The following is a 144,179-nucleotide window of genomic DNA, read 5'->3' on the forward strand; positions in this document are numbered from 1 at the left end:
CGCCCTATTCGCTATAATTAATATAGAATATATTAACCTTAACGTTATTACGGTCTTGAACTCCGTATATGTAATTAACATATTATAATGATTAAATATTAATTAAATATTATAATGATGTAATATAGAATATGTACTATCTGCACCTATCCATGTAATAAATCACTGGACAGGTACACGACTAGAAATCGTGGACACGAGTCGCTATTCTAAGAATCGGCAACAACAACCGAAAACACGAACACATACAAACTGCACGTGCCGCTACATCAAAGGAGCCGCCACCACTTATAAGGGAGCCCGTGGGACAGCCTGGGCAGATGTATCATAGCCACGGAGACCTGAGCAACTTCTCGTCACACGCGCACACGCTATTGTACTATTACTATATTTTCTGCTGAATAAACATAATTCTATAGTTCAATTTGGTACTTGTTGATTTGTCTCTAAAGCTTACGGCTTTTGGAGCCTTTGAGATTACGCACACAACAATATATTTGTAGTGTTTGTTCCTGTGAGTCTTAATAAAAAAACGGAATTATGTCATTATGATATCTTCATTATTTCAGGAGATATTGCAATGGGTAAATCCTCACGGGACACCCTGTATATAGCGAATATATTTTTGTGAAAAGACGTTTCCGTCAATTTAAGAACCATGTACAAATCTTACATATTCTTATCATATAAAAATATTTTTATTATTATAAATTATAGTACAAGTAGCTAATAATAATACATTATATTTAACTATTTCAAATTATAATACATGTTTAAGTCAAATATAGTCTCAATAGAGTTTTGAAAAAACATATCGTTATTTTTAAATAATTAAAAATGTCATAAAAAATATTAATTATTATAATACAAGTATATGTCAGGTTTTAAAAATCACATTCTTAAGTATAGGTTAGGTTTTTAAAAAATCATATAATTATAAGAACCAGTTTTGACAAACATGTACCTACTAATTTAATTGGAACTTTTTTTTGTAATTGCTTCTTCAGTAGTTTTTAAACGGTTTAATATTTTTATTTTACAATACTATTTTATTTTATATATACCACAACATATATATTGCTTAAAAATTAATACTATTGGTTTCCAAACTTTCTTTTGCGGAAATATCTTTTGGCGGAAAAGGGAATCGTACCTTTTTCGTTTTTGGCGGAAAAGGGCTATACCTAAATCAGGGAACCGGTTTTTTGGCGGAAACGGGCGATGCCCGTCAAGGCGATAGCAGCTTAAAATTTGGACTTTGTGACCTAACCTAGTATGGAAATTAGTGGGAGGGGAAGCTGTACAAAAAGATGTCAAGATCCCTACATATACCGGATCCGGTCCACTAGTATATCTATCCCTTTATCTTTAAATTTAAAACATATTTTGGACAACTCTCCGACACTTAATAATAAATATGAATATAAAACGCTTGCCAAGTCAGAGATCGGCATATGAACATTCTTGATTTTTAATTTTTAGGAATTTATTATCTGTATGTTATATGTATGTATTTTATTACAATATGATTAAGCCAAAATTGTACTTTAAGGAAATAATTAATTGCAAATTATTTTATTGAGAAGATATTAGATTAGGTATAGTTGAATATAATTAGTTTGAATTTAAGAGGTATTAAAGTCATTTTGATTGGTTTATTTATAAAATTACCCATTTAATAAACTTGGTAACAAACAGTCTACCTACCGACTATGAGTATTTTCCTATGTCACACCCAAGCGGTATAATAATTTAATTCCAGAAAAACGTCGGTGTGAACACCCCCCCAAAAAAAATCATTTTCATTTTCATTTGGCGAGATAATTATCCGAAACCGGGGACGAGGTCTTGTTCGATTCACATTGGCTAGGAGAAGTGCTGCAGTGAAGATTTTCAGAACTTTATCTTTAATAGTTTAATAGTTAATTTACCAAAGAGCTCTAAAAAAAATTTGGATACATTTTATTGGGCGTTTTTTGATGTTTTTCAGCTTTAAAGCTTATTTGTAGTGAATAAACATTTGAAGATAAAGTTCTAAAAATCTTCACTGTTCTTCTCCTAGCTAATGTGAATCTAACAAGACCTCAAAAAACAAAATATGTTCAAAAGTTTTTGAAATCTACTTCGCTAAATGAAAATCTGGAGAAAAATAACTTTCCTAACCTTAACTGAAAAATTAAATAATTTTTGTTTAAAAAATTTTATTTCACATTTTGTATCTACTTGATAATTTTTTTAATGAGCTATCACAGTTTAAGAGAAAAGTTAAAAAAGTAGATATTTTGGGACTGTTTAAGTCCAAATCTTTGTGGATTCAAATCGTTATACCACTTTGGGTGTGATGTCGGATCTCTCTCATTAATATTTTCTATATTTAAGCTAGCGTAATTACCCACCTACTCATTATTGCTGAGTTACGTTTTTACTATTTTCCTCTATAACACAAATTCTTGAAGTTTTCGAAATTCAGACTTGATTAAATATCAAGGAAGTAAAAAATCAAATTTTTGATTATGATTCTACCTTGTTAAAATCACCGCTATTTACAGCTACAAACGTTCCGATGACAACGAACAATAACTCGTACGATAACTACAGATCTGCAGTAACAGAACCAGGGGCGTATTTGAGTTATAAAGCAGTGTGGCTAAATCCCTGTGAAAATTCCAAAAAATGAAATATGACAAGTTTTATTATTCATATAAAATACAACTTTTTTAGGAATTCCGGGGATAATATCAAATAATATAATAATAATAATAATAATATATTTATTCAGCCAAATCAATTAAAATTAAATAGTAACAATACATTAATAATAGGTAGCTGATACGTATACCAACTGAGCTATATGCTCGTATCTGGTATACGGAGTTCATGGATATCTCAATTTATAGTAAAGTACATATACAATTAAACAAAAACAAGAGAAGAAAAAATAAAAAATAAAAAAAATATACAATTTATACAAATTGCAAGAAATGTTAATTTATCTAGTAAGTGCCTGTACATTATTATACATCATCACATTTTTTTTTTAGTATCCATATTTTAATATTATATTACATTATGTAGATGAAAGTGATTCAGAGTTTGAAGAACTTAAAATAAATCGTTGTTTGTTTCCTGAAACTAGTCATCTTAATGGTAATTATATTACTTGAATTGTACAACAGTTGAGCTTAATTATTTATTATTATTTTATTATTTAGCTGAGCCTCGGGCTATGGATGTTGATGCTTATGACTATGGTAAATAAAAACTAATTCTATACATAACCTATACTGTTTTATAATTATTGTACATTTTATATATAGAGGTGTCTCACATTAGTGACTCTGAAGATGAAATTACTGACATACACAACCCGCCTGTACGCCCAAAGAACCATACAAACCCAGAATCTGAACCAGATCGTCAGTGGAGAGTCGATGACAAAGTTACCAATGCATTTATATTCAATCCTAAAAATGAATTAACAGGTATTAATCCAGACTTATTTGATTGCATGATTGATGGATCCCCACTTGATTTTTATAAGCTATTAAAATATCAATAACTGATTTTCGAAAGTCTTATCACTCAAAATATTGAACCAGAACCAAATAGCCAAATTACTACAATTAAACATAAGCTAATAAAAGCCTCAAAAAGTAGGTGCCATAAATGCTATAGCATAATAGTGAAAAAAAAAGGTAGACAACATTCACAGAAGTATTCCAAAAAAACTAGTACAAAATGCGAGGGTTGTGACAAATACTATTGTGAAGACTGTTTTTTTGAAGACCACAAAGTTGTACCAATATAATTTATTTGTTTATTTTTGTTTGTTATATTATAAAATAGTTCCATGATCCACCAAAGAGATGACAAAAGGTTTTATAGATCTACTCTTAAAATGAGAAAAAGTTATTTATTAAAATTTGTTTTATGTTATTGTTATAATTATTAATTATTACTATAAGGTTGTTCACCTAAGGAAAATGTTAATTCTTAAATTTTTTTTTATGAAATGAAAATGTTACTTTTTAAAATTATTTTTATCTTTTTGTTAAAATATTACTTATTATTCTTATAAGGTAGTTCACCTAAGAAAAATTTATTAATTTTTTTTATGTTATTGTTATAATTATTTATTATTACTATTAGGTTGTTCACCTAAAAAAAATGAAATTTATTAATTTTTTTTATGTTATTTGTATAATTACCTGTTTAACAAGAAAAATGTTTCTTTTTAAATTTTTTATCATGTTTTATGTAAACCTGTAACCTCAAGTTCCTAAAAAATTATATTCTATAATCAAATATCCTAAATTTAATGGAATGACAATATTATTACAATATTTTTATTTTGAGATTCCATTTGGTATCTCAGTTTGTTAGGAACAATCATCAATTTCTTTACATGTTACTCACCACCGCCACGAGACTCTATTAAGGGTCTCAACTAGAATTTGTCCAAAATTATTGTATATCAGTCATATAAGTGATACTGAACCCATATTTAAATTTTCAGCAAAATCCAATCATTTTTTTTTTCAAATCAAATTTGAGTTATCATATTAAAATACCATGGCGTCAGGGAGTAAACTAGTGAGACCCCAAAAAGGGTCTCATGGCGGTCAACCTGAATTAGATCGATCAGAGCGTCCTCAGTTCCTAAATTTTTTCTAAATCCGTATTGTCCATCAAATAATATTTTAAATCTTTCCAAGTATTATAATAGCTGATTTTTTATTACTTTTTCAAGGATTTTAGCTAGAATTCCTACTATTGAGATAGGTCTGTAATTGTTGAAATCGGTTTTATCTCCTTTTTTATGAATCGGTACGATTCTTGCTACTTTAAATTCGTCGGGTACTGTACCATTAGTAATGCTACAGTTTATTATATGTACAATAGGTAGTATTACATTATCGCCTATTTGTTTAAGAAACAGTGCTGTATAACCGTCAGGTCCAGGTGACGAGTTGTTATTTAGATTGTTTAGTATATTTATAATTACGGAACTACCAATGATATTTAATTTGAAGTTAGGGCTTGAGTTAGATGTATTGTTAGTATTTATTTCTAATGTATTTTGTGAGTTATTTATGCTATTAGTATTAGGGAAATTGTTTTCTACTAATCTGTTTCCGGTTGTTGCGAAATATGAGTTAACTATGTTTAAGTAGTCATTAGGCGTTGAAGTCGGATATTTAACCTCTATTATTTCATTAATAGGGAGCCCTGCAGATTTAGATTTTCTCCCTGTTAGTTCATTAATCACTTGCCATATTTCTCGTCCATTACCTTTAGACGATTCTATTTTATTGATATAATATTGTTCTTTAGCTTTCCGAATGAGTATTGTTAATTTATTTCTATATGCTCTGTAATAATTTAATAATTTGTGATTTGAAGAATCTTTTTTAATTTTCATGTTAAGTTTATCTCTATTTTTTATTGATGTCACAAGACCACTGGTCTAATATAGGTCAAATATGACATGTCAATGCAAAAAAACTTAAAAGGCTCTCTATTCGGTGGTGTTACCACAGTCCACAGTAATCTAGGGTAGATAACCGACCGTGGTCGTTACTCACTCCTGCAAATCCACCGATGGGTGTACACTGTGTACAGTGAGCGGATCGATGGCCAGTGGTCATTGCTGAAATGGCGTCTTCGATTGACGACGCCATCATGTCTGAAACTCTGAACCATAGACATATTATATAATATATGTTTATATATGTCTATGGGCTGAACCGATCAGGATTGGGTCGGTCGAAAAACATCTATATTATTATAACTCAATACGTGCTTCATATACCTACTTATAAGTATATAATCATATTTTTATTTTTATTTTATAGATAGCTCGTTTATTGCTGTAATATTGTAATATCACATTCAACTATGGATACCAAAATGTAAGTTTTTAACTGTATTTTGAAATTGAAAAATTATATTTATCATTTTAATACTGATAATTATCTAAGTACCTACATACCTAAGCATGTAATATTACTTATGAGTTACCTTTCACAAAATGTTTCACATTAAATATAAGTAATACTGTGTTTATTTCTCAAACAAATCGTCTGTGTTATAACTACATAGGAATCCTCATGTTTTATTAAAAAACAAAAATTGCACCTATGTCCAACGTGCCAAACTATGATCGTAGGCTACTGGTTTTAATAATGAGGTAAAAAAGAGTACTTGTAGTTAACTTTAATTTTTAAGATAACTTTTATTTAGTGATGATTTTTTCAATTAAATTGGTAAACAGACACCTTCTGAACTCATTTTCTGTAGACGTCCCTGGTGTTAACACTGTTAACTGTATTATATAATGTATGTTGTGCTTTATGATCCTATACTTACTATTATGCAAATTTGTATTGAATATTTAAATTTATTTATTTATAAATTAAAATTAGTTTATAAACTTACAATTTTTTAAAAAAATTTTTCTAGAAAAATAGAACTAGTGATTTATCACAAAGAACAATCAATAGTTCCATAAAATTTAAAGATTTCAAAAGAAGTAACTATAACCAGTGTAACCCATGTCAAAAATATAGAAAATACAATATTAAAGTTACAAAAATTACCGGGTAGAACTATATTACATTTAAATCATTTAATTAAGTCTGAGACAGTTTTTAAAGTTCCTAAATCTCCCAAACTTAAGACAAATAATATTAAAAAAAATATCATGAGACAAAAACTAAAACAAACATTTAATAATATTTTATTGGTAACAAAGAGTTCAGATAAAGACATTTTAAATAATCTAGAAAGTTCATTTAAAATATACCCAGTCTTGGAAAAAGAAAATGTACAAAAAACTAGGTCTCCCAAAAAGCTTTCAAAAAAAGTACAAAGTACAAAGTTCTTCTAAAACTAAATCAAGAAGTCTTAAAACTATAAAATTATCAGAAGAAGCATCAAATAATTGTTAAATGTTCACTTAAGGAGTTAAACTGACAGAAAAAGTGTCAAATAATAATAGTAATATTACCTCTAAGAAAGTGAAAACAATTTCAGATAAGACATATAAAAATAACATACAACTCAAAACCAATAAAATGAATAAAGATAATTATAAACTTATGGACTTATTAACTGATGGTCATATTAACATTGTTCCTGCATATTTTCCTTTAAATTTTATTGATGGTAGTGTTCCTAAGTATGATGATTTTTTAATGGGAATAAGTAAATCTTCTGAAAACAGAAGTAGTATTTTGGAAGCTTCTCAAAATGACACTGAAAAAAGATCTATAATAAATAAATCAGAGTTGAATTATAATGGTATTAAAAGAAAGGAATCTCCAAATGATTTGTCTGTGTGTGAACAACTAAAAAAACAGAAGGTGATGGTATAAACCAAATGATGGATACCACATACACTATACAAGAACACAATCAACCATTTCAAAATATGATAAGCTATTATTGTAAGAACTCTATAGAAAATATGCCTAAGCATGAAAATAACATAATGGAATGAGCATACTTCTACTACCAAATAATATAAAAAACTCATCAAATTTAAATTCTTATGAAAATGAAAATGGAATTAAAAGAATGAAATCTCAATATGAATTATCCTTATGTGAAAAACTAAGAATACAGAAAATATAAGGTGCTTAATGTTTCAATAAATAATTAATAAACATTTTTAAAGTTGTTTATTGGGACAACTATAATATTTATATTTCTTTACTTTATTAACATTTTAAAATTTTGAATTGTAATTAGAGCTTATATTTAAATCAACTTTTATTTCAAACTTACTTATCTATATTCTTTTACCTATACTAAAATACATTTTTATTTTTATTACTGACAATAGTTTATTAAAATATATCATTATATATGATATTACATCAATTAGGATATAGCTATTTGATTTGCTTAATTTTCTTATTGATAAAATAATAAATATATGATTTTAAAATAGTTATTATGTACTATAAATATGTAATTTATATTTTAGTTTTAAAATAAATAAACAAAATTGCGTTGTTAAAATGTTAAAATATTTTTATATATTTCATATTTAAAAACTTCTTATTTACATTTTTATATTCCTGTACTAAATTTATTTTTCTAATTAATAAAATAAATATTTCATTAATTAGGATACAGTTATTTGAATTTACTTAAATGTTTTTATCAATAAAACAATACATGTTTATAAATACTATTATTAATATTAACAAAAAAAGACAAAAAAAGAAATTTAAACTTTAAAGAATGTCATTACGAAGTATTAATAATATATTAATATCACTTTAAAAGCTATTATTACATTTCCAAATTATTTAAGATGTTGCTACATAGGCATTTTTTGTCTCTATCTTTAATAGCCGTCCCAAGGGAGGGGGAAATGGGGCAAGTTCCCTAGGGCGTCCTAAGTATTAAGAATTTAGGGGCCGTCATAAAATTAATAATAAAAAGAATAATTCGGTGTTTCTTTTTTAGATATTAACTTTTTATGCTGTAATATCGAAAATTAATATCAAATTGTTTATTATATATACCTTCAATAATATATAACTATCAATATCAATATTATCTGTGACTGACTGTGAATTATGATGACTATTATAAGTTTATTACCCTAAGATATATTATGTATAGGTGTTATTGATAATAAATACTAGTATTCAATTATAACTCGTTATCAATGATATTAATATTTTTTGTAAAAATAAATTGCGTTAGAGTAGTTTGATTGAATTCTGTAAATAAACATCACTTATTTACTAGTGCAAATTTACAATTTTGAATTTTCAATGTTGACTGTTGTCTCTTGTCTGTTGCACACACAGCAGCGCATAACGTATGATTTAGGCTTAGCTATTAACATTGCTATTAACATTGTACATCCGTGGCGTAATAATCATAATATTAGTTACGTTTTAGTAATTCATATTTAAGTTACTAGTTTTGTGTTTTATTTTACCTACAAATAGCCAAAAAGAGAACGAGTAGGGTGCAAAATAGAAAAATATCAAGAAAACAAAATTGCGAGAGAAGAATTAAAGAAAAAAATTGAAGTTTTTGATTTATCAAACATTTAGGTAAGAACATTATAAGTGTTTAAGCATTGACAGAGTTTTGATATTTTAATTTTCGAGTAAGGTAAGAGTATGTGAAACATCACAAATTAAAATATTTTGTTTGAAAATATCTGAACATCGCCAACGCTAATCTTGGTATTTTTCAATTAATTAATAAATCACTAATTAAGGATTTACAACTTTTTATTTTATACATACATTAGTAGATAAGACACTTTTAAAAATATTATTTTTAGTTTTTATATTACACGTACAGTTTTGTTAACATTTTTGTTGATTAATTCTTTTTCCATCTTTTTCTTCTGTTCTTTAAATGCTAAAGTATTTGCCTTCCTTTCTACTCTTCTTTCCTAAAAACAAAATAACCAGATAACATATATGTATATTTAAATATTTATTATTTTTAAACTTAATAAAGAGTCACACCTGTCTAAATTCCCTGAGTGCTTTTTTCCTTTTCAGTTTTTCTTCAGGCGTCTCATCTTTTGGCCTTATTGATAACATAGATAGAGCTGATATTACTGATCTAGAATCAGATTTTGGTGCATCTTTATTGTCCAAGGTTTTCAATGCATGAGCTGTAAGCCTCTGTTGTAATATTGGAACACCGGTTCTAGGATTTATTCGTATTTTCTGAATCTAAATTATATTTATTGAAATTGAATTATAAATATATATTTATTTTGTAAAGTTTTAACTATTACACAATGATAAATATTACATTTCAATGTATGTGTAAATGTAACACAAATGTAATACAGTAGTTTCGCTAATCCAGACAATCTATATTTCGTACTTTAATACTCATGTATAATGTATAAACTCGGAATACCCAGATTTAGATATTATCGTTTCGATTACATATTGTGATATTATTTTGTACAGTGGTGATTGTGATATTATTTTGTTCAATGGTGATTGTGTACACGTTTATTTTTTTCTCAGATTATTATAAAAACAACATAAAATTACAAAAAATAAAAATATATCACAGAGTTTTTAAGTGAGTTCATTCTTATTTCCTTTAAATTTGTATTGATACATACATTTATATATGCATATGTAATACATATACCATAATAATAATAATGAAAATGTGTAATGTAAAATTGTAAATCAATAAATTTTGAATTTGTATCAATATATAAGGTGTTTTTTGCTTATATTTATTAGTAAGTTTAAAAAAAGGTAATTCTGTTTAATCTAGATATAGTACGGTCCCATCTACTTCAGATAAGCGAGACTCTACTGTACTAAATAATTATAATAAATATTTGTTAAGACTTAAGCGTTCAACATACCGGTTGGTCCTTGATAAGAGCAGGACGGTTGTAAATATTAGAATATGTAGAAATTATGCTTTCACAATCCCATTTTTTTACATCTTGGTTATCAACTGGTAGTTTATAAGTAGGTTCTTCTTGATCAGAATCGCTGTCAAAAATTAAAGCAGCTGTTCTATCAGTAGGTATTTCATCCTAAAATACACAAGAATTTAAAAACTAAAATTTACTTTTACCAGAAATTTTGTATCATTTTACCCTTTTCATATTTAATTCAAATTCTTCAGCAGCTTTTTTCAACATATCAGAATCCATTGTCAATGTACCTTCAATTTCTTCAGTTTCTAATGCTCCAATATCTGCATCATCATATGCAGCAAACATCTAATGACAAAACACATTCATTTTCAATTTTAGTTATTGTCTTATTAAAAAGTGTCAATACTTGTTCAAATTGATCATCTATTAATTTTAAATTTTCATTTCGCCTTATAATAGAACTGGACATTGAGTAATCTGTGAAACGTGATTTGGTATCTTCATTGTTTAAGCTACCAATATCATCGTATGCCTCACTGTCATAATGATCACTTTCTTCATTTATGTCTTCTAGTTCATCGATATCGTCATCTGATCTGAAGTTCAATAATCATAGAATACATGTGTTTAATCTAAATATACTATTACGATAACTTACCCAGGTTGATTTGCCATGACCACAAAATCATCTTCCAATTCATTATCTGGATCTTCAAAATTAAAGTCATCGTCCATTGCAGCTACAATGTCTGGGTCCAAATCCAAACGCAAACCTATACCATTAAATGTATTATATAATTAACCTATTAATATTTATGATTTATTCAAAATATTACCAGATTGAGGAGCGGCTTTATTTAACAAGCCCACTTTTTCTTCAACTTCAGACTCAAACACTGAAGAGGGCAACATAACTTTAGGTTTTTCTTTCTTTATTATACAATGAAAAAAAATGTCAAGTTCATACATTATGTTTTTAATATAGAATAAAATACCTATTAAAAAATATTGTTTGTACCTTCTCATTATTATGGTTGGCAGGAGCAGGCAATAATATAAAATCATTGGATCGGCATTCTTTTAGATGTTGTAAATAATCATAATCATCATCAAAATATATCCCATATTTAGCTTCTTCATCTTTGCTTTTTTTCTAAAAAATAAAGCATTATATCTTATAAAACTGAAAAAAAACAGATTATTAATAAAGAAGCTTACTCCTTTTGATTGAGTAGGTTGTTGAGGCACCAAAACATTTTGAGGTGCTGTTTCATCAGTAACAAGCGGATCATGCTGACTTCTGTGTACCACGTGGAAAGTTACAGAATTTTTCTTTTCAATAAATTTTCTTTTGTTCTTTGGCTATTAAAATTTAAATAGTAAAATATAACTAATTATTCAATTTTATTTGTATTCTTATACATTCTTAGGTCATAACAAATACATAAATGATTTTTATTTTTTCTGGATTTAAAAATATTTTACTAAATAAAAGACTTAAATTACCTAAAAATATATTGTTACATTATTATTTATTGATTAACCTTAATTTATTCAAATACCTATATTTAGTAAAACATACTTAAATTATGGTTAATTTAATAAAACAGATTTAAATTGTTTCACCTGCCTAAAAGTCCACTATTTTTTTTCTTCAATTTTTAACACATTTTTTGTCAAAATTAACAACTTAGCTAATTTAATGGGATATTAATAATAATATTTCAATTTTAACACAGTGTATTAATATTGATAAATCATTATCACATAAAATAAATCATAATTCAATTCTGAGCTAACTAATTTCTAGTAAAAATAAACGACTAATAGTTAGGTAAGTATTAAAGCTAGAAATGCAAATTAACTTACCATTTTGATGTTCTAGTTACCACTTTCGTAGAGGATTTAAGATACTAAAATGTTTGGTGTAATGGTGTACCGCGCGTGTTCACAATTTAGTATTTACAAATTATTTGCAAAACAATGTAAATTATAAACTCACAAGCCACGATGTATAAATATTGTAGTTGGTGGTTTATCCTTTATTAAATTGAAGATTATTCTTTTTAGTATCAACAACCGTGAGCAGGACGTGAGCTGCAGTGATAAGCACAAGTTCAAAAAATGATAAGATTTATGTGATTACCACGGTTTTAGGAGATCTTCTAAGACCGTAGTCGTGGTCATCGTAGCTGGTATTGTTCTGTGGTATCAGTAGTGAGGCGATAAGTACTATTTATCAGTGAGCAGTGACTGATAAGGAGAAAAATCACAATTTAAAATTCGAAAAAGATAACTTTTTCAAAGTTTTAATGAGACTACTAAGAACTGAATACCAGCAAATATCATTTACAGGAATTGATACCAGACTGCAGAGACTGTCTTCGTCGCAGATACAAGGAAAATATTCCACGGAGCGGGCCCTACGACAGTGAAACCCCTCATTCCAACCGGAGGGTGAATAATCGTTACCGAGCGATGGAAGGTACGGTCATTGCTTGTCTATAATTCTTAGCGTTTTTTTATTTCCTCTCTCCTATCGTTTCGCGATCGATCGACCGCCATGTCGTTGAGAAACGTAGCCCGGAAGCTGCTGCTGTCGCGTTCACGAATCTTGGGTCCTGGTCTCGCTCCACTGCCGCAACAGCAGCCTCGCCGGTCCGTCGGCGCGTACGAGAACGACGGCAAGACGTACGTGTCCATGTTGAATAACAACAATATCCGGGAAGGCATCATGGTTTCCGCTTACAGCCAGTACGGTTTCCGGTTGAACAACGGATTCGTGGTGCTCGGGCCGGTCGTGTGCTTCGCCAACTCGATAATGGCCTGGCGCGTGGAAGACGATCGGGACGTGGGTGTCGACTCGCTGTCGATGCTGTTCCACCTGGAACCCGCTCCCTCCGTCATCGTGCTGGGCCTGGGCGACGGGCCGCAGCGGAACCGTCGCGACGATAATCACCGCAAGCTGCAGCTTGACCGGCGACAGTTGGACAGGGTGGTGTGGGCCGCAGCCCGGCAGTACGGGTGCACCGTCGAGGTGCTGCCCGTGGACGCGGCCCTGGCCACGTACAATTTCATCATCAGCGAGGGCCGGCACGCGGCCGGCTTGTTTATACCACCTCGGTTCATACCGGCAATGGACGACGACGCGACCACGGCCAACGCGCGCCACGTCCAACTGTACGGCTCGAGCGTACCGGTCACCGACGTGTGGGTGGACGCGGATGAGCGTACCGAGCTGATTAACTCAAACTACCGGGAGTTCGCCGAAGTGGTGGGCGCGCAGAACGCTGCTGACAACGAGATGCGGGCGAAATTGGCCGGGGACCGGAAGCCGGCCGAGGACCCGGAAAAGAAGATCCGGTGATCTGCAACGACCGCGTTGTACTATGCCGCCTTTGTTGTAGTCGACCGTTGTTAATTGCCCCATTTACCTGTAATTTCCAACGTTATTGTTCTTGTAAAAATATACATAATTTATTTGTTTGCCATTCTGCAACTATGTATGTATAGATCGGCAAACTTCGAAACAATGCGATGTTTTTATTTTTCTTTTATGTTAAGTTCCTACACGTCATAGGTACTACTTTTATGCATCGGGCCCCGATGATCGGGGTGGTAAGATCATTAACTCTACAATATGATCGAGGCATCAGGGTATTGAAGTGTGAAGACACCACTCAACATTATACTTAATTTTTGACATCACGCCTGCTTAATATGCATAATGCAATAGTATAGATTTTAAATATATTTTTCAAAAAGACACCATATGCTAGGTACAGTAGTGGTCTGACGACTTCAGGTGTCGTTGAGAGGAAGAGAATGAAGTGTACTTTTTGTAATGAGTTTGAAAACCGTCGAATGTGTTATAATTTGTTGTATTATTTTCAATTAAGCACTTTAAATTTCACTGGTAAACTATTACCTACTCTGAATTAAAATATTTATCTCATAGAATTATTTTAAGTGTTTAGAAAAAAAGTCGGTTTAACTAGAATATTTTCTAAGTCAAAATAATAAATCAAAAGGCTGACTGGCGCGAAGGTGCTCAAATTCGATTGGTCAAATCACATCTGAATAAGGGCTGTTTGGGGCTCTTCTTTATAGGCCTACCCTCTACTTCTCCTGCGTGCGTCTGTAATCTTCTCGGAAATGCTGTCCACGGCTTGAAAGTTGAAACGAGTGCGCATCCTGTGTGGCTGGCGGCTGCATTTCCGTTGAAATATATTATTATATTAATATGTATGTATGTATTCTCCGATATCTGCTGCTTAATTTTCTAAGCATTTTTATAATATTCGATTCTGTATAATATTGTGTTTCTATCTCTCACTGTCGTGCCCGAACCCACGCGTTATTACTTTATCACCTATATATTATGCCTAATGTTTATTCAGTTGTTATAATTCGTGAGATATTTACTCCTGACATCTGGGATGTTGATATTACAAAAAATGAGTACTTACTACAGCCTATAAGAGTTTTTTACGTAACATACCGCTTCCACCTCTGAAAGCCAAAGTTAATAGTTGTATGAATGTTATGTAAATTACATTATTAAGAAAGCGGGACTCCAGTCCATAGCAGTACCGAACATTTTATCATGGTAGTACAAATATACAATGTGTCAAAAGGTACCTATATAATATGTTCTTATCAATCGTAGGTACCTATAATCATTCAAATCTTTTTTTTTCAACTGATCTGTAAGTTATGAGGTGGTGAGATTTGTCGAGTGAACTAATGAATTGCAGTATTACACCATTTCATATTATAATATAACACATTTTTAGCATGATTTTCGTTGCTGTATATCATTGGATAGTATTTAATACCTGGATAATTATGAGTTATGAACTAATTATTTATTTATATCAGTGCATTTTGTAAGTGCTAATGAAAACTATGAAATAGCTTCATCAGTCTCGTTTTTATGTGATCGCAATTTGCATTCATCGAGGAAAATACATTTCCACAACAGTATGTCTGCATGTTGACTATAATATTAACAGTTATATAGCGGTAGTCTTTGATAAAGTGTTAGACCTATATATTTAATAGTAAGAGAGTAGGGAATGGAGTAGGTACTATATATACTATACAGAAACATTAGGTTTAGGATGCGGTGCCAGCCTGAGAGTGAAGGTGTATGAATGGATTTGTTTTGGTTAAAACTTAATAGTTTTTGCTATGTTGTACATTTCTAAGACGGAGACAACACATGCGGGAGTGGCGTCATCTTCTTTAAAATGCCATTCGGTAAAACAAATTCAAATTGAATAAGATAATTTTTCAGATTATTTGAGGCAGTGAGATCATTGTTGATGGAAGTTATCGCTTTGTATTCAGAGTATGCAGCTACTGATTTATTATAAGATTGGTTGGTTGGTCAGAAACGTTAATGTTGTATAGAATAAAGGTCCTCACACACTGCAGCGGTGGCGGTAAATTGTGCCCGGACTCATTTTACCGCCACCGCCACCACGTCTTGTGTGGGGACCTTTTTTTTTTTTTTTTATTTAGAAAAAGACAATCTATACACATAGTCTGTACAATAAGTCATTAAGATAACATCAGTGTGGGGACCTTTAAGGATAATATTTCGACTTAAGAAACATTGGCGGTTATAACTTATTGATATGCAAGAGTGTACAGCTCCATAGCGAATTTGAAAATTACATTCTGTGAGATAAGATAAGGTAATAACTAATAAGCAGGAGAAAAACATCTTTTAAACTCATACGGAAGGTCGTTGTGTCAAACACGATCAAAAGCATAATAAGAGGTGTCCAAAAATACACACGTACACAAAATTTTTTTCCAGGGAATATGACACTTACATCTTATACTATCTTGTGAACTTGAACACCTAAAGTCAAATGAGAAGTACGAAAGCACGGTTTTTCTATAATGATGGGTAATATACGTTTGAGAATTAACCTTTCAAGTATTTAAACAAAGAACGGTAAAAGACTAATTGGTCTATGCCCAATGGGATGACAGTAGATCAGGAAGTTTATTTGGCGTTGAGACATAAATTATAGTTGACAATTGCCAAATAAGTAGAAAATAAACTCAAATAATTAGATATTGACAAGGGTTGTATATACAGTGGTGTGGTAAAAATGTTCAAAGGCTAGTGTAATATTTCATCCACCGTGTAGTACCAATAACCCGATGAAAGATCATTCGCTGTTATATTTGTTACCACCTGTAGGAGTTATTACTAAAATACCATAGTTAATATTAAATTATCACCTATCGGCCATCACTTTCTGATAAACTCAGAGGCGAACGTGTTTCGAGCCGCGCTACTGTTTGTTTACTCATATGTGCTACCTAAAAATATCGAAAATCTAAATGCACCTCTAGGTACTTTATAGTTGTGCGACTACTGCGACTTCCCCGTATTTTTTTTATGAACATTAGAAAACTTAAAGAACGTTCTAGGTAAGTATACCATTTACAATAAATTCGGGCGCCGTGCTCAGAATTGTTTTCTGAAAACCAAATGCAATGATATAATGTTATTTTAAAATTAAGTGATTGGGTGCCAACTGAAGTACTGATAGGAATATCTTCTTGTTTATCTAGTTTATTATATTAGTACCTATTATTTATTGGTGAAAATGTGTTCTTTTTTTACTTTCATCACACTAAAACAATACTATGTATTAAAGTACATAAAATACAATTTGTTATAGACACAATATTACAACTATTTATTGTCGGAGTTTTATGGGGCAGCACAAATCCATTTCTGAAAGCTGCAACTAATAAAGTGAAAAGAAATAAGACATTTAATTTAATTTCTGAGGTCACTGATCATATAACCAATTGGCATGTGAGTACTCTATATGTATCATTATATAATACATTTATTAATAAAGTTCCTACATAATACAAATTTGAGGAAATTTAATCATGTTCTATTTTAGTATTTGATACCATTTCTTATCAACCAATGTGGTTCTCTATTGTTCTATTTCACTCTAAAATATTCAGGTAAAAAGAACAGATTACTTCTTGACATATTATCATACATTCATACTATTTAGTTAGTACAATGTGCAACTTAAAAATAAAATACCTATAAACTTCTTTTAGACATATCGTTGGCTGTTCCTATTGCAAATGGAGTTTCATTAGTGAGTACATCAATTGTAGGCACTTTGATTGGAGAAGAAAAGCCGAAATTGCGTAAGTTCATTAACACTTTAAATTTTAAAATCTTTCAAACAACATCACATAATATTGTGGCATACACTCATTCTATTAATTATGTTAAGTGCTCTACAATGTTAAACTAAAACAATTTTAATTGATTTATCAACTTTTAAAATGTATATAAATACATCAATTTCATAAACATTAATTGGGTATTTGGAAAAAAAGTTTTAAATACCAAAGTAATATTGGTTTATGATTAATTAATTAAATATTTGTGATGAACTGTTAAACATTTAAAATTTGTATTTTTTGTCCCTTATAGTAATAAAGATTTTATTTTCAGGAACAATGGTTGGAATACTATTTCTACTATTTGGTATTTTTTGTTTAATTATAGATAAGAAATTATGAACAACAATTTGTTATTTATTGTGATCTATTTTTTTTTAAGCATCGGCAAACTTGGTAGTTGGTACACATGGGCACATTACATTTTGTGTTTACAATTCTTTTTTATTCAAACAAATAATATAGGTACAATAAATAAATATATTTTTAAAAAATAAAAAATAAAACAAATAAATGTGACTAGGTGTACAACATTAAATATAGGAGTAAATATAAATTATATTATTATATGTGTAAGCTTTAACGAAACAAAACCATTTCAATACACAATAAGTAATAAATTATACAATAAATAAAAAGCATTTAAATAACTATTATATCAGTCTAAATAATTTGACTAAATAAAAATAAAAATAAAATAAATACATTCATTGGTACTAGTCTTTTTGTTGAAGTATTAATTTTGAATTTATCAACTGTTATTACTTCATTGTTACATAATGACTAAAAAGTTAAATCTACAAATACATGCGTACCTAAAATGTGTTTAATTTCAATTTTTAATTTTTGTTGAGTTACCTACTTTAGTGAATATACATAACTTAAAAATAAATAAAACTTCATTATATCAAAGAAAACTTCTCAATTGAGTTAATGGAAAACAAATATTGTCTTGTGCAATTTAATTATCAAAATACATTTTTCTAGACTTTAAAAAATTACATCAAAATATTAAAAACATTAATCGATTAATTTGCTAACCAAAAAATATAAATGACAAGTTCTGCTCAAATTTAAAATGGTTGGTAATATATATCATTAATTTACATAATAAAATTTCTTTTTTTTTTTTGGGGGGGGGGGAGGGTGGTGGTTATTTGTATATTATTAATATTTGTTTAACCTGGAAAACAATTACTTTTAGAAAATTAATATAGTATAATATAATTAAATTAATACCACGTCATCGGTAATTTTCTTTAATGGAATTTTGGGTTTAAATGTAAATAAGCAAATATTAGTTGAGAATAGCAGCTTTGTAGTGCTACAACTGTGAAAACAACTGCCTACTTCTATAATAACTTAATTTCAAAAATATTTCTGTTGCCTTGATGACTGGCAGCATTATAACTTAACACAGCACAGCGTTCAATATAAATATATATAATATTATCATTATCAATAACATTTTAAACATTGAGCCAGTATTTTTATTATTATTGAAATTAAAAAATGTTTGAAGTAGAAGTACTTAATTTATATAGGTACACATACATTTCATAATAAATATTAGAAAAACAACTTATTAAAAATAAATGTCTCACTTGATAAACAATAGATTTTAAGATTATTTTGATGAACACTAAGGAAATTAAATAGTTTCTAAGTGTGCTCTATTCCATACAAATTACAAATTCTCATTATTTAAATAAAATTACTAAGCCTTAAAATATTGTGGAAACTGGTTTAACTGATAATTTTGCTTCTTAACTTCTACTTATTTTTAATAAAACTCAAATCACATAAATGTGTATGAAAAATAAATAAATGCATTAGGAACATAATATATTAGTAGAAGTGTAGAACATTAATAAAAACTCAAATAATACACAATGGTATCTTTGAACTAAAGGTTATGGTGTAATATTATATTTTTGTGAGGTAAAATTATTAAAAAAGAGTTTACATTAGATTCCCATTTTCATACAATAATTAATTTTTTAAATTTAAAAATTTAAAACTAAATTATTTTCTTGATTTAAAAAATATTGTGTATCATTTGACTATACGTAAAACATTGTTATCAATGTTATTCATAAATGTATTCAAATAACAATGTTTTGTTTCCAATGTTTAAGATTTTGAGTTACCTATCTATTGATAATAAAATAATATAATATCTAAAATTTGAGCACTAAAAGTAATGTTACCCATAAGATCTAATAGAATTAGATTACATAAATTCTTTAGCTAGATTCATAATACTATAATTACCAACACATACAAATTATTTAGTTTGTATAAAATATGACAACAAGTTGTAACAAAGAATGGTTTTCTTAATTATTGTTTAATTTAGTTTAGTTACAAAATGGACTACCATATTAACTGTTTTCCCATAAGGCTATCACAAAAACAACATTCTAAATATAAAACTAAAAACTCAATATCTTAAGTACCTAATTAAAACATATAAAAGTTTCAGTTAAAATATTTTATATCAATCATACTCTACTACATACAACCAAATATGTGTGAGCTTTTTGTTCTTTATTTAGTTTTTGTAGTTTTTTATGCATCTACTTACAAAGTTATGTAAATATTTCATAATTTATATTTAAACTGAGTAGTAATACCAGAAAAATTTCAGTTATCTAGACATACTGTCATACTGAGTAAGTAATGGTATAGAGTTAAATATGAAGTAAATATCTATGTAGATACTATACTCTGTCTCAAAAGAAAATAATCGGCCGACCAAATTACGTCAGTGCTGCGCTTCTCCCACCAACTTCCCAGCGTAGCGTGATCACATGGTTCTTGACGCACCAGTTGCATCATTTCCAATGCACAATAAGTAATTATTCTCTTTTGTGACAAAGTATAGATACAATGAATATTATGTTGATCCAAGTACATTATAAAAAAACGTTTCAATTAATTTAACTTGAGTTAGACAATTGTATTTTTATTATTATTAAGGCACTTGGATATGCTGATTGAAAAGTTAATCAAATATACAACTATCTTACAGTAAAATATTGTATGGCATTATATGCTTTTAAATGATTACTTTTTATTATGACTGTTTATTTTAATTAATTACTTTTTATTATGTCTTTACTTTAGCATTAGATTAACATGTTACTTACCACTAAATAATTTAAATTTATAAACTGTTAGATTTATCTGCTTCTCTTTTGATTATTATTGGGTTCACTTTTCCTTTACATTCTTCTGAATGTGAATCACATTCTTCTTTATTTATCATCTTAGAACATTTATCACATTTATAAACACCAATTATTTTATGTCTTTTTGCCATATGACTTCTTAGTTTTAATTCATATACAAACTTCATGTTACAATACCCACATTCTATCTTATCCATTATATGCTTATCTTCAACATGAGCTAATGCTTTTTTGGTATTCTTGAAATCTATATTGCATAGAAGACAAATTGCTTGGTCTTTGTTTGGACTATAGACGTAGGATTTCATTCTATTCATCAAGCTGTCCTTTTTAAAATCTGGCAGTAGTGTTAAATCAATGGTATTTGATATGTGCTCGTAATTTTCTATCTGCTTGATTTCATTAACAAGATTTTTTTTCACAATTTGCCTTTTTACACCCAATTTAGTTTGTGATTTTTTCTCTTTATTTGGGTCTTCTTTATTAGTTGTTTCATTATTGTGTTCAGAATTCAAATGACATATAAGGCCAATATTATGACGAAATGTTTCACTACACATTGTACATGGATATTCTGGTTCAATTTCATCAACTAATATTTGTCGCAGAGATGGTAAAATATTATTTGTTGCAATAGTAGGTCTGGGTACCGATTTGAACATTATTGGTAATAATTCTGGTATTGAAGGGCGACGTAGGGGAATAGTTTTAGGAACAGGTTTAAGAACATTTACAGAAAATTGAGGTGGTACAACATCATTCTTTTTTGGTGGCCTGCCGCGTTTCTTTTTAACAACTGAGTGCTCAGATTCGAGGGTTTCAGCTGTTTTTCTTTTTTCTATAGTATTATTTGGTTTATTGGTACAACCTCCTATCCTTCCTTTAAACTTTCTGATGTGATTGAGTAAATCATTGTTAGTGGTAAATATTCGAGAGCATAGTTTACACGTTAAACTGACTTTTGTGGATAAACCTGAAGGATTCAATGAAGTAGAAGTAGTATTATTTATATGATTGTTTAATTCAACAATTTCCACATCTGAATTTTCTTCTATATCATTATCTAATTCAACAATTTCCACATCCGAGTTATCTACTATATCATCATCTAGTTCAACAATTTCCACGTCTGAATCTGAATTATCTAATATTTCAATTGTTTGATTATCATAATTTGGTTCATCAATAACTAATGTACCATCTGAACTATCTTCACTTTCCAGCTCAGCCATATTTCTAAACAATTATAAAATAGTTTAGGATGATTTCATTAGAGAAATTGGTGTATTAGTTAGGTACAAACTGACGCGAAAAAAATAATTTTTTTTATGAAATATTTAGGTATCTAACACATTTAGTTTGAATGGTTTAAACAAATGATTGGGTCTATAATTATTCTAATCATACATACCGACATGCATAATATTGATTAGATAAATAATAATCATGATTAAAACAAAGAAAAATGTACTTATTTTTATAATTAGATGCATGCATGCATGCAAAAAAAAAACATATATATATAGCTATACGTATATTGATGCAGAAATAAAATATCAATTGAAAACATGTACACTTTAATTTAACATGATGTTCTTAAAATAATTAATTTAAAGATAAGAAAAAAAAATTAAGTTTACTCAACCACAACAAGACATATCAACAAAATACAAAGTTATTTGACGATTAATATTTCCATTTCCGTAACACTATGTGTATATATATATATATATATATATATGTATATTTAATTTACATTTCAGCATTGAGATAAACTTGAATTCATAATTTTAAACTAAAACTGCTATTATAGTAAATGCCTACATTATATTATTTGTGCAGGTATGCCGAGCATTTTATCCGGCATTTAAATTATCGAGACTAGCCAAATACTCACTCGTTTTTGGTTTAATATTTTATTAAGTACACTATTGCCGTCGAATCATTCAAATTGAGTTAAAATAATTATAGGTAGTCTTATATTATAATTTAAAACTAAAATTTAAAAGCAGTTAAATGGTTCAAGACAATTTCCGAGGGCCAAACTGCGCGCGTTGGGCGCATCTGACACTAACCACTAAACAAGTAAGTACCCAATTGTTTCGAACTGACACACGGAAGGCATAAATAATTTATTGCACACATAATATAAATTAATAAATTACTAAATACTAAATAGTAGGTACTAGGTACTATAATAGTATCTAAAAATAAAATAAAATAATAGTACCAAGAAATATACAAAGCGAACACAAAATGTCTAAAAATGATATCAAACAAAGTACCTACTTTACAATGTTGTTCAGTTGTGGATCAATCGTATGTTTAAATTTGGCAACATCGCAAAGAATACTTTTTGAGGAAATTACGTTTTGCACATGAATAAAAACCAAAATATTTCCACAAACAGTTACCTTCGTCAACCGGTATTGCTGTCAAAATTTCCGAATGTATTTCTATTTTTGAAGTGGACATTTTTGTTTTATTATTATCAGTGGACAGCGATGGATTCCCATTCGGTGCATGGAGTAACATGGCAACCATTTTTGTTTTGTATTTATCGCGCCAAAACCGGAACTTATGATGAATGATAATAAACCCATTAGTAAATAGTAATTAGTCTGATTTTTGATCTTAACTCTAAAGTTGTTGTTCGAAGTTCATCCATCCGATCTATAGGCTAAATAAATTATTAAACGGAAATTCAATCTAATGTTGTACCCATCGTAAAAGTAAACCATCAGTCGTGACTCGTATATTAAGAATTTTGATTGTGATTTGTTATTGTAATTTTTAAAGCTCGGGTTTTACTTTTTAACCCGTGTACGACGAAAGATTTAAAGCAATCATCTCAATTGTTGAAGTTGTTTATTTTCCTAGTTTCCTATTATGAATGCACTCAAGTGAAAACACACACAGAAGTAAGTACTTACCCATTTCATTATCGATACCTAAGAATTAAGATGTGAAATTAGTAAATATTGAGCAACATGAACGATTTTTATAGTATGATTTATACTAAATACATGTATTTAGTCATGGCATGATTATTAAATACAACATAAGTTGGTCATTGGGTAATGTATATAGTCCCTGGTTAGGTTACTCCTATTTAAACTTTCTATTTTACTCTATAAGTTCAAATTAATGGTTTATATTAATGAAAATTGATATTTATTTTGTCTAAAAGAATTTAAATAATATATTTACATTCTACACATAGTTCTCAATGTTGAATGTTAATTGTAGTGAGATTAAAATTATAGCTGGGTTAGTTAAAAGATATTTAAAAAAGTTGTCTACTTTCCTAAAAAATCCTACAGTTTTAAGAAATAATAAGTTATTTGATGTTTTAGCTATAGCCTATAGGCTATTACCTATATAATATATTAAATAATTAATGTTTAACTGTTTTTTTCATCAATTAATTCATATATTACGTATCATTGTTGATTATTATTATCATCATTATTAAATGTTTAGTTTAAAGTAAATATATATAAGCTAATATTTAAAAATATTCATAACAAAGAAATAATAAAGTTGGATTCTAGTAGTTCTATTATCAATTTATATAATTTTGTACCTAATTTTCATTTACATAAATGAGTGTAAAATCTCTTATGTAGGTATATGTATATTAGAAATCTCTTTATGGAAAATATGTTTTTTTTGCATATACCTAGTCATTGGTTGTTATATTTTATTATCCTGAAATATTCTTTTGTTTTTTAACCTTTTTGGTATATCCATAGACCTAAAGTATAAGGTCTATGGGTACACATCATGCGGTAAGATTCAGCCACAGATACATGTATATTTATATATCTAAATGGCAGTATCAATGGTTGTGGCCAACGCTCACTGAAGCATTATTGTATTTTCCCAACAACCATAAGATAGTATTTTGTCAAGATAAATATGGTATATTTTTTGCCTGCTGACAATACATTATTTATTGAGATGTGTGGTCTGACTGAATCAGACTTAAGTCAGCCTGAGCTGACTCTTAAATGTGACATAGTGTAGTAACAAAAATTATTTTGTTGAACACTTAAGAAGATCTTCCCATTCATAGATAGTGAAACATTAATATGGAAGGCATATTTATTAATCAATTATACTTATCAATAATCATTGTGTGATGTCTGCTGATGAAAACACAAGTTGAAAAAATCGAGAACTATTGTTATAAAATATAATATGCCATACTTGATGGTGGAGTCGTGGAAGATTGTAAAAAACTTCTATACTATCCATATAGAACAGAACAGATGTCTATAGATGTATTATTACAATTTACACAAATTAGTTCATTTATATTTAAACGGTGTCTAAAATTTTATTAATTCAACAAGTCAGTGTAGGTATTCAACATATTATTGTATCGCTTATGTTATTGATCTTAAATTAGCATGCTATAAATCATATTTTTATATTCGAGTTATATAAATAAATCCTCTCTCATGAATAATATATCTTATGGGGTCCCTAAAAAATGCATTATATATCATATATATATTTTATACTTATAGGTCTATACAAATGTATAATATATTGGTCATATACAATTTAAGGTTATACAATGTGGATTGTATTATTATTCACCAAGATATATTATACAAAGTATCAACACTATTAAGTTGAGATATTATCACACAAGTAAGCTTTTGTGAAAGTAACAATAATTAAACATTCAAACATTAATTTTATGAAGGCATTTTCCAGTTATTCGAGCAAAATTAAATGCGTAACCTTGAGAAAAAATTTGAATTAAAAACATTGAACATATTGATTAACTATTTTCATTTCAATGTTTTTAATTAAAGTAAAGCCAGATGATATTTTAGAAATTAATAATCCTCATTTATTTATATTTTATACCTATTATAGTTAAAGTACCTAATCAAAAAAATAAACACTTTAATTATCTTTGTGCTTAATAGTATATGGTCAATAAAAAATTAATTTGTATTAGGTATACTTAAAACAATTTAGAACAATTTCAATTAAGTAATGTCAGGATTCTACAATAATTATTATACTTAATTAGCAATTTATTTGTAATTAAAAATGTACGCAACGTTAATTCTGTGTTAATATATTAAATATAAAATTAAATAATTATATATTCAATTTTATGTTTAGTTTATTAATATGTAGGATAGTTATATAATTTATAAAAATATGTAACTACCACAATTTCAACAAGGTTACAAATATTTATATAAGTTAAAGACTTAAAATGCCTTCACAAGAGTATAAAAATATTATGTTAACAATTTATTTAAGTTCGTTTAGTAACAATTTTAGTTTGTTCGAAGAAAAAAGTATAAAATTCATAAACTTTTTAATATTAAAAAAAGGGTGTGTATACATCTTGATTTGCCTTCTAGACATGTTGTGGATTGATTCATTCTATGATCTTTTAAGACATACAATATATCCTTTACTTGCTAAAACTCCTCTGCATTTAACATGAGTTAGGTATCTTATCATCCATTCAAGTTTAGGTATTTTTTGTTTTAGTTCAGTTTGGTTTCCAAAAACTTCAGCTAAGCACGATTGGGGTAAAATTTCTAAAAAAAAAAAAAACATCATTTAAAAACAAACAGGTAGGTATGTGATTTTTAAAAATGTATTGTCTTATAATTTGGTCTATTACCTACACAGATATTTGGAAATAGTATGATATTTTTTAAACAAATTAAAACCTAGTCACAACAAATAAAGTAAGATGAAGAGAAAAATACAATATTTCAGATTTTGAAAAATAATTAATTGAACTTTTTTAATGCCATCAAAGTATCCAACCTATTATAAAAATCTGCAAATACTACTGTTTTACCTATTTATTTAACATTACTATTTTATTTTATTTATCTACTTATTTTGTTTAATTCTCATGTTACTAAGTACATAAGACTTTTTCAATATTTCTAATCTTTAATCTACCATTGTAAACCTTTTCAGGCTAATGACCTCTGATGTCGAAGCCTTATTCTTAATAAAAAAAAAAAAAAAAATTAATTGAATAAAATTTAATTCTAACTTAATAAGTAAGAAAGAGGGGCTGGATTTTTATTACATTTTTGTCTTGTGTTATGACTATCATAGATTCATAAATGTTATTTAACATAGCATATTTTAAGTTTGTTTTTTATTTTAAATACTTATGCATGTCTATTTAATTATGTAGTTAATTTTTTATCTTGAATGATAAATTCAAAGAATGTTGCATATTTATTTGTGCACTAATGATTAAACATTTTTAGTGTAACCTAAAATTCTATAATAACCGGAATTCAAATGTTTCTTCTATATTATAATATCAGTAATAGTCAGTAAGTAATAAGTAATAACCAATAAGTGTATAATTTTATTTATAATAAACTGAATAAAAAACATTGGAAGTAGATGTAGTAGTCATACAGATCTTTAGTAAGATTTTTATTTATTTATTAAATAAAAAAAAAAATGTTAAACCCATTTCTTCTATTATAGTATAATTTTCATACTAAACTTTAAAAATACTAGTAACCAAAAAGTATTTGGAAATAATAAAATATTCCAGAAATACCAAAATAGTGTTTTAATGACCATAACTTTTAAGTATTTCTGTAATATTTCCATAACATGTTAATTTCATATACTCTATTTATACACACATTGAGTTAATAAAAGCATACTCAATTATGAAAATAAAAATTCAACACAATGTTGTAAAATATGTATAATATTAATATTTAGGTAAATTTTTTAAAATACCTTTTGAATCACTGTGTGTCAATAACTGTATTTCATTATCTTTAGTAAATTCTTGAAGGGCTTCTGGTACAACACAACAAGAGTTCAAATTAATTTGAACAATAGTTGGCTTAATCTGAGATCAATGCATTTAATTAATATTTAATATACAAAATAGAATACAATGAACTTACAATTGAGTTATTGTACAGAGAAATGAACAAATCTGTGTCAATGTCACTCACACCGATACGTGTGATTTTCTGTTTGTTAACATATCCTTCAAGTATGGACCATAGAGTTAATAAATCTGCTAACAAGGTATCTTTACCATGGTTAAATGCTAAAATCACAGAATCTACAACTTCTTCGTTCAATTCTTTAAAAACTAAAACAATAGATTAATTAATTCTATTAAACATAGTACACAATATTAAATAATAAATCGGTATCTTACGATTTTTTAAAGAATCTTCCAAAACATCCACCTCATTTGTTGTAAGAAAAACCTTGACACTTGTTTTCAGAGCTAAATCTTCTTCATTGTCATTATTGTAGCACTCATCACATTTTAAATGTACATTTTTTTCGTTTAATGCAAATGGTGATGGATACTTGGATAGACAAATGCTTAAACATTCAACTACCTAAAATCATGCAGAGTCACCAAATAAATATATCATATTATTCAGGTATCTACAAAATTCAAACTTAATAATTATTGTTACCTCTTCAGTTGCATTTTGACCAGCTTTTTGTGTCAATTCATTGGCATTCAACACATTTCCAGTATGAATATAAATTTTTGAAACAGTTTTTGGAATATCGTATGGCATTGTAAAATCACTGTTGATAGTATAGAACACAATTGCTATAATGTACGGGTAATGTAGTAAATATCGATTTTCTAAGCAAATTACCAACACGTTGAGACGGATATTTGAGCAAAACGTACGAATTTGTACCTAGGTCGTGCATGCACGCCACACACAATCGAAATAAAAAGGGAATGATTATTCAGACGTCCTAAATAGTAGTACAATTTCTGTTATCAATTCCAAGGTCATCCGCGGGAATACAACTGTTGTATGTACTTGCGCACACAATATCACATGGTCATTATTATTATTATTTTTTACACGCCAATCGCTCATTATTATAATACAATGCTACATATACATATTACATGCGGAAAACACGCAATTTCAAGCGGCAATTAAATATACCTAGTACCTCATAAGTAATAATAATACTACCGCCGCCGACGATAAGATTGGAGTACGAATAAACAATAAACGTCTACGAGTGGTTAGGTATCTAAGTTAAAACTTGTTACGTACCTAGTCGTTATCCGTGCTTGTGTTTATTTCACGCATAAAAATAATCACAAGTTTTTTATCGGAAGATTTATCGTCACCGTATCGCACGACCGGCATTCCGTTCACTATGCCTGTTGATTATATTGGATTTGCTTACGCCGCAACGGTAGCAGCCGGAGGCATCATCGGCTACGCAAAAGCAGGTATGACGCTTTCATTCAAAATAAATAGGTACCTATAAATTATATTATTCCTGAAACGAACACATTCTGGTATTACTGTGTGATATACATGGTTCAACTACCTAGATGGTGACTCACAGCTATAAAGATTAAAAAAACAATTTCAATTTTTTACCGTTGCAACATGTACATCTATACATTGTGCAAACAGATTTTTCTAGTTAAAGTTTTGAGTTATTCAATCTCTTCCAATTGTGTTAGATTATTTGAAAATAATAATTGATTTGATATTTTTGGTTTTAGCTAGTATTCCAAGTCTGTCTGCAGGATTGTTGTTTGGATCTCTTCTTGGGTATGGTGCGTATCAAACAACAAAAAATCCCAATAACTTGGCTCTTTCATTGGGTACAAGTGCAGTTTTAGGAGGAATAATGGGTGTCCGTTATCTTAATAGTGGAAAAGTCATGCCAGCTGGTATACTGGCAGCTTTAAGGTACATTTTTTAACTATTTTAATAATTTGTTATCACATTTAGTTCATTAAAATACATTATTATTTATTTATTTATTTATTTCAATTAATTTGTAAACACCTTTTTAGTAAGTGTAACAAAATATTACACATAATATGAAAGAAATTGATATCTGGATTCACTTCGTTTGAAATTCCCTTAACAATCAATTCTTGTATTCTGTTAGATTTTTAAAGAGGAATGTGTAAGAGATGTTAAAGTCTTGTGATTATCATTGTGTACCCAAAACTTCAACCCTTTAATAATATAAGTAGCATCAATCAATTCATTTATAAGATTGTAGGGAAATAAAAGGTTAATCTTTGTTCATCTGTTTTTAGGGGTATTAAGATGATAACGATTTAGCTTTTGATTTGAAATTAAACATTTATATTATAAAGCTATTAAAAGAATAACAAAAGTTTTGTGAAATAAATTACTTGGAGAAACTGTGTTAATTTTAAACTGGGGGGGGGGGGTATTTAGCTTTACTCAACGTGTAGATGACAAATAGATGAGGTACTTCAGATTCAGGGTCATGTTTGGATTTTTTTCTAGGAGGTGATAAGATCGAAACTATTTTGCATATTAGGAGGAAGGGTTATCACTTAGGATAATCTATGGATTTTATAATTATATCCACCAGTATAAGAAATATAACCAATGCTATCAGCAACAGTGTTACAACAACAGCTTTTTAAGATATCTGCTTCGATAGGTTAGGTTTCACCCTAGTTTGATATCTACTTGTGGATAAAAAATTTGTTTTGGTAAAAGTTCAAAAATGTAATATAAGGTTTCTTATAAGTTGTTCTTTTTAAAATTAAAAAATATTTTGTAGTTAAAAATTCATAAAACTTAAATATTAATTCTTTAGACCTGAAAATTTAAGATCTATATAGATTCCTCGTGAGTTTTGCTTACACAAATTAAAAACCTAAGTTATGCATAATACAGCCTTATTCATTTTTTTGTGTTGAAGTTATAATGCAATTTGATATTCCACACATTAATAATAATTTTTTTATTTTAATTCATAAAATATTCTTTCATTCACATTTACTCCATTATTGTATATATTGTAAATTAAAAATATAAATGATATATAAATTAAAAAAAAAAACATTCATACTTCAAAATTTCTCTTAAAATTGTTCGTTTATAATTTGACTATTGACTAGTGATCAATTTGGAAGACATCAAGACAAACATTAATATTTGTAGGCTGTTCAAGTCTTATGACAGTTTAATTTGGTTGTGTATACTTGATTATTTTGTAGAGATGTATATCATAATGATATCATAATAATATAAAATTATATATATTATCTAAAAATTAATAGAATAGCATATACTAATTAAATAGAGTTTGACTTTTTCTCATTCCAAGTTATTGTATAATATTATTATTTTATATTTGAAAATATACTATAAATGATTTTAATCAAAAAATAATTCTAGTAAATATGAAATGTTTATGCTTGAAAACGTCTATAAAAATAAAATAAGGTAGTTAAATCCTCGGTGAAATCTTAGTTTTAGACATTATTTTTTTATTATTTTAATTATTATATTCTAATTTTAATTTTACGTTCTGAGGTCACTAACACTCGGCAATTAATTATTTTTAGCATATTACTTAATCATTTTTATCAGACAAAATGATATATTTACCTAAATACCTATTAGATTAAAACAAATGACTAATAAGATACATATATACTTCCTGTTATTTTAAATGGTCCAATCTTATTAGTCTTCGAGAGTGCTAGTGAGATGATTTTATAAATTAAAAATGAATAGTCCAATAGTACCTTTTTTGAGCTGTATGGATACAAAATGATAGTAATATTGAAATGTTTTTTTAAAGTTTCTTCTAAAATAACATTTACTTAAAACCAAAAAAATAGTGGATTTAAGTATTTTAAAAAGATTATTTGAGAGTCACATAATTTTGCTGTTATTTGCTTATATAATTAAGTCATAGTATGGTTTAAGGTACTTGTAAAAATAGTATTGATGTCATATATTTGATTGAGAGCTTAGACTATAACACTATAAACAAATAGATGTAATTGCACTTATAATGATGTTATTGCTTAGTTATTATTTATTGTACTATATATGTCGTAGGCATATAGTCAAATCAGGCATTTTATCAAATGCCTAGGCATATAGTCAAAAAATTTAATGTTTATGCAATTTCACTATCCGCCTAGACATTTAGTTAAATGCCTAGTCATTTAATTAAATGACTAGGCATTTGACTAAATGCCTATTTCATGCCAGGCAAATAATAAAAAAACATTAGCTGTGTATTATTTATTAATATGAAAAACACGTAGATACTCGTATATGAAATAATATGTTTAATTTTGTGTTAATTATTATTTAGTATTGTTTTAAAAATGAAATCATAAATATATTCAGGTAATAACTAATTAGATGTGATAGACATAAATGATAGTACGAGTATTTTGTATAGCATATATAGTCAATATAGTCTATAGTACGAGTAGTGAGTACTATATATTCTTATTAAATAAAAATAAAAGTTCCATTGGTTTTTACCTTGGAAAATTAACGTGGGNTATTTTAAAACCAAAAACTAAAACCGAAAATATTATTTATGTTGTACCATATGAAAACTATTTTGAAAAAATCGAAGAAAGCCATAAAGCGACTGGTCATGGTGGAAGGGATAAAGTTGAGCAGAATTTAAAAAATAAATACAACATTCCTCGAATAGCAATCCAAATATTTATTAATTTGTGTACAACTTGTAACAAAAAAAAATCAAAACCTTGTAAAGGCGTCGTTATAAAACCAATATTATCGGCAGATTTTAATTCAAGAGGGCAAATTGACCTTATTGATTTCCAATCAACACCCGATGGAAATTTTAAATGGGTCATGAACTATCAGGATCACGCAACCAAATATTTATATCTTCGACCACTTACTTCAAAACGAGCCACCGAAGTTGCACACGAACTTTTAAAAATTTTTTTGGAACAAGGAGCACCTCAAATACTTCAGTCTGATAATGGGCGAGAATTTACAGCGAAAATAATTGAAGAATTGGCAGAATTGTGGCCTGAATGTAAAATAATACATGGGCGGCCACGGCACCCTCAGAGTCAGGGATCTGTAGAAAGATCAAATCAAGATGTTGAAAACATGTTACGAGCTTGGTAGGTAGGTCTTAGTTCTACAAACTTACCTGCCAAAATTATTCAAAAATTATCAAGTGAAGAAGATTTTGAAAATATTTTACAAGACAATTCAGAACATAATTTTGACTTATAATTTAGAACTAAATTTTTTGACTATATGCCTAGGCATTTGATAAAATGCCTGATTTGACTATATGCCTACGACATATATACTCATATGTATTTATGAGTCAGAAAGTATACCATAGCAATATAATATAGTTAAATAGTTTTATAAGTATAAAATATTTATTGGTATTTTCAATATAATTTTTTTAAATTTTAAATTGTGCCCTGACCAGTAAATCTAGTATCTTTCATACATTTCAGAGTGTGGGTTGATTTCTCTTAATACTTTTTAGCCTTTTTTACCGTTGAAATATACTAAATAATAGTACATTTTATTAACTCAATACAATAATTTTTTATTTCTTTAATCCAACAATTTTTATATGCACCTTTTTTGTTTAACTTATAAATATTTTTTAACTTATACAAATCGTATATGCTATACAAGTGTAATTATTTATTATTATCGTCTATTATTATTTAGTTTGGCCATGGTGATCAGATTGGGTGCTAGACAAGTTATTGTTTGGTCGGCAAAAAACGAATAGACAATCCTGGAGAAAACACTGAAGTACTACAACAACCATCACTATCACTTCAAAATGTTATACAAGAGCAAAATAATGAGCCAAAAGAATTACTAGAGGGTAATAATGCAAATGTTTGAAATTCATTGCATTTACCCTTAAGTTCCTACCTCCAGGATTGTGTATACAGCTCTTAGTCAAAACTCTGCTAAATATAAAATTAGAATAGTTTAAAATTAAATAATATCTTAATTGTAATTTTTATTGGTTTGGGTCATTTTTTTAATTATTTATGATAACTGCTTTATATAAATATTTTTTTTTTTAATGATTTGTATCAAAATAAAAAAAAAAAAAAAACTATAACACTTGTTTAACTTATTCATCATATATTTTTTGTATGTACATTCCTGTTACTTAAAATACTTAGACTAAACAACATCTTAATCAGTTAAAAATAAAATATCATAGGCAGAAAAGTTGTATTTGCCCACTCAATAATTACAAATAAAAATAAAAATAAACAAAAATAAATTTTGAATCACATAAATGTCGTAGTTTCGGAATCTTTTTCAGTCCAGTTTTATCCTAGAGTTGTCGAGGAACAATATTATTTGAATCGGATAAAAAAAGATTCCAAAACACGATAACGTAATACATAATGTTGTTATATAGTATCATATAGGTCGGCGTATCACAATAAAAAATATCTCTCAATCGAGAATGAGTATTATGTGGACAATGTGTGTGGTTTTCATAGAGATTTGTCTGTCGTTGAGTCACACCTCAACTAATAAATAATGATAAAAATAAAACAGAAAAACAGTACACATAATATGGTAGCAATAAATAATAATATCATATTCCGGTGTGTGTGTGTGTGATGTATATTGTTTGGCTGCGGTTATGATGTTGGCCCGCGCATTGGTCCACGACACAACTTTAAAGTTATGACTTATAAGTGGTTTTTATTAAAATTTTTTCAAAAAGAATTTATTTATAAAATGTAAATGTATAACGAGGCATAAATAATAATAATAATAATAATAATAATAATAATATTAATAATAGATTGATCTCACAGAGATTGTATATGGATTTTTTTTGTTTTTTTTTTTGTTTTTCTCTATATATAATATGTATATATATCGTAAAACTTGACGATAGGTACGTGTGGGCGGGTTGGCTGGCTGGCTGGCTGGTGGGACGGGAACGGGTAAACTGCAGACTGCATCTGAGCGTCGAGCATTGCGCGTTTGCACTTGATGACTCAGCCGAACTGTTGCAATTGCAGTTGTCGCGACGGGCCGCCGCCGTTGCACACGTACTTGACAGCTGCGCAACAGTTTTCGCGGATGTACGGGTTCGAACAGTGTCCCATGCCGTACCTAGTCAGGTAGTCGTAACAGGACACGGCTCCCAGCATGTCCATGGCTCCGGCTCGGTCCACGCACTCGTCAGCTGTGGGTAAAACGGCAAACGAAAAATTCGTGTTAACTATTTTCAGCTAATCATAGTACAAAGCAATTCTTAGGTGTATCACCAACTCTCGTTTACTCGAAAAGCTATCGACGTTTAGATTCCAAACTTTGGAACCATCCACTATTTTCGTCGTCTGGACAATTCTTTGAAAAATATATTCTGCTTTGGAATATAAAGTGAAAAATGTATGCTGTGCTTCAAAAAATATGCAACTTAAGTGGTAACGTTCAAAAATAGTGAAAATATGGTTTCTTAATGATTTCGAATTAGTGTATGTATACAGAATATTTTTCAAATTTCCATACATATTTTTCGAGGTAACAAGTGTTGTGTTACTATTAAAAGAATCACTTTGTATGTTTCCATTTATGTTTTTATAAGTAGATACCCTGACCGAGCCCTATTCATTATCTTTTAATATAAATTATTATTAATATATATTATGTATGATGAAGTAAAGTGAAGATAACGCAGGGCGATTTTACAATTTCATTCTCAGCTAGATCTTGAGGTTTATGTTATGATCTTGGGCTCATGTTAGTATTAAGTATTTTAATTTTTATTGCTCTGATCTGTACACCCCTAAAATGTTAAAAATATGTATTTTGTTCAAAGAAACATTTTAAATAATAATAAAAAAAAAGTAGGTATTTAGTACGATGTTAATAAGGTTTCTAAAAAAAAAATAATCTGCCTTCTAAAATTTCAATTCTCCACCTGTATTTGAATACCCAACCACCTCAACTCCCTGAGTCTGTACTACACTGATTATTTTATTTTCTCTCGAAAAAGAAAACAATTTCTCTATGTGCATAAATAGTATAGAAAACGTATTTTAAAGACTTGAAGTACCTTATTACTCCTTTGAATGACCCAAATAATTTTTTTCTAAACAAAATTGTAAGCAATGTACGATTGTCTCACGAAAACTGTGAAAGTTTACTATTAAGTTTTAAGTAGGCTCCTATGACTGACCTTTTATTATTTTTAGTAACTATTTATAAAAAATAAATTTATCTTTCAAATCTAAACAAAATTTAACTGGGCCGGTAATGGTTCTATAATCTTATGTAATCGCCCTGTTTGCTATACATTTTAGCGTTGTTATAATAATATAATATTAAATAATATATATTATATTATACTATTAGGTATATAATAAGTGCGTAGTATAATATTAAATTATACAACCTCGGTACCTATATTTAAAAATTATCTCCACTAAAATTCTAAAATTCTAGTACAAATCTTGCATTAGTCGATATCTNTATATATTATATTATACTATTAGGTATATAATAAGTGCGTAGTATAATATTAAATTATACACTAGCTGTTAATAATTAATGCGAGATTGTACGAGCTCCTGGTAATTGGTACACAGGTGGTTGATGGACGATGATCATAACTAATAAGTATATTAAGTAATAACAATAACATGGTCATCATCAAAGCGGTTAGCGTAAGTGCAAGAAGCGTGTGTTATTCGGTTACTTCACATGCAGTTGTTTATATTTAATTTCAGGCCCGGCTCAACGGGTAGGTGACATAGGCCCACGCCTAGGGTGGTGTTTTTCAGGAGTGGCATTTAAAAATATTTAACGTAGTATTTACATGTAAAAGGTGGTAAAACTTAAGTTTGCTTTGGTGTGTTAAATGTTTGAGACGGGCCTGTGTAATTTGCTCTGGTTATACGTTCGGTGTAATATTTCGTACAATTCGGAACGGTTAGCAACGGCATACGGTGACATTTTTTTCCCATTGCATATCATAATGTTAAATAGAAGCCTCGTTTCCTGGGTACCAATTTTTTTACGCCGTATAGTAAGTCATTAATTTTTTTCCTGTCATCGATAACCCGAGGGTTGGTCGACCGAGAAAACGATTGAGTCTATAATATAAGGACAAGAGAAAAATCAACGCCTCTAGGCTTGTGAAGTATTCATATTATAGTTGGCGAGTATTTATCATATTATGTTTACATATAGGCGTATAGCTTATCGGCATGGCGGCGGCGGTGGCTGCGGCGATAATGGTTGCCACCGTGCAAGCGGTTGTGTATGTATAGACGAGCAATGAGTAAAAATTTCGTTAAATGAGTAATGACAAAACGTGAACATTTGTTAGGTATACCTATACAACGGTCGGGCGTATAAATATAATATAGTCATTGCATAGAATCGTCCGTGAATCGCGCTACAAATACCTGTAAGGGGGTGGATCGATTCCGGTGTAAAGTGTACACCGAACTATAGGAATTATATGTCTCTCACATATCCGTCCGAACATGTTTTTGTAACGCGGAACCCGGACCACACCGCTGCATAATATATTATTGTAATAAATAATGATATACATTTATTATATACGTGTACTGCAGTGTACACATAGTGCAGTGTACGCGATGTTGCGTATGGGTATCCAATACGATGCACATGCGCATTATCACGACGTGCATACTTCGTGTACGTAGTTGTCGTCCGTGCAGCGTTCTGTTATAGTGTTATATTATCCTATATAATAATATATAGGTACTCGTGTGGGTACTCGTGTGTGATATATTATACACATTATAAAGATCACCGGCGTATAAAGACAGAGTGTGAAGTGGTTTCGTTCCAGCCAGTAAATTATTGTTATTATTATATTATATTTTGTCGTTGTTGTATACGCAATGATGATAAATAATAATAATAATAATAAAATGATGATGATAATGATGTGATCGAATGTGATATGTAGGCGGGTTCCCTCCCCCCGTATTTTGCAGCGCTTTCACGCAAAATCGATCACTTACCGTACGGGCCACCGCCGTTACTCTTGGACGACGACGACTGTGGTCGATCGACGGTTTTCAAATCTTGCGGCCCCGAATGGTAGTATTTGTTTTTAAGCAACGCGGCCAAAGGGTCTTCGTTTTTGTCGCCGCTACCTAGTGGCTGTTGTTTAATTTGGTGTTGTTGTTGTAGTTGTAGTTGTTGTTGTAGTAGTAATTGTTTGTATGTCGGTAATCGCGCGTCATGAGCGTCACCGTTAGTCGTGGTTATCTGTGGAGGTTGTTGGTAAGGGTTCGGAGCGTACAAGTTTTGCAGTCGGGGGTGCAGGTTGTTACTAGTACTGGTGGTGGTGGCAATAGTCTTTTGGGTTGTCCTCCAATAGTCATTCCACACTGACCTAAAACGCCGTCAAATTTCGTAATATTAAATTTTATATGTTTAGCGATCCCTATATATATTTGGTTCATTTCAGCTGTAAAATGAGGGAAGAGGAGTGACACAAAGGCTTGTACAACAATTATAATATAGTATATTAGTTCTGAAATTCATTTTGGATTTTATAATCTTAATATACTTCCTATTATATACATGTAACAGAGATAGGCAACTTAGATTTACTAGAGTGTCATTTTTTTATTTTAAAATCCAGTGAACCGGAGTATAGGAAGCTAAAAAAAATGTTTACTGACATTTTTTAAGCATTATAAATCACGTTAATAATGAAATAAAAACTACTTATTATAATATTTATGAATACATATTATTATACACCAAGTAATTTGTTTGTAAGTTGTAGACTTTTAGTTCAATAACAGAAACGAATTAATATAGCTACGTTATACGAACAGTGTAGTTTTAAATATAGTTAAACATTTCTCCGACTTTTTAATTTTTAATGTTAATTTTTGAACTTTTGTGTTAGTATTATATTTGAAAATGTAGCACTGACCAAATAAAAATGGTACGCATGCCGCCAGTTGCCCATCTCTGACATCTGACCTAAGACCATCTGACTATGTCCCATTCAGATTACCAATATAAAATAATATAAAATTGTATAAAAGTGAGTATATCTACTCGTTAGGACTACAATAAAAATATATAGATGTGATGATATTATTGGACGAGCCACTGTTGTGTATTTCCATTTCTATGTGTTAGCTCTATGGAAATATACTGTGGCACATCCTGTATATATTATATAATATGTGATAATATCGTGTATTTACAGTACACATACAAATAGGATACACAAAACATCCACAAACAACAAAACATGTACCAAACGCGCGTTTTCGACTGATTCTCAGTGGTGGTGGTATGAAAAGATTCTGATTTAACAGATAAATTTAATAATAATATAGGTTTATCCGAAAAACTACTAAGATTAGCTCGAAACCCCAATTTTGTAATTTCGCGTTCAATTAATATTTCAAGCTTATACATTTTGAATTAACCATCGTTTAAAATTATATTAATCGAAAAAACGTTGAAAAACCTTCGGATATAGTGAGTCCCGCCATCGTTCTGCTCAGAATCCAAAATCCACACATGTCACAATTGTACTTGATGATTTTTTACCATGGTATACTAATATACGCCGGATCGCTGTATTGTCGAAAACGCGCGTTTAATATGTAAACACCGCATATTATTAATTTACAAACATATTATACATATACATATATATCACAAGCGTGTGCGTAGTGCGTACCTCCCTGGGTACGTTGCGACGACAGTTAATATTATTATCGGTTAATAACTTAAAGTGATCGTCCCTTATGTGTTGCACCCGTACAGATAGAATCGTACGTTAGAATCAGTTAAATACTTTTGTAGTTTGTGATTTCAACAAACTTAATCTGTATTAGCTGATATTTTCTTTTATTAGCTGATAATACTGTTATAATAATTATTTTTAAATCAGCCCAAAATCAAAAAAAAAAAAAAAATATTAAGCTTTTCTTAAGAACCCGAGACAGCCAATCAAACGTAATGCACAATAAATATTTTATCGATTTAAACATCCAAGTACGAGACGTCCTGTATCTACTGTACAATGTACATACGTCGACATAATAAGTATTGTTACTGGGTATACTACAATAATAATATTATTGTCGTCGCTGCGATACCGGTACCAGTATATAAACACGCGCGAATAACGAACGATCTAAACCAGGGATGGGCTTACTTGCCCTCAGTTAAATAAGTTTGCCCACCCCTGATCTACCATCAGTATATGGTATATACCGCACACGCTGCCACTGATGGTCGTCGATCGTGCGTCTTTATAGGGTGATTTAAGGCGAACTATAATACACCACGACTGTCGCCGGAATCGTCGAACCGTGCGATTCTGTTTTTGATTTTACCTCTGTGTCGTGACGTTAGGAGTCAAATACTGCGGCCAGTCTTGAGTTGCTTCCCCTTCGTCTCCCGACCGGCGCAGGTAGGCCGGTGTGTTTTGCGAAAAGTCCGGTATTATGTTCTCGTGTTCCGTTATGCACTTGCCGTTGGTGCAATGCTACAAGTAACAACATATAGTGGCGACGATGAGTATAATTTGTTGATTGTAAGTTATCGAATGAAGTTTTGATTCGTCGACCAAAACTAATAACAGTGGCAATACTGTATGCGTTAAATACAATCGATCTGCACGCATATACACACTCCCCCTCCCCTCCTGCTCATACAATTGCCGACATGAATAGGTATAAACAATATATTATTATTCTGCAGACGCTGTCATTACAGTACTCACTTGTCCATCTCCGCAAGGTGATCCTTCGGCCGCGGGCCTGTACGCTACGCAGTAACCCGAACCGGCGTCAAAGCAGAACAGCTGAGCGCACACCCGATCATCTTTCTGTGGGGCGAGCAAATAAACGTTATTATTTTACTGTTTCAATACTATGCGCACGATGTTAACTCACGAAACAGGCGCTGGTCCCTCGGTCTTTTCTGCACTGGGCGTCCAGAGTCAACAGTTTTCCTGGCAACATCCTGGGTAGTGACTCGTCTTCGTGCGGCGAATTGAACAGACACGTAGCCGTGTCACCGCTACAGAAAATTAAATCATTTTTTTATTATTATAAAAATGTTTAGTTGACAGTCAGTATATATTATGTTCATTCGGTTCATGATCAGTATAGCCATAGTCAATGGGCACCTGTTTTCATCATCACTTCTAAATGACCCAGGGACATTTCCCGGAGCGTTAAAGTCGCTTTACCGCATATTGTTGTCTTTGGACTAACGTCCTATCGTATTATTATTTACTCGCACCTATGTAGTCCCATACACTATTAATTTATCGATTAGAATGTTGTACAAACTTTAAGAAATGATGGAAAGAAGACACGCTGCACGGCGACCACCGGAATCCTTTTTCCGTATGCCGCAGATCGCTCATTATGTATCCGTCTTCCCAGCGACATTTCTCCGCTCCCGGTCCACCCAGGTAGGTCGGCGGCGGCGAACCGTCGTGCACCGCACCCAACCTAAAACGAGACGAGCACACACACACGGTTATTAGTGGGGATCAAGACTTGTGCTCCACTGCTTAAAATGAAATCAGCAGCGATGTACAAGTCTTGACGCTCATCATCACTTGTAGATAGTGGCAATTGGACTTACAGGTGACCGACTTCGTGCGCCGCTACGATGATGCCCGAAAAGCCACCGGTGTCCTCGATGATCGCAACGCTATTGACTTTCTCGAGACGTTTGTTCACTACGCAAGCACCTCCCACGTACGCAAATCCTATACACATGAACACGGGATTAGCACATGCGATTGTTTTTTGAACAAAAAAATCGTTTCGTTTTTTTCCAATCAATACCCAAACGCAAATTAAGTGAAAAAAAAATATTATTACTAATATTAATAAGCAATTTCCACCCGCGGACAGGCAGTCCGCCGAAGTGCAACTATGTAACTGTTAATCCAACACACTCGAGTAGTCCAGTGGAAAGCGTGTAATGTTGTTAAATCGTTTTACCTTGTCTATAATATTAGGTACACCGGTCCAGAGCAGCTGATTAAGTTCAATATATTTATTTATATGCTGTGTATATATATTATATATAAACATGCATGCACTTATAAAATATTTGTTAGAAAAACGTACACAAATATATGTGTTTATGTTTGATTTTTATTATTCAGGAAACAAATCACCGTAAAGAAAGCTTTGCGTATACCATTATAGCTAACCAGTTTCGCACCAGTATTACCACATGTCACGCGCGTTTGCGTGCCCAGTGTATACGAGTGCTAGCGCGCGCTGTGTGTTTGTGTGTGTGTCATGAAATGCTCAAAAAACATTTTCTGCCGATAGTGTTTAAAAATAGACACGCGACAATTTGTATTATATATATATAAAACAGTGTAAAAGAAGATATAATGGTGACCTTAAATACATAATTTCCAGGTAATTTCAGAATTTCAGTGCCAGACAGTGAATGAATCAAGATTGTTGTAACCTTTGTTTGCCAAAAACAAATAAAATAATACAATGTTTAATTGTAAGTGCGATTTGTTTGATAGGGAAACGAAATGATATCTGGGGGCCGAACAAATTACAAGTGCACTGATATGTTTTGGATTTTCAGGGACATACCTGCGGTACCCCTGTTGCATGTATCGTGTGGGTATTGTCGCCTGCACATGTCTAATCTGAAAATGAAACAGTATATATGCTATTTAGTCCGTACTGCATTGTCATTTACGTCGCTCTGGGCTCAATAGCGCCTCTCTCGGTCCGCCAATGCGTGGTGGTTTAAACATATTTCGTATACATAATTATTATAACACATGACATTTTTATATTTTAATTATATAATATATAGTTATACATAGACTATAGTAAAGAGTATTAATTATCTACCATCTACACACATTAGAAGCTCCGTCGATTACCACAATAATAACATACTCTATATCCCCATCGTACCCAGAAGGATGTTTAGTATAAGTATTATAATATGTAATGCCGTTCGTAGGCCGACAATTTGCAATATGTACAAATTCTCCCGTATCACACTACCAAGCACTTTTCCCCTCTTATTTTTATTTACCACATACCAGCCGTTCCTTTTGTGCAACGGCCTCCTTTTCGACGTCTGCACATGTCGTACCTAAATGCATTGGTTGTCGGTTATAATGTCCCATATTATATAATATTATCACACAAATATCATTTTGCACGGTCTCGGAGTAAAAGTAATAAATCTATTTTTACTCGAGATATTAATGAAATATAAAAACTGATTTGTATTTAATGTTTTTTTTTTATGAATTTATAGACTATTCAGAACCAGCTTACTTGGTGACGGCTACGGCGATATCGTATACTGGCAGTCTTCGTTCTTTGAACAGGTATTTACCCATGTCTGTGAGTGCAGCCGCTGAATCAATGGCGTCTCTACCGACCCTATTCCTCTCCAAATATGGCGTAGCGTCTCTCGCCTAAAAATCGTATATTATGATGAATAGATTTTTTTATTATTTTTTTTTTTGCAGCAAACATGGCATCGGACAAGAAAAACGTTTACGAGTTCATGGTCAAAGCCAATAGACCGTTCAGTAGCAACGATGTGTTTTCAAATCTACTGCGACAGGGTGTCGGAAAGTCGGCTGTGGAAAAAGCTCTTGATCAGTTGGTAAAGGATAACAAGATATTCATGAAGTTGAATGGTAAGCAGAAGATTTACTGTGTAGTGCAACCGGACTCTACGGTGGAAGACCAAAACGAAATCCAGTCGATGGACGAGGAGTTGGTAAAAATTAACGACGCACTGCGTGAAGTCGAGCGCAAGTACAAAGAATCCGAAGTTGAAGTGAAAACGCTCCAGGGCACCTACAGCACCGAGGAAGCAAAACGCAGGGTGGCCGAATTGGAAAAAACCGTATCCGAACTAAAATCGCAATTGGATCAAATGTCGAAAACAAGTGGTAACGCAGTGTCGTTAAAGGATAGAGGACAAGTGAAGAAGGAATACGAAACGGTCACCAAAGAGTATAGGAAACGCAAACGCATGTGTACGGACATATTGGACTCGATCTTGGAGAACTGTCCGAAACCAAAGAAAGCCCTTTTCGAAGAAATCGGAATAGAAACCGACGAGAGCGTCGGCATGCCGGCACTGTGATCTTGACCGTCGTGTTAAAAATATTATTATTTTTTTTTATGTTTATTATACTTAAACTTTGTTTACCCGCGAAATTATGATGCCAGCAATGCTTATACGAATTTTCGGGCCCTTGAGTAGTCTGTACCTGAGGTCCACACCGTTCCAAAAGGACACAAAGTAACGTTTAATCTGTACGTTGTCTCCCCCGTGCAACCTGTATGCAAATCGCAAAATGTTTTTCTATTAAAATGTATGTCATAATTATTATTATTATTATTATTTTAATAAACTATAATATGTTAGTATATCGCTCAGTGTTAAATCGTATACAAATATTTATTATTATTATTATTATTATTATCATTATGGTAAGTCACGACGGTGCGTACCTGTAACCGTCATAGTCCACGATGACCATTATTTCCGGGTAAATGGCGTATGGCGCTTCCCGCTTGGCGATCGATCTTTTCCGCCTGCTCCTCGGCAACGCGTCTGGTTCCATTAGCGCTGTAAACGAAAGGATTTTGGAGTTGCCGCCAATAAAATACCATTATAAGTAATAATTGTTGAGGTACACCTGCACCGTGGTCCCGGGCGTCATCTTACCGTAATCTCCGGCAGTCCGGTCAGATTCGGGATTCCTCCTGTACACCACGTGTTTGTGATGCGCCACGAACTTTTGTGACTTCAGAGGGAAACCCTGGTTGGACACCTCGTTGTCGCCGTCTCGGAGCTCTTGGTCCATGAACATCTCGTCGTCGGGGGTCGAAGACTGTACGTGTCTTCTGTACACGGCTGGGACGGGCTTCACCACCAAATGATCTCCAATGGTACCCTCCTGAAAACCAACCGGATGTGAGATTAATACGAAAATCCCGATTTCTTTTTTTTCCAAAAACAGTCTACTATCGATCGATTGAACCCGAGTTACCGCAATCTGCAGTTAATTATTTATACATCGCAGTATATTAGTTTCGGCATCGGATACGATCATGTCCGCGGAAACCGGTTAGACAAATAGACTATAATTTAATATTATTTTCACGCGACAAACCGTAATATATTATGTTATTTAGATTCACGTATGTACGACGATACAATATATTGATTTATGCCGGAAACATGTATCGGGTGATATTTTTTTCCCGCCCACCTCGACAGCCTTACGATTCTGAGAAAGTCGCTTTGAGTCCCGAATCTCCAAAAAATAATAATTTAGTGCAATGGCATATTAGCGCGGACATCATACCCCTGCGACGACATCTTCTGCAGCTTTGAGCGTGTAAAAGAATACCTCTGTATACCTATACGACTAACCATAGACATCTAACGAATTTTACGTTTACCGAGCGGCCAGCTGTTCGATGAATGTGTATGCGTGGAACGTATATCATTATTATACTATCGACGAGTGCGGTGATATCAAATAGATTTACAGATATGAATATCATGTCTTAATATATAAAAAAAACCGGTGTTTATTTGACTCGGCGATTGTATAATTATTATAATGTGAAAGACTGTTCTGATTAACGTTGTACATCTCGACAAAATATTATATCGCAATAGAGAAATATTGAATTATAATTTCATAGGTTAAATCATATTAATAATAATGCAAATCTCGTGCGCGTCTCGTGTAAGTAAATAAAAATGTAAACGAATTAATAGTTAATATTATATTATGAATTCAAAATCAATACGACATGTTGTGTATAATAATGTACCTAAACGCGGTTTAAAAATTATAAAACCTCTTACATAGGTGTACACTGTACATGTTTTAATCAGACAATTTTATAGCGAATTAAAACATATCGATTCCCCATATTAACGAAGTTTCCTAGCTATAGTGGTTTTTGGCAAACTATATTATAATACATATTCAAAGTTCATTAAAATTAATATAAATTCGTATACACATTAAAAAAGACCATTCGATTTTATTGCGTTTATGTTAGCTCTAACGAAATAATGTTATAAGTAAATAACTTATTTAATATCTACTAAGCGTCTTAAAGTACGAGAATAATAAATTAATAATAATGACGTGTCTTATAAAGTCTGGCATTGCGATGCAATTAAACAACAATAGGTCGAGTTCTTAGAAAAATAAAATAATGATTTCTTTTCTGAATTAAATTTCATTGAACACAATATAACTTAAAGCGTGTGCGTGTATAGATTATTGTAGTCTCTATTAGGTTTTGAACGATGTCAATGGCACAAGGTAAAGTAAATAATAATACCTAATAATAATACGATGATGATTTAGGTTTCAATGCAGAATAGACACGTCCCGCAATATTCCACAGTTCAAAAGACAAACAAAAAACAAAAATGCATAACTAAACAACAAAAGTAAACTCGTTATTATATTCACCGTGTAAACGTTTTGTCGGTATCTACTTCTCAATACGGCTATAATGTAATTTTATTCAATGGCGGCTGGTCGTTACGATTTACATTGCAAGCTCGTCGTAAAATAATAACGGCAATAAAAATATAGAATATACTATACGTGCGACCAGTGGTAAGCGACGAAGACAGCCCGGCGGCAGAAGTGTTAAGAATAAAAAATAAAAGTTAATAAAATCGGGATAGACGACGGGTAGGGCTAGTATAATATTGTATGCTATTTTAATTGTTGGTAATGGAAGGAACGTAAAATAAACATTATTACACTCGCCGTGCCTATGGTTAGAAAAAACAAACACGGACGGACGCTAAACGTTCGTTCAAATGTTGAAACAAAAATTAATTTTTGAGTCGGAGCCAAGCAACGAAAAAAATGAATTCGAAACACAAAGACCATGGTCTTAGCGCTCTTAGCGTTGTGCACATAAGCACCTATAGCGTCCACAACACGTACAATAATAATAATAACTATGCATTATAGTAACTAGTGTCTAGTACTAACCTACCTACTTAACAAAAAATATAACTCTTCTACTAGTCTTTGTGATGGTATTTTTCAAGCTTTACACTTTAAATTATTCATATTGAAGTTAAATTTGTTTATGAATGTGTTTTAAGTTTTTATTGATGAGTATTTGACATACGAGTATAAAGATAAGTAGAGTAATTCATCTAATTCTAATTCTTAAGATCTAATTCTTAGATATTCACCACATATACACAGGGTTATAAAAATCATCATACTTAATAACCGTGATGATGAATGAAACAATTTGTTCATTAATAGAGAGTGTACCATGAATATTATGAATAATTAATAATATTATAAAAATATTTACTTGGAAACACTAAATAATGAACATCAGAGTAACGAGCGTTAGCCGTTAAGTATATAAATAACGATCGCCTATTGGCTACCATCATCGTATGACACAATACTACACATAATATTATATTATTATACAACGATATTGCCGACATTTCGCGTATATATTATTAGCAAATATATTATACGCGTTAGTGACGTACGCGTGGTTATAGGTATGTCCTCTAATAAGCCTTGCGCTGTATTTGGAATACAATAAAACATACGGATTATAATATGTTTAATGTAATAAGTCTATAAAGTATAAATTATAATATACATAATAAGTATTTTATGGTATAATAAGCGCCCGTGTCAGATATATGTCAGATATATATATATGGCCGGCGGCAGACCGTCTTATGGTAGTGAACACCGAAACACCCCTAATCCGAGTTTCGAGACCGAATATAATAATTAACGTTTATATTATTGTGATAATAATAAATGAAAGTTAATGTATAAAGCTGATGGCCCTTGTCGCCGAAAGTTCAGTAAAAAAAAAAAAAAAATGAAATGTCATCGTATATACGAATATACAATATAAAATATCTGATATGACCCCAAAAATGAAATTAATTTAGTTCCGTGTCTTCCGAAAAATTTTACGAAAAATGCACAAAAAACTCTTAGAACTTTTACTTTGTCGTATTATTAAGATAATATCGCCGAGGTGAGTAAACAATCGAAATATTATTTTTCTTATTGAAAAAACATTAATTGTGTATGAATAACCATCATATAATGTTGCGTAATATGTAAATTGTGGTTGTGGTTTGTTCAGCGCAGCATTAATAGTTAGGTATCCTTTACCAATATCACACTTTTCAAATCAGAGCTGCTGCCGAAAACTACTGAGATGAAGTTATATAGAAACCCGTAGTCTGCTATGGATCTGAAACTTGGACATTGTCAGAAGTAGATGCCAACAGGTTAAAGATATTCGAAAGAAAAATACTAAAAAAATTAAGCAAATTTTAGAAAACAAAAATATAGTGAAACACATAAAATCATCCAGGATTAGGTGGTTGGTCATGTAGCAACTAAAAATAATTGATGGAACTAAAAGACAAGGACGCGTCCAAGGAGTAGATGGATAGAAGAAGTAAAGAAATAACAGATGGATATATATAGAAATGAGAAATGTTACGTGATTAGTGGAGAACAGTTGTTTTGGAAGCTAAAGGCAACTATATGAACCGAAGAGCTTATGAGTAGAAGGAGTAGTCATTGAGGACGTAGAGATTCTTCAAATTGTCCAAGACATTTTTTCAAACAATACAGTAGGCATACATATACCATTTATTCACCAAATATATATTTTTTTTGCTTGAATATATCAGATGTATATTCGTTATTTTACGAAAAAACGCTCAATAATTAACAATAATACAAGCCATACAAGGTATCATTTGGGTTTTTTTCTTGGGACACATCGTTGACTGTGGTCATGATATTATTGTTTGTTTTGCCTGTTACCTATACATTTTAATACCTACCGTTGTCGTTCATCTACGGCACTCGGCCGATAAATAAACAGGCATCTCAGACGTTTAAGGACGAAAAAATAACCTAAATAAATATATTATCATCGTTTTATAAATTATGTGTCCCGCGGATATTCGGGTCCGGTAATTTTGACTAGTTTTTTTGAAACGACTCAATGGCGCATCGTTGATATTGACCGCGCGTGCTGTCTGTAGGTGTCTATACAATTTAATGGGTTCGCTGCAGGTGTTAACGAATTAAAACGCTTATGTTTTGTAAACAAATTGTTATCTGATGAAAATTACAAGATATTTAAATGTATTATTGCCTAATAGGCACAACCATAACTGGTTATAAAATCGAAATATTTATTAAATTCTTTAATTAAAACTAATTATAATATTTTTTATGCGGTGGTATAAATAAGCGGTTTTACAAATATTGACAATATAACACCTACAGTATAAGTTATCATGTAATCATCATTCATTATTATTATTTAAATTATTGTATTTACCTATCGAAAACTTAATTCTTGGTTAAGAAATATATTATTTATACACCACATGCAATAAGTAACAATCATGTATAGGTAAGTAAATTAATATTAATCAAAAGTTTTTTTCTCAGAAAAAAATATTTAAAAAAAACGTCACGATGATAATATGTTTTCATTGCAATAATGGTTTTCACAAGAAAAGAAAGAGTAGGTTGTTTTGTTAAGTTTCCGTGGGAATATAAAACAAAATTAAAATTAAATATTTTAAAATGTTATCCATAGTATATATTTCAAGGTAAACATTTTTTCTGGACATACATTAATACAGTTTTTTATTGTTGGTGAATTGGTGGATGCATGAAAATGAAAAGTATACTTAAACAATATTTAAAATTTAATAAAATCATGATAGGTTATATAGCTGGTAACAAAAATTTTTCGCGAAGACTATGTAGAGAAATAAAAAAATCAATTAAAATTATGACTGTGTAATGCGCATTATAACTGAAATAATAAATTAGACACCTAGATGCATATATACCTTTATATGTACAATTTAAAAGTATAGACTGTTTAAAAATGTATGAACCATTATGCAGTGTGGGGGAAATTTTTTTAAATATGATGATTTTCGTCATTTTAAATCGAACAGTCTTATATTTTATGCTTAATATTATAATATAGATACTTGTGGTCCGTTTTACTTTAAAAAAATCCATGTTGGTATTTTAATATATTGGTATATATAAACATTTTTAACATGTTTTACAGTTATGGTCGTATATGTGGAAGATATCGCATTAAACGATTTTGGCTTGTATATATATAAATACATAATGATATATTTATAGTTACGTAAGCATGCGTATTCCTCCGCTCTACAAACGTTTAAAAAAATTAAGTAGATATAATATTATATACTATATACACGTACGTTATATCCGCCATTATTATAAATATTCTTACAGATTACCGAATAAAAGTTTGAATTTTACATTTATAGAAAACGATATCCCGTTGACTTAGAAAACGCACATGTCCGTATTCGCCTTCGATTTTTCGATTAATTTCTCTATTGTCTTATACGATATAATATATTATAAATCCAAAATGGTAATCGGTACTATTACGTCAGTCTATGCGTTAAAGTCTCCCGCTCGCTTTATTGCTGTTCGCTCGTATAGATTATAATAATAAAATATCATAGTATTATATTATATTAAAGATCATATTACTGTATTTTAGCAGTCTTATTATATTTTATATATACCATTATTTTATCACATTTGTGTTTACAATATAGATGCATATAAGTAAAACAATAGGTTTGAATTCAAAACGATTTTCTGCATACATAATATACCTGTACATAAATAATATTATTATTATGCATAGGTAGTAGGTACGTATATATATGATACAATGCCATTTGAATATCACCGTGTTTACAAGACAGAATCTGTTTTCATTTTCATTTTTCTGAGCTCTCTGATCGACATAGATGAATTATCGTTCGTACATTCGTACCTATTATATATAATATTATACCTTTACAATCTACATATCTACACGCCGGCGAGACATGGTCGACGTTCCACATAATTTATGCTCAACAACTAATTGAATTTCTAGGAAAACCTAAATACAGCGTTCAGACTCATATATAGGTATGTATAATATATATAATAATATTATATAACACAACATATATATAGTATAATATATGTATAGGTAACCTCGTGTCACATAGGTTTACGCATAGGATGGGCGGCAGAAAAGTAGACTCGGCATCTGAATATTATTGTTTTCTGCTCAAACCTTGAGCCGGCGCGCGGCGCATTATTATAAATAACATAATGAATTGAAAAATTGTCGACGTGCATATACTTGAACGTCACCAAAATTGTATATTGTATGCGTACGCAAGTGCGTTACTTACAGCATTATTATGATATTCGTGATATTATGGCTAAGCTAGGTAGGTACAACCTATATATAAGTACCTACCTATGTACAATATAATATTTAATATTATTGATTGTTTTTTGGATTTTTAGCCGATTTACATCCGTCTGCACTTCTGCAGTCAGATCTGCAAACGACTACGACATTAGACAAAATATTGTGTAACCTCGTCTAGGGGTCAGACACCACGCGTAACCGGAACGAATTCAATGTCCAATCACTCCAATCCACCGTACGATGCGAACAATCCGTAATCTTATTATATTATGTACCGTCGCGCCCGTGTTCGATATTAGCGGGCGATTTACAACAATACGACGCGACGATTCGCTGTCGTGGGATCCGTCGCAAGTCCGAATCAGTCCCGGCGGCGATTTCACAGGTCTGACCATCTATGAAATATGATGATGTGTATATACCATCGTATTATAATTAAAAGTATATTATTGTCTCGTTGTTCCATTTATATTTTTTTTATTGTTATGATCGAAATCGGGTTGCGCAACAGCTCCCGAAGAATAATAATCTTTATAATGATAATAATAAATTTTTTTCAATTACATATATTGTTCAATGACCCAATATCGTAACTACTGTAGTGCGCGCTGTTCATGCCAATTCATTAATCAAAGAAGAAGACTGAGTGAGAAAAACCGTTCCACGTTTATATATATTATACCTACGTCCAAATGACCTTATTTCGTCGCCTCGTTGTGCATAATATAATATATATAAATATTATACAATATTTAAGGCACGCGTTATTTACACATTATTTTCTATTAACTTATAATCATATAAAATGCATTAAATGAAGACGCATTGACCGTCGTGTTTATCAACGTAGCGGTTTAGCAGCCCTTCGGTTTGCATTGTAGATTGCAACGATGACGACGACCCGTCTCGTGGCCTAGCTGTCGGTTCATTATATTGTGTGTAATATTACTATCGACTGACGACTATTATAATAACGTCGTTATATTATTGTATTATATGTTTTGACTCGACCTTGTCATTCGGTGAGATGTGACAGACTTACCATAAGAATCGTTCCGTCCTCGTGGTCGTTGTGTAAGATGACCGCCGCCCGTTTACCGACGTCCTGATACGGCACTCCGATGTGTTCCTGCAAAAGACAAACGAAAAAACTCGTTAAAAAACAACAAATAAACTATAGGTAGACGTATAATAAGGGAATATATGATAATTATATAATACATATAATGTACAACAACGTAACAACATAAAAGAATCAAATTATCGTAGACAGATACGCTGTGTATTTTGTTCTCTCCTCTTAACAACGATACCTTTGTATTATATATGGTTAGGAATATAGGGCCGTAATATAGGTATAGGCCGTAAATCGGAATAAGTAAAATATGTAATAGCATTGATTATTATAGGTATAGGGTATATAACCACCATCATTATACAGTGATAGACGATCGGTTGGTCAAAGTCAACTCCACCTCAATATCGTAAATACAATTTATCGCCAGGAGTTGGCGATAAGATGACCATATCAAACCCACTATTGGATTTTAAAATTATTGCTCATATCATAATCATTACCATAAGAAGCTTATAATATCAAAATAATATTAAGCATTGATATTTAATTAAAAATATTACATTTTATTTTTATTGAATTAGGATGTTTTCTATTGAGTATTTAACGAAATTTTCATACTTATTGTTAAGCTTCATTTTGAGATTTATGATTAAAAATACCAATCTCTATTATATAATTAGCAATATTAAATCTATTATTACTATATAATTTATTTAATTATAAGTTATGCTGTACTTTTAAATTAGTTTACATTTATGAGGCATGTTCAGAGTTGTGTAAAGATCGTTTTTCGGGTTTAGAAATACATAATAGGTAATGAGAAAAATATATAATTGATTTTATCAATGAGAATTATTTAATTTTTTCGTCTTTGTTATTTGAAAATACATAATACAGATATATGGCAGGGAGTGGTGCAAGGTGTGTGCGTCAGCTACGTCATCATAGGTCTCCTAAAAATAAAGCTCTGGCGATACTACTGAGGCTGTGACGACTGCGTAGGAAGTGTCAAACAATCATTACGATGGTTCTGATTTTATAGATACAATATGATATTGTGTTATAATAATATAAGTGTACACTTGTGGTATTAATGACATAATAATTGACCGTGGCGAAGTGTTTTTTTGTTCAGAAATACTGCAATTTCTCGATGCAAGTTTTGTTGATTTTGGTATGAGAGTCAATCCATTTCACACTGAATAGTCACATTGAATTACGTAATGTATAAAATATGATCATCATTTAACGGGAATTATAAATTATAACGCATAATTCTATGAACCTATAATTTTTATAGATCATCCGGATCATTGTCCATCGTCCACAAGAGGTTGGTAGTTATGAAATGAGTTATGTGATTATTTACGAATTTTTCAAACACATGGCAAATCTCAAAATATATATTTAAGCTCTCAACCTATTATACGACTGATCTATTTTATATCGTTAATTGTTAATTCCGTAATATGGTTTATAAATATTGAATATGTTATAATATAAGCCACGGTGTCTGAAACACGGGTGTAATGTATATATATAAGCAAACATTACGACTTCAGGTTAGGTGTTGAGCGAGTTCTCTCTCCCTAATTTGTTCTCTGATCAATCATAATGATTTAATAGGTATTTGATGTGAGTAGGTAATAAATACATAAATGAAAACAACTCTAGCGGTTTTGGGCCCCGAGCAGTTACATAATAATGTTATATATAATAATATATATAGAGGTACACCTTGTATTTTGTACGTTTCCATTATATTATTATCTATACACCCGAACTCTTTGTACGGGATACGTATTTATATATTATATTATTATAAATTATTAACGACTGCAAATTGCAATATTATAGCATTATGTAACACACGCGCGTGTGCGCAGAATGAGCGTGTTGGTTTTATTCGGTAATTGTATTATTACATTTCACGGGAGACGGGAGAAATCACGTGTATAGTATAGGTATATATTATATCGTGTACATTTAAAATTCGTATTGGCCGTTAAAAAGACCACCACACCTCTTCTCGAGTGATAAACTCTTGTGTGGGTGTTTATTCTTACGTAACGCGCTTGTGTGTGAAATGCGCATAAGTGTGCAGGAACTATAATGATAAAACGCGTCCATACGCGTATATACACAATAACAATTTTTTATTTGAATATTCATATCGGTTATTGTATAGGATAGATATTTATGTATTATTTTGTTCAACATACGTGGATGAATGAGCGTGGATTAATAGTGTTTAAAAAATCGAACAGTTTCACTGATTCATAACGTGTCACACAATGTGTATATTATATTACTTATACATGAATTTACATTATAATCTATAGCTATACTTATATATTTTGTGTTCGCTTAAACAAGTCTTGGTGGACCCATTAATAGGTAGGCACCTCCTATGCGGAAATCGTAGCAAACGCGACCACTGCGGGACGTTGACAATAAGATAGATCTCATCTAGTCTTAGGTTTTACAGTTTTCAGTATACCCATGACTTATGTAGGTACCTACTATAAGAATTAATATGCATGTCTTATAGGATACGAAATGTAGATACATTATGTTATTTGTACAGATAAGGATTTCGGTAACAATAAGTTGGCAATTAAAGATTCAAAATGAAATATTGATACCGAACATTTATAATTCAAAGTTCTTAGAAAAATATTTTACATACTTATTATCAGTTATAAATGTAACAAAATTGTGTAAACACATAGAAAAATCTCCACTGGCTCAATTTTAAGAACTGAAAATTCAAGAAAAAAATGTTAAAATTTCTCCAAAAGTCTATGGTTAGAAAAATCTTATACGGTGTTTAGCACACAGATAGCATATATTTTGTCTTGCATAATATATTAAAGTTACGTCGAATGCATTAGGGGTTGTTGTCGATCGCATGATAATGTATAATACATATATAAATGTATAATATATTCCACTTATAGTAGTAGCAACGAATCATTTATATCGTTTCATAATACCCGTTAAGCTGGTCTGCAGCTGGCGAAAGAAAAAAAATATCCAATAACCTATGCAAAAATTAGCTTATTGACGAGCACACTTATATGCAAGTAATACTTGTCATCGTTATAATGTGAGACTTGAATATTTGAAACGTAGCCAAAATCATTGCGTCCCGACGGTGGAGAGTATAATTTAATTTATTAAAATAATATCATCATCCTTTTTTTTCATTTTAACTTGTCGGTAAAATGCCTTACATAGTTAACACAAGAAAACGTATACACTTTCACCACCGGATTAACCATATTTTGTTTTTTCTGCTACGCGAGGATCGCATAGTGTTCTTATAAAATAAAAAAATCATTTTATACATCTACCTACCTCACCAAAATAAATTATTATTGTATTCTTCAGAATATTCATTATCCCACTCCCCGGTAAATTTTTGAGTTTTTGATGAAATGTTTTTATACAATTTTAAGTATTTACTTTATTTTCTAATACATGACTATTATTTTAATTTTATATGATCGTTTTGAAATTTAAAATTCAAAATTTATAAATACCAGATAAAATATAAAATAATTTGTTTTTAAATTATTATAATATTACATATATTGCTTTTATTCATCGTTCTAAAAATGTGCAGAAAAAACACAAAAGTTGACCAGAACAATGCTAATAGTGAGTTCATAGCTATAAAATAATCACCTGTGTAATTTTATTTTAGTTCATAATGATGAATGGCCGCGAAGAGTAAAGGTATTGTCAATGTTTTATTCATTTAGTATTTAGCCATGTGTGTGTCTTAATTCATTATCTGACGTTTCCATTATTATTATTATTATTGAATAGTAACCTCGAGGAGTGACATCACAATACATAGATAACACTACACATAAACAAACATTAATTGTATATACTAACACACACGCACAAAGCCGTCACCCACACTTCGTTTTAGTTAGGGTAAAAACAGGAAACCCCGACGATAAGCGTTATCGTTTACGGGCAAAAAGTTTGAAACCGGTTCGAACTTCGAAGACAGCGTTCTAGCACATGTATGATTGCAACGAAGAGGTAATAACAAAAAAAAATTAAATCGAAAGCGGATTAAATAAATTTCAATGTTTCCAAATACCTAGGTACTCGTTAGGTGTGGGGCTATTGAATGATACATATTACCAAGACAAATATACAATTATAGTTTGCACATAACACAAAATAATTTGCATATATTATTTAGATATACCAACAACCTATATATAATTGGTCTGCGTGAATACAGCTGATGTTCATCAATAATTATTATTTTAGAAGTATTAAAATTAGAAATATATAACATTTATGTTTATTTTATTAAATAGTTTTTACAAACAACTTTGGTTACGTTTATTATTGACTTTAATACGATGCTTGCTATCTACTGCCTTGTAGTAATAATTAATATAATAATCAATGGATAATATCGGTAATAAACGAAAATATTCATCAGGAATATATGCTATGTAATAATTTAAAATCTTATCAAAACATTTAAAATTTACTTTGAATTTGACATGACATTACATGATAGTTTCCACTATCGATGCACATTATTCACCATTTCTAGATTCAAATAACTTAGTTTGTATATCAAAATAATAATGTTATGTAATTACTAATTATTATTTGCACATGTATAGGTACACTAAGTACATTATAGGACTATCGTCGAAGATTATCGATTTGTATACAAACGTACCGAAACTTAACGAATTTAGTAAAATTAGGATACCTCCTGAGCATGCCAAACATTCTTTAACGTTCAAATTATTCGTCATAATATTGATTAGTAGTCGTAGTAAAAACAGAGGAATTAAAGTAAGTTGAAATTAAGTTTTCACTGTCAAAATTATTTAGTATAAAAGTATAAAAGTATTTAATCAATAATAGGTGTACAACTGTACAACCGATATAACTCATAAAATCACTACGATGACGTAGATAATACCTTGTACTTATAATAGGTACCGATTACGTTTTAATACGTCAAATCGTAAATAGTAAATACAATAAAATATTTAAATGCGTCGTGAAGCATTTTTGGAATACGAATTGTCGATTAAAAAGGGAGGGAAATAGGGTCTTCTCCAAAATCTAACACATATAACTCATATTTACAGGATGCCCATATTGCGTTACTCTCCGTATACACATAGCTGGTCTGCTGGTGTACTTATAGTTGAATATAATTCATATTTCTGGTTATTTTTTTTATTGTGAGTAATCTATGAACTATAATTATCGCATTTATCAGTGAGACTATACCAACCACCGACTACATAGTACTCTACCAAATACTGGGATACAGTCACTATTATATATATTTATTATATCATGGCCGGAATTTTCAAAGTTAAACAAAACTTATCTCTAAATGCCATGTTAAATCGTTTATATTATTTTGTTTGTTTCTAGTAGGTACTTCATTATATGGAAGAGTCAGGGAGGTCCGCATGCAAGTTGTATTCATTTTTTTGGCCCTTTATTGAGGAGTTCTTATTAAAAATACATTATGACAGAGCGTACATAATTCCGTAATCTACCTACTGCAAATGTCTACAGCCAAATACCAACAGGTACTCGAATCATCAATGAGAGTGTAATATTAAGTGGACTAAGCCATAAAATAACAAAATTTAATAATATTATGATGTTTTGTTAAATATTGACGATGACTTACGTCGTTCGGTAGTTCGGTGTAGTGCACCGTGTCCGTGGTGGAGTTGTGATGTGCTGTCCAAGCACGCAACTTGTCGCCCGCAAAAAGGCGATCCGACGGCTCCAGCTGCAAGTCGTGGTGTTCTCCGAATGCCTTCAGTCGAACCTTGTGCGCGCCGTCCGCATCCCGTTTGGCGATCGAGTGCAGACTGATGACCTCGTAAACGGGCACTGTCAACAAAATACTGGATGTTAACATCTATAAATCTATTATTATTCTTTAAAATTCGTACACTACGCATTGACTGCGTTTGGCAATTAGCGTCATCATTTAGGCCGGAGATAAGATTTATGATAACTTAAAATTTTAAAATTTTTGTTGTAGACACTAGATATAGGTAATAATCTGCTCTCTGTTAATAAATAAATACGAATTTATTGATTTTTTTTCCCGATTATTCGCTGTTAATTATTAATATGTATGGCCTCCAGTATGATGGTGAAAAGTGTCTCTCTTGCATAGTTACAACCCTATTGAAGTTTGAATGATAAAAAGTCTGTATGATGGCCAATTACGCGTAGTTAAAAAACAATAAATAATTAAATAGGCAACATAGTAACTTCATACCCATCGATTTACATTTGTTGTTTAAATTTTAAACGTTAAATGTGTAAATAACATTGTAGAAAACAATTAAATCAGTCAAATGGTATGAAGTTAAGTACCCTAGATGTATGTTACTATATGTATACTGCATTATATATAGTATCATATACGTTATACAATGTCATGGGGTGCAGACTACAGAACGTTGACCGGTGTCGCTGTTAACGGAACATTCAGCATTACAGTATTGGCACCTACGCAAACACCCACATAAGCACAACACACTCGTGTAATAGACACTCCTGTTGTAGAGGAGTGTACCTATACGACGCGAAGAAGAGGAAGAAATGTCACGTAAAATAATATCAAGTGTAGCAGATACATTGCTCCATGGTAGTACCTAGCTATACTTATAGTGTCTCTTGTAACCGAAGGTTATCTGTTTGCAGCAGGTATATTATATGGTATAGATCTTCTTTGGTTTACATCAGGAATGTATTTTTCTGGATGAATTGTGTAGGCAGTGTATTGCCCTGTTCGTTATGAAAATTAGAATAATTATACTCCATCAAGCAAACTAGAATGCCCCAAGTTCAACAGCTCCAGACAAATTCTCGGAACTCACTCACTATATAGTCACTACGGTACAAGCATTTGGAGTGGAAAACTCGGGAAATATCTTCAAATTTTTAAAAAGACATAGGTCTATCGAAGTTACTTTAAGACAATATTTATTGTCAATTCCCTCCAAATGTTCAATATAATGAACCTCCATATAGACTTGAAATTATTGTACAAATTGTGATAAAATAATGTGATTTTATTTGTAAAACCTTTAAACTAATGACCTCAGTTGTTGAACCTTAACCAAAAAAAAAATATATATATATATATATATATGCTCTGTACTTGTGTCATAAAAATCACGAAATAATTTTCAAGATTAGAAAACATACGAATATACGATGGGAACATTGGTTATATTTTGATCATCTGTGCGAAATATAAAAGAATATGACTTACAATAACTGGTTATAGTTAGTACTTAATAACTACAACACGAAGTGGGATAATCGATTCGTGTCTTTTGCCCAGTTTGCCCACATATCGTAGTAATTAGAATAAAATAAAAATGTCTATGTGGGAGTTAGTGTTGCTGTTAAATGAAAATATGTCCCCGTTTGAAATAATCCTATTAATATGTGTGCCTTTGAATAGTAGTTATAACGATTTTCCCTTTATCCGCTCAGTGCCTCAGTATATTGTAATATTCCGTTAGTATTACAACTAGTGTAAACCAGAGCGGTATATTTTAAATTTACAATATTTAATAAACTTTAGCAGCTATTACTGCTATAATGCTTCCGGAAACATATTGGGCGATTAACACTTAATGCTTGTAATGCCGTTTGAATAGTGTATATCTAGTATCTATTGAAATATAGGTGCCTACTTATTGTAATAAGTACTAATAACGTATGTATGGTAAGTGGTGATAGTGTTGTAACAGCTATATATTAACTATACACGAATAGCGTAGGTTAATTGAAATTAAGTAAATAATATTTGAATATACGAGATAGGATTATACCTTCTGAATGATGTTCCACGTGAAATAAGGTCCTCAGGCCATCCACGTCCATGTGCTCGTGTAACTGAAATCAAAAACAAAATGCTTATTATTTGAATATAGGTACCTACGAATAACATTGATATCGTATTTTAATCGTCTGTTTGTAAGATACTCGTTTTGGCCGGAATCCCTGTAATACCGATTAGCGATTAGTGGGTACACTCAATAAGGCCGAGGTATAAACGCTTAGATTCACGGTCCAGTGTAACGATCGATATAGGTGCTCAAAATATCAGAATCCAAGATAGATCAGTGCACGTATAATATATACTTATCACATACGTATTCTGACCGGGTGTCTGGTTCCACGACCGACTTGACACGAGGACACAGTCACCCTTACAAATTTCCGCTCTATACAAACGGCATGATACCTACGAGTTTAAACGCCTGGTAATGTGGAGTTGCGATTGTGTAACGCTTGGCGGAGATAATACGATTACATACACTAATTTAATGCATCCGATTCGAAAGAGAAACAAATGTAAAAATCACTATTTCTGTGAGTGTTTACGCGTAGGTATATATTATATACACGACAAACGAGTTTCTTTATTTCTGGTAGAAATTTCTGCTACCACTTAAGAAAACGTCAACTTTAAAAGTATAACTCATGCGGGTGTGAACCAAGAACATTTTAACAGCGGGTACTCAAAAAAAAAAAATTGGTTACACTTTATTATTTTAGATTACGCCTGAACACGCATACCTCCCCTCTCCTGAATCACCTGGTATAAGTTGTGAAGTTTTGCTTATTATAGACAATAATACTAAGTTAAATCTACATATAGTATGTAGACTCTGGAAAATCCCTATGAACTTAGCATCGCCCGTTTAAAAAACTTGACAACAGACATCAAGTCGAAAAATATTTTAACATTTAATCATCTACAATAATAGGGTATATTGAATAAAAAACGCATCCGAATATTATTACAATATAATATTATGTGATCGAGTTTTCCGACTGTGTGGTGCGGTGCATATATATCACGATGAGTCTCTTAACGAAACCCGCCGGACAATCGGCCATCAGACATTCGGACCGCGTGTACAATAATGCGTCATTAAAATATATATTACTTCTATAGTTCTATAGGTAGAGTTGTAGAGTACAGGACGCCATGCATGTACACACGTGTATATACAATGCGTCATCGTCAGTGCATTTATATATGTATGCAGCGATATATAGGTTCGTTAGCCCCAACGACAGCCCATTGTTTAGGGTGGATATCTGTTGCCGCCGCCGTCGCATTATACGGTCGACAAACTACACGGAATAATAATATTATTATATTTGTTATCATGATAACACAAAAAACCAGGACAATGAGAAAAGCATTTTTTCGTTCAGCTGCAGCGGAGTGACGGATTACGGCCGAAAACGCAGAGACCGGCCTCGTCCCGTATAGAAGGTCGAGATGCCGGCTGTGGGTGACGTCGTCCCGTGTCCATGTCTATAATCAGACTGTGCCAGTTAGTGTGTAGTAAGTGTATTAGGACGTATATAGGTACTGCGCATACGGAGCGGGAGCTCAAGGACCTAAACAAACTGATAAAATAATATAATGAATTCATCATAATATTGTGATGTGCAGCCCGCTGCAGAAGAGCTGATAACAATATAGGACCCCGACTCGTATGGCGACCGCAAGGATTTTCGTCTACCTTGAGAAACGTATCTTATTAGCGTGTGCATGTCTTTTATTGTATTTAGTCGCGTATATTACGCCAACGACACCGCAGAAAGCGCAAACGCGCCCACATGGTCTCGGGATATATATATATATACGACAACGATTCGGATCATTAACCGTTCGGTGAAAGTTTGGCACCACGAATTAAAAAAAAAAAAATGTCAATATTAAAAGTCGATCATACCGACCAATTTTATGGAAATCCATATATTGTTATTAAACACTCTCATTGTCTTACGGCCGAAGACGTTATAACGACCAGGTATACGGACAAACACCGATCGATGGTATCAAACATACAATATCATGCACACGTACGCAGTTCTTAAGTAACATAATTGCCACATTTTGGAATAATATAACACGTCAATTGTTATTATTTTTTTTTTCAAAGTCTTTTATGAATTAATTTTATAGATAATAATCGTGAATTGTAACCAAACAAGGCCTTCAATTATCATAAATCATCTTCCGTGTAGAATTGCATTAAAAAAACAAATATAATTTGAGGTTAAAACTTTATATTATTATGTATTAATTATTTATATTGTTCTTGTAATTTAAGGCTGATACGTAAAGTGAATAACAGACGTGAAAAACTATCAAAATATCAGCATATTATTTTGAATAGATTTAACGTTTTTCACAGTGCGAGAAAGAGACACCACCGTGGCATATTAATCTGCAGATGGACGTATAGGTTGATTTTCTTTAGCCAATCGGTGTATACATACCGAAGGTATTTACGTATTTTACATAAACCCGATCACCCGAAACTATCTAAAACAATAACGATTAATAGTAATTACTATTATTATTTATGAGGTATTAAACGGCCGACGTATAGTCGATTATTACGTCGATTTAGGACACACAGTCGTGGTGGACCTATTATATTGCACAGGCTATTGCCGGGGTAACGGACGAGAAACGAAATGGAAAATAATTTTTGTAATATCGCCAACGACGGTAAAAACTACGATTGGTTTTTCAGTACCTCCATGTACAGTATTATTACTATGGAGTGACGAGGATAACGTGGCGTGCGCACACAATCCTTGAAACAATAAAGCAATCGACCGAGATGGTGTCAATGTGGTGGCAGTGCCACGGGAGGCCGTCAATCGTGACAAAACGATCGACGACGATTTACCGCAACGTTGGAATTTTGTTTCGTTTCGAATATTATTGTTCGCGCGTCGCGTGTCCCGATCGAGACTTGCGGGTTTGGCAACATAATCATTTTACCGACCGATATATACAATAATATATATCACAAAATGATATATTGTGATTATTATAGTTATTAGATTGGAATTGGTTTTTTTTTTCGTTTTCGCCAATATAATACAATATACTGCGAAGTCGCGAGTCACGACCGCTGCGGGTGTACCTAAAGGTACCCATATAATATTATGTACAGAGGCACACAATATAATGTACGCGTGTTATATATTATGGCGTATGTATACGATAAATGTGCCGGGTTTGATGCAATCGCCCTGGCCGCTTATAACGACCAGGTACGCGGCGGGCCCAGTTTCGTTTTTGACGTCGTGTGTTTTATACCCGTATTATACCTGTATATAATAATATAATATTATGTATTATAATATGCGTTATAATAAAATATCTCGATCGAATCGGTTGCGATTACGTCGCTGTACGATTTATACTTTATATTATATAGGTACCTATACCGCCACGCGTGCGTATAATGATAATATTATTATCATGCGTACCTATTCCAAAGTAGTTCACTATTTCCACTTGCGTAAAAAACCCGATCGGCGGCACACGCGTATCGTTAGCCTGCAGTTGGCGGTAAAAGAGTACAACACACACACACACACACACCTAATATCACGACAGGCGGTGACGGTATATACATAAATGATATGGTAAAAAGCGTTGTTGTACGATGTACATTGTACATAATATGATATTTTAGTATACATATAGTCAGACACCTGCGGCGCGATATGAACCAATTTCTGTAATACGAACTAGGTAGTTGTCGTTTTCGTTCGATTGGTATAATATAATATTATAAAAACATGCATCACATAAACGCGTTTCCTATGGTGACCTGTTACCATAGTGGGGTGGAAAGAAGGGATGAATCATGAATGAGATGACCGATGCCCCGTGTAATCGCAACTACGCACGCGTATAGCATAATGCCTATTATATGCCTTGTCACCCAGGTCAGCGTTTATGAAATCGAGTCAAATTTTGATCGATTTTTAAAACGTTTTTCTCGGTTGTATGTTATATATTGTTATACACGTAAAATAAAACAATATATAAAGCTATATAATATATAATTTTTTAAAGCTCGGAAATATGGAACAGTATATAAAAGTAAGACACTTTTGTATTAAAAAGTTTTAATTGCGATAATAGATTATAGGTATGCCTGAAAAATTGTGTGCTAGATGATATTCGTATTTTTAATCACAACCTGTAATCATGAATATTTATATAGTCGTTTAGGAATTTTAAGAAAATCTCAAACGTCAATAGCGACATACAAATCTAAAAATCTGAATCGAATTTCAAAAATATTTACCTAATAGATAACTATATCACAAGACCCACAATTTTGAATAATACCAACCGCAACGCAAAATCCGATAACCGCTCTGACTGAAAATAAAATGGCGCAGAGACTTCTTGTCTTAACTATACATACGTATAGGTATACCTAATAATAAAATAAATGACAGATAAAATACTGAAAACAATACCATCAACTGTCCACGAAATAATAAATCCAACGTTTTTAACATACAAAACAATAATAATAATAATAATAATAACGTATAACTAATATTTAGTAGTATAAAATGATGCAATTTTTGTAATTACCGTGTTGGCAAATATTTGCGACGCGAATGCTGTGATGCTGATGAAACTCCATGTCGATAGTATTACCATGGCGGCAATTCGAGGCCGGACCCGCGGGTGGTGGGTGTTGGGGTTGCGGGCGCGTTACAGACGTCTTCCGTGGTCGCCGGTCATCCGGGATAAACGGGCACCGCTGTCGTCGCCAGGCTGCAAATTACAAACGAAATACTATATTATTGTACAGTATCACGAGTTACGACCAAACGAGAGTGTCACACACGCTTATGCACACGCTGTACGTAAATAATTGTCGTTGTACAATGGCCGCGACATTAAAATATTCGCTGCAGCTGTTGCGCACGTCGCGCGGAAGGAAGTATGTCTGATATGGTACTGTTTGTGGTGTATAATTTAAAGACGATCGGCGCGTGAAGTTAACTATTTATATTATTTTAGCACACAACGTCTATAATAGTAAGTGCGATATCGCGCGGCGCGGTAGAAATATGTCTGTGCCTACATACTACATGTACCTGCACCTACCTGTGCATTATAGTCGAACGATAACGCTAATTTTTCCGCGTGTAATTGGACGGGTTTGAGTATAATTTCATAACGTATACTATGCGACTACCGCGTCTATTATACTGTCTGCATCTGTATTGTTTATGATATTATATAATGTTATGTATGTGCGGTAAAAACATATTATATTATTATAACCGGAAGAAGAGTTTCGCGTACGTCCTATCGCTTGCAGTAAAGGTGTGCGTATGCGTTATACACACACACACACACACACACACACACACATATATGAGTATAACAAGGCGTATAATCGCAATCATAAATATGGATGGATATTATATTCCACGCTTCGTGCACACACATACACACGCGGATATAAGTTTATTCGTTTCCATTCGCTATAGATATTCAGATATTCTCCTATTGCTCACGCGATAGGTGTAATTGTTGTTGGTATAATTTTCTGTACACAAGTGTTGCACACTTTCGCTTTCCGGATGCTGAAAAGTGTATTTTAGTTTGACACGCTGACCGACCTGTAGTGGGTGAGATCGTTATACGTTCGTATAGAGACAATCCGTTTGCTCTACACAGGGATGAGATATTTTGATTACCTGCATATTATACGGTATTTGATGGAGGTTATATTTTGCGTAAAGAATTCAAATATAAAGGCAAAACAATCGAGTGTTCTAGGAACGACGGAAAAAAATCCATAAAGCAACGAGGGACCCACAAATATTGACCTCATGACCAAACGACAAACGATTTAAAAAATGACGAATTACGATTCTTCATAAGTTCCAGATTCTTAATCCGATGTTTTGATATTGAATAAAACGAAATATTTACAATATGAAGATAGATAAGATGTATGCGCGTAAACAACGAATTTTCCGCCATGGCATTATGCAATATTGTTTAATATCTAAGATCCGGAGCAAGAGCGCGTGAAAATCTCAGTTTTGTACACTACGCAATAAGTTTCCAATCCTAGCATCATCGTCAAAACGTAACCCATTATTATTTATAATATAAAATACAATAAAACAACTGTTCCAGATGGATAAAAAGAGAATCCCATTCAAAAAAGGGAAAACAATTATTTGGACCGGAGATCGTTTTAATTGTCACTACTCAATACTTCTTTGGGATTAGTTGCAAAGTTCCTCATCCCTTCGAAATATCAACTACAATACCATACTCCGCATACTCGATATATTTGTTGTAAATTAATTTGATACAATTTTTTTTTGTCACTCTTTATAATAACCTATGAGTTTATACATTTAAATTTGCATATAATTTTGTGTAGGATGCACGAATACAAGTTCGTCTGAATGCACTACCAAACAAAATAGGACTGGGATAGGACGGTTAACTTCGCATTCTATTTATATTCTTAACTTCGATTTCAGTTATTAAAACCCAGATGAATGTTAACCAGGAAAAACTTGCAAGTGCAATAACTGAAATCACTGTAAACACCACAACATAACAATAAATTATTATGTTATGGTGTTCGCTGTACTGTTTTATTATGATAACACAATATTATTTGGCAATGATTTTTCTTTCTTAATTTATACGTCACGACGATACCATTCACCCATGCCATATACTTACTATTATATATTTGCACAAAAACATTGTGTGTGAATATTGAGTACTTACACATTATGTTGTACACTAACGAGTACCGGTAATAAATAATTATGTGCAACTATGAAAATATATTAAAATAATAATGTTAGTGTACGATTTTCGACAAGAAACCGCGGCGTTCCAAATGCGCACATTACTATATTTATCTACGTAAAACGATCAGAAATCCTTACTACGGTCCCGCGTACTTACCTTATATGGTTAATACTACTAATGCTCGGCAAAGACGTTTCGAAAAGCGTTCGCCTTGTAAGAAAAATCAGTAATTATAAGAACGGGATGTTATTATTATTAAAGCGTATCAAATTAAAATATGCTTTGTGGTATATATATTATACGTACACACACATGCATATATATAAATACGGATTTCGTTTTAAAACCGGCTACCGCTCTGTGCAGCGCGTGTACTCGATAAACATAATAATAATATGATATGGAAACAATGACTCGTAAAGGACAATGAACAGATAATAGGCACTTTATACGATATATATTATTACACACGTATAGGCTTCGGGTAGATACTTCATAATTTTTCGAATACATACCACGCCATATATAATAGGATCTTCACACACAAATGCATACACGTTTCAAGGGCGTACGTATAATTATCACAATTTTTATCATACCGCACACACACACCGGCTATGTGACGTAATGACTAATACCTAATGATAACCCAGTCCAATATCTATATAATTATGACTATCGTATAAACACATAATATCTGTCATTTCAAAACTGGAACCCATTATGTTCTAGTGAAACTTCACCGTTATATCCGTGGTCAGTGCATGGGACCCGTTAAGAAATTATTTAAGTACCTTCTACCTACATGATTTTTTGCTGGTTTTGTACCTATAATGCCTGACATACACAGTTTTCTCAATTGTCCATTTGTTATTTTCTGGACGTCGGTATACGGCGTGGATATTACCGTCCATCACTTGACATGGCGGGAAACGAGACTGAATTTGTAGTTGACTTTAGCGAGTCACTCGAATGAAAATTCAGTATTCGGACGCGGTCGGAGACTTCGGACTGTTCAACGGGCTTTCGAATCGAACCGCGATGGCCGGAAAACTATTATTTCTGACATAGGTACCTGTATTCATATATTATACTGATATACTTGCTAGCTGTTCCAGTGATTCTATAAAGGCTCAACGAACTCGGCTAGACCCACGACCAGCGCGGCACCTTCCAATCGTAACTTAACAATTATTTTCATATTAATATACTATATATATATGTATACGAATTCGGTAGCCAAAATCGACGACAGTGTGATGTGCACACACATATAATACAATAATAATAATAATAGTAACGATATACAGCAGCTGCACCGGTATTCGTATTATAGTACATCCGTCGCCATCGTCGGTCTGCCGCTGCTGCTGCTGCTGGCACGGCACCAAAACGCAAAAGTGCAAAACCAATACCGCCGTACGTTTACGATACGTACCTACCTGTATATACGATAAAATTATAAACGACGATCTGCCGACGTTGTAATATTATTCTCTTGGACTAGGTCCAAACCCGCAGACGTGTATTTTTCGTTTAACACGCTCTGTCGGGATCCCGTGCGCCGCAACGTTCGCCCGGCCGTCCGCTCGACCTTCCGTCCTTCTCCGATGTCTGCAGCACCAGCCGCGCACGGCGACTTAAACGTTTGTGTATGTACGCGATGTACACGACACACGCGATATACCCACAACACGACTTATAATACACCCATGTACGTCATGCATATACAAGACGAAATTATGGTTTTTGCGTCGCCGGGCAAAACGAATCGTCGGCGGACAAATTGCGTACCCGCCGTTGTATCTGCTGTAAAATATTGTGCGAGTTTGCGCGTACGGCCGTTAGTGCCCGCACGTGGTCCACAACTGTTGTACGACGATGTTAATATAATCATATTATCGTTCGATCGAAATAATTTTTACATTATTGCTATAATATGGTCCCTCTGACGTCTGAAGTATTTTTCGTATGGATTTTATTTTTTTTCGTGTCGTCCTCTTCTATACTTTTCCGTGAGTGATGTGTACGGTACCCACGAGCCTATTTATAATACACCTTATGATATTATGTAACTCGAAGACGCTTCGCGAACTAAGACTAGGACAGACACAGTGCGGACACCCTGTATACACGTGACCGTCACGATATAATTCGGATTACAGGCCTCCATCGGCGAGGGGTTCTTGTGCGTCGCCTCTCATTCCAGACGAAAGCCTGCCCCGTAAAAACGACAAAGGTGAGTGTCTATTATATTAATGGCCCGCGAATATCGACATTAAAATAATAATAATACTACGATGGACTAGTTTTCCATGAGGTTTTTTCGAAACCGTTCGATCGTCGGAGAGCACAAAAGGTGTTTCCATTTCCATTTCAGACTATATCATCATACGCATTAACTGTAGGCGGTGTCTCAGTGTCCGTGAGCCCCATTTACAATTTTCCTCCCGTATAATATATATATATATATATTTATCAATAGTAATTTATAAATTACTTAATCACCTCCGGTCTCATTGTATACGTTTTCGGACGATAAATGCTTTCATTAGCAGTAACAATAGTGTTGTGGATCGACGGTACTTATATATTATACATGTGTATATTATGTTTAGGTATATATAGACCAGCAATTACGGCTGCAACGAACGGAAAATGTGTTCCGTTGGCAAATGGTGAAAATATTATTACCGACTGATTAGTCGTGTTTAACAAAAATAAAAATAAAAATTTCAATTTATTGTGATTTATATTCCAAACAAAGAAAATCTTTCACCGTCTGACCGCCAACATTACATTTGATTGTCCGTCTCGATGTAAGAAATGTTAAGACATACCATTATACTTGAAAATAAAAGTACCTATCGTTTGAAAACATCGTTATAATATTATCATTTTGTGAATCGTACATTTTAACGAAAATTAACTAAACGTCAAAAAACGAATCTCGAATAACCCTCGTGTATAACGTTACATGTTAATCTATCACAGCCATCGAAAACTACGACAGGTTTCGTCGAGATTTTACTAAGAGTTTATTAATTTATTACATTTTTGTGGCTCGATGACGGTCAGAAATGGCGTATTAATTAATTTAAAAATTGGTAAAAAAATGTAACAATATTCAAATCACATAGGTACTGCATTACCCACTTAAACTTTCTAATTAAATCAGCCAGTTTATTCTTACACAAAAATGGATCTCAGAGTTTTACTTTTATTATATTATTATATCCCTACTGTAGATTGTGTACGACGTGAAAGTTTGTGTGTGCGTTTTTTAAGTGTAGTTTGCGGTGTAGGTACCTATATTTATAATATTGCATTAACTACGTTCGAAATTCGATAAATTATAATATAAATATACATTAAAATTTTTTTTTAACTCGATACTAATTAGTTTATATAGCCATTATTATTGTGTCAATATATAAAAAAAAACGCATCTTATTGGCAATAGTCGGACCGCAAGAAATCCTCTCGTGATGTAGCCGCTATTATCATCACGAACGAGTCGAATAAATGAACAAAAAATAACGATTAACTGCCAGTGCGTGTGTACTACCAACGATTACCTATATACATATTATATATATATATATAAAGTAGGTACCTATTATAAATACGTGTTGTTATGTGTTGCTTAACGTTTAACTATATTATCAAATTGGTCAAGGAATCGCCGGCGAGGTGATTCGCTCGTCAATTATTACTATTATTATTATTATATTAAAATGCAAGTATTGCGATGTATTATCAATTGCTGTATAATCGACTTATAGTAATATCATTGGTACATATAGTATAATTGAAGACCATCAATTTAAAATTGAAAAAATTGAATTTTATCTTATTAACTTTATATATATATATAAAATACGGCTTTACATGAACTTTTTTTTTTATTAATTAGACTATACCAGGTATATAGTATGCCCATATAATATTATAAGTTAATTAATTTGAAAGTTAGTAACTCTAGACTTCGTGATACATAATATTGATATTTTAATGTAGTTATTCGATATAATATAGCTATAATGGCCTCCCATTTACCGTAATTTACAAAAAAAAAGTTAAAAAATATATATCATTATATAGGTTGCGTAGCATGGAAAATATAATTTTCGTTAGTACTAACTACTCTATAAGTAAAATAATTTTTACGGTAGACAAATACAGTTAAGACACTTAAAAATATGTTCATTATTTATAACAATAAGTACCCCGGAAAGAAGATCTAGTTGGATTATTTTTTAAATGCGGAATATCGTTAAGGATATATTATACCAACTTATGCAATGCGTGTATTTGTTATATTAACATATTACACGAAAATAGATGAATACGATTAATCATAGAAGTTGTTTTGATTATTTTCTCATAAATAACAATTTATCGATGTATTATGTACCTATGACGCGTAACTGCGTAAGTGTACAATACGTATTATGTAAGTCTTATATACAGTCACCAATATAGATATTTAAATGATTTATTTTATTCTTGCAGCGTCAACTTGACGTATATGAATGTAATACCTTATAATATGTACCTATTGTACCTACACTACCTACGTACCTATAACGTTTTATTTTTTTTTTCAGGAAATTGAATATGTCCTACTACCAACAATATTGTATGTAATAATATCATATCGTGTGGACACCGCGGTATGAATCTCTGTCAGCGTCGAGTGTGAGTTGCTGATCAAGTGGCGTATTTTACAAAAACGATGTCGAAATGACATTATTGTTATATTTTTTTGTACGATTGGATAATATAATGCGATATAATTTCAACCCGCGGACTGCACGTGTGATACGGATAAACGATCTCTCTCTATAATCTAATCGTATCGATACGGCGGCGATTGAATTTGGACGGACTACGAAGAGAAATTGACATAAATGAACGATCGTGGGGTGGGAGGACAAAAAAAAATAATTCGTTTTCCCGACTGATCGAGTGTGCTAAGTACAGGTGAGGCTCAAGATCTATACAACACCAACAACAACAATAATAATAGTATAATGCTACGGCCGACAGAAAGGCTCGAAAATCGGTGGCGAGACACGAATGCGTGTATATATAGCTACTCACGTATTACACCTCAACACGTTGCGGCGACGCCCTTTACGCCGACACACACCACCAGCGGCTCACGAATTCGAAAACCGTATTACACAAACTCCGTGTCGTCAACTTTATCTTTGTGTTGATATAATATACGAGTATACACAATACGATTTACAGCTACAGCAGCATTACACCGAGTCAGTATAATATTATATGCGTGTGTACACCTATAATATAGCTGGTATAATATATATATAACACGAGATAATATAATTATATTATTATTATTATTATTATTATTATTATATCAGTCGTACACACGAATAATCACAACAATCATGACCGTAATATAATAATGTGGCGCGTGCGTTTTTTCCGTCCGCCGCCGCCGCCGTCCACCTGTTGCTTTCACTCTCTCGCGTCGTCGACGCCTTCGCCCGGCGCGGAACGCGCTTATATACCTATGCGCGAGAAACGTATATACAGTTGTCGACGTTTTTACTTTCTAGCCGCTATATAATAATACAATAACATAATATCGTATTATAGCAGCAGCGTTATAGCCGTCTGGAGGGCACACACGCTTTTGACCATCACGATCGCCTTCAAGGTCGTCCCGCCGCACCGCGATATATAACTATAGGTACACACACGTATGCACACACTGCAGCCACACCGCGAATAGAGAAATGTGCGCGGCACTTCCGATTTCGTAACTATTTGACCGACGCCGGCGATAGTAGAATTTCTTCCCGGACGATGGCGGCCTGAATAATTGTCACCAGTTTCGACGGCGTCCGCTCGCGAAGAAAAACCCGTGGTGGAAAACCGCCGTCGTCCCCATCGATCTCGCACAACTGGCCAACTTCTGGGACATTGTTATATCTGAAAACCATCGCGGCAAACCGGTCGGTCTCGTCGTGTCCGGATATTGTTATAAAAAGCGTACACTCGTGTTTATGCGAGTTTACATACCTATTCTTTTTCTCTCCTGTCTTTCTGATGCAAGTCGTCCGTTTTTCTCTCTGCAGAGAATAAATTATATTATCATATAATGTATCAGCAGCGGGAGCATCAGCGTGCCGTTTTCTTGTAGTCTCGCCGCCGCCGTCGAACACTGGGGCTACAGCTTGCGACCACCGAGCTAATGAAGAACGTGTTTATTATAATTTATAAGCGGTCGAGAGTTGTGACAATCGGACACGGTTTTAGCAGCGTCCACTGCGTACAACTGCGCGGCAACGAAACAGATTGCTCGGATCTGCAGGAAAGACAATTATCGATAATACTTGAACGAGATTTTGGAAAAAATTGTATCAATTCTCTCAAACAATTAGGTTCCTCGAAATCTTTTTTATCTTCTTCGATTCAGCTTGACAATAGGCATTAGGTACACAAATTCAGATTTTCAATATACCATCTCTCATACTACTATAGCTTCCGTTACATATAAGGTATCTACCATATTTACTGAAGGAGTTAAGAATTTGAAAAGTACCTACAAACACCTGTACACTTATAATACAAACGTCTGTAATAATATTTTTCTCTCTCTGTTTTTCTGCCTCGGTCATTAGAACTCTCAACCGGTCCAGAAGAAGGAGCTAGTAGAATCTTGCAGAGGGCCACGCTTAAATGCAACTACTTTTCGTACAGATTCTTTAGTATAGGATCCGACTGCAGAGAAGATTCGTTGTCTTCGTCGACATGAGCAATGAGATCGTTGTTGCACGCAATTTATGTACATGATTGTATACATTTATACCGCGAAACCGCGATTTCGACGGACGTAGAAATTCTCATACGTAGCAAACACTCAAAACTGGATTTGTTGATGATCGAAAAAAAACAAACTGAAACGGGAACCGGTAATGAAAACTGGAAGACAATTCCTGTTTCAAAGTTTAGACGACACTTCATTATTCGATCGGTGATTGTTTTTTTACTTTTTATTACTTTAAAGAGAAAATATATATAGCGTACAGCGGTTGAAATCGAAATCCGCACGGTTGAAACTGTATATACCTATTATGTATCGTCACCACAGTCGATATTATATCACAGCCTGTTCACTGTACCCACGCGCGGAACACCGTACGGTTCGTGTCCATAAAATAATGTGTACAACGTACAATGTTAACATACACCTCGGACACATTTTTACAGTTTGACGCCTTTGTACAGGGTGTCCATATAGTGTCCCACGAGAAAGCGCACAACCGGGCACCGTCTTAGTCTACATAATGGCAATATATATATATATATATATAATATGTATTATGTGCACGGTGTTCGCAGTGAAAAACGCCGTTCAACTTACTGCGAGTGCGATAAACATAATAAGTGCACGTTCGTTGTGATCACTACGATCGAGTGGATACGAATCGTCACGCCGGTAAACGGTCATAACTGCTGCTGCAGCAAAATATTATAATAACACGTATATACTTCACTGTATTTTACTGATCCGATATAGTTTTAGATCAGATCGCTCACTGTTGCTGCAGATGATTATATTCCGCGCAGACCAGAACGGTTAGTGAACGTTATAATAATATTATTAGGCAATACGTAAAATGCTCCTATCAAGTCGCTATTTGTTGGACGGTGGGTATAGGCGCAAGTGCAGTTTTGCGTTTCTATAGCGTCTCGCGGCGTTCCGATGGCCGAGGTGAAAGCCAAGCGGTCGGAGACTTAAATTTGTCTGTAAAATCTTAAAATGCGTGTGAATATGATATACAATCAAGACAATGTTAATTATAATCAGACACTCTTCGTATAACTCGTTGAATGTTAGTATTTCAGTTCTCGTCCGCTGCAATAAGCGTCTGCGCGATCTCTCGCCGACGCCGTACACAAGTCTTAATAATTTCGCTAATGGAAAATCGAGCGAAATATGAACGAGTGAGATGAAATCAAAACAGTAATAGGTATGATCGGGTGATGTTCTATAGCGTCTTAGAACATATAATTTTTAATGGACTACGATACAAGAGAATAATAATCGTTAATAATATCGACAAACGAAATCAAACAAATTGCGCATACACGCGAGCAAGTCGATATCGGTAATTCCGGAAATTCCGTTTCTTCGATCCGACTGCAGTCATCGTATCAATTATAATAATACATGTATGGTCACTAGTTCTTTTGCACTGTACCTAACTTGCAGTTTGTATACACGGTGGCGGCAGTCGCATATAGCCGAAACGTTGTGCTTGCGCTTAATTTTTTACGGTTCCAACTGCATTTTATAACATACATTATTATACACATTGCACATACTACTACTGCAGACTCTGCAGTATATATTTATTTGATTAACACCATGTTTGTGGTGTACCTAAACACGACAACGCACAACCCTTCGTCGTAGTATAATTACTGCAGGTACGTAGGTAATCAAACATACTTATCTGCGAGTACTACGCGCATATATTATGCACGTTAGGTTTTAAAATATTGTATTTACCACGCACGGCGGATCACGAAAATCACGAATTCAGATGGACGACGACCGCGGTGACGAAATCCGACGCAGGAGTCGAGTCACGGGACAAGACGAATATAATCGTAGAATATGAATTAATTATTGTTGATGTGACTGCAGCTGACAGTTGACATTATACGCCGACTCCAGCACTCGACAGTAGACGTATATTATTGACTGGATAGTATGTGTATAATGTATATGCATTAAATAATATAATATTATATTGCGTTTTTCTCTTCGGCGTGGGGGCATTCCGCGTCTCATGGGCCGCGAGGTCGGCGGCCCATTTTCGCTTTGTGCAACACCACTCTAGCCGCGAAATGTCATATTATTATTACTATCATTATACTATGGCTGTTGTTATTATTCCGGTCCTCGGTGGACAATACAAAGGATATGGTATTATCAACCGTGAAACGCCATATAGCTCCTGGCAGCAGTCGCGCCGGCCTAAGGTCGTTTCCCACAAGGACAAGGTGGCCACAGACCTTTCGCACAACGAGCGTATCTCTGCTATATAATATGTACAACCATTCTTACTCATGATACGGCTATTAATTGCCTGGTAATTATATCGGTACACAAGCTACCGGGCGAGTTCGCACACAATATTATTGTTGTACACAACTGCCGCACATTGTTCGGCTTTCGTCGGCGAGGTTAAACGGACGGACGGACGTAAACGAACGGGTAAAATTAAAATATAAACCGTTCCCCTCGACCGAAAATGCCGATATAATATGCCGACACTGACCCTTACAACGTTCGCGTTACGCTACAACTACAGTAACGATTTACGTCGTGTAACATACTATATATAAGCATAATTACAGATGAGCAACGTATGCGTATTATGGTTATATTTTAATATGTTTGTTTAGAGTGTCTTAAATCTATTGAAGCTTTAAAAATGTTTAATGAACGTCAGACGTGTATAGACACATCATATTTTTTGTGATACAACAAAATCGCCAACACAATAGTACTTACTATGCTTAGTTCATGTGCTAAACGGTAGTTTGAAAACGAAAACGAAAATCGTATAACGTTGAGCTAATACTATAAACACGAGCACAGGAAAACAAAATATATACATATCATATGTTTTTTTAACCGTCAGCTGGTTATTACTTATTATTTAACGCGATGATTATAGTCTGTTGTAACGGTCACAGAACCAGTTGTACGGCGTAGGATAATAGTATATAACTTTTATAAATTGTAATAGAAAGTACCTCTACCTATAAATGATTTTTCGAACAACCATAATTATTTATTATTGTCTTACACTAGGCTGTTACATATTATTAGATAGACCTATATATTAATGACTGGTCGGAGAATATATTATGAATTATGATGTGTATACAGTGTACGATTTGATCCGCGAAAAATCCATTTGTAGTAATGGGTTGAAACGGCATAACAAAATATATAGGTAAACAAAGTGTTTATTATACTATATATGGTGATACATATTTTGCTTTTATCACGAACCAACGATTATCCGTAGACGGCACTCGTAGTAATTCGATTTCGGTTTTTTTCTCCTGTATAATATTCATATGACGGAATTATTTTGCTTTCTACATTTTGTCCAATTTTTAAATTATTCACGATTTTTTTTTATACAAAAATATACGTTTTTGTATAAAAAAAAGTTGTAAAATAGTTCTATACATAAATAGTGCAATATGAATATCGAACGTTGAGAATTGGATTATAGCTTAGAGCTTGGAAGAGCAGAATGGAAAACCAAAATTCTGCGCTGTACTGTATTTTCACTTTATTATATCATACAAATACTCATCTTAATTCTCAGAAGATTGTTCATCTTCCAAGTATAATTGTATACATACTGATTGACAATTTAAAAAAAATGTAACAAAAAGGATCTATAATAAGTTTAAAAAAATTCTGAAATCCAGTTGACTGTAGACTGAAAATCTTCAGAATCCAGATGAAAAAAAAATCAATTGTGATGTAACCGGCCTGTGTAGTATTTGATTGTACACTAACTAGTATTGACTGAAGTCCGATGTAAATATTACAATCTATAATTAGTATCTTTTGGTTTTTTTTCCGCGGCTATGTTTGATTTTGTGGAAATGTTCAAGTGGTTGCCGACCACTATAATAATTAGTTTCGTCATAAAAATAATATTTGCATTAAAAAAAATAATAAAAAAAAAATCAAAAAAAAAACGATTGCATCGTTCGACATCCGTGCTGATATCCGTCTGTATGCATAATAGCCGCCGACCCGTAACCTGCACTGCGGGCTGTCTCTGGCGCGGTCACAAGAGTGCGTGAAAATAACAATACAAATAACATTATTATGAAGTAATACAGGTCCTCTGGTGTACAATGTTATTATTATTATTTGTTATTGTTAGAAACCACTGCCGCCGGACACCATCGCGGTTGACACACATTGTTAAACCGTACCTTAAATCCACACCCGCGATACGTCGACGGTGGCGCAAACAACTTTTTTGTCCACCTTATCCTCGCCAAAGCTCACGAAACGATATCGATTTTACATAATAAGTAGATTACACCTCCAAGGTGTATTATAAATTATAATAGTTATAGATAAATTCGGAGTATGTGTTGCACCGTAGATCCTACGCTTGATCCGCCCCAAACTCCACAATCATAGATTTTTTTATAATTTTAGAAAATGTAATCGTTTTGAAAACACGTTATTTAAAAAATGATGAAGTTTTATAATATTTGTTAATGTTATTTGATAGCTATTATAAGTAAAGGTTCCATACGATTCCAACATATTTATATTATCGCCCTAATTATTGTCAGTTGTCACTCTCAATTATATGTTTGTAGGTAAAGCCCGAATTTTCGACTTGATTTCTAATAATATTTTTATTGAGAATGCTGATGTATAAATATTTAATAATAAAGCAATCTCTTTTAAGTTATAAGCACTTGCAACTTAATTTGAAATCGTTTTTTATTTCATGGAATTACCATTAAAACGATTGCACTCGCCCAGTAGTTTTAAATTTCTAGTAGGTTGTATGTGCAATGTGATAAACAGTAAACAATTAACAGTAACGTGACAAAATAAAATAAAAAAGTTTACCTCGTTGCAGTTATACATGGCGCGTGCCATGAATATCACGATGTTATAATAATATAACGTTATATAACAATTAGGGCACGGGTTTTAATGCTCTAAAAAATAAGACGAATTCCATTTCAAAACTTCATTTAACTCAACGCAATAGAAAAATAACGAAATGCTGAAAAATAATAAAGATTCGAAATAAAAGTTTTATATTCTTGGTCTTGGCTCAGACTATACCTTGTTATGTAAAGTAAGGTATGAACTATAAGAAAAGATGTAAAAATAATTCGAAATGTCCGGAACCGTGAAAATTTTTTTAAAAAGGAGCTCGTGTTTGTTTTGCAGTTATTAAAACTCGTTTCCCAGTTTATGGAGGGTTTCAAATATACCTGTATTGTAACGGGGATCACACCGTATATTATAATAACCATGCGACACTTCTATTACTTCATTTTCGGCTTTTACTACTCGTTCGCCGACGAGATTGATACACGAAGGCCCCCGTAGCAGCAACAGATCACATAACACCGCTGTCGACCTGCTTAAACGAGCTTGACAAACTAACCTTTGGTTTTGGCGGCGTAACACTCGAGTGACCGCCGGGAGGATATTCGGTATTTATCCGCTGCGGCAGCGGTCTAAGGTTGGCTAGGTATTTGGGTTGTAAATTACGACAGCGTTCGGCTCAGTGCAGTCGACAATCCTTCGCGACAAATATATATAATAATATAATATATAGATAATTGTGCGCGTGTAGGTAACAGGCCGGGGCCGCTCTCGTTAAGTCCAAGCGACGACTGTGCGCAGATATATATCATATTATTATACAATGGTAATAATGATAATAATAATCGCATTGTGTAAGCGCATAATCATTACATCCGCCGCCGTCACGTAGTCTGACGTCGACGGCAATAATATTTCAAGCGTTCGTCCGGATTAGTTTATCATAAATTATTACAATTATTTTGATTTGACAGTATAAAAGCTATGATATGATATGTAATGTATTTTTCGTGTACGATTTTTTACGTTGGTTTTCCGAGGACAGCACCAGGGACGGACGATGGTTCTGCAGTTTTGAAATCGAGAGTTGTAAGCCGAACGAAGTATGAGAAATTAATTTCGAAAATAACGATTTTTAGAAGTAAAAATGTAAAAATATTGCACCCTAACCGTGCATATCAGTTTTGCACAGTGTCCACAGCTCTACAATATAACTAAAATTATTATAAGCGCGTGTATATTATATCATGTTATATACGATACAATATAGGTACGTACCACAACGAGCAATGATCTTGCACTAGTTGCTGCAAACGCAAATTATATAATATTTCATAGCTTTAAAAGTATAATAAATGGTAATGGATTTTACATGGTATGTCAAAATAGTTGGGCCGGTACAATATGCGTTCCTTTATTTATGTACAGACATATCGATAATAATTTATACAGATATGGGAAATTATAGGTATATATATATAAACGGATATTATATATATTATTTTTCGATTATTTCTCAGACACAATAATAACGCATATATATATATGTATTATATATACATACATCAATATATCATATACTTCTATAACCGACAACCAAACAATTATCGCACAATAATTCGTCGGGCACAACACCAAATTCATTGCGAAATCGGTAGCGCACTGTAATTTACAAGAATGTCTGTGTATATACCTACCTGTATATCATAAAATATCGTATTATATACCAGCTATATTAATATGTCCGCTGCAGTCCGATTACATTATTTGGATCAAGGTGAACGGTCGTCGTCGTGATCGCTCACCGCCCTCCCCTACCCCACGAAACCTTACCACTGTCCGTTACGGACCTAAAATATAATAATATTTTGTGCACACGCGGGGACTTCCTGCATCGAGAGTTGCGAAATTTTCGGACACGGTGACGTAGAACGAACGGTTTTTAAAAAAATTGTATCTATGCTTCTGCACCAGCGATTTCATAACGCGTCGCCCGCAACTGGCGCGAGGCGCCGTTCGCTTTTTTACATAAACCCGAAAACGATAATGATTATAATAATAATAATGCAATATTTAAGTGCGTAATACGGTGTGCGACTCAATCCGGATGACCGCGGATCGGCGATCAACCGTTAAAACTTCGACGCGACGGTGATTATGTACAATCCGCAAATTATATTATAATAGGTATAACGTATATAGGTAAATATAACGTATATAACCTAATGGTACATAAAATTCATTATTTGCTTTTTTCCAACTAATCGTTTGTTGGTTTTTGCTTTCGAGGAAATAACGTTCGTGCGTGTGATAAATTCAAACAATATATGTGTTCACCTAAAACCCACGTTTACATATTATTATTATGATTCCGTTTTACTTTCCCTCGGTGAGCGACGCGGCTTAAACGCGCATTAAAGCAACAAATGCAGTAAGGTGGAGATAATTAAATTTGTGTCCGATCCGATTTCGATATACCTATCGAACACGACCGTATATATGCGACTTTCCCGATAAGACGTTTTCACCGGCCGTTTTCATGCGTGTAACGTATATTCTTATGTGTATTATATAGGTACTTGTGTATGCAAATGATATTATAATTGTCGTACGCGTGTTCAATTCGAGTCACGTGAAATTCGATCCGCCAAAATAAAAGATCTGAGTGCCAGGTTTGATGGCTACTATTTATATGGTCCGGGAAATTCGGTTGCCCACTACTCCGCAGCACGAAGTCACGAATCCTGCAAAGACTTGCCCGCAAATCATCCTCGAAGTGGGTTTTTTTATCAAGTTTTACCGCAACTCAGAATATTTACTGTAGTAACTACAAAGCCCTTAAATGTTACAAGCTGAAAACGAACCAATAACAACCGAATTGTGTTCTTACATTATAATAATATTATGTCATGTTATACGTCGTCGCGAGATTAGACTTAAACGTGCGTAACTGAAATTAATGACAAACTTTGGCGATGGTTCCACATACGGTGGCGACGTTTCAGTTGTCATTACTATTATTGTCATTATTCTTATTTTATTGAGCGGCACTCGTGCCATTATCGTTTTTAGTAGGCAGTCGTTACGAAATATATTATTTTTTTTTTTTCTACCAAATACAAATATGATTTCTCCGCTTTGTCCGACCACAATGATCGTTGATACATTTTCTCCCACACTGTATATTTTTCCTGTATATATTATTATTTCCTTGTTCGCCCACCATGTTTACTTTCTTCCGAATGGTTTTGTCGACGCTTTACAACAGTATATACTTAATACCTATATCAGCATACACCGGGCGCCTCGCTGAGTTGATTATTTAATATTTATTATTACTATCACCGGTGATTATAGTGTTGTACACGATCTATCAAGGAAAACAGTTATTCATTAACCGACGTCGTTTTCCTTACTTTTGCTAAATGTAAAGGATTGTGATGGCTTGTATAGTTTGTGAATTATAGCTCCAGCTCACTTCGATCAACAATATGTTCGAAAATAATCTACCGATTTTACGCCACAAACCCTTTACACTCATCACCATAACGTGCAACCTAAGTTGGTCTTTTTGATCTCCCTTCAAATAACGTTTATCTCCGACGCTTTTTTTCTTCGCAATGAAAACCCTTTACAGTTCAACTCGTATTTATTCGCTAAAATAGTAAAAAAAAAAACGATTCTCGTAAAATACCAAAACATAATTTTTATCAGCAAAGATCTCGGGTATACTTTGGTAGGTGCCTATACATAACTGTCATTAATATTATACTCTAAGTACGTTTCCGAGGGCCCGGAGGTTGCAGGAAAAAGTCTTGTGCGAGATGAGCGACTGTTGCTTGTCGGGCGGCGCTTACGTATACAGCCGTGTACACGTGTAAATTCACTTTCATATTTCACGTACGGGGAAAAAAAACATTGCGCGCCTTTCTATATACGTTCGAAACAACAACTTTTGCGCCACACAGTCGTTACGTAAAACTCGTCTGAAAACTAGTATAATATGTACGTCGTATAATATTAAATTGCGATCGGTTTCGATTTCGCTCGAAATCCGTACAGACCATATCACCGACATAGGTACACCAATAGGTAGGTTAACGTGCCAGCTCTTCCGACTGCACGCATAATACAAGGAAAAATACGAGTAAAAACAATTCGGATCTTTGTGCGCGGTCGGTGGATATAACATGTGTGCAGGTACTTACTCGTTAGACTTTGGCCGCGGTGAAACGGGAACGAAATCCGAAACGACAGGAATCGTAGTACTCCTCGTTGTTGACGCGAAAAACAAAACACAGGACGAGTGATTCGGCGGCGAACGAAAGAAAGTTTCGACGAGGACGAAAGACGCTGTTTTTTAGAAATGAAAAGCTTCGGCGCTTTGGCGCGCGGTCGCGGTCGTCGTCTGCTTTACGTCCGCGGTCGGGGATCCAGAAAGACCAAACGAAAAAATTTCAAAATATTAAAAAAAAAAAAATCACTAGCGAAGCGATTTGACTGTTGCACACACACCGTGTGGACCGCTTTCACTGGTCCTCGGACACTATATATTCGCGTATTTCGTCGGCCTGAACTCGACGCTTTGGTATATAATATCTGTACTTGCGAAGTATAAAATGTATATGTAATTACTGTGGACGGTTGTTGTGTCTGTAATCGCTATAGTCGGGGATTCGACGAGCACTACTCGTCGTCAACTCGCGATGACTACTGACCGTGCCGCCGGTACAATGATATATCGATGCGAGGTGGTCCCCCGGGCGTCGCGCTCGTCCGTGCAGTGTTCTCTCGACGACCCTACTGCTATAGCCGCCGCCGCCGCCGCGGTTGCTGCTGCTCCGGCTGCTGTTGTTGCCCCGGCGTGCTCGCGTGGTCATCGGTCTCCCCCACTCTCCTCACTCTCTCTCACTCGCACGCTCTTTCCCTCCCCCTCACTCACTCCGTCGTTCGTCTCTCCTACTCTTGGCCAACTCCCACCGCGGAAATCGCCTTGTTGTGCCTGTACGATTGTGTGTTTGCAGTATTTGGTGCGTAAGTCGCGCACCGTTCCCGACGAATTCGCAATTTTTCCGCGGCCCGTCGAAATTCGATAGATTAACGACACGTCTCACCTTATCGTTTATCAGATCGCGACCGTGGGTTTTTTTTAATAAAGGTACCTTCTATACGCGTTACGAGCTCGGGGGACTCTAACGTTTTTCGTCTGCGAACTGCACAGTCCAACGCATATTGTATTCGTCGACGGCTTAACGATTTCAGCAACGAGTCCCTTTAGTATTCGAATTTATATAAGAGAGGACCGACGTTGCAGCCACTCGTTTGATGATTTTCGGTCTCGCAAATAATTTCAAGTTTGTATTATCTTATAGCCGGCTCGCATGACGTGCACGCGATATAACTACCGATTGAAAAATATAAAGAGAGAATTTTTTTCCAAAATCAACTAAAACATAAAATGTATTATTGCATTCGAGTTAAAAAAATGTAAATACTGCAATGTTATACCTCTATACCTAAACTTAACAAAAAAATTTATCTAAATTGGACCTGTACCAATAATAAGTGCGTGTTGTTCTGCAGCACTCAAGTCGTGTATAATTAAAATAATAAATACATGGTACCTACGTATTATATATAACTGAAAGGGAAAAAAACTTTAAATGTATCTTTTCTCCAATAACACATTCTGTATGAGATTGTTGTTACCTCGAAACAAAACGAATATATATATATGCTCTGCACAAAGTATCACACGTCAACCTTACTTGAAATACTAATCACACGGTTTATTCTAATTATACTCTTTTTATCTAGCAGTATTTTATGTTGCGAAAAATTACTGTAATTATCAAACATAATAAAGAATTTTTAAGTATCCGAAGAATTCCTTACGCTATATTGTAATCGCAGTCGATGTATTTTCGTATTTATCATTGTTATACGTCACAGGTTAAAGTACTCCTGCGTCCTACATGGCTACATAAGTCATAACTGATACTAATCGTCGAAATGTGATTAATACGGAATAATAAATAAATGCAGAGAGACTACGATGTCTTAAATCGAAAAATAATTATTCAACTAATAGAACAAACACGTGTAGGTGTAGGGTATACATATATGCTATAAATTATAATGTATACCTATGGAGTACGGAATGAATGCGAATTTAAAAAAAACATTTTGAAATCGCTTTTGTTTCAATTAAATTTAATGGATTACCTATTAAATTAATTTAATAATACAGCATAAATTATGTTAATGTAATAATGCTGTATATAATAGGTTTAGTGGCATCTATTATGCAGGGAGATAAAAATGAAATAAATTATAGTCATAAGCTCATAATATTGATTATTTAAAATCGTCTATTCAATGAACGGAAACATAATACAACTATTACATACGTGTCACTTTTATGAAAGAAGCTTATGTAATAATAATAATTCTATGAAATTGAATTCGAAAGCAAAAAGGTGATAGTTTCTCGATAACATTTATTGAATATTTATAAATGCTGTTTCACGATAATTGATCCTATATAACTATGAAATATTATATTTTAGACGAGCAATACCTATACATAGACGAAAAAACTTCAATGCTCTCCAAAAACATGATCTAGGTAGTCTCCAGGTGTTTTTTTTTATGAAAATATGTAGAAAATAATTTTTTGTTGGTAAAAAAAATAGTAAAAAAAATGCAATTAATAGTTTTTAAAACAGTAGCATAGAACCATTTAATATCACCATAGTATAATGATTTCAGTCGATCTGACATAACATTATATACGAATATCGTAAGCACAATAATAATAATAATAATATAATTTTAGTTCTTACCATTAATTCGTAGGTTTGCTCGCAGAGCGAAGGCTTTGAATTTTTTCCGGAGAAGAGTCTGCAGAGTCACCTCGGAATGACGTATAATTATGTTTATGAAGAAGTATTTCAGGCGGTTTCACTACCTTATTTATGCAGATAAGAATTCTGAGTCTCAGCTGTCAACTACTGCAGTCGACGCTCTGACTATGTATAACGATATTGTTGAGTCTGAAACATATCATAGAATTTGATTTTTGATATTTAGCGCGGACGTATAACTTGACTTTGAGTTAAAAAGTAAAAACACACAGACCTCACACTCATTATCGGATATGGTCGGTAACTATGTAGTCATAATGGCTATTATATATTTAATTCGATCTTCAGCCCTTAACACGCTATCGGCGAGCACTCTTCAGTTCGACGATCGAGTACGATAGATCCCATTATACAATCGTCTGCATTTGGCCATCTCCGCCTTCGCGTGAAACGAATAAACGATGATATTATTATAATGTGTGCTGTTCAGGTGAAACCCGACCTCACCGTCGTGCCGACCGCCATCGTCGTTTGACAACATTCGCAAAACTCAAGACTTGATGTATTGGTACTCTCCCTCGTTGAAGGTCAAACCAGCGTACCCGCCAAAAATGTTTAGTAGGCAATATTGTGGAGTTATTCACATGGGTCATACTAATATTGTATTACACGTGTTATATAGAAATAACTTGTTTCGAATAATATTGTTGACAACTGACATAATTATTGTAACGCCTATTGTTGATACCTACCATAAAAAACATATAAACATATCAAACAGGCAATGATAATATGCCATTGAGTGTTTTTCTCATTGTTCTCCGTTCGTGTAATGACCTCTATTATCATTTGTGGACGTTTATCGTGTATGGCATTCAAATAGAATTACAAATATATTTGTACACATATTTCATTTTTATTGATCTATATAACATCGGCGTCTAAACTAGACCCATTACACTAATGAGACTTACAGATTTATTAGTAAATTTATTATTATTAATACCTGTGGCTTAATAAACTTAAGGCGGATTCACAGCTACGTCGTGAGTTGTGTCGCATTGTGATTGAATGTTACTTTTTTTGGTACCATCTAATAACCAAGTTGCGACCGAGTATACCAAGAATTGACTATAGCTCTAATTTTAACCTAATATGGTTATCAGTTTAAACCATATTTACCACGCCCTCGCATCACACGGGCATCGCCCTTTCGCGCCAAAATCAAAAAGGTATGTTTTTTTTTTCAGGCAGCCCATTTGCGCCAAATTTACCAACTTAAACATTTTAAATTAACACCTTGGTTAATTCTTATATTTTAAAAACGTCATGTGTGTAACTTATAGTAAAAAATATTTAAGTACTATTAACTATTATTACTTATTTGTTATAAATTATAATAGTTCTTAATAATTTATTACCTATATTAGTTTTTAAAAACAATTTGTATTTATTCTGATTATTGTTTCAAAAAATGTGTATTATACAGCTATTATTGATTATTATTTTAAAAACATTCGTATAATTAATTATGATTTAAATAAAATTGTATATAATAAAAAATATATTACTTTATTAAAATTATACATTTATACCAGGTAAATTTGGAGCGAATGGGCTATTGGAAAAAAACATATCTTTTTTATTTTGGCGCAAATGGGTAACACCCATCACACGACACAGTAGCTGTAAATCCGGCTTAAATACATTAAGAACTATGAACCTAACACTTAGGTAGTGTTACCGTAATCTAATGTAGTCAGTATTAATACAAATATCATTGTAAAATCGATACATGTATCGCTCAGCTTAGAATCTGAAATTAAAATATTTAAAATACCATAAGAAGCTTAACATTTCATTGCATGCAAAAAATTATAATACAAATATTTTCTTAAAATAATTGACTACGGTTGTTATACCTTTCTGAATTGCGACGACGAACAAAAACATCATAGTTTTATTAAAAACTGATGTCACGTAAATATTTTGGTTCTCTCACTAACAGTCTTATAAGTTTTAGTTTTTTACACAATTACTATGAAAACTGGAAAATACTAGCGACTCCTACTTTTAAAACCAAGTACCATTATAATGAGTTATTACCTAAGCGTTCAAGTTTAAAATTCAGTAACGATTGTACATTAAAATATATGCCAAAACTATTTGGCTCGTTATAAATAATGATAATTGATAGGTAACTTAATTTACACAATTATATTTGCATTAGATTTGAGTAAATTTAATGCATTTTACAACTTAGTAGGTACTTACCCATTGCTCATAATATCGTAATTTTACGAACATATAGACGTAACATATTGTGGTAACGTTAAAAGAATGTCACTCACTCGACGAACGTTTTCAGTGGGAATAATAATTATATACAAATATCTATACAGTATATACAATAGGTATAGGTACGTAGTTTGTAAACAAACCACAACTATTTGTACGAAAACTTGTATAGAAACTTGAAATGTGTTGTGCGTTACACGTGCAGTAGTGGTATATTTTTATAAACGAACATATAAATATATAATAGTAGTAAAAATAATGACAATAAATTCACTATCTATCCAGCCCGCCGTTGTCTGTTACAAAAATTTGTTTTTTTTTTTTATAAATATATTTGTTAAAAAAGTATATACCATATTTGAGATAATTCTATTATAACAAATAGATAAAAGATAATGTGTTATCAACGGCATTTATTGGTATAACTTTTAAAATAAAATTTAAATTTTTTGTAAAGCAGTTGTTATTGAGTCTATTAACTCGGATAAACCAACTTGGGGGTTAAAAATATAGTGACCAAATATCAAAGTTATAAGTTTAAATTATTATTATATCCGATCAATTATATTTTATTATGTAACCTGTGACAACCAATTTATATAGAAAAACTACTAATTTTTACTAATTTGCTGACATAATTTATAATATTATGTAAGCAACGCTACTTTTTAAACCTGCAGCATGAAAAATTCTATAGGAAAAGGCTCCTCAGTTTCCCCCAAATTTTCCAATTTCACTGGAAACTTTTCTTATTTTTCTTTCCTTAAAAACGTCATTCAGAATATAACGAACATAAAACAAAAACCAATATGACAAATACGTCAATCCGCCCTCGATTGATGCTCTTGCCAACGTACAGCTTTTCATTTTTATTTTATAGATTATACCCATCAGGAATGTTAAGTGAAATCCATTGGAAAACCGACCAAATTTACCTTTGCATCGCTGGTATAATATATAGGTATACGAATTTGTGAAGGTCTCTGCAGTTTCAAAACTGCATCTATCGCATAATACAATAATATATTTAACACTTACATTGATAAGTACCTACCATAATATCATATTATGATCGTGACAGCAGTCGAAGACTTGAATAGACAATTATACATGTGATACACAAAGGTTAAAGTTTTGAAAACGGTTCATCCTCCGAAACCCAGGTATGGATGTCAGCGTGTAAAGACAGAGTATGAATTTTTTGAAATTTCGTGAGGGGGAATGGGCATTGCAGTGATTACATGTGCATTTGACGCATTCAATACTATGTTATTACCTGCGGCAGAAAGTACATTTTTTCGATTTGTAATAAAAAAAAAATTATGTCGCGTTACGCAAATAATTATAGTTTATGTAGGAAGTTATGACAAACAATTGCCTAGTTTAATACTTCGTTTTGAATCGGATCTGCATCGGTGAAATAGGCGTGAAAAATTAAAACATCAGCTGATTAAGTGCAAGTAAATATAAATATATTATATAAAAAAAAATGTTTGTATTAAATTGATTGGCTGAATTTTAGAATCTATGTCGATTATTATTGTTTAGATTATATTATACGCATAATATATCGTATCTTAAATCATGGACTTAATCATAATATAACTATCTTAAATTTTTGAAACATGATCGAAGTCTGCGGGATTCGGATAAATTGACAGCACAGGCGAAATATCGATTTGTTCTCGAAAAGGAACCCAAGGAACTCAATTATTATATGGGTCAAAATAAACGTCAAAATTGAAGTGTCTCGATGTACCAGTGTTGCGGTTTGTTACAAACTTGACAAACAGCATAATATCATACTATATTTATACAGTTACAGGAACTGTTAAAAAAAATCACAAAAAAATTATTATCTATACTACTTTCATCTACAAAATAGTGCAAAAATAAAGTACACGAAGTCGCGTACGCCTATATGTTTAATAATACTCGTCGATTGTGGTCGACCGATGTTATTATGTGAACGTTACATATTATTATTATGATTATGCTCGATTTTATTGTCGAACCCATATTATAACGACGTCGTCGTAATATTAACGGAATTATATAACACTCACTAAATAGGTACAAGCCATGTTCGATCGGCATTATGGATAATACACCACTACCTATACTACACTTAAATAATAACATATAACGTGGAGTACGATCATGCGCTAATTTTCGAGAAATTCGGGCCGCTGCAACAACCTATATAATGTTATATGCTTATGCATAATATTTTATTATTTTTATACGTACTATGTGCAGTCGTCAGTCGGGCGCTTATTTCACAACTATTTAATTTTTTCCCCCCAAGCCCAGGGCATTATTTAATAGGTAACACGCATGATTATATTATTTTTATAGGCCAGTTACTTTACTTGTACAGGAACTGCGGTATCGCGGTAGTTTATTGAGCGCTCAAGTGCGCCTCTCAGCTAAACTCATGTTTAATATTATAGCCACTCTGTTGTTTCCTTTCTTTTCAAAAAAGTTTTTTTTTGTCAAAAAAGACCAATTTTTGTCTTCTCAAAAACTGTAAATTTCTCTTTTCAGTCATTCTGTGACCAAAATGCTTATGCGGCCAGTATACTATTTTGGAAACCGAAATTAGGATTCCTATTTAAGAATTATATACACCCCACTGGATTGATTGCAAACATAATTTAATAATGAGTAAGTAATTAAATAATTGTTTATTCTTAACTACTGCTATATAACTTTTAATGGATAGTTTTTCTAGGTTTCAATTAATGTAACTTGGGTAGAGTTTATTTTTATTTTAAGAATAATAGACAAGTTGAATTAAAATATTATTATTTGAGGTAAGACGGAAAAAATACGTTTATCCTGTTGTATCAATATACCTATTAATCACTATAACTACTATCTACTACGAGTATTAGTTAAAATATATAGTAAATGTTTTATAAACAAATATAACAACAGGTATTATAATTTATGATTTACGAGTATACAATGGATATGAAACGTATACCTCTTCTTTTCTTGATTAATGTTAATGTACATCAATCGTATGTGATTAATGTATTTATACAATAAAAAAACAACTTTTAAACTCGAATAACATATTTTAATAATCTATATGATATGAAATGAGTTGTGTACTTGTGTTTGTTATGAATAAGGACCTATAACCCATCTTTCTTCAGTCATGGTCTATGATGAGCCAAAAATAGATTTGTATGTTTGATTGAAATTTATGTATAGTTATAATAATAAAACAAAACTGATTAAAAATGTAGAAACTACATAATATAATTTTACACAAGAAACGATCTTTGTTTTTCAGTAAAATTAAAGAATAATTCCCTTAAATATACAATTAAAATTAGGTACTCACAGATGTCCCAATCTGACCCCATATACAAACAAATGTTATATGTATAAAAAGTTGTGATGGTGGAAACGACAGGATTCTTTACCCCATATTTGTCGTAAAAAAATTGTCTCAGAAAACGTTATATCATTCCAAAATTAAGAACGGTACTTGCAACTATAACTATATTTTGTATATTCACTAGGCGTCCAAGTATATCAATTATACCGACTGTTGGCGACCTGTTACGATCACTGCGAACGAATAATATCTAAAAATGTATTGCTATTATCTTCAATGAAAATCTGCACATGAAACTGTTTACTCGAATGATGTGAAGTGGGTGGTGGAGGGTTGTTTCTCATACATCGGTCTCGTCCGTTGGACTGCAGACGCGCCTCCCGATTGCGATCGTCTTTCGGAGGACAATCTCAATGTATACAAAATAATTATCATTATAATATATCCTCCGATCGGTTCGCAATGGCCGTTGTCCGCGTGATAATATATGATATTATGAATTTGGAACGTCGATCACCGCGATTTCTGCAGCACGATTTCAGCAAAATTTCGTGATCAATTGCACATATAAATATCATTATATTGTGTATTTTTTTTGTTTTCTCTCAATTTTGACAGTTAGAAGTACTTACGCACAATATAGAAGAATATATAACCATGTATACACTGCACGGTTGACATCATAAATATTGCACTCGTAGTTTAATTTTATCGGTTGCAGATTCCGCAATGAAATTCAACTATTCCACGGTGGCTCGTCGCGAGCGCATGTATGTACAATGTAGCTATATACTTCAATGTCATGTTTGCGTGCGTCTTGTATAATAATAAATTGATAAGTGAATGTGGTTTGGCATATGTATATATTATTATGTTACAGGTGGGGTTTGGATCTTCGCCGATCGCAGAAAAGGATATAAATAGTCGTAAGATGTACGCCCGCGACCGCAATAATATGCTCAGTACAGTTCAGTTCCTGACAATATTATCTCGCGATTGTGTCTTTTTTTTAGAAGGGAGGTGAGGGCAGCTCGTATATTGATGCAAGGGAGGGTCAGACATATATTAAACAATACATATTATGATTATAATGTATACGATTTATTATTATTTTGATTATTGTTGTATCACCTACCATCCGTTTATAATTTGTAGTAAACTTGGTTGTAACTAATTATTTATATTCTGTTAAGGTATCCCCCCTTCGCACCATTCAATATTCCAGAATACGCCCCTTATATCGATCAATACGATTCTATTGAAATCGTTTCGATCTCAGCTAGGTATATAAAATTAAATTTTTTTACTCCAACCGACATTTATATTGTATATGATATCGATGTCTTTATCTCGACGTGTAAAATCAAAATATTACATATTACTATTTAAATATTACAACACATGCACGAATCCAGTAATGTGTTTTATTTTCGTATATGTTTTGTTGAGATTAATATTATTGCTGACTATAGGCCATAGCGTATTTTAAACCATATTTTCGTTTTTCAGAAACCCGTGTGTATGGGTACAAAGTCATGTGAAAATCACCGATCAATACTACTTAACAGATAATTTATCAGCATTTGACAAAACATTATACCTATAATATAATTTGGTACTTATCCGACAACTATACCACGACGACCACCCTATGCCGCGATTATCGTGTTTTAATACAAGACATAAAAACATTATCTACCTACAAACTATTAGAACAATGATCACAGGTGCTGTGGAGGGTTAAATAATAATAATAAATAGTGTACATATTATATAATATGTCCATTTCACCTGTTATGCCTTCACGATGGCTAAGCATGGAAAAAGACGACTATAATATATGAGACTAGTAGCCAGTAGGCACTTAAAAATATGTCTAATAAACACTCTGGTGAAACGAAACTGGCGTTATCAATGTATTATAATAAAACGCCTTATGATTTGTAATACAACAATCCAACGCACTCATTATATACTCGTTGTTATTATTTTCACGATAGACTTGCCGAAACATCGAGTTTTTTTCAGAGGCTGGTTGTAGATAAAGTTACGTTAAATTGGAGACTATGAGACATATTCTATAAAACTGTTCTTACGCAGAGTCGCAGACCACAGTCGATTACTATTATACTCGGCTGCCTATAAGTACTTATATAAATTAACAGATAAAAATTAATGCAATGGAGTTTTAAACATAAATGTATTGCAAAAATGATGGTTATGGCTTCAATGAACAATTATTCCTATGGACAGAATGAATAGTGTTGTGTAAGAGTTATATTTTAGTCATATATATTACGCGAAGAAACGATTAGGCCGTCGTAAGCGAAACAATATAAGTACGACATTATTATTATCTACACTGACTGGTTTGCTAAATCCAGCTGGCACATCATCATCACAGCTATGTTGTAAAACGATTTATCACCGAATCATTAATTGCTAATTCCCCCGGAGTGTGACATTCGAAATAAACAAATCACTAAATTTCACCAACGCTGTCGCTGCCAGTTGCGATCTTAGTTTTTGAAATAGGTATATGTTTCGAATAGTTTTATACTGCAGTACCCACACATTGAGAAGCTACACACATCATACATATCGGGTTTGGCAATAATTCTAGTTTTTCGCAATATTATAAATAACGATGAATTAATTAGTTTCCGACGATTTGATGAATAATAATTTAAACGATAAACTGATATTTGAACATCGTACAAACGCATAGTAATATGGGCGAATAATTTGTGATGATATATATAAAAAACAATTTTTAATATAATATTATTATAGGTACTTATATGTTAGCTGGAGTGTATATGTATTAGTGCATTACTCAATACTTTATTGTACTGTAATGGGAATTAAATACATTGTAAACAACTTTATGGAAAAAAAGGTTTCTACGGTTATGATAATATAGCCTGTAAATTACTACAAACGTTAAATTACATTCCCACTCTTAGCATTTGGGTGATGATAATATTTTAAAATGGTTTAGTAATGAATATTTTTAGAAAAATGTTTTTTAAATGTTTAAAAAAAGTTCCCATGAAAGTATTTTTTGAACAATCATAATAGAATTTCAAATAAATATTTATATTCACGTATATTTTATGATAACTTTTGAAAAAATAAACTGTAATTTAGTTCTGTAAAAAAGTTTGAAATAAAACTAGTAATATAATATATATTTATATTAGATAAACATGATATAGTTATGATACTTGAGGTTTATCAATCACATTTTAGCGGAAATTAATGTGAAGAATCGAACCGTTTTGCGTAATTGTTGGTGAATAAAATATTGAACAAATTGGTCTGGTCTTTCTAAATCCAGTCCTTACTAAATATTTTTTTAAATAATCGACTCGTCAGCGTAGTGCGTTTAATTATAAGTATCTTATCTTTCCACCGCGATGTTATAAAACGTTATGATAACCAATTTTCACACAAGAACGTGATACAAAAGCATTGAATTACTGTAGTGGATTTTTTCGCATTGATAGATTTTAAAGTACCAAATCTAAAAATTAATAACATATTAATATGCTGTTTGAATGATTATATTTGAACAAACAAATATAATTTAATGTACCTATCCTCACTTTCTATTCCTTTCCGCCACCTTCCCATTCACTTTTACTTACTAAAACTCACCAATCCGTTATTTTTTTAACTTCACAGAAAACCCTTTCATATAATATTATATCATTATTATTTTTATACTAGTAGCATTAGGTATTATTATTTTTTATCACAATGTATACTGGTCTCATCGTTATCATTTTAGTATTTGACCACATTATTGTTGTAGTTACCTTAGCCCATTATTTAATTTTTTAAAACATTAAACTTTTATTATTAGTTATTAGTATAATAATATTTAAATAGTCATATTTTATCACAAACATATAATATGTTTGTGTTGTCTGCAATCTTTAGATTATAAAAAAATATTTAATTTTGGGTAGATTAACATTTGTAACAAAATGAAATACCTATAACTGTAGTTGCTATACATCTTATATTATAGAGATATTTTGAATGGTTTAAAATTTTACCTAATTATTATATTTTAGCATTATGCCTGCGTAGGAAAATAGTTTATTTATATTTTGATAGTTTTATGAAGTCACGGAGTTGTGATAAGGTCTGAGATTAAAGAATATTTTGTATTAGTCCAGCTTGCAGTTCTTCAATCCATTAGTTTTATTATAATAATGCATTATCGAAATACAATTTATATGCAAGTGAACAATTTTAGCTCAGTAGGTTGTAGGTATACGTATACAAACAAATATAATATAGTTTATAGCCGACAAATAAATTTAAATTAACACGAAATAGCTAAAAACATTTTGAATGTTAGTTACTTAATATTATTATTAATATCGTTTGAAAATAATTGAACCTATTTTCTATGTTGGAAGTACGGCACACTTGTTTCAAGAATTCGGTACCATATAATATAGAAACTACTAAACGCAGTTTTTAACGCACTTGTGACAAAAAATTAACGTTAATAGTATTTATATTCGTAAACGTATAGGTATAGGTTAGGTACCTACTTATACCTACCTAACGGTGACTTAAGAGTAGAATATCATAACGAGTTTTGATCGTTTTGTTCGTCTCTCTTGGAAATCTTCATTTCTAATGTAAATTGGTTAAGAAAATATGTATGTTATACTATATACATTATATGTTCTACGAGGTCAATAGCAATGAAATATAGTGCGTATTATTGTTAATTGCTTGTCAACAGTAATTTAATACTACACAAAATTTCACTTTTGCCATAATAATAATCATAATAATATATACGTTCCTACTTGTCGTTCCTAGACGGAACGGTACTAATACGATAATACAAACTTATACATAGTATACCAGCAGTCATATATCGTATATTATTATGCCATGTGCATTTGGCATTGGATTCAGATTTTTTTTTTCACCTATTCCCTGCACACCATCGTTGCCAATGCGTCAAACCAGCGGCAACGCGTTTCGCGGAGTTTTTCTTCTTCTCCTGCGAGTCCGCCGTCTTTTAATTGCGAATCGTTATTATTAAAGCGTACATTTGCATAATCGTATATTATACCTAATATAACAGTCACCGCGAGTCCGTTTAAAATTTGGAACAGAATCAAAAAACATCTCAGCGACAAAATTATGGACCACGCGGTGGATTAGCATAACACCCATATGTCCTATATTATTATATTTATAGGCGATATTATAATATTATATTACGAATTCGTATATTTTCAAGAATATAGACTGGTCGAACGTATTCGTCATTATTGTTCCGAAACCAACACAATATTACATTTTATTATCACCTACATTTACCTCTACCTATGTATTATAATGTAAACTAGCTGTTCCCAACCCGTGGGCCGCGGATGCTGGTCGAGAATCTAAGCCAATAGGGTCGCAAATTTTAATTGGCATCAACATCGAGATTTTCGGATACTCATTTTTATTATACAAATCTATATTATTTCTTCCATCGTCTTATTTGTGTGTGTGTGTTTATATTTTACGCGTGCATATTAGATAAGTCGTAAGTGGCTCTCAAAGTTTTTTTTATATAATCGATGGTCGACACAACTAAAAATGTCGGGAACCGCTGATATAGACACCTGTAACTTGTAGTCTATATATACTCCATAATACACGCTACCTATATTGTACAATACAGGCACATGTTATTGTCATCACGATACTGTTTGTAATATTTGGAACGATTTAATCAGACTGTATCACTGCGCCCAGGATGGTATAACACTAATTTATATTAATATTATCAATGTGTATAGGTTTATGTATACTTGGCATTTCGCTCACCTTCCCAACGAAAATCTGATAAACCGTCGAGCGTGAGTTATGGAATTTACACTCTGCAGTCTGTGGTGTGGTCATGCAATATTATGTGTATAGGTACCTAAAAAATTATTTACGCACGCTGCACATATTTGTACACTTTTTTACAATAGCGCTTTATCGTTGCGTCAATACAATTTCGTGTAAGATTTTATTGGGTTTTTGAACTAAAAAACCAGTTGATAATTAATTTCCAACAAACACTATAATAAAACAATTATACAGCGCGTGGATAAAATAGCCTTAATAGGTATACAATAAACAACCTAGCCTCCTCCGGTAGCCTATAGACGTACCTGTATGAAAATATTTAATCACCTTTGATAAAAATCCGGTTTTACAGTTCGCCGAGGTGAGTATTTATATTTTTGCAAGCGACGCGATTACGAGAAATGTCTCATTGTCTATAAAACTATTAAACGGTTTTTTTTTCAACGAAAAAAATTTGTTTCCCAATAAAAAAATTCAAATAGGTATGCAACCTGTAGATTAAAACAATTTACTCCGATAGTCGCGTACTAAATGCATGGCAATATAATATATCATATACATAGAGGTATGTGCCCGCAGTGACGTAATTGGAAATACGTTCGCGACATATGGGTAAACCGTCGGCATTAGATTTAAAGTATTCCAATTCCAAATTATTATTATTAACATTTTATAAAAATTAGCTATTCAAATTAAAATACCTACTCGAGTGATCGGATGGAGATGGATAATAATTTTCTTCTGTGACCGCGTATATCCGACCTCCCGTGGCTACCATACCGCCAACCGTCTCGTATAATATAGTAATTCATTTACGCAACAATCGCACACAATAATAATAAAATAAATTAATTGTCAAACGTCAAAATTAATTAATTTTAATTTTAACCTTTGTTCAGCCGATGATTAAATTTGTTTTTTACATTATAAACTCAAAACGATCATACGATTTAATGACTTACCTGGATAACTTCCTAGATGACTTTAACAATATTTTATTATTTGCATTTATTATTCTGACATTAATATTTGCACTATTCATAAAATGTACAATAATGTACCTTTCGCATGTAATACATAGGTATGTGTATGTATAATGAAGAATATTATATAGGTATTATTACACACGTATTTATGACAATCATTATCTTTTCCATTAAGGTGACGTTTGACATTGAATATTGTTAAGCAAACATTATAAATTTAACCAAGTTCGTGATTGATGATGGAAAATAAAATTACTAGCTGAGTAATAACGATGTCACGTTAATACGTGACCTAGAATAATTGATTTATAAATTCAATTATTTTTTAAAACATTATATTATATTTTAACTGTACACGAAAAAAACAATTTTCGTCGATTTTACAAAATTATTGTTGTATGCAGAATTTGTTCCATTTAGATTCTGTTTTTTTTTTTTGTTTGAGATATTCTAACCTCTTAAAATTATAATATTATGATTAATGACATTATAGGAATGTATTGACGTATAGTATATTAGTATCATATAATTGAGTATCCGATACCGACAAGATACCGTATACTCAATTTAGTATTGTATTATGTTGAGTATCTGATGTTACGAATAATATTTAATATGTTCATAGCTATTTTCTCCTATTCGTATAAAAACAATCAATTCAGTTAATTGAAATTAATTTCGGTTAATTTAAATTAATTTCAATGAATTTAACTCGATTAGCTCAAATACTAAATGCCGGATGTAGTCAAAAAATACCGCCTGCGCGGTCAGAGGCTGAATAATAATTTTGGCTGTCATATTTTTAATTATCATACGCATAGAATATTGTGTACAAATACACTCACACATGTGACAAATATACGACACAGTAAGACTACACACTTAAAGAAATGTTCTCAACTGGCTTACTAGAAATAAGTTGATTTGCGCCTATGTATACTATATATAATACAATTCAAATAAACATTCACCTGCATAATATTATGTTATTTTTTTTAATTCACTATTTTAATTAAAATGTTTCGGAATAAAAGCGAATGGTTTGTGTCCATCACGAAACCTGTATGTTGTGGACACAACTCTCAATAAACGAACATTTTTAAGAAATTCACGCCCGAAAAAGATTCTTAAATCGCACTCCGGCAGCTTATCTTTTTTAAGCACAAAAAAGCACATAAAAAATAAATAGAATTGTAATATTAAAAAAATATAGTATTATTGTCAATAATATTGTAATAAATGAAAATTATTCATTTACATATTTAATATTTTGTAGATATTTTATTATTATTATTATTTTTATTATTATTATTATTATTATCGTATGGTTAAGGTATGAATATCATCTGTTTTATGAGTAATAAGTAAGTATATATAATTGAGTTATTATTTCTAAAAACATAAGTTTTTTAATTAAGTCAAATGTAAATATAATTTTTAATAGAGCCAAAAAAGAAACAGGTGAACAGCAGCAGGTTGAGGTAAAAATTGATGGATTTTTTTACTTTTTAGACTAGGTTCCTCTACTGCGAGTATTGCTGGAGACTGGAGTCGATACTGACAGAATAGAAAGGTCCTCTTTTTTGCGACAATATATTATGAGATGGAACCTGACAGTGACCAGTGAACACGACTGTCCACCTTTTTTCTTTGCGCCCAGTGAATATGTTTAATAACATCTTACTAACCGATAGTGAAAATATAATTATTTTGAAACATAACTTATGAATTTTGGACAAATCGCTGTGGTTATTTGTCATAATGTCTCGACAAAATATCATGTAAATTAAGTAGGTATACCAAGAGTTAAAGGTTAACCACTCGAGTTCCTTATCCGATATAAAGGGACACACGAATACGTAAATAAATATAATATGTTTACAGGATTTCAGTAAAAAACACTCATTACTTTAAAAAGTCTTAATTTTTTACCTTTCAAACTTTTGTTTTTCGAAAATGTTTCCTACATATATATATATACATATAATAAGTATTAATTAGGTACTGACATTTAATAAAGGCTTTGTTTTTTCAAACACTTCAAACCCTTTAGGTTTGTTAATGAAGTAAAACAGAAAAATGCAACAAAAATGATGAGCGTTACCCACCTTGATTTTTCACACTTCTTAGCTAACATTTTAATTGTTTTTAAATGAACGCGGTATCTTACTTCACGTATCAGACCATAGACCAAATACAAAATGAAATAGTTTTGCGTCTGATAAATCAAAAGTTGTCAAAACGTCGACGAAGTGCCGGGGTTGCCGTTAAAATGAACACTCGGCATTCATCACACGTGCGTGGCATATATTATTGAATATTCGATCGGCACAGATCATACATACATATTATATTATTGCGACATCTTATTAAATAATAATATTATTCGTGGTAAAATGCGAGTCCGCTGACAGACGTCGACGTGCTTGTGTTATAATAATATGCAACAAGCAATATTGCATTAATGGAAACGTCGCATCGGAGTTTAATGTACAGCAATACGTATGTATAATAGCGGACAGCAGGTTGCAGCTACGCAATAATAATAATAATAAAAATAATAATATTATTGTAATGACGGCCCATCCGGTCGGCGATTTCGTAACAGTTATTGTCCGGCATGCGTGTAAAATTATAATATTAATAGTCTCTGTAGCTATACGTAGAAGGTATCAGTATTATTATAGTGATATTCGTATTTTGTGTACCTACAACCAGACGAACGTCTCAAAGCCAAGGTTGGACGAGTCGATGATTAATTTTTGAATAGGATAAGTCGAAAAAAAAAAAATGTAACGACTTTGATGACCGCAGCTAATATAATATTATAAATGGTCGTTTTTAGATTTTTAAATTCATCTACGCCTCTAAGCTTGTAGGTATGGATAATATGGTCGTCGGGGGTGTCTATATAAATATCAAAACTCATCTAGGGTACCCGTTAGACAATTATTTTACTTTTATCTAATATATTTTTTTTTTTAATAGAATACGACAAAACGCATATTATTATAATATAGGTATTGATTATAATTAATGGTATAGACCGACCGGATGAGTGCCAGACTCTGGTCTTCGTCGTCGATGATGCTAACTCGCTGAGGGACGCGATGGACGTTTGTCAGCGTTTACTTGAAATTGTTTTCGTACTTTCATACGTCGTATTATCCAAGTACCATCCGACGAGTTATATTTTAAGTATGTATGTATACAAAAAAACTACCAACACAAACCTCCTGTTCGAAACCTGTTGGACACGACGAAACTCAATACTCATTCGACCGGGTCCGACCCCTATATTAATTTTGATCGTCGCCCGCGAAAAGGCTAAATACAATTTTATAATGTGCATGAATATGTATATAATACGCTCGTACACTATACTGCAGTTAAAGTCGTAAAATCCTATTGGCCCGCGAAGATTATTATTATTATTATTATTATTATTATTATTATTATTATTATTAAATCGTACGCCGGTCTCGTACGATCCTTATCAACACACACGCACCTATATATACACTACAGACTTCGCTTTGGCAAACGTTCAACCGGTCATTGGCTGTACACATGTGTGTGTGTGAATTTGCGCGACACCGACTCAATGTCATGGAATTCTAATGGTAGTCGTGAGCTCGTGTATAGGCTGCAGTCGGTTGGTTTTATTATAATTTTTACGTCGCTGCGGTGGTCATGTGGTACATACAATATAGGTATACTCCGTTAATATTAGGTACTCGTGAGACCCATCATCGCTGACAGTCGAGACTGTTTCAAAAATTCATAAGTATAATTAAATTATGGACGTACACAAAGATTAGAGACCTCATATTATGCGCGCAAAATGTTACGAAAATCAATTAAAACGGTTTTTCGGTAATATTTTACTAATATTGTTGCTGCTTTTTAGATCGACTATTGACCATATTTATACACGTAAAACAATTTTAAATTACAAAGCGCTCATTATTACGGTTATTTTTATTGTAGTATATTATTTTAGGTACTTAGTCATATATTTTTAGTAACGATGACTGTGTTATGGCGGTAGGTACTTGTTTTTTTACAATAACGCAAATGTTTAATCGAACTTATATACCTACATATACTTACATATATTAATTTTCTTTTGTATCTTATAGTAACGCGACTTATAAGTGAATATTTTATTATTTTTATTATTTAAAAGTGACTCACTCAAACAACTGCATACAATTATAATTGAGCCTATCTACGCACTTACTTCTCCTGCAGCCTCAACACAATATCATATTAGCTTGCATTATTATCGAGTACATCTCCGAAGAAAAACAAAAAATCAACAATCGAGTAGAGCTGTAATTTATCTGCATATCAAATTATTGGTGATGCGAGGGGTTGTGTATTATATACGTATATACGTCATACTTGTACCGTATTATATGTTAGAGTTCTCTAAAAAGGTCAAGTTAATGAAACATTTTTTTAAAATAAACACAGTTTCAGCGATAATATTTTGTTATTTTCAAAAGCAAAACTTTTATCGCCGTTCGCTATCGAATACTCTATTTTTACAATCCATTACATATTCTTTGATGTCGGTCAAAATAGTGTAGTATATCGATTATCGAGAGACTTAAACGAGCGATTCAACTCAGAAGTCTTATTAAACATTAGTAGATAAGCTTTATATGTGTAAGCATAAATTGGTAATTTGAATAAGTTGAGCCGTTTTCAATTATGTGCACAAGTTTGAATTAAGTCTAACATCTTCAAAACATGGTCATTTAGTCATTTCCGTGTTTTTGAAGTTTACTTGCAATTTATAATAAATTAATGAAACTCCGATAAATTCGAAAAATTCAAAAATGTGACAATAATTTTCAAAATAATTACTTATCGACCTAGAATTTGCAAATTAATATTCTTTTTTTGGCAAATTTCACATTTTTTTTGTTTTAAAAAATAGTTTTATAGCTTATAATATTTAAAAGTTCTATACATACTGGTTTGTAAACATTTGCAAATGACAGCAAATAAAAACACATTTTTAAAATCTACCGGACAAACCAAATTTCACAGACATCAAGCTTCTGGAAGAAACAAACATTTTGGTATTTATGATGAACACATAGTTAGTATATTTATATACACACTTCGTACAAAACTTTAAAATGTTCTTCTTCTACTGACATGGTTAATGAAAAAAAACAATCACTTAACATTTGGTAACTGCTAAATATCTTCTTGAAAACTTTCAGTTTATTAGGTGCCTCAAACGCTTCAAGTTATTTGGCTTATTTCTAGTGACTTTGGCTAAGGAAGTTATGTACCTCATTGTAAATACAGCCTCAACTTTTTTGATTTGACTTAACATTACAATAAGAAATTGGCTGTAAATATAAAATGGAAACAAACCGACAATAAAGCTTGTTTGCTCCTTAGCAGCGCCTAATAGAAAAAAACTATTTATTTCACAAATTAAATTAATTCACAATTAATTGTACATTGTAGCCTGTAGGTATACGACTGCTGTTCGCTTGATATTCTCGTGCTTATATGTATGTTGCGAATAAAAAGTTAATTGACCACTTTTGCGGCCATTATTCTTTCTGTGAAACACGTAAAAGCGGATTCGCGTTTATGTAAATTACCATTCGATTAGTGAGAAACTGGTAAAAGATGATGTTATTATTTACATTTGGACTAGGATGAATATTTTAAAAATGACAACTTAAAACAGGAATTACACGTTGAAGACGTTTAGTCGTTATATAATGTATTTTATTGCATTTGGTATTAAAATCAAATAATTAGAATATTTCCAGCAGGCTAAGTCAACGTTATATTATAATACTAAATAATGACTACTAACTGTTCGCCATGATTGAATTAGTGGGTGGTAATGTAGTCATATAGAAGGTAGGTACAGGTATATATGTAATAGGTATACGGGAAATACAAAATATTATTAATAAACTTTATGAAATCAGCCATACACATTATACAATTGATAATTTACATAATTTATTGAAGAGATAATAAAGAAATAAGGAAGAGAATATTTAAATTAGTATTATTTTTTTAACACATGCATTGACTTGATGAAGAAGGGTTGGAAACATACAACAATATAACATTGCATAAACCACGATTATGAAATATATATGGGTACTATGAACTATGGTACAGTCATCATTGGCGATCACACGTGTAAGCTTAAATAGCCAAATTTCATTTCAATTTTTAAAGTCTCGGCACACTACTTGGAAAATCTATGAATTCAAATTTCACGTGCATCTATAAGTAAAAATCACTCAGCTATAGTAATAATACTACACTATTATAATCGTTAAAAATTTTAAATAAATAAGAGTAGGTATGTGCACCATGCGGAGGGATTAAATATTGTGGTTTGACTCGATCAGCGTAATAATTATTTACTATCGTGATTATTTACAATAGGTACTTTAAAAAAATGTGTTTTCTGTTGTTTAAAATGCTGTCATATTTAAGACTAATGAAAGCACATTTAAATATTTATGTAATTAAAAACTCGTGGAAGTATATTCTTTGGGTATATTACTATATGAAGCATAAAATATACTAGTATTCTGTAGTGTGCTGGCGGCAAAAACTCTAATAGAGTTATAAAAGTCAGTGATGATAAATGATGATTTTGCAATGTGCAAACAGTTTCGTGTTTGTATTAGGTACTAAAGTTCAAACAAATTAAAAATAAACTTTTCACTATATTCCAATCGATTTTCTTTTAATATCTATTGCAGCAGTTGTGACAAAATAAAAGTCTCAACTTAAAGTACTCTCCTCTTCGAGCATAAATCCTTCCAACACGCCAATCGTTATTAGCAGTCGAAACGTGCAACAATTTCGATTTCAAAAGTGCTACCATAAGATTCTATTTCATTGCATAAAAATATGAATCTTCCATACAAACTAAACAATTATATTATAATAACGTAAAATAATTTGTCGTCATGCCTGCACAGAAAGTTAAATTTTCAAATCATTAGAATATTATCTTTTTCCGTCCGGCAGCGATTCAGAAGTGGAAGTCCCGCTACGTAACATACAGGTGGATAAATTACTGCCCAAGAAGGTTCGATATACTTAAACTTAATGAAATTTGACACGTTTTGTCTAATATTTCAAATACTAGCGGGGGTAACTCAAATGTTGTTCTCTAACAAAGTTTGGTGAATCTAGTCTATAGACACCCACATACCGAGAGAGCAGTTAGAATTGTATCTATCTGCTTCGTATACAAAATATCTTTATATTTTATCACCCGGGTTTTGGGCCACGACAAAACTATGAAATGTATAAAGGATATGGGTAATCGGACAAAATAACTTATATCTTAAATAATAAAGCCGTGAAATTATTAAATAAAATAAAATTGCATACCTCTTAAGTATTATAAGATCATACACGGTAAATTATAAATTATAATAATTATATCAATAATAAGCCAAAACAACTATTTTTTTTTTAAATAATGAGATACAGACTGTACAAAATCAAACCTGCTTTTTTCTCCTTAGTTCAGTTTAATATCAGATAATTTATTAGGTACTTATCTCTTTGATAAGGCCTGTGCATGTATGCCATGATGGATATTTTACAAAACACATCATTAGTATGGTATAGTGACATTTATATACCTCGTGGTACTCTCATATAGGTATTCTCCAACAAGTATAATGAATTAGGAAGTTCATAAAAATAGCTAAGTAGTAGCTTTGTTACCGTACCCCTCATTGAAAAAAGGTTGACTGTGGCCCAATTTCCGGACGCTCTGATACTGTTAACTGCACCATATAGAGTACTTTGTTACGATATCTTATCGTCGCCCAGATAACAGCTATCAGATATCATTAAATATACATCGGTGGCGGTCCTCCGTTATGCGTATGCTAAATAATATGTAGGTATATAGCATATTGTGTAGTATGCATGTGTATAAAATAATATAATATTTTACCGTCGAGTATACTTACACCGCCATAAATATAATCATAATGTAATACCAACTCGATGTATGTCCGTTCAAGGCTATCGTAATACACCACTATATGCGGTGGAGGCGCGTTATCGTAATATTTATAAATTGTTGGCATTTCGTCAAAATTCACCTGTTTCATTTTTTGTCCGATACACGACCATTTTTTTTTTATTGAGAAAAATAATAAATAAATAATGAAATCGATGATTTCGCGTTTGCTCGTGTCCACACTGCCGTCTCCCTCGTCACTCCACCCTCCTTCATTATCATCCCCACCCAGACCACATAATTCATTCAGGAAATCTTTGCACAAATGGAGGAGAAGGTCGTCGTGATAAGGTGTACATAATCAATTGACAAATTGTCTCGATCGAGCCAAAATCTTGGGTCCCCTCGAGCGTGTGAACATAATATAATATAATTATAATGTATCTGCTTTGAAAATATAAAATAAACAGTCCCGCAGATGGTTATAATACGATATTATCCAACGTGGGAACGACAATATTATACACGTAAATCCGCGTACACAGTTTTTAAATAATCCCAACATTATAATGTACCATGAGTGGAGGAGGGAGACAAGAATGACAATTTTATTGCAATATGAATCGGGAGGACGACACCATAAATCACATTTCCATAAAAGAGATCAGTATGATCCATATTAAGATAATATAATATATTAGAGTATTAGACATAAATGACAATTACTTTATCACATTAATATCGTAGTACCTATACAATTAGGTAAATTACATGTTCTTGTTGATCTGGATAATAGTGCCGATTTTAAATTGATTTGTTAATATTTTGTTGTAATTTTTGGTAGTTGGAATTTAAAAGTCTTTGTGAAGTGCCCTGTTTCTATTGAACTATCTATGAACCAATTGGATTAATTTTACAATTTTATATCGAAATGATTCTATTTTATATTAATATGAAGTAAGCATGCAGTAATTTTATTTCTTGTACGACAGTTACTTCTTCCGGTGTTATTGTCATTTGCGAAAGTATAGTGAGCAATGCTTTCAATGAATCCTCTCTTATGGTAGACGCTAGGTCTCTAGGCTTTTATTATTTCGTGTGATGGAAATGATCTCTCGGACATAGTATGTACAACTGCGCGGGATGTCACAAGAGCTTTTCCAAATAAATAATTATATAAAAAGTACTTATGAATAAAAATTTACTAGAGGAAAAGATAATATTTCTAATTCAGTTGGTGTTAATCGAATGTCTAGTTTTTCTTTCTTTATTATATATTCTAATTTAAGTTCTCTTTCTAATTAATTTTAAGTAGATAAATTAATTTATTTGGTAATTTGAACATGGAAATAATTCAGCGTCCAAAATTTAAATAAAAATTACAGAGCTGTACAGTAACTTAATTAGGTAATACGTGTCTAAGTAATAGAACATTCATTTTTAAAGAAAAAACCAGTCAATAAACAAAAAACAATGATCCTTTAGTAATTGTTAACTTCATCTGGTCAATAAACATCAATCTTTGACATTGACTAAACAAAATAACTAGATTGGTTCACAATTCCCTAACTTTGACTATTTCGGAGTATTTCCCTTAATCTACGTTGATCTATAGAGTAAAGACGGAGACAATAAAAAGTGCATTCCCCCCCCTCCCCCATTTGACTTTTTCAACTTTTTCCAACGCCGATATTTAGTGTTCAATTCCTGCCAATTCCTGCCGTTGACCCCGGAATTGGCAGGAATTGAGCACTTAATATTGGCGTTGGAAAAAGTTTAAAAAGTCAAATGGGTGGTGGTGGGGAAATGTACGTGACAATAAATGCGGGTATGGATTCCTCTTCAAATGCAAAATGTCATATTTACCTCAGCATTTTTAGCATTTATACGGCGACAGCAGTGTATGGACAATATTTTTTTACAAACTCATAGTAATCTAAAACGTTAGTTTTCGACTTCTTTAGACAGTTTTAAAATATGGAAAAGTAACTGCAACATTCGAAAATGTTTAATTAGTGTTCGCACGCATACAAATACGTAAACTATTGTATACCATGAAAATCCAAACACTGTCGCATGTGATCATATGGGGAACATAAAGTGAATTATTTTATGGTTATTTAGAGACGTTAAAATATTATCACAAAAGCTGCCGCAGAGAATCTGGCAGATCGTCCAAGCGGCTAAATTATTCTCCCCGAAAATTTGTTTTCTCATATTTCTGCATAATATTCTCTAGTATCGTGTAGTATATAATATTATAATATATACTATATAATGAATACAATAAAAATATGTCCTTTTTCAGTTTTAACGAACATCGTCACAGCACTGAAATAATAATAATAAAAAAAATAATAACAATCATCACCACGATCAGATAGGTATAATAGCTGCTATACGTCGATTGCGTTACGATATGATATAAAAATGATAATATTATGATAAAATAAATAAATAATGTATACTCGTGTGTAATAAAAATTAGTATCTATAGTGTCCCCTCCTGTAAATTCACATAACGCGTCAACGCGACATTCATTAAACGAATGGAGTGTATGATATATGCATAAAGTTTTGCATATTATTATGTTTTTTGTCACTAGTTTTGCGGAGTGTGTTCAACCCATTTTTCTCACGCAACCGTCTTGCACTGTGCCGCGTCGATCCACCGACCGTCCATGCGCAGTTCGTGTCCTCTGCGCCGGACGTGAACGTCAACAGGTCGAATCGTCGTCGTCTGCACAGTCCGTGGTCCATCACCGTCGTATTCATCTTCACAGGTGGCCCTGCTAATGGTTATATAATACGCTATATTTTTTTGGCCAACGGTGATTTTTTCATCATTTTTGTTGTCGTCTTCTTCTTCTCTTCTTCTCGAGAAAAACATGAAACGCGTCGCACAAACAGGTTAGACCCTTGGCTCACTTGCTCGCTGTTACTGCAGAGGTTTAAGGTCAACTCGTTCCCTCCAGCCCACCACCACTCACCCGTCCTCCAACAAACGTCTCTGCCACCACTTCCCCACTTGCACGAGTTATTGACCTTTGGCACTCACGCTGCAGTGAGTCATCCCCGAAAAACATGGTAGAGCGGAAAAAACCTTCGAGAGAATCGTGGATGAATGAGTTTGACACACACACTCACACACACGTTATTTTATTGTGGAGGTAAGTACCTACCTAGGTATACAACATTTTATGTAGAAGAAGTGATGCTTATACCACGGCTGGTACATATATTATACACGTGAGCACGCGTAACGTGTGTGTGTGTGTGTGTGTGTGTGTGTGTGTGTGTGTGTGTGTGTGTGTGTGTGTGTGTGTGTGTGTGTGCGTGTGCATTGTACGTGGAATGTCGGAACGGATATCGGGACGACTAGAAGTCTGTAAAAGCCACTTGGACCAGTTCCAATTGCAGGGGCCTCACCTGTTGAGAGCGCGGACACAATAAACACGTTCATAAATAAAATCGGCGAAATATATGTATGTATACTGCAAACCATGTGAACGGACGACTGATGGTGGGGTAAAAAAGAGAAGCCACTCGTCGTGCGAATACACATACAACGTATATGTAGGTTCGTAAGGAAAAAAAATCGTACTTGTCCGAGGACCCGACCGAAGCAGTCTATACTACCTACCGACACGTACATACACATAAGTCTTATGGTAATGCGCGTGCGTCCGGGGTGCACGGTCGAATGGTCAAAAGATACAAACACACACACACACACACAGTCTCTTTCTCTAATGAGAGATATACCGCCGTGGCCTCCCCCCGCCCGATTAGACATACCCTCCTCACGGTAGTAGTTGTATTATATGTTACCGCGGCGGAATGTCGTCGTCTCTCGTCGTTCATATAGGTATATAATGCGTATTACATTATATTATGTACATAATATGTACACAGACTTCGATCTATTCGCTCGGGCCGAGAGAGAAATTAAAGGGAACTATACATGTATAGGCGGGCACCTATACCTGCGTATAATTTTTTTTCCTCTTACCTGCCACCGACACACAACGAGGGTAAATCGCCGGCCGGGTGTCGTTTACCCCGCGGGGTCATCGACACGATCACGAACGTAAATGCAGATAGATCGCCGACGATCGCGTGTGGTGCACAATATAACATGTAGATATGTTATGTATGTAGAGAAATATCAGCAGCCGATAAATATACTTGGTAGGTACCTATAGGTGACTTCGACGAATGAACCGTAAGCGTGGCGGAAACCCGTCGACCTATTTGGCTTGAGACTTTGGACGAGCGCAAAACGCTTCTCGCTGTATATGCAGCCGGTCGTGCATAATGTATACAGGGTGAACAGCAAAACGAAAACTTACCTCCTCCAGTCGGCTGAACGGTAGTTTATGCGATAAACAAATATTATACACAATATTATTATTATTATTATTATGATCGATATGATACCTACGACTTGCCGGATCTATTCATTAAAGCGGTGATTGGAAAAAAAGTCCCGGGAAAAAAAATTTACCGAAATATTTTTTCTTGTACGTATAGGTACGTAGTTCTACAGCGTGGACTATTATTATCGAACCGTAATAAATACCATGAAATAAAGCAGAAATCGCCGAATATATTCGATGCGACCATATTATGTGAGTATAGTTACTTATTTTATATAGTGTGATATAACAATATAAAGAATATGCATACAGCATCACGGTAAAAACTGTGTCAATGTTAAAAATATGGATTAGATATCGTTCGTTTATCGAAATCGATTTATTTTAATTTTTCTTTATGTTCGAGTCACGAAACGTATAGGTAGTTGAAAAGGTAATTTCGGTTTCGTTTTAAGCGAATCCGTCGAACTTGCCATTGTTTATTTCTGTACAGTGCACAATATATTATACCTACGTACCTACGTCAAACAATATATTATAATAAATAATTACTGCAGATAAGATAATATGACCTATAATTTTATATTTTTATACACGTAAAACACGTTAGTATAAATTAGTGATATATACTAAAGTGAAGCGTGTGAGAAGTCAGTCTTCCCACCATTTTTTTCTAAATCACACAGGAAAAAATGTGAGATGTAGGCCTCAATTTTTGAAATTTGTAAGTGTACAAGTATAAACTTACAATTTCTTACAATTCACAATTGGCACAGAAAAATTTCGAAAAATGTGTTAGGCGGCGTAATTTCACACATATTAAATATTTTAACTGACAATACGGTACATAATTCAAACTAAACCGTTTAAACACATTTCGTTGTTTCAAAGTTAAGGCATGTCACAATAGGCGACCTATCCCGACAACGCGTCTACACGAGTACTGCAAGTCGCAAAGTTGTAAGATCGAATGGGTTCGGTAATAGGTATTTCAGATGACGGCTATATCGTGGGATGGAAATGTGTGCTATGAGGTAGGTCGGAAAATACACCGAAATGAATATGAATAATTACTATTGTGATATCCATATAGGAAAATAGGAACACGTGATGGCGATATTGCAGATCACGACGATCGTTCCGGATGACGAATCGACTGCTGCATGCAGTGTCCTGTGCTCACCCTGAATCGGGCCAGTGCAATGACTCGAAACCGCCGCAATACACGCTCCTCTGCGGTTTCCTTTTCACCACGACGAGAAGCATATACATACAATGTTTAGCGACAAACCGCAAGATTCGCTCGAAGTGTCGTAACAATGTTATACGCTCGAGTCCGTCACTGTCAGCCCGTGCCCTTAATCATTACGTCGTCGTTTGACTTCGGCGAGTTGTCGACATGACTACATTATTATCAATAGTTACCGTACAACTCAAGCGCTCGGCAAACAACGACACTCGGAGTTTGTGGACGACTGGATAATATGTGATTTGATTTAGGTTGCACATACACAGCTCCAAGTGATTATATACTCATGTGTTTGCATATTTTTATTTTTAACGTCCGGTGTTGGCTTGACACTTGGACAACCGCTGCACCATAATGACCAAACAGAAAGAACGGTCGAGCCGTGGACCGGTTTTTGTGAAGTCTCGACCTGCAGAATGACGGTGGTCTTGGCTGAACCTCAGTGAAAATCGTCGGTAATGCGTATTATGTGTTGCACAGATTTTTGTTTTCAAGTATAGGCTTACGTTTCTGCAACGCATAGACGAGTGGACTAGGAATTTTTGCAAACATTTTCGGAAATATTCTAGGGAATCAAATCTAGGGTCCTCTATTCAGCAATTTTCGGCCACGATTAAGTATGTTACAATAGGCGTATATAGACGACACAAACGTGGAAAACACGTCTTTGTGTTCTCGATACGCGTTGACGCGTCATTCCGTGCATATCACGAGTTTTAACTACTAATGGTGGCAATTATATGAGAGAGCGATAAATCGACTAAAACCAATCCAAAATTTGAGGCCGGAACACAACAATCATATATATATATATATGTATAGATAAGCTCATATATTATATAAAATATAAATAATAACGTGTTAACGTATCATAATACATATCGAATAGCTGACGACGACCTATTTATAATGATAACATTATTTAGGGCCCTTATAATATTGCTTGGACATAGCTATATATTATTATAATATAGGTTATGATAAATGTGAAGGTTAAACCTATAATGCGTTTATAGAAAATTCGAATTTCGGCACGGATAATATATTATAATATAATATATATAGGCACGTTACAAGGCGTTGACGTGCGCAATGATTATTTCGGTGGAACGCTACAAACAGTCGTTGGGTTATTAATAACGACCGACAAACGACGGATATTTCGTCATTATACGTGTAATTCGAAAAAAAATCGCCTTGGCCGTGTGCATGTAATAAGATCACGCCCGTTGCCGAGCGCACTGAATTCGCGTATTGCGCAACTGCAGACTGCGATTTTCGTTCAAAACGAAATAAGAAATCGATTCCGTTTCATCACTACAGCCCTGGCGTTAGCGGATGATCGTGTTATATGCGAGCTGATATCAATATTTCACCGATCAAATTTTTCCCACCACCTGTAGTGATGAGGGGTTGTGGCCGGCGAGGTTTTGACGCATAGACCTGTTATTATACAGAAACTAATTGCGTTTAACTGCAACTCGTAATTAGGTATAATAACGACCTGACTGTCGCAGCACGAGGTGATGAAAAAATCGCGTTTTTGCGACACCGTTAAATTATGGTCCAGGTTATATATATTACCGACTGGTTAATATACCTATATACCTGGTAATACCTATAACTGTATATTATAATAAATTGATACACGTTTATCTCAGATAATTGTTGTGTTCATAACATTTATACGTTACGTACGTACTATGCAAAACCAATTCGATTGTCATAACCTACCCAGAACCTGAGACCTCACTAAACATGCAAGTTCGCAAACGTGTACAACTCGCGTGCAACTAAAACTCAACCTGATACCTGGGCATGCGTGTTTGTAACCAGTCACGTGATGGTCAACTACGTAGTATTAAGTTCTGAATGGGAACCTACTAGCCCGGGTTCATCGACGAGATGTTCATGTTATATTGGTCTATGTATTTAAATTGATAGGCTATATAATATTATACGCTTAATAGTATGATAAAAGTATAAAATAAACATTTTGCATTGCCCATCACAGTGAAATTATCAGTAGCCACTAGTTGTAACACTTTACTTTACTTATATTGGTGTGTCTTGCTGTAGCCCAGCCCAGCCTGTATATTATAACTGCAGAACAGATGGATATTTTATACGCATGTATATATTTAATCCGTGACAACGGTTTGCTCACTATTACATTTTAGGTACTTCGGTTATAAAAAAAAAATTGTAAGTCGTAAATAAATTGACTGGTTATAACGAGTTGATGCACACGAGTCCAATGTAATTTCTATATGCTCGCTGTACAAGATGATTCGATAAATAGCATGCTCATCAGTTCTTATCCTTTTATATTGCATTTATTACAATAATTTCTGATTTATGGAATTCTTAAGTATACTTAAGAACTATATTTTGAAAGTGAGAACCATCCATTTACTACTGTAAGTGGTTAAAGGAAGAGATATATTTAAAAATGATGATTTATCAGCTATTTCGAAATCAGAATGAGTAATAATAACGTAGATCAAGTTCACAAATTCTCACAAATCAAAATAAAGCTTTTGACACCAGGGTTTATGAAGTTGTTTCACTACTCTCACTCTCCTGTGGAATGCATAAAAGATACTCACAAATTCTAGAAGTATATTTGCAAATTACTCGCAAAATATTGATATAATTTTCAGATTTATATGTTCACGACAACAAGTTCATGGGCGTTGAGAAGTTAGTAACTTCTAGTACTTATTATAGTAAAAATGATAGAAAATTAATAAATCAATGTTAATTAGGTAATATAGTTTTGGATTTTAGAATCATATAGACCTATCATATTCTAAATATATTATCATGTACTGTTATTTTTAACATACAATGTGTAGTAGGTAACTCAAAAACTATAAACTCAATCACATTTTTATTTAAATACTTCAACATTTTCAAAAAATCATTTACTTAAATAGTTAAATATGCATATTAAAAACGACGGATCTCATTTCACAATAACTATTTGTATCGGTAATGAATTAATGTTGTAGGTATACCTACTCATGGTTAAAAATTCCCAAAACCATAATTTTAATAAATGCATGATTAAATGTTAACACATTGGGAGAGAGGGGGAATTCTTATAGTGCGTCACCCTGTCTATGTAACATTATAATCGTAGATAATTGACATTTAAGATCTGCGGTCGTATAGGTATAATATATAAGTTACGGTCACTCGATAACAGATCATTTTATTATTATAACTGTAGTATAATGCAGGATTGGGCAAAATTTGAGTGCATGATACTCGTTGTGTAACTGTAGTAAACGAAATAAGTTTAAAGCTTGGTTAGAAGCTGAGTTCCGATAGAGGAAGAGGGTGATTTATCGATGTATCTGTGTTAAAATTGTTTGATGTATAATATTTCCTATAACGTCGAATGATAACTCATATATTATAACTTCAAACTTGATGTTAACGCAAAAGGACGAAATAGCTGACTGCAAAGACACCATGTCTCACAATGATCACGTCAAATTATTGGCATATGGGTAATCATAACGCATAAATCTGAACAATTCACATGACCAAAAGTTGCAGGACTGTAGACAATCAGGGTGATAACTTTAAATAATAATTATTAGAACGAAAATGGATGCATAATTTTTTGGTTAATTCATATATAAAAGCCTCATTATAGGTACTTTATTACTTTAGTATAATATAATATAAAAGTTACATTATAATGAATGAATATTATGTACGAGTATAGAAGCGACTGTTTGGTGTTATACGTGTTTATTTTTTATTTTGGGTATCAACATGTTATCTATTACTTGTACTTTTACACTATAGGTAGTCTATATAACTAGGTATTTAGTATTGCTACATTTACCAAATGACCACTAATGCCCAGTTCTACTTGATAAAGCTTTGTTAAATGTAGGTAGTAGGTACACTTATATATATATAATCCATGGTCTGTTGATCTTAGGTATATATCATAACAATTTTTTAACTTTTAAATTCATAATAGTATATTAAATACATTTATTTAAAATGAACAATTTAATTCATATAAGATCGATGTAGGTAGATATGCATGCCAATTTGTTTTCATAAAAATTAAAAATTTTCAAAATGTCAAAATTAGTGATTTTTTCAAGCACTATGTTACAATAGTTGTATGTACAATCACCAAACATTTAACGAATCAATAGTGAGCTAATTTTCCCTTAAACATAAGATTAGGTGATGGCCCATGAGTGGTACATTAAATTTCAGCGAACCATTAAATTAATCAATTTTTATATACAACTCTGCATAAATGTACTAAGTATACAAGTTATGATAAAAGAATTGTTTGACTAACCTGTCACCGGGTTAGTGCAAACCACCGTCATCGTCTCCGGTATACTAAGACCGTCTAAGAGAATATAATGTTAAGAAATACGTTAGCGGCTGGCGGCGGCGTACCACGTGCCTACGTAATGTCATTTAAACGATTTGTCAATCGATTCCGAAACAATGCGACTATAATAAAGTAACGTAATCGATCGTTTTGTTCGAGTACATACACTTGACTGTATGTTGACTCGTCGTATTAACGTAATACAACCATGATGAATGGATGAATCAGAGCCCAGAAGGTTCAGGTGACCACATTCATGTTAATATCTCGCATTTTTATAAAATATAGTTTTGATTTGAAAGCTCATTTTTAACATACATATGTTTTTGGCTGGAAACTCGATCAAATGTTTCTCATAGATTTTTCGTGAGATTTTTGTTGTCCTGATGGTTACTTATTGACCAAAACATATTTATGACTCATAAAATTTCCTTGTGGATGAAAAATATCGAGCTTGCTACGTTTTTTTTTTTCAAGAGCATAGTCTGTTATTTTCTACATCGCCTTGCAACCCAAATAGAAATTATAAATAAAAATGAATTGTTAAGTGTACAGATGGAAGGGAAAAGTACAAAATAATTTAATATCAATACATTATATTCTAGGAACAAAATGTTGAAGTCATATGTCATTGCAACTCATCCCGTTTGGCACCTCGATAATATGGTACCTACACATGACACAACATCCTAATGGGTTCCATAAAATATAACAACGTATACATGGGTCATGGGTAGCTGTTGAATACCTACCTTTATGTTCCTCCATTGAAGCTCGTAGGAGACGTCAAGTTGTGACAAGTCTTGTATAATGTGATAATTGATAATATAATAGTTACTATTATACAGTCCACAACAGGATATGACGACGATGTATAATATACATAATGCATACATATTATACACATAATATATATTTATATATTGGTGACTACTACCTACGCACAATACCACCTCATCGCGGATCGTGCCGTTAAGTATACGCATATATTATTATATCGTAGTCGAATGTATTATTATTATTGTTATTGTAATTGTGATTATTATTAGTAATCTAATATTATAATATGTATAATAATGCACTCGATTTTTGTGCACGATGACCCATTAACATACGGTTATTAAATTTCAAGTACCAAATCATATATTATAATATGCGTGTGTGGTATTTTATTACAACATATATATATATATATATATATAGGTAATAAACATATATAAAGATTAACATTATGTATGTATATAATATATTATATTATGAGTGATGAGGTAATTGTATGCTTTAAATAGTTACCTACGCGCTAAGCCATGATTTCAATAAAAATTCAATAAAAAATCAAACATAAATTCAAAATTACATTTGATCCAAAATCGAAATACTTTATTTTACAATAACAATAATTAAGGCGCGATATGAAAACGTTCATGAAATATTTCCAGTCTAATTTATGGTATTGAGTAGGTAATAGAAAATCCATTTTCTTATATTTTACTCAATTTATAGCATATTTTCGATAGTTATATATAAATGCCTAATAAAATATGCATTATAAAATTTCGGCTGTTCATCTGGTCTGATACAAATGAAACGCTCCTTAGAAAGTGTGTGTGTATAAAATATAAATTAGAACAAAACTATCTGATCAGAGCAACTGTATAGAACAGGCACACTGGGTGTCACACAGAGTGTTTAGAAAATCTCTCAAAGTCACTCAGTGCTGTATTATTCAAATTTATACTATAATAACTTTAGTGGTATAATTATACTACTATAGACATGTTTGAACATATTGTTTTCACGATACCTTCGACAACGCCCCAAGTCTAGATACTACGGAAACTTTGCATACATTGAAGCACTCATTCCGAGGATTGGAATAATATGAATGCAAATTTATGAGACTGATCAACCAAACTTTTTATTGAATAATATTATATGTATTGATAAACTACATGGCATTTGAGCTGCTCTTAGAATGTTATGCTGTCTTAATAACTGCAGTTATTTACGAAATTGACCATTTTTAGGTGTTATAATTCACAGGATATTTTATAATTCTAAACAGTTTTGTGCAGCTTTAAAGGGAATGTCGCATTAGAAAATAAAGTTCGAAAACGTTGCGTTTACTCTTTCCTCTACACTTTTAGTCGAGCAATTTTAACGAAAAAGAATCGTTGAAATAAACATAATATATTATACGTCCGAACTCCGTAGCCCAAAAAATAAGTTCTTATTTCGAGTTTGGCGCGCAATATTTATCGGAAACACGTCATACATGTAACCACAGAACAATAACGTATGTCGTACATACTTTCCTTCAGGCGACGCCAACTTCTAGCCCTCAGACGTTTCGAGATCTCGTTAATCGAGCCATCGCGCACCGTCACCAATCCGGAAACGCGTTGTTCCGGTAACAGAAGAGACAGAGGTGCTCTGGAAAACAGATCGAATTCGGTTGAATATACCGCTATATTGTTTTGCCCGATAGGTAGTATACGCGACCACGACATTAGCTGTTGCAGTCAAAGATGTATTTTAGTATTTTAGTGTGTATTATATTTTGTGTCGCCGATACTATAAGCGCCGGACGAATGGTAAACCACGGAGTGCGTTCACTCTGTAAATGTACCCAAACACACCAATATGATGGCTGGCGAGTAAAAATAAAACCGAAAGTTCTAGAGCCGAACGATTGGAAACGGAGAAGGGGCGGTAGGTTAGGTCACAGATTACGGAGTTTCGGGTAGCGTTATATACACAATGTATATAGGTACTTACGAACACGTACAATATAGACATAGGTACGTCTGCGCCAAGACACACAATCGACCGTGCGCGCCGAGAGTCATAATATTATTATTGCTGTTATTTGTCGTACCGTACATATACCATTATAATTGTGTTATATAAATATGTCATTTCCTCAAAATAATCGTGACACTGCTCGTTACGTATACACACATGATAGTATAATATTGTATACCCATGCATACACCGTGCCGCCCTACACGGTTTTCGATGGGCATTATATTATACTGGGTGCGATTCAACATATTTTGAAGGTTACAGCCTTTCCGTCATATAAATATTGAAAATTTTGAAAAAATATGAAATGCAAAAGTTTTTTGATTTAGAAACATCTTTTATGATTTCACCATTTCAAAATGGCTGTGACATAAATTTTGAGTCACCCTGTATATGACTTGCGCAACAACTGCCGTGGTTTGACCAGAAAACCCGAAATCCACTCGATGACGCACTCTGTGTCGAGAGACATTACACGTTTTATGATAACTGCCGAAGATGTCTATGAGTATACTCTTGTCCGCTATTATCTCTTACCCAAAAAATATTCGATTGTTCCAGAGTATTGGTGAAGTGCAGGACGTACATAATTTATATTATATTATTACTATATTTAGTACCTAGGTAATGTTTACACGCTATACGATATTTTGTTAGTGGGCATTTCAATATATTATATTTCAAGCAAATGAAAGCACTTAAAAAATATGAAAAATATAAATACGTACGTATTAAAGAAATTGTTAATACCAAGAGTTCGATAAAGTTTGAAATTTACATATACATTTTATGACTAGAATAAAATATGTACATACGATTTGAGAAATTATGAGCGTTGTACATATAATAGCTATAAAGGTATATAGGTATGAATACTATACAGAATGCAGATGACAGGTATAGGAGCATTAGCATAAAAAAAATTATTACGTTTTACGTTCATATTTAAGTGAAGCAATTTAATGTCACTGCACCAATAATATATAATACCGTGTGTTTCACTTACCTAATTAAATTTCTTAGGTTCAACAAGAACACTGTATATTATAATAGACTCATCATGTAAACTTTATCAACAATAATTGTGGGTACGTGACTTTATTACTTTAAAAAAAAAAAAAACCACCATTGTTTAATACTTCATTTTAAGTGCAGTCTGATTGGATAATGAATATTAACTATATTTTGTTTTCAACAAACACTCAACAGTGATAATAATAGTACTATGTAGAACTTATTTATAGTTGGATTTTTTTTTATACTTGGGTAACTATGAAGTGCATAGTTCAACACTGAAAACGATTACTATTGTTTAGACTCAAGTTGTACCCATATATACTATATATTTTCGACCGTGGTTATGCCATGAATTTTATAACACAATGCAGTCTCTTAAATTTGGTATTATAAAATCAATGGTTATGTACTATACGTGTAAACAGGTATAGATCTGATATCGAATTAAAAAAGTGTGTAAACACAGAATTTAGTTAATCGTACCTACACAATAAAATGGTAAGTGATATAATTGGTTAGACTAGTAATTCGTATTTATAATCAGTGGTGATATAATAGCATAATATATTACTTTAGCTGTTACTATCGTTTACCCATACATATAAAGTATAGGTACAAAGCATATAGGTTAAGTTTCTCGATCTACGTCAAGCGTTTTAGTGAATCAAAATAATATAGGTAAAAGGGATATTCAAAAGTAGATCGCATATTTAATACGAACTGCAGAATCAGCGAAACTTTCTATTTTTGCTTTTAAACTTTATATCAAACCAGCGCCGTAATATAATATTGCTGATTTATGCACACACAGCTGTTAGATTTACATCGACCCTCGAGTAGGTGGACCTACATTATTATTTATCATTATTATTATTATTATTATTACTATTATTATTAAGTGTGCGTGCATGTTTTTCAGACCACCTGGTTGTAAATACCTACTTATTTTACGACAGTTAATTAATGGTCGTGTGAACTTAAAACCTCACGAAAAGACCCTCATCGCACTAGTGAGGTTATAATCAGTGTTTTTTTTTTTATACAAATCATACAAAATAAAACGAGGAAAGTAGGTCCACTAGGCTCTGCAGTAGGTGTCGAGTGTACCTCGTCATTGAGTAGGTAAGTCATATAGAGTAATGTATATGTGTTCAATTTGAATTCAATGATACATCATAATATTGTATACCTACGAAAAACGGTTCTGAGCGAAGACGGTCTGTCAACATATTATATATTACTATATTATAGGTGTAAGTAGATATAAGTATTGAGTAAATAATTGGTCATAGATATTAGGTGATTACTATAGGCATTAGGTGATTACTACAGGTATTATATGTATATGTAAATTTCATGATATAGTTTTGATATTGATGTATTAAATGAATTTATTTTACTATAAGTATTTCGGTAGATTAGTTTTAAAATCGTTATTCATAGTTTGATAAAATCTATTCCTTTGAGTTCCTTAGATATACCAATTGAACACTTTGAACATTTTTAAGTACAAACATTTTTGCAAATGATCTTGATTTAACACATTTTGTCGAAATGTGAACTTCAAATGCTTATAAAAAACACACCTTTGTATCTTAAATATGTTTTAAATATATTTAATCACAACTCAAAAGGAACCTTGTATTATATTATCAATTTTTTTTTACCAATTAAATTCGATTTTTTATCGATATTTAATATCTAATACGTATTTAGTTTATATAATAAAATTATATGTATCATCGCCTAGTTTCATGGAAAATCAAATATCCTCACATATTATGACATAAGATGTATCCGATTGGAATGGTTTCAAGCCTTGGTCATGAGAACAAATGGCGATTAAAGAAAATCATGACAAAACGAATTAACAAGAAAGAAATGAATACTCGGTACACCAAATACCAGAAGGAATTGCACTATGAAAATTGAAAATATATACGAAACTGGTAGATGGGAGTGAAATATTATAATAATAAACTGGTGAAGCTATAGTATGTAATAATTACTACTATAGAGTGGCAAATCATTATTGGACTGTTAAGCTGCTGAATAAGTAGAGGAAAAATGACAGCAAAAGAAACACATTTTTCTCGATGATGTATCAAAATTTGGTAGGACATTTTATCCAAATATTATTTTTCGTTAGATGGTTGTTTTCATTGACGAGACTTTTTTAATATAATGTACTAGTAATGTACATAATAATCGTTTCACTTTCTTCTCCGGTCACGTGTATTTTGCAAAATCATTTCCTGCACAATGTATCGTATGTATAAGTAAAAAAAAAAATCTTTAAATATTTATATAGTAAGGCATTATTGGTATGTATGTGTAGCTTTAACTCAAGTGCTGTAAACAATTCGACATTAGACCAATTTTATTTTTGGTAAATACCGAAATACACGTTATTCTATAAGATCTGAAATTTTAGTTAATTATTGTATTTAGATAGAGTATTATTGTATGCTTCACTGGAAAATACATTATTTTTGAGGAATTCAATTTTTATTTCTGAGATCCGGATTACATTTTGCATCTTATCACTGAAGTGACAAGAGATTTTTCAAACGAGAAGATAAGCCCGTTGTTAATGCAGATCGATTTAATAACCGATCTTCAAAATCTTTATAAACAAAAAACTAAACTCTTGTTTAATGTATATATATATCAAGTATCAACCATTTTAGAAATATATTGATACGAACAAGTTTATATCGGGTTTTCAGTGGCTGGTTATTGATGACGGTGTTCATAAAGTAAAGCTGTAGAGTCGAATGTCGGTGGCTGTTGAAGTTTTTGGTTTGATATGTTGTGTTGCGGCTCTTAGTTGATTGTATATTGTACATCGTTGTGGCTGTTGGTAGGATCTGTAGTGGGTGGATTTTACTGGGAATAACCCGATTTCGTGTAGTAGGTGGAGAGGTGATTTCATCCGAATTTAACACACACATGGGATCACGCACATGTAAGTTCGGGTATGAACACAGATTCGGTAATTATATTCTTTTGCATGGTTAAAATAACTTATAAGCAACCTAAACGAATTTTCAGATAAAAAATACGTACATAATTAATTCAAAAAAATACGTTTTAGTGTTATAATTTTATAAATTATAATATTTAAAACTTCAAGCTATTTAAAAACATTTTTGCTATAAATCACCCTGTATAGTAATACGTACTGATGAGAGGACGTGCCAAAAATAATTGTCATACAATTTACGAGTCACACACGTGTAAATTTAAAACGCATGTATATCATATTATCCACGAGAAACAATAATTTATATTAATTATCTCCATGTGAAATCGAGACTATCATTATATTTTATAATATATCACACATACACTCACTCACGCTCACGCGATATGGGTTCCTGCAGCTTCAGTAGCAACTAATAATAACTATAAAATATAATAAATACAATTTGATGTTAACTGGGCGTATAATATACACGAGACAATATTATTATAATACTTCCGAGCGTCGATGTCATTTGTGCAGCGATGAGATTTTTCAAGGCGATTTACTGTTATTGTTATTGTACAGGTAAGCTCGCCGGAACGATAATATTTATATACGAATACATTACAATAATAAATACAGATGCGATAAAGACGCACGCATGTTGCGAACAACAATTTCTAAACTTTCGCCGTGGCCGTCGACCGAGTGCGAGGGGTCACAAGCGAGGGAAGTTTACCCGCCATCTATAAACATGCATTTACTGGTTTTTTGTCCATCCGGGGCTTATACGAAGCATTCGACAATATCTAAACAGTAATTATTGTTAATAAACGAGCAATTATACAGTCCTCCAGATACACGCCCCCATTTACATACACTCGATTTTCGTGAAACCTCGAAAATCTTGTAGACCTAAAAAGGTATAATGGGTAATCATAGCAATTTAATTTTGTTTCTGCGCTGACCGAAAAAGTGGAGATCAGGACCAAAAAATAGCGACTATACTCTTGATGATAAAATATGACGTCATGACGATATAATTCAATAATATATTATAGTAGGTATACTGCTGTAGCGTTACGATTTTTACTAGCGCTAAAATTACGAATATCGTAATAATAATATACTCGTATACGTATTTATTTCACTTGGTGCATGATTTAGGTCGCGGACGAGTAGGTAACCCTATCTATATAAGAGAAAATCATATAACCATATAGGTACAGTGAATTTAATATCAGATCCATTTAATAACCCCATCATTCACAATATTGCTCATCGCGCGTGTGTCCTAATAAATGACGCAATACGAGCGATAGTAAAGGATCGGTCAAGTGCACATACGTACAATAATAATTTAATGATTGTTTTTGTTACCAGCATATTAAAAAACATAACTCACGGACCACTCGCGCATAAACTATAAAAAAGAATAATCGATTTTGGTTTGCGCAAACGGTCTTAAATGCCGGCAGGTAGGTTTTATACGTATAAAAATCGTCGTATTTTATTGATGATGATGATGATGATGATGATGATAACTACCTGTAAGACGTGTGCACAAGCACAATGCATTTATAACGCGTATAATCAGATACGATAATACGACTTTTTATTTGTGATGAGAAATTACATTTGTTTTGGTTACATGTATATAGTTCGTCGCTAGGATGATCACTGCCGTATTTGATGAATTGTGAACGTTTAAACTCGCAGGCTTGAAATTCAATTTCATCGTAGGATACGTTCATGTACGTACAAGGTTCGTATCGAATTGTTCGACTGCCTAACTGTACAATGTAATGGGCAAACACGAGTTGAACATTAATACATTATATAATAAATCGATTAGTTGATTCAGATTCGAACACCAACTACATATATTATATTTAATTTTTAAAGTATTTAACGCTGATAAGAAAAAGTTCATTTACGCGTGTTTTTGAAAAAAAAACGTTAGTTTTTCATTTTGAGTAACCAATTAGTTAAAATATTAGGCTTCTTTCAGTATGAAAAAATACCAGGAAAAGATTCTTGTGAAAACTTATTTCCACAAATACTAAAAACAAATATTAACACAATAAATCAATTGACTCCTTAACTGAATTTTTACTTAAATTTTTTGCTAATTTTTTAACTAAATATTTATAGAGGATCTTTTTACCAATGTTTTATTTAGGTATATAACAACAAACAATGACAAAGGCACGCCGTAGGTACGCGTTACTGTCAATTTTTTCATTATTGTCTTCGTCGAGTATTTCAACCACTTACACCATAATGTATTTTCTCATTATTACTATTATTATTATTATTTGCTTGTCAGTGACAATAAAATGAATAGTTTAATTTTTACGACATTCAACAAATTACACCTCCCTAATAAGCCATGGCATGCGATAGGAGATGGTGAGTTCAAATTTAGTTTATATTAAAATCGTGTTTCAACGATAACATTATGTATACAATCTTTTAAATAAAAATTCATTGTAATTACAGGTAAAGCACAAATAACACAATAGTTATATTGTTTATTCGGTTTACTGGGATATTAGTATATTACTATAAGCACATATGCAAAGAAAACAACATCACTGTGACACTGCACAGTCTGCCCTCGCAAGTACACAATGATAAACGTATGCGTTTTTTGGGGGCTTTATAATATTTGAAGTTGTTCTGCGACCATCTGAGCACCGTTTGAAAACAATGGACAAGCTTTTCCGTTGATTTTGACATGAATAAATCACGAAATTTTTTCCGACGACAGCAGAACAATAATAACAATAATTACACTAAATAATCAAAACACATCGTTATTGTTTCGTGTAGGTACATAATATTATTATTGTAGGGGTCATTGGCAATAGATCAAAATCATTATATTATACTCATTGTATTGTACGTTATTCGACATTCGTTATATCATTACAACTCGGTCATTGTTCAGATAAAATGAAAAAAATGCAGTGTTATTATGACATAGATAAACATAATATTATGTAGTTACTAGTATGTCAATATTTCAGTCAGCAATCAGTCCCCCGCAGTGTACCCGCCGTCGATGAATTATTTTCTAATTGATATTTACGAAATGAGATCTCTTAAATCGTATTATTAACAGTCCACCATATTTTGTTGTCTCTCTTTGAACTACGCGCAACATAAAAAATGTATGTAGAGTTGAACCTTACGAACGTGTTACTTTGAATGTTAGAGTGAATTCGTCTATTATAAAACTTTAAGTTATGAACATTGCCGGTATCCCTGCGTTGTCTTTTTCGTCTTTTTCGTCTTATTTTAATTTTAATGTAAGTTATGAACGTGTGAATTATTACAATTTAAAAATATTAAATAAATTGCATACTTATTTAATTATCGTAAGAAATCCAACGTAAGACACACTGGTAATGTTCTTAACTTTAATTCCGATAATATAGGCGAATTCACTCTAATATTAAAGCAACAACACAAAGCTGGTTCTGCTGAATATAAATTTGTTATGTTGCTAGTGGGCCAGGAAGAAAAAACAAATTTCGCTCTGACATCCTCTCAAATACCTTTATGACTTTAATCAATAAGTGCCTGTTCATCCGGATTAAATTCGTTGCAAAAAAACCAGAAATTGTGCATTTTACGACTTCATGTCTATTTTCAAATCTGAGACTGCAATTTTATGATAATATAGGTTTTTCGGGATGTAAACATTTTAAAAGTCGAATAATCGATTACACACTAACGTTCGTATGGGTACTGTCTTGAGTGTTTGGTCGGGGGTGAACCGTGTTCTAGAAAATATAACACACATCACAAACACCGCGGCGGGATGGTTTTTTTAAGTTTGATAAAATCACGCGATTACGTATAGAACCAAAAATGATTAGTCTTGTTGGCCGTTGGCGGATGGAGGAAGAAGACAAAAAATCAAAGATAATTTGGTAGACAACCACGGTCGTGTATAATGTATATTATCCAATTACGGTCGGACCCACCACCGTCATTATTTTCATTCTCGGCTCGTACAGTATAATATAGTTTAAAAAGAACGACGCCCATTGTAATAAAATAATATCAGTATCGTTTCAGATACTCCTACACACTCTTACTCACTCTTTCACTCAAACACACACACACACACACACACACACACACACACACACACACACACACACACACACGCAATCGTGTGTAGGATAAAAATTAACAAATTAGTTTTACTACACACACGCGTGTTAGCCCGTTCAGCAGCTCCGATGCGACGGCGGCCTGCGAAAACGGTATTTATTCCTATGCAACAACAACAGTCTGCAAACGGCCAAAAGTTAAATTGGTCGTGAAACCTTCGCACTTGATTCGTGTCGAAATGTGCTGGGAAAATGGGCGACCCACAAAACACAATATACGCGGATTTCTCGCTGCGCGTATTTATTTTACATATATATACATATACATATATATATTAGCTACTTATTAGTTGTTATTACTATCATAAATAGCGTTAGATTTATACACCGCCGCGGTCTGGCCGTGACTTTCTTGCGTAGAAAATCGGAGGTCTCAAGTCGAGTTTCAAACAATTAATAATATAAACAATATACATCGCATAATATACTTTTGTTGCAAGACGACGTTCAATTACTATACACATACAATGTTACAATACATTTATACACATTACATTATAAACGTAGCTATTAAAAAATAAAAACGTGTATTGAACATCAGAAGCGAACCTTCAGCCTGCCTATGGACTACGGCATGACATGATATGCGACGTATATTTTCCCACCCCCCCACCTATTTCAGCTTTTCAACTTTTTCCATAGCCAATATTTATCGGCCAGTCCTGCCGATTTCTGCCTCCACTCCCGGTATTCCTGCATAAACACTACCCCCGAAAAAATTAAAAACTCTACGTGGGGTGAGGGAACTTTTCTTTCTTTAAAGTTAAAAATCCACTAAATATTGGAGTTGGAAAAAGTTAAAAAATTGAAATGGGCGGGGGTGGGGAAATGTACGTTGATTTGCTTAGAGTTAATTGCGTTATTATTTATACACAGAATATTATTATGATTTTTTTTGTATGCATTTATCGATGTGCGGCTTGGCGGGAGTATTACAAGAGACCTTTACACAATTTGTGTGACGATGAATGGTGTATACAAAACGACTATTTCGGAGATTATAATATTATGTTTGGAAAAGTGCACGGTCTGAAAATATAAAGTGATATCAAATAATAATTTTCATTTTGTAATTTAATAAAAGTAGTTTTTTGCAAACGCAACAATTGAATCGATAACATAATATATAAAACAAGGAACGGATATTTGATATATTATAATATATTCAACCAGGACATGGAGGGACCTCGTGAAACGTTTTTACGCGGGTGAAAGTGGGCGAGAAAATGTACCGATGTGATATGAATTATATAATATATTATATCGACGTATCGTACTATTCGTACTCAATATTATAGTATTGAGTTTATTCAAACAAACTTAATCATCTCGATATCAACGACATAACACAAGTAAGAATACTATATACTCGTATTATATTTAATTTATTTGATATAATGTTGTTTGAGGCGTTTGAGCGATGTCTTTACCATAATTTGTGTTCTACTTATTTACTTTTTTGTACTGATAACGAAAAAAATCTTTCCATTTAAACGTCCAACTTGAAAAGTCAGCTAGTACCTAGCAGGCGATAACAATTATAATAACACGAAATAAATAAATTCTGGCCAAATCTTTTGCTCAGTAGAATCACGTTTACCACCAAATATGGCAATATTTGCGAAATCAAATAAACCAACCATCAAGTCTCACGAAATTGTACAGAAAAGGTGAATTTATTTTTAAGATTTAATTACACTTTAAATTATATTTATATATTTTATTATGCTATTCAACGCGACGAGGGATAAATCAAGTTTTGGCCTCTATAAACTCCAAAGACCAATATTATTATTGCCAATCGATACATTCCGATTTCACTTTCGCAATAATATGATCGACATAAAAAAGTAACAACTATATACAAATACTTTTATTTCTCATTTACATAAATAGTACTTCGCGTTAAGTGAATTTAATACGTTAAAATTGTATTCCGAAGTGGTCCCACAATTCGCAACTTCCGGCCCAACATAGGTACGCATTAGTGTTAATTCATGCTAATCGTGCGTTATACCTACTGTATATTTGATGTGCATACTACTGCTAAGTGTTATGAAAAATCATATTTATTTTGGTCAAAGGTGGGGGCTTCAGGCCACAACGTTGCGCCAGCCCCGCTCTCGTACGATATTGTTTTCGTATAGTATCCCGTCGACTATGATGAAACAATAACTTATAGTTATGCAAATTCTAATAAAAATTAGAACAAAAGGTCGTGCTAATTATTCACACTAAAAAACAGAATATCATAACGAGCTAAACAATGCTATTGATGATTGCAGTCCACATCCCAAAAACTGTCTATGTATTTTTAAATGTAATATAAATAATTTTACAAGATGATTGAAAATAGGTAGACGCTGATTTTCACAAAATAATGCGATCATATTAAGTGGAAATATTTTTTATAAATAATTTAAAGTTATAACAAAACAACATAATATTTTTTTAATATTGTTTTTTTATTAAAATAGAAAATTTACAATCTGGAGCATAGTATGTACAATAAGCAAATAGGATAAATGATGGAGAATATTTACATGAAACTATATTTATGAGGAGAGAGACTGTCCAGTGACAGAACCCTTAACATAATATTTAAATTATATTTTTCTAATTTTCAATGATGTATTATTTTAAAAGTTGTTTTCTTTTTTTTTTTTACAGCACACATTTTTAATTTAATACTTCAAAAAGGAATATTTTTCTAAGAATCTTAACAACAAATTGAATATTGAATGAGCAGATAGGTATAGTTTTTTAGTTATGTGTTATAACTATAACTTATGAATATTTATTTAATGTTTAATTGAATGGACTTGAGTGGCATGGGGTTTATTGTAAAATGTTGATCCACTTTTTCCCTCTTACAAATTTTAAATACCAATACAGGCAATAACTAACACTTGACACCTTGTACCTAAATATGAGTATCCACCCTCGTGCATGTGTTTTGAATTAAGATAATTCGATTTAATTTAAAGGAAACCTTAAATTTAATTGTTGTGTGTTATTATTGTATGGTTATCAAATATTCTGATCAGTGTGCATATTCGTTCAAAAAAAAAAAAGAAACAACATTAATTAATCAATTATAGTAATTGTTTATCGGCAACAGTTGTTAGGAAAACTATGTAAATTATTACCTTACCTACTCTATACGAATTAATTATGAACGATGGTATCTGATAAGGCAATGTTTAGTGAGAGCTGTGTATTATAATTTATAATATTATGTACTGTGTATTGCCTTCACGCTACGTCCTCTATAGCCTAAACGCTTAACGATGCTCAAAAATCTTAACACACCATACATATTTCGGTCTATGTATTAAATTTAAAGGTTATAACTGTAGAATATAATATTTAGCCATGAAACGTAAATTAACCATACATTTGAAGAAAAAAATGTGATTTTCTCACACCGAGGACACAATTATTGCTTTTAGATAAGTTCATCTGCTGTATAAATGATCGATTTAAGAAAAAAACTTAGGTACCTAATTCGACGGATATAATTTCAAAGGGAGAATAAAAGTATCAACATTTTAAATATTTATTTTATTCCGAGAAGTCTGTCCAAACTATATATTATATTATATAAAAATGAGTGACTGTGACAATCTTTAAAGTTAGTGACGAGTACTTTGGACGCAACATTACATCTATTTTTTTTTTTTTTTTGAAAATCCTTGCTTGGAAAAACTACAGACTGAGCATTTTTTTAAAGTAAAAAGCAATAAGGTTTCAATAAAATACTGTGTAGCAAGAAAAAAATTAATATTTACTATCAAGCTACTTCGCAGTATTTGCAAATCGGAACAAACCAAACAAGCCACGAGAATGAATCAATAAAGTTATCAACACAACCATAACAGATCACTTATGAAATACATCCAACAAAGTTGTTGGTAACTTTAAACTTGTTGGTTTGCTACCTATTGGTAGCTCGAGGATTGTTGTCGACGAACATAATAATAATGTAATATCATACACAGAACCCTCAAAGTACGATGATTTTTTTCCAAAAAGTCTTCTTATATTATTTGCGTATTGGCGACTGGCGTGGGTGAATTAATGTATTAGCTGTAATATGATTGCTAACGCCTAACCATCGCGTGACGGACATGGTCTAAACTAGTTTTAGTTTTTTTTTAATTCGATCGATGCCATGTTTAATTCAACTCATCTATACCAGTGGCTTCCAAACTTTTTTTCCATCACGTCACATTATTATAAGTTATTATAAATCACTGCTCATTTTGGAATATCGTCAGTTTGCTGAAAATAAGTAATCGTACTTGAGGATCTTTAAACATATACGTTGTGAATACGACGATCTGAAATCTAAAAATATTACTTGTATTTAGGAGCGTTCAACGTCTCCACTTTTTGATTTAACTACGCGAACTCTGGAAATAACTATCAGTACTGTATCAAATAGGTAATGGCTACAATAGACAATCTAAAAAATTTGGCCATTGACGTTTCACGTACATTTTCATATTCATCTTTTTCTAGTATTTCTGAATACTCTACCTAATAAAAGTTTTGTTAAGTCTAAATCATTTCCAATGATTATTTTAACTGAACCTGAGGTCAATAAATGGCTTATGAATATTTTATAACAGATCATTAATATCAAATCGTTGTAAGAAAAAATTAACACATTAACATTTCGAGTTTTGCCACAAATTATAAGTGATGTTTATTTTTAGCCTTTTAAAAGTTAACTTTGTACTACTAATTGAATTTTAACTTTGTTCTAATTAATTTTGATGTGTATTCATCCACCCCTCAAGTAAGTTTTCCGAGTGTATTGATCGTAGCTTTTGAGCTTTGATATCAAGTTGATCTGTAGATTATTCAATCATCGAAATGACAAATGTCATAAACTTAAATAATCATTAGGTACTTGGTAGGTTTATAAATTGCATAAATACTTAGTAGGAAATAGGAACTAAATTACTCTAAATTCTTAAAGACGATAAACATTATAATTTTTGGAAGGTGCCTACACTCGTGAAGCTAACTACACTTTTGATATTTTCTACCATGTTTTCCTGTTCTCCATTTGGGCCCTACTCCCCTTTAGAATAAGGAGCCTTGTATGATCCTGATTAGTATATTATTTGTGACTCTTAGCTGTGTAGGTATCTGGTATATCGTATATGTACCATTGTCCATTATTATATCATTTATAGGTGCTTGTACTAAATAACATTATGAATGTGATACAGAAATCGTAATTCGTAAGTGACGTAAGTTAAGAGAAAACTGTGTAAGGGTATACGTTAAAACAAATTGAATTTTATTCTCATGAACCGCGGTCAATTTAATCATTGAAATATATTATGTGTAATAAGAACATAGACGTCTGTACGCCTTTTTTCACGCTATATAGACGCATATAATGTAATAGTATTATGGTCATCGGAAATACATTATTTTTATTATTATTCCTCTTAGTCATTGTTCCGTTTAATAAAAACACGTCAGTTTATTTCAACCTATACATAATCACGTTCACGTTTAGGAACAGAATGATTTGTTGCCGAGGAAAAGAGAAAAACAATTTTTTTTTTAACTATTAACAGCACACAACATCCGTATACAATATACATATTACATACACTAAACACATTATTATTACTATTATCCAATTATGACCAGACTGCCGCAACCGCCACCAACGTGTGTTTGCTGTCTATATATAATTGATAATATATTTATACCTAATATTATAATATAAATAGTATACGGTATACGTGGTCATCCCATTACCTAACAGGTGTGAGCAGTGAGGCTGTAATAAAATATTTATTTTATCATACATACCTTCATACATATACTTACTGATTAATTTTTTTAACAAATTGGTGTAAATTAGTTTACATATATATAAAGAAAACACCACCCATACAATGTCTTAAACCGGTCCCTAAAACCTAATTCACGTGTTGAAATTCTATTTTGTGAGGAAAAAATCATCTAGTTCCCAAAGACCCGATGATGTACGAAGATTTCTATTGCTCGTACATCCAGAGTAGTACTTAATACTATATTGGATAAGATATTGAAGAACGTTCGGTTTTATCGACCTATTATACGGTCAATATTAGATATCATTTTCAGATTCAATATCATCAGATATAGAACATTGGAGTCTTCAATCGACAGTCTCTACAACATTAAGAAACATTCAGCGATTTTTAACGTCGTTAATAAAATATTATTACAGAACGCGATTTATGGTTATAAGGCACAATTCATAGGTATCATACCATGATGTGATAACAATATATTATGATAATCGACCAATTATTACTTAGACAAGAAATGTGTTGGAAGACTACGAAATAATCGTGCCAAAATCAGTAGGTCAATCTACTTTATACTTGTATACCTACTTGTGCACCTTCCCATTCGTATCTATCACATTTAATCGAATTTGTATTTATTTTACGTACATCCTGTTGTACTCTAACTCACGGACGTTAAGTATTTCAGTATACACTATAAGATATGTTTAATATTGTAATAGGTATGTCACGATAAAATGAATATTCGTCTATATGTAGGTTAATTCGTATGTATAGGTATATGTATATTATAGGCTAGCTGGTTTCATTACACAGTCAAAGTAATGATGTACTGTTAATTCTATGTATTTTATTTTATTTTATTTTATTGTAATTGTTAAGTTATCATATTAATATACTAGTTGCTTTTATAATAAAAAAATATAGGTGAATTAGAATATGTAGATATCGTATCAAAAAGGGGGGGGGGGAGCACGCGTCAGGCGTCATAGCGTCTACCATACGGACGTCCACATAGTATCATGTAGGAACTTGTTAAAAAATACCAATTTTCCCTCAAGAGCATTTTAATAATATAATATGTAGGTAATAACTTGAAATGTCTTCATAAAATAAAATATAGATACCTCGTATACGCGTGGGTATAATAAGGTTAAACAATTTATACCTCAACATTTTATGATGTTATTATTTATTGTGACTCTATATATTATATTATATATTAGTTTTGTCGATTATGCCATGTATATATATTATCGAGGCGAACGCCAAACGCAAAAAAATTAGGTGCCAACACGTTAATTTTGATTAATGACTACACACCGTCTGTACAGCGACTGTATACTATAATGTATACTGAATAGCCGTATATAGGTATTTATAAATACATACGGCATATTAATAACTATGAGTAATTTATGACAGATATAATTATTATTACACACGGAACCACATTATATAATATTAAAATCGTCGATATTGCGGGCGGAGATGAATAATTATTACCAGTTAGTTATATAGGTATCTCCTATTGTAATAGTTTAGTAGGTAATGCTTTAGGTACTGACAATCGATTTCGTTTTTCTCAATCCGTCGGTTTAAAAGCTAATAATGCGAAAAGTTCGAAAAACTATTTAATGAGTTTATTGTTTAGTGATAAATATAACTAGTAAATATTTAGTAACATAAAGTCATGGTCTATTGTCTATATGTGATATATAGACAATAGACCGACGATCGCACATTTTGACCAAACTACGAGGGACCACTACGTCGCGCGCTCTCGAAAACGATTGTTCGTCAAACCGAATGACTCGGATACATCGAAAAGTAAGAGTAGTTTGCATACTTACAGTGTTATTGCGTATTGTTTACAATCAAAACAATATGGAAACAAACAAAACGTGTACATTCTCGCATGATTTGTAATCTGTAGACGTCGCGCGTCGGTTTTAAATCGATTTCGATATAATAATTACTATAATATTGCATATTATAAGCCATTAAACTTTTAAACCCCCTACGGAACTTTTTATTATTTTTTTTATCGGAGTATGTATGGTTTTTTATAATATACATTAATTTTTGCTATGCCAATGTTCACTCGAACGTTTCCGGCTGCGGTAAAGGTCAAACAGACGTACAACGCCGTGTGTACTGCAACAGTAACAAAAATTGAAGTATAGTATTATTATTATTATTATTATTATTATTATTATGCATTATAATACCGCAGTTAGCTGGTATATACTATTTAAACCGTGATTTATCGTTATTCGTCGCACTTCTCCGATGTTTCGCAAGTGTTTTCGAAAGGTCAAACGGAAATTACCTACTAGGTACCTGCGTCAAATGATTAATATTTTTGGTCAAGACGAACTAACGGCGGCGCCGTGGGAGTGGTGGAACTACTGCAGCGACTGCAGCAGCCGTGGTAAATTATTATTTTTACTATGGTCAAACGAAACACTATAAATCGTGGACAGACGAGACTCTTCGGCGGCACTATATTATATGCTAATAATAATTATTAAATACGCTCGAAGAAACGTCTGCACAAAGTCAGCAGCCATCTCCGTTTGGGTACCTAACACATACAATTTCACATTTCATAGTCAAACGACTCAAATGAAGTGAGCCAGATATAATTCATATGCATACGACTTATTAAATAAAGTCACTATACCTGCAATTGAAGTACACAACATGTAAGGTAATGCGAATAGTTTAATAATTTAAGTGTCTAAAAATCCCGATTATTCTGTACAGTATACTGTTGTAAGTTTGATATGGCGCCACTGGAAAATATTAAAAACAAAATTTTCAGTTTTGTCTTTAGTCAGAATGTTTTTTTTTCCTTTTCAAACCACAGAACCCGATTTTTTTAAGCCATTATTTTTTAACCCATGACCTATTAAAAACTTAAAGTTTAACTAACTAAAATAATAATAAGGTTAGGTTATAAATACACTCGAGAGTTGAGTATTGGAAGTATATAATGACTAACGAATGGCCAGCACTCAGTAGGCAATCGTATTTATTTAGTAATGCTAATTATTATTAGTTCTGAAATGAACACGGCCCTGGCTTGTAAGATGTCCACACTCCACATAGGTATAACTTGTTTTGCAACAAAGGTAATCCGCGAAGACAGCAATCAAAAATATGTTGGACATCCTATTCATTTTAAAAATTACCGCATAGCACGATACCTTGCACATTATATTCTTGACAACCAACCACAATAAAATCTGAGTTAAATTCTACACCAATAATAAACGGAAGGATGAGGAGAAGGTATAAACTCTATATTACACATCTACATAACTAAAATCTCTGTCCCCACTCCTTGGTACCCAATCTCGTTTTCTTACCTAATTTTATTAATATAATTTCCGAGACGATGAAAACGCGATTTCATTTGAAAATTAATTTTGACACCACCGCGACGGTGGCCGTAGAGTGGCCTCGGTTCTCATTCCTAGTTGTATTATTCAGTGACTTTAACGGTGGCTATATAGGATTAGCGACAGTGTAATACACCAACCTATGGTATATACCTACATGTATAGTGCATACGTGTATCTCGAAACCTATACAGTTTCGCAATAATCCTTATCGTTTATATTGTTCAATACCGTGTCTGCGTCAGTATGTTATCGATTTTGTAGGAGATATAGAAATCTTTCACACAGCTTAATATTTTTTTGTTCACAATAACATTACAATATGCACGCATGCGAGTACATGACACATCATAATATATATTATATAAACTCGGCATAGTGAGACCGTCCTCCAAACGATGATAAATTATCTAGTCGGTGTCGTCGGGCTGATAAAAAAAAAAAAAAAACGAAACAAAAATGTAGATATCCGCATAATGTAGCAAGCGCATGCGTATAATACACTCGTGAAATTAGTGTTGTTGGTTATTTTAGGAAGACCGATTACAACGTATTATTATTGTTGATAGATGCCTACATTAATTTCGTCGAAAACTTTGAGGACCTTGGCGAATTATTTCGACGGTACGGCAAACCGCCGGTGGCGTTTCGCGAGATCTATACCAGCTATTAGGTGTATATATCCACTGCGATGTGCAGAATATGTGGGTTGTGTTTTTTTTTTTAGACGCTATCCTTACTGAAACGCATCGCAGATTGCAGCACGTGATCAAGGAAATCATCGGTCGTCGTGTGATCGGATCGTGTTCGAACAACAATAAAAATAAATTCGCCGTCGTTGTGCGGTACGACGCGTTTATCTCTATCTCTCTCTTCTGTACACATTTGTCTTATTCCGCTGTGACGTTATTTATACACATCTTAACCTTAACCCTTTCGGTCGCGGGGGGCCCGAGAAATCACGAGATCGTCGCAAGCTGCTGCGGCAAAAAAACGGCAGCGCCGGTCTTAAAGGTATCTACATACACCTATATTCCTATTATTATAATCCGCCGTAAATTATTATCCACTGATATAATATTATATTTTGTTACGCGTTTCGCGTACAGTTTCTACGGAATGGTTGTGACTTGTGGCTCCATAGTTCCTATATTATACGTATATATATATTTTATACATTATTATTAACTACCTATATACGTGTATTCTGTTACAATAATAATATAGTGTCGACGATGCAGCCTGCACGAGAAGTCGAAAACTTAATCACCAGCTCGCGCGTGCATTGTGATAATATTCATTAATAATATATCACCGCATAATTATATAATATAGTCGTAGATAATACGTTTTATAGCCCTCGTTTAATATAATATATTTAATATATTCGTTAACCTTCAAGGAAATAGCGTCTGCGAGTCACAACTTGGGGCTATAATGCGGAATATACATGGGTATAATAATAAAGACGTGTTAAATATTTTCTATATTTATAAGTATTTCATATAAATGATACTTACCTAATTTAAAATTTCGTAAATGATCGATCGCGAAAATCCTGAAATCAAGTATATACAATACAGGATGACGACAAAAAAAAGAATATATTTCTTACTTTTGCCGCATGGTATTGGGTTCGAGTGTACCTATTTTCATTAGTTCACTGAGTAGGTCGCTAAAATATTATGATAAAGGTACAAATATGTAAAATTTTGAATCAATAATCAATCATTGCATAATGCATATGTATGTATTGAAAAAACGATTCTAAGAGAAGGAGATTGGTAGATTACCTTTAATCATTTTAAGGATATTTATGAATATTATATCCTATTAGGTATATTACTAAATGTATAACCTATTAGTTGTTTTTCAATTTGGTAGGTTTAATTTTTTTTTTCTTCAATAAAGCCACTTATCATAGGTATAACATATAAGTCAGTACATTGAGGTGAGGACCGTTCAAAATAAAATAGAAAATTTCATACTTTATATCGAAAATTATAATATTAAAGTAATAACAGAAAGTTTAAAGTTTCTACGATTATTATTCCTAACTGGTTTGCATGACAAAAAATCGAAATTGATTTGATTAATTGATGGAGAATTATATAATGTTGCGTATAGTATTACCGTATTTATAAGCTAAATCAAAACTTCTACTAGAAACCAGCTATTTCAATGTCAAGATTGGAAATTAGGGGTTGTCTGCTTCATAAGGTATTTAATGACAAAAAAAAACACGCATCATAATTATGTAAAACCAATACATTCCTAAAAATGTAAAAGCTGCTGATAAGCAGGAGAAACACAATATGATGGTCTCAAGAGAAAATTAAATATTATCAACATTTTTGTATGACGACATCCTATATTAAATCAATAAGAAAGGAGACACACAGAAACAGTCAATGGATTTTTAAAAAAGCAACGATTATAAGCCTGTGTATAAATTGAGAATGAGCAGACTATCTTCACAATTGTTTTTCTCAACTGTAGTTTTTACCATCACTTCGTAACGCCATAATAATGTCATATAGTAATACTTTAACCGTGTTCAATATGAATAAACAATTTTTGATGACACACATCACGGTAATTCGCCACATACTAGTGTATTCCCACACACCGGTTAACTGTTGGGAATCATTGGTTTAAATGAAATTCTTGGGACAAAATAAGTAGATAATGATTATCAATGCAGTCGTACCTAGTAGGTATCAGCTATAAGGTATGTATTTTAAAGTAATAGAAGTTCCAACGAAATCTGATGATAATACAACTTATTAGTTATTGATAATAAGTTATTATGATGTCCTCGACTTCAAACTGTGAGTGTGACGTTCAATGAATAGGCGAACGTATATACGATTCACGTCTTTTATCGCCTTCGAAGGAGATCTGAGGAAAAATTGAAAATTCCAAAATACAATATTCTCCGATCGACCAAACGCGTCGCAGAGTTTGTACTGAGATGTAGGTAGGTAATCGATTTCAGCACCAACGTTATTATTATCATAGATGCTATCGACATAAATATATTTCGATCATCGTCAAACGGCAGGTACATTATAAGCAAAATATAATATATTATACGGCTGCTTCCTAGTCGTTACGCCGAGGAACGTTGTTCGGTGACAATGTCGGTGTTAAAAACTACCTATATAATATGCTATATAATATTTTTTGTTAAATTCTCAACACCCATAACATTGGAATATATTATGCCTATCTCGAGGTCTTCTATATTTTTTATTGACAAAATAAAGTAGCGATTTTTATTTTTGGACCGCACACATTTTCCTTATGTATATAATGAACACGTGTATGTTTTTTTTTACAATTTATGTGAAATTTATTCTAAGACTAAAACAGTAATAAAATAAAAGTTATCATATCGTATGATATCAAGTATCAACCTTTTATATTTCACGAGAAGTTTTTTTTTTCTTACATAATAAATTACAATCGGGCGGATTGCCATCACAGGCAAGCAGGCAGCACAATAATAATATTATAATGATACGGTATCTGCACAGCATATATATATATATGTATGAGGCGTGTGACGCTTTTGGGTTTCTAATTTCTCTATAAATATATACGACTATATACGATTACCTGCTAGAGAATTAAAACATGTTGTTTTCAAACGCAAAGTTATATTTTCCGCGTTCTATTATAATATCATCAGTTTCTAACATAAAATGTATGAAAATCATCATAATTATTGATGTGAAAATTCACCAAATTCGATTGGAACTGCCGGGGCACCTCTTGCGTATACGAGTAGTGTTGTTGGCATGATAATATCAAACTACACTCAGTGATGTGCACATACGTTTATAAGATAAAATATGTAAATCTTGTATCTGTTGACATTTTTTAATAATTGTATCAAGATATTTTTTCTTTTAAGTATCTTGTACGAGTTGTACCTGTTTTTATTTTTATTTTTTAGTTATGATAATAATCACAAATGAAGATTTATATTTTTTAGAAATGAATGGAAAAAAATGTATAATTTATTCAACTAAGTCTTTTAATGCATTTAAACAAGATCCGAATTTGCATGTGTGAATAAGTGTGTAGCATAAATTATTTTTGAATCTGTAACAAAAACAGTAGGTGTTATCAATGAACGCGTATTATGTGAGGCCATTCATGTGATGTGGCCGTTTGCAAAGTAAATGTGAAAATCCTAAATCAAGCAAAAAAATTACCTGATCATTTCCGTTATAATAATATTATATTTACACTAAAGTTAAAAAATACGTCAAAAATCGGATAAATATCCACGTATAGTCTGCATTATATCATAAAGTGTACAAATCACACTCGCGTATACGTATTGGTATTTCATATATTGGTAAATATATTAGACAATAATAATATATTGTCATATCAAAACGTTTCACAATCCACAGAATTCGGTCGCGTATAACCCAATATATTATACACAATATCGGAATAAAGTGTCATACACATTACACATATATTATACGATTATAATATGTACCTACTTATACACTTCAGGTATTGGCGTATTGCATTATTTTTTTTCTTTCATTAATAATACTATTTTTCGTTGTGATTTGGCTTTAAAGAAAATTCATAAGAACGTCAATATCTTACAAGGTCGAGCCACCGAAATTTCCATCAGCCTTGTACAATAGGTATAATAATAATGTACCTAATAACAATAAAATTCTCGAATGTGTCTGCCATCTATGGTAGACACGTCGAACAACTGCAGTCAGAGGGAATGCTCAAATTTTTTCAGAGATTTCACACTGCATATACCGATTAAAACCGAACCTAATCCAACCTTACAAAAATTCACACACGCCAACACAGTAGGCGATCATACAAATAATAGTACAATGTAACTTCACAACCTAACATACTTAAGACACGATTGGTATGTAAAATATAATAGCGAATAATACAGTTTCAGGAAATATAATTTCGTTGTTTTTTTAAAACGTTTCTTGTCAGATAGTTATTAATAGAACACTTTTTAGTTCAGATAAGCGGTTTAGTGATCCAAAATTTTGTGAAGAAATTTTGTGTGTGCCATTCCATTATTCCAATACTACATTTTTCTTCTCATTTAAACTTAAAATAGGTACTTAAATAATAAATCTTCATAGGTATCAATAATACACCGCTCATTCGGAATGTAGTCATTAAAAAGAATAAAGTAGGTAAATACAAAAAAAAATTAACGATAAAAAAATACTAAAAAGTATATATTTAATAACATTAACCTTTTGAGATAAATAGATTTTAAATTAAAAGATGAACCCATAGGTGTAAATACTTAAACGTCAGTACTAATCATTTTTTGAATCTCAGTTCTTATTTTAAAACGTTGTCTTTATATTATATCTCTATAGGTAATAAAAATACCCGGAAGATCAAATAATTGAATGGTTACATCATTTAAACGAAACAATGGGGTGATCACGTTTAAAAAATCACCCTGTGTTTTAGAAATCTCTACATAGTGTCAATGTTATTTTCAAGAGGATTATGAGTTGAATGCGCATTTGTCAATACCTACTAGTGTTTTAAATGTTCGACTCTCTATTAAATTACTATAGTAATATGAACAGGCACACGTGCGTGATGTACGGCTGGAAAGTCAACAACTTGTAAACGAAAACAAAAGTAGACCCATTAAAAAATGTATAAATATTAAGTACATTGTATTATTAATTATTGTAATAATTTTCAGCTTGTTTGTAAATCGTTAAGTAGTCACGTCACGAGAAGCTTATAGGAACATATTATTATACTATAGATTATTTAAGTAGGCACCTAACGTAAATAGGTAGAGAATTTGTTTTAGAGTCCAACGGGATATGCCTAAATATTATATTCAAGTTCCTACAGAAAAACTTTAGGGGGAACGTACAAATCGACAGGTAGATTTACGCATATAGTATATTATTTTAAGGAAATATTAAAAAGAGGAGGGACGGAAATATTTTTGAGTGTAAGTCGTTTGTAACTATTTTAATACTTTGATTACGTAAACTTCTACGAGCATTTCCGTATAAAAAAATAATCAACAATCAATACGCTACTGTACCTACGATTATATCTCCATCTAATAAGAATCCAAAGGCCAATAAATAATAATGTGTTTACGTGTATTTAAATTTTTACTGCAGCTATGTAAATATTAATAGCTGATAAGTATAATGCTTTTTTTTTTATATAAAAAAAATTCTGTCTACGATCAGATACGATTTTTCCTGCATTTTACGATCGTATACCAACATTATAATAATATACACCTTGAAAAACAATCTTAACTATGGAAATTCAATTAATTTTTTATTGTTAAAACTTCACACATAAATTCGGATATTAATGTGTGCGTTTATATTTTTAATTGAACGAGATTGACACAAATTATGGATTTTGCGGTTATTATATGCAGTGTACGCTTTCGATTACCATTATTATTATTATGTCCTTGTGGTCTCTGACTCATGAAGACTTCGATTAGAATAGCATGAAGATAACATGTAGTATTGATATTAACATTTAAATAAAAAAATGTATAAATATGCGAGACTCCACGTTCAGGTAGGAGGTAATAAATTTACTCGATATTTTTGAGTTAGTCATCTGAGTTTCCTGTATCATAATTATTATAATGTACGAATGTACGATGCCGCGAAAAGTGTTAACATTTTGAAAACTGTCGTCCCCGTTTCAATACTTACCTGCATAGTATTGTACAGTACACTTATTTGACAGCTGTTGAAATCTAAATTGTGTGTACCTTAATGACTTAATACAATGCAGGTAAGTACATAAATATTATATGATATTCTCGGTTTTTCAAACTCAATTTCTAAATAAGGTTACTGAAATAGAATATTATGTTAAATTGTACGTACCCGCATTAAAATAATCCAAAAAGGATAGTTAAAAAAAAAAACGAGCACTTTAAAATACCAGAAAAAAATAATGAATTTCGTACGCATAGCCGTATAGGTAACAAGGGTGTTTCAGTTGCTGGGATAACGTGTGTCTAATAATGTTCGCTATTAATTTAAGGAGATTGTAGACTGCAGTCATACTACACGAAAATTTGGTATTTACACCAATTTGCCAGACAAAACCGTAAGACTTTGGTCCGACAGATTTTGATTTTGAAAACTGATTTTGATTTATTTTTCTATTGAAATACAATAAATCAACATACAATTCGTATTTTTATATTAAAACCGTTATATTATAAATTCATATTTTGTGAAATTAATAATGATTAGTAAAACAATTGTATAATATTATATTTTGCTTATATAGGTACGTTATATTATATTCTTGGAACCAATGTGTTAGGACGCTATTGGAATACTAAGAGAACACAATCGTGCATATCCGGAAGTCAGTCCCCTTAAAAGAATCCCTAGGTATATAATATGAGTATGAAATGAAAGGTTCAAAACTTGCTTGTATAGGTTATCGAGCAAAAATATATCTTTCGCGGACATTGATACAGAATTCACTTTGGCCCTAGGCATTATATAAATTAAATGAGTCGATAACGACGGGCATATTAAGTATAGATTAAAAATTAAAAGCATTGCATTATTATGATGTGGAAACATATTTATTTTGTACATTTAAAATACGCAAACATTCAAAACATGTGTGTGTCAATTAAACACGAAAATAAAAATGGCTACTCGCATTGCGCTGTACTGGTATTTCGATGTTATATAATAAGCGCAAAATATTAATATTAATAATAATAATAATAATGGAAAAATAAAAGCGAAACGTTGAACACTGTTTATATGATTCGATTGTATGTAGGCTCCAGAGGAGTAGCCAGAATTATTAAATGGATGGGGGGAGGGGCTTAAGTATAGATCGAACTAAGTTTTTTACAGTTTTCATAAATGGTATAGAAATAATACATTTATTCGGGGGGAAATGTCAATAGGCGGAGGGGGTTGGTGCCCAAAATCCCCCTGGCTGCGCCACTGTGTATGTTTTCAAAATGTAATATTATTATTTCATCTTTTAATCACGTTTCGAGTTTTGGACAGATGAAAAAATCGTCTGAGCAT

At 32.2% G+C, this 144,179-nt stretch overlaps 7 protein-coding genes across 12 annotated transcripts; 3 read left to right on the forward strand and 4 right to left on the reverse strand.

Moving 5' to 3' along the window:
- Positions 1 to 9,293: 9,293 nt before the first annotated feature.
- On the reverse strand, positions 9,294 to 12,482 carry LOC111032637 (protein LTV1 homolog). Its single transcript, XM_022313035.1, has 10 exons — positions 12,272 to 12,482; positions 11,621 to 11,764; positions 11,421 to 11,555; positions 11,239 to 11,332; positions 11,061 to 11,175; positions 10,809 to 10,998; positions 10,622 to 10,747; positions 10,382 to 10,558; positions 9,507 to 9,719; positions 9,294 to 9,430 (listed from the first exon to the last, which is right to left on the reverse strand). The coding sequence occupies exons 1-10, from the start codon at positions 12,272 to 12,274 to the stop codon at positions 9,320 to 9,322; spliced, it is 1,308 nt and encodes a 435-aa protein (XP_022168727.1). The 5' UTR covers positions 12,275 to 12,482; the 3' UTR covers positions 9,294 to 9,319.
- Positions 12,483 to 12,661: 179 nt separating this feature from the next.
- On the forward strand, positions 12,662 to 13,901 carry LOC111032638 (NADH dehydrogenase [ubiquinone] 1 alpha subcomplex assembly factor 3). The gene has a single exon (XM_022313037.1). It carries the CDS (start codon positions 12,966 to 12,968, stop codon positions 13,767 to 13,769), a length of 804 nt encoding a protein of 267 aa, XP_022168729.1. The 5' UTR covers positions 12,662 to 12,965; the 3' UTR covers positions 13,770 to 13,901.
- A 146-nt stretch (positions 13,902 to 14,047) lies between these two features.
- Positions 14,048 to 17,993, forward strand: LOC111032639 (transmembrane protein 234 homolog). Its single transcript, XM_022313038.1, has 5 exons — positions 14,048 to 15,039; positions 17,110 to 17,249; positions 17,344 to 17,410; positions 17,513 to 17,605; positions 17,919 to 17,993. Exons 1-5 carry the CDS (start codon positions 15,009 to 15,011, stop codon positions 17,984 to 17,986), a joined length of 399 nt encoding a protein of 132 aa, XP_022168730.1. The 5' UTR covers positions 14,048 to 15,008; the 3' UTR covers positions 17,987 to 17,993.
- A 1,188-nt stretch (positions 17,994 to 19,181) lies between these two features.
- On the reverse strand, positions 19,182 to 23,292 carry LOC111032642. 3 transcript variants are annotated; one of them, XM_022313044.1, is made up of 2 exons: positions 23,128 to 23,292; positions 19,182 to 22,074 (listed from the first exon to the last, which is right to left on the reverse strand). In XM_022313044.1, the coding sequence occupies exon 2, from the start codon at positions 22,068 to 22,070 to the stop codon at positions 20,814 to 20,816; it is 1,257 nt and encodes a 418-aa protein (XP_022168736.1). In that variant the 5' UTR covers positions 22,071 to 22,074; positions 23,128 to 23,292; the 3' UTR covers positions 19,182 to 20,813. The 3 variants fall into 3 exon arrangements, with proteins under 3 accessions (XP_022168736.1, XP_022168737.1, XP_022168735.1); XM_022313045.1 differs by lacking the exon at positions 23,128 to 23,292 and adding an exon at positions 22,914 to 23,102; XM_022313043.1 differs by lacking the exon at positions 23,128 to 23,292 and adding an exon at positions 22,736 to 23,101.
- Positions 23,293 to 23,392: 100 nt separating this feature from the next.
- On the forward strand, positions 23,393 to 43,930 carry LOC111032644 (transmembrane protein 14C). 2 transcript variants are annotated; one of them, XM_022313049.1, is made up of 4 exons: positions 23,450 to 23,759; positions 28,991 to 29,107; positions 29,390 to 29,579; positions 33,366 to 33,615. In XM_022313049.1, exons 1-4 carry the CDS (start codon positions 23,732 to 23,734, stop codon positions 33,427 to 33,429), a joined length of 399 nt encoding a protein of 132 aa, XP_022168741.1. In that variant the 5' UTR covers positions 23,450 to 23,731; the 3' UTR covers positions 33,430 to 33,615. The 2 variants fall into 2 exon arrangements, with proteins under 2 accessions (XP_022168740.1, XP_022168741.1); XM_022313048.1 differs by lacking the exons at positions 28,991 to 29,107; positions 29,390 to 29,579; positions 33,366 to 33,615 and adding exons at positions 42,978 to 43,050; positions 43,195 to 43,930 and having other exon boundaries at positions 23,393 to 23,759.
- On the reverse strand, positions 25,151 to 29,032 carry LOC111032643 (glutamate--cysteine ligase regulatory subunit). 2 transcript variants are annotated; one of them, XM_022313047.1, is made up of 6 exons: positions 28,506 to 29,032; positions 28,314 to 28,431; positions 28,043 to 28,232; positions 27,780 to 27,973; positions 27,607 to 27,721; positions 25,151 to 26,417 (listed from the first exon to the last, which is right to left on the reverse strand). In XM_022313047.1, the coding sequence occupies exons 2-6, from the start codon at positions 28,419 to 28,421 to the stop codon at positions 26,257 to 26,259; spliced, it is 768 nt and encodes a 255-aa protein (XP_022168739.1). In that variant the 5' UTR covers positions 28,422 to 28,431; positions 28,506 to 29,032; the 3' UTR covers positions 25,151 to 26,256. The 2 variants fall into 2 exon arrangements, with proteins under 2 accessions (XP_022168739.1, XP_022168738.1); XM_022313046.1 differs by having other exon boundaries at positions 28,314 to 29,032.
- On the reverse strand, positions 33,781 to 83,297 carry LOC111032641 (A disintegrin and metalloproteinase with thrombospondin motifs 1). Of its 2 annotated transcripts, none has more exons than XM_022313041.1 (17): positions 82,696 to 83,297; positions 64,609 to 64,794; positions 59,996 to 60,059; positions 57,820 to 58,028; positions 52,080 to 52,166; positions 44,412 to 44,643; positions 44,195 to 44,312; positions 43,890 to 44,019; positions 42,998 to 43,140; positions 42,293 to 42,348; positions 41,307 to 41,433; positions 41,006 to 41,170; positions 40,604 to 40,730; positions 40,432 to 40,536; positions 40,043 to 40,194; positions 37,688 to 38,064; positions 33,781 to 34,869 (listed from the first exon to the last, which is right to left on the reverse strand). In XM_022313041.1, exons 2-17 carry the CDS (start codon positions 64,675 to 64,677, stop codon positions 34,679 to 34,681), a joined length of 2,352 nt encoding a protein of 783 aa, XP_022168733.1. In that variant the 5' UTR covers positions 64,678 to 64,794; positions 82,696 to 83,297; the 3' UTR covers positions 33,781 to 34,678. The 2 variants fall into 2 exon arrangements, with proteins under 2 accessions (XP_022168733.1, XP_022168734.1); XM_022313042.1 differs by lacking the exon at positions 42,293 to 42,348 and adding an exon at positions 42,757 to 42,809.
- Positions 83,298 to 144,179: the final 60,882 nt, after the last annotated feature.

Source organism: Myzus persicae, unplaced genomic scaffold (assembly GCF_001856785.1).
Source record: "Myzus persicae strain clone G006 unplaced genomic scaffold, MPER_G0061.0, whole genome shotgun sequence".
NCBI classification, from domain to species: Eukaryota; Metazoa; Arthropoda; class Insecta; order Hemiptera; family Aphididae; genus Myzus; species Myzus persicae.

Excerpts from the sequence above, each read along its gene's own strand:
- LOC111032642 (XM_022313044.1), bottom strand. The coding sequence starts at position 22,070 with ATGGCTGAGCTGGAAAGTGAAGATAGTTCAGATGGTACATTAGTTATT.
- LOC111032638 (XM_022313037.1), top strand. The coding sequence starts at position 12,966 with ATGTCGTTGAGAAACGTAGCCCGGAAGCTGCTGCTGTCGCGTTCACGA.
- LOC111032643 (XM_022313047.1), bottom strand. The coding sequence starts at position 28,421 with ATGCCATACGATATTCCAAAAACTGTTTCAAAAATTTATATTCATACT. Across the intron at positions 28,233-28,313 it reads GTCAAAATGCAACTGAAGAG|GTAGTTGAATGTTTAAGCAT; the intron begins GTAACAATAATT and ends GCATGATTTTAG. Across the intron at positions 27,722-27,779 it reads CTCTGTACAATAACTCAATT|ATTAAGCCAACTATTGTTCA; the intron begins GTAAGTTCATTG and ends CATTGATCTCAG.
- LOC111032637 (XM_022313035.1), bottom strand. Across the intron at positions 10,999-11,060 it reads GTCATGGCAAATCAACCTGG|ATCAGATGACGATATCGATG; the intron begins GTAAGTTATCGT and ends ATTGAACTTCAG. Across the intron at positions 10,559-10,621 it reads TTGAATTAAATATGAAAAGG|GATGAAATACCTACTGATAG; the intron begins GTAAAATGATAC and ends TGTGTATTTTAG.
- LOC111032641 (XM_022313041.1), bottom strand. The coding sequence starts at position 64,677 with ATGGTAATACTATCGACATGGAGTTTCATCAGCATCACAGCATTCGCG. Across the intron at positions 60,060-64,608 it reads CGCAAATATTTGCCAACACG|TTACACGAGCACATGGACGT; the intron begins GTAATTACAAAA and ends TTTTGATTTCAG. Across the intron at positions 42,349-42,997 it reads ATCGCCGTAGCCGTCACCAA|ATTAGACATGTGCAGGCGAC; the intron begins GTAAGCTGGTTC and ends TTTCATTTTCAG.
- LOC111032639 (XM_022313038.1), top strand. The coding sequence starts at position 15,009 with ATGGTAGTACAAATATACAATGTGTCAAAAG. Across the intron at positions 17,411-17,512 it reads TTTCACTCTAAAATATTCAG|ACATATCGTTGGCTGTTCCT; the intron begins GTAAAAAGAACA and ends AACTTCTTTTAG. Across the intron at positions 17,606-17,918 it reads AGAAGAAAAGCCGAAATTGC|GAACAATGGTTGGAATACTA; the intron begins GTAAGTTCATTA and ends TTTTATTTTCAG.
- LOC111032644 (XM_022313048.1), top strand. The coding sequence starts at position 43,200 with ATGGCATCGGACAAGAAAAACGTTTACGAGTTCATGGTCAAAGCCAAT.